Genomic DNA, 113,894 nt, shown 5'->3' on the forward strand with positions numbered 1-113,894 from the left:
TCAGGCACACGCCGCTGCCGGGTGCTCTCTGTGGTCCCCAGAGTGGGTGCTGCCCCATCTGTGATCGCAGCCTCAAGAACCTGATCCCACAGTCTCAGCTCTTCACCCCACGGTGGTGCTGCCCCTCGGCTCTGCCCCGTTGTCCCATTGCCAGTTCCACTGGGGAACTTTCAAAATCTCCCTCCAGAAACTTCACAGGCTTTGGCACCCACCTGGGATGGAGGGACACCAACACCTTCCACTCCTTCAGGATCGAGGAGGAGTGTGCTGGAGAGCAACTTCAGGGTTAAAAACTCATTAATTGGGTCAGGGGGAGCTGGGTAAAATAACCACCGTGACTTGGATTCCCTCTGACAGCGCCAGGAGAGGGACAGGGCGATCCCTTCCACAGGTTTGGCAGCAAGAGCAGTTGAGCACACAACAAGTTTTCCTGCCTTTTAGAAGCCACGAGCACATGGTTCTCATTCAGCCTCCCTTTTTTTGTGTGTGTGTCTACAAGCGTGTATAATCAATAACCCTCTGGGGCGCAGCATGGGGCCGTGTTTATTTATCTACTTGGTGTTTGGTGGGCATGTGGGCAGGCAGCAGGGGCTGTGACCACTGTGCTGGTGCTGTGCCCACCGTGCTGGTGCTGTGCCCGCCGTGCCAGCACGCTCCCAGAGCTGTGCCATCGCTCCTGACCTCAGGGCATTCACAGCCTGTTTGCAGCCAGCCAGGGGAGCACACAGGGAGCCGTGCCATCCCGCTGCCAGCACCACGGCACCCAGTGCCTCCAGGCCCAGCTGGCATCCCACCGCTGCCACCGTCCTCTCGTGGGGAGATGAGAGCGTCCCGGGGTGTGAAAGATGGGTTGGAAAGGGGAAAGGAGAGAAAAGAGGAGTGTCTGGGGGTTGTGGGAGATGGTGCATCACAGGGTGCATGGATTTGGGTGTATGTCAGGGTGTGGGGTTGTGTGGTTGGGTGTGGGGGTGCCCTGGCAGTGAGGTGTGTGGCACTTAGTGGTGCTGGGCTGCCTCAGACTGATCACAGTGTGTGTGGATGGACAGCATGAGCGGGTATCCCTAGTGCTGTCCCACATGAGCAGGGGTGCAAGCATGCACACAGGTGTGAGAACGCATGTGGGCATCTTTGGGTGCCCCCAGGGTGTGCAGGACTGCGTGCCTGGGTGTGCACACATAGCTGCGGGCTTTTGGGGAGTGTGCTGGTAGGCGTGAAGACAAGATACACATGGCGTGTGCATGATGATGGGAGAGGGCATTTGTGTGCCTTCCCCGGGTCTGAGAGCTCGGGCTGCGCACCCAGGTGCACGCGTGGAAGAGGGATGTGGGGGGATGTCGGCAGGCAGGGGCGGGTGGGATGCAAACACCCATGGAGGTGCGGATGCACGTGGGGGATGCTCACAGGTGTGGATATACACGGGGGATGCTCACAGGTGTGGATACACACGGGGGAGATGCTCGCACCCACGCAGGTGTGGATGCACACAGGGGGGATGCTCACGGAGCAGGGGGGATGCTCTCACCCCCGCAGCCCCCGCACCCCCTCCCACGGCCCCACCGGTGCCCGGAGCCTCAGGTGCGCCCCCCCCTCGCCGCCTCCCACCCCGCCCCGCCCCGCTCCGCCCCGCCGCCCGCCCGGCGCCCCGCGGGCTCGGCGGAGGGCGGCGGGCGGCCCGGGCGGGCGGAGGAAAAGGAAACGGCCCCGGTGCTCCCTCCCCGCCCGCCGCCGCGCGTCGCCGCAGCTGGGGCGCGGCGGGAGCAGAGCTCGGGCGCGGGGCGCTCCGCAACGCTCCGCACCGCACCGCCTGCCCGCAGCCCCGGAGATGAAGAGAGTTTGCACGCTGCCCCTCTGGCTCTGGCTCGGCATTGTCTCGGAGGCAGGTGAGCAGCGTCTGCGGGAGCCGCGAGGGCTCCGTGCTCCGGCCGGGGGATGCGGGCTGCCCGCCCGGCACCTGCGGAGGAGCCGGGGACGCGGGGATGGGGCTGCCCCGACGGGACGGGCACCGGGAGTGTCCCCCCTCCGGGTGTCTCCCGGAGCCGGCAGGGAGCGGCGCTGCCCTCCTCGGGATCCCCGAGCCCCGCCGCGTCCCGCCCCGGTGGCCGCCAGCCCCGACGGGGCGCGCCCGGTGCCCGCCCGGTGGCCCCGACGCAGGGGACGGGGGGACGCCGCCACCTCCCCACACCTCCCGCGGGAAGGAACCGCGTGGGGCTCTCAGAGCAGGGATTTCTCCGCGTGGGGAAGCACCCGGAGGCCGGCTCCCCGCCCGGTTTATTTCTGTTTCGTACTCGGTGGCATCGCTGGGGAGCGCCGGGCAGCGCGCTGGGGAGGAAGGCACCGGGAGGCGGTGGTCGGTGCGCGCCCTCCGGTCTCTCCGCTGTCCTCCCCCAGCCGCTCGCTGGTGGCTCTGCTCCCTCTGGGAAGCCCCCCAGGGCAGGTGGCTGGTGAAATACTTCTTATAGCGCTAGGGGAAAAGGCTGGTGGGCAGCGAGCTGAATCCCCGGGGCTGTGTGCGCTCAGGTGGCTGCTGGACCGCGGCACAGAGGGGGCTGCGGAGCCCTTTTGGGGAGTGGGGGCCGTGGGGCAGTGCTGAGCCGGGTGGGCTCGCGTGGGTAAAGAATTTACAGGAGGAGAAAGTTAGCGGTGCAGGAAGAACCTGGAAAAATAGATTTGGGGAGTATAAATGGAATTTTCTCTCCCCTCAGCTCAGTGACTCACTGTCACCAGTGGCGTTTGCTGCTGTCGTCGAGACGAGCTCGCGGGCGGGCTGCAGGTCTGGCCGCAGTGGTGCAGAGGTGTGGTACGGGCAGAAATTGGGACTGTGACCCTGCTCTGCCCAAAACCCCACAGCTGATTCTCATGCCACGGCGGGCTGCAAAAGCTTGGGGAGCTTCTGCAGGCAGGGACCCGCTGCTGGTGGCATCGCGGTGGGAGCTGCAGCTGTTCAGAGCTCTCCTGTTAGCAATTTGTAAAGCAGCGTGTGGCTGTCTCGGGTCCTTTCATCTCCCAGAGGTGCAGGGAGCGGTGCCTGAGAGGCTGTGGCCGGCGTGTGGCTGCAGGAGGTGTGGGTTTCATCAGCACGGGGCTGTGCAGGGCTTTGAAGCTCTCCAGCACTGCCTGATTAGTGCAGCGGTGAAGGGCAATGTGGAGCTCAAAGGGGAAACTGAAGCCCCCTTTCTCTGCCTTTTTTTCAGCTTTACCTGAGACCAATTTTCAGTGCGTATACTCATGTCCTCCCAACTGGGTGCAAATGTCTGCCCTTCTTAGAAATAGGGATGTGTATTTGAGATTGTTCCACCTGGGGAGGATGAAATAGTTAATCTGGGGGCCGTGAAGGGTCTGCTCTGGCTCTGCTTTGTGCATCCTGCCTGTTCCTGCACCCCATCACCCTGTTAAGGGGTCCATTGCTGGGAGAGGAAGGGCTCTTGCTGCTCCCCAGCTCCTTGGTGGCCCTGGAACGGAGCAGAGCTGGGGTGCTCCCCTTGGAAAGAACAGTGTGATGGGGGGAGCATCCTGGGGATGCATTCCTGGGCTCCAGCACCAAGCCACGATGCTGTGGGCGCAGAGGATTGCTGGCCACGCCTCAGCCAAACAACCTTGCCATGTGGAGCACCGTATCCCCTAGGTGTGAGGGAAGGGGCCCTGCTTTTGTAGGACCCGAGCCGAATGTGCTGGCTGCTGCTGCCTGCGGACCTCCCCGGCCGGGTGTGCCGACAGCCCCGCCTGGCCGTGCCAGCAGCAACATTTGCGTTTGCAGCTGGGATCCGAAGCGGTGGCTTTATTGCGAGCAATAAACACGGGGCCGTTCCAGCAACACCCTTTCACGCAAAAGCCCAAGCGTGCGCAACGAGCCCCGCTCTGCTTGACCCCAGTCACTCGCTGGTGGTGAAGCAGAGCTGGGGAGGCGGGTTATGGGAGGGCCGCGGCCTGTGGGGATTGGGGAGGGGGCCCTCGTGCCCCGCTGTTCGCTTAAGGATAATTTTGGATGAATGGGCTGCTATCACCGCCCTGGGATTTGGCTTGGGCACGCGAGCCCGCGGCTCGCTGCCTGCACAAACAGCCACGAGGATGTTTGTTGCTGAGCTCGATTTGACATCTGGCCGGGGTTTTGCGCACCCCCAGCAGCACAATGTCCCCGGCCAGCATGGGCTGGGTGGGAGGGGGCTTCCTGCAGCGTGGCCCACCCCATATTGCCCCTCGCCCATGCGCTCGGCTCCGCACGAGGTCTCCGTCCCGCAGCCACGCAGAATTTTCCAAGGCAGGCGTGGGAAGGGCAGGTGCTCCCGGCCAGGAGGGAACACGCTGTTCCCAGCATCCCGGGGCAGTTCCTGGGGAGGGAAAGGGAGAGCATGATCCCACGGGAACGGCAGCAGGAGGGGGCCGTGGCCTGGCAGCCGCTTCTCCAGTGCCGTGAGAGGCATCTATGGCGCTTGGGGTGTCGCTTTGCAGAATGGCTGCTGAAGAATTGAGGATTTTGATGGGTGCCAGGGTCTCGGTGGCTTTGGGGGGCAGCGTGAGCCTGACAGGATTCACCCCATGGAGGAGTTTCCAAATGAACATCACCTCCATCTGTATATTTAGGCTGCTGGGATGAAACAGCCCCAAGAAATGGGGGCGAGGTGGGTATTTATACCAATCACAGCTGCAACAAGCCCATGGTGATGGGGATCCCAGGGGTCCTGCAGGATCAGGGAGAAGCAGAGAGCCCCGCAACAGCCAAATCCCACTGCCCGTGAGTGGAGGAGAGCAGCTGAGGTTTCCGTGTGGGGAATGACTAAACACCACAGGGCTCTTCCGCTGGGCAGGACGGGCTGGGCATGGTGTGGAGGGCTGCAAAAATCCCTGCTCACCGGGAGAAAGCAGCTCCTAGTGGATCACTGCGGTGGGAGGATGAGGAGCTTGGCAAAATGTGGGACAGAGGCACCTGGGATGTGTCTTGCCTCAAGCTCCTGCTTCTCCCCACCCGGTGGGATCTTGGCATGCAGCTCCAGGAGGGTCCCACGGAGAAACCCATGACCTGGCACGGAGCTGGGGCTGAGCCTTGCCCTGCACCGGGGCTGGGCTTATCTTTAGCCCTTCATTAGCAAAAGAAATCCTGCTGCAGCTGCACTGGCATCTAGTGCCTGGTTAAATTAATTCCAGGGTTTTATTGCCTCTGGCTACCCCAGACCTTTGTTCCTCGTTTCACGTTGTTACAAGGGAGGGTTCTCCGGATCCCAGGGGGGCTCTTTCACTCCGGTCAAAACAGTTCTGATGTTTTCGGCACAAAGTATTATTACTGCCCATCTGCGGTGCCTCATTGTTCACGTGAAATAGTGGAAGCGGAGATGGCCTGCGGTCAAGTCGGCGAGGAGGCAAGGGCCCCGCAGCCTGGTTTGGTCACTTGTTCGTGGAGCAGCCGCGGGCAGAGCTCTCGGGCTCGAGGTGCGAGTTCAGCACGGGGAGGGTGAAAGCCTGGCCCCGCGGCAGCCGGTGGCGAAACTCCCATCGAGTTTTATAAGCAGAGAATATTAACCAGGGAGTCTCTCCTGGAGCCGTTTCCATGCTGAGGTAGCAGAAACAGGTTTCAGCCAGTGACTTGTATTTCACCTTACAACTTCTCCCACGTGCTAATTGTTTTTCTTGCTGCGTTTCTGCCCCCGCCTCCCCCCGGCGAGCATCTCCAGCGCTGCCTTCGCGGGCCAAGGCTGGAGGTGCCGTGGGACGGACGTCATGCGCTAATGAGGGAGGATCAGCTTAGGGGGTCATGAAAAAACTCCGGACATACGGGACGGGGTGGTGGGGAAAGGCAAGTCAGATATTTTGAGCAAGTGCTTCTCTGGCTGAGCACAAAATAACAAAAAGCAAAACCCACAACTTTCTGTGTAGGGAGAGGAGCAAGGACCCCAGGGGTATCCCCAAGAAAAAGGGCTGCAGACCCTTCTGGTCTTTGTCCTCAGGTGCTGATGGGCAGAGCCCTGGCATGAGCAGAGATGAAGGGAACAGATGAGATTTTTACCTTCCTGCAGGCAGCCCAGAGCTGCTTAAAGCTCTCCGCAGAGCTTGGAAAACCACCGAAACCACAGCCTGGTGGCAGAAGGCTGAGCAAGGAAATAAGCTCAACCCTGCAACCACCCACAGCGCCATGCAGGGGGAAGCGAGCAGGCGCGTGTAAGGAACCAGAGCAGCTCAGTGATGCTCTCAAGACCCATCAGAGAGGCCAAACCTCGTGTGTAGGGGTTAAACCTCCTCCTGGATGTGGTTGGGTAGGAGCCAGCCAACATCAGCGTGCGGTGCTGGTGGCGGTGACAGCGCCCACCTTGTCCCCCCACGGCTGCACACACGGGCACACCTTGGGCAGCTCCACGGGGAAGGGTTAAGCCAAGACGAGCGGTGCCGGTGCCAGGCTCGGTGTCCAGGTTCTCCCTGGCGGAGGTCAGCGGTGGTTCATGGGAAAGGAAAAATTGGCAGCTGGGCCGGATGTCCCTGCATTTCCCCTCTTCCTGCAGCCGCCTGAACGATGTTCCTTATTTAGCTTTCCTGACGGACAGGAGGAATCCGATGGCGGAAACTGTCACTGCCTGATAACAGCTCAGGGACCTCTTTATGATGGGCGGCACGGCAGGGAGCGGGGCAGCGCTTGGCCTCGCCGGGCGGGCAGAGCCGGGCAGCCGGGGGTGCCCTTTGCACCCTGGTTTGGGGGTTGGCTGCGGGTAGGGAGGGCAGGGCACTTGCAACCCTTCCCTTTGGGCTGCTGTGTGTGCAGCCCCCCTCAGTGCTGCTCAAAAGACTCCCTAGGCCAAGAAGCAGAGGCGAATATATATTATATATGCATTTTTTCTTATTTTTGGTGAAGGGTTTGAGCTGGTGGATGGGGAGAGTAGAGGCGTGGAATGAACCCAGTGGCCAGGGTCCGAGGCCAGGCATGGTTTTCTGCTTGCAGGCAATGAGGATGTGAATGGCAACCAGTGCTGGGGGGCATCAGCAGGAGATGGGCTCGAGCAGTGCCAGGAGCTGTGGCCACGCACACACCCATCAGTACTGGGACCATCTCCCCGCGAGGATGCTCCAGCTGAGCAGATTAACATTGCAAAGATGTTACTGCCTGCTGTACTGTCCCCTGCTTTCTCTCCATGGAAGATGGCATCTCGCTAGTGTCTGAGCCATTTTCATACATGTGCCCATGGTGACCAGCCCCAAAACCACAAAAGGTCCCGAAATGCAGCCTGTATTTCAATGTATCCATTGATTTTTATCTCGCATCTGTGGAGGCCACCAGGCTGCTCCCATACCAATAAGAGCATTGTTTCCATGGCAATTAATGTATTTTAAAAGGGCAGAATGTACAGAGAGACTATTTTTTAAAGAGCAAGCCCTAAGCAAAGCAGCCCTTACCCCCGGACTGGACGCTGGATGCCAGGTTTGACTCTGTGCAGTGCATGGATCGGTGATGCTGTGCTGCGTGCTGGGACACCAGGCACGGTGAGCCAGCTGAGCAGAGTGGCATGGGGCTCATGTGGACCCATGCAAAGAGCCCACCATGGCCCCGCAGCCCTGGGATCATCAGCCCTCTGCTGCTCGGGGAGTTTCGTGTTCCCTGGGGCAGTGAGCCGCTTCAGGGTGCGTGTCTGACCACTTCAGTTTTAGCTGAGCAATATTAAAAGTCTTCTTGTGAGACTGCAGACCTCGGCTGGACCTCCCAGGAGTAATTTCTGAGCCCTCTGAGCAACTCCTACCTGCCCAGCTCACCCACCTGAGCACCTGCAAGTTGTAGGATTGAGGATCTGGTCATCAAGCTATGCTGGTACCTCGGCACTAAATGCTTCTCTCTTCAGCTAAGCTCAAACTCCTTTTGTGTTGGCTTCCTGTGATCATATGGCAGGGAGATGGGTGTGCAGGGAGCTGCTCTCCCAGGCCGGGTGTGTTGCTGCACTGGCCACCTGCAGCAGTGCCAGGGGTGCGTGCAGACCTGCCGGCTGTGGAGAGGCAGCGGGAGTCCCAGCCTCCTGCCCCAAAACCAGGGCACAGCTCAATCCTCGTGGGATATAAGCGGGCCTGGCATCCTCCCTGGCTATTCCGGGGCAGAAAAAGCAGCATAACTCATAGTGTGAGTTATTTGTTTAAAATTACGCACGCTTCTCGTGGCGTCACTTCCTAGCGTGATGCGCGGTCCCCAGCACAGCGAAGTGAGCTCACTTCCCACTGCACCTTCCTGGCACAGGCGTCACCTCGCCCGGCCGCAGCCACTTCAAAGTTTAATGCACAGTCTTGCCCTGCAGCCAGTGGGATGAGAGAGGCTTATTTTTGGTCTGCTCCATCCTCAAAGCAGTGGCAAAGGATTTGCCCCCGGGAGGTGCCCGGAGACGGCACCGTCCGTGCCCCTCTCGCACCATGGTTCAGCTCCTCCGTGCCAGGGATGGACAGGCTCCTTCAGGGGGTGAAGTGAAAGAGCCTCCTGCACCAAAATAACTGATGGCCCCCGTCTCAGGAGACGAGGCCAGGAGGTGGTGGGATTGTGCGAGCGAGCGGTAGACAAAGGAAGGAAGTTTTTATTACTGGGCCAAATCCTGAAGCCCTTCGGTTTCATTTAGGCCCGTGCCTCAGTGGTGATTTCAGTGGAGACCGGTCTGAGTAAAGAGAGAAAAAGGGCTTCAGGATCTGGCCCCTGGGTAATTGTGTCACGTGGGAAGCTTATAAAGAATTTGCAAGCTCATGATGGCTTTCCTGCGGGGCTGGTGCTAGGGCTGATGGCAGCTGGGCCTCCTGCCTGGGTCACCGTCCCCATCCTTGCTGGGGGTGCAAAGCACCAGTCCCGCTGGCTGGTCAGCTATTTCGGCTGCTGGCAGGATGGGCAGAGCCCATGGGGCTTTAAGGTTGCATGTGCATTAAGGTGACATGTGCATTAAGGTTGGTCTGCGCATCCTTCAGACCCACAGAGGATTTTAGGGTCCTCTGGATTTCTGAGTTAGGGGTGGGTGGGCTCTTTGTGCATCAACAGGTCTTTAAAGACTTGCTGCTCTCCTGTGTCCTCCTGCAAACAACTACAAAAAGCACAGAGCTGCATAGCAGGGCCTGGAAAACGCTTCAGGGGTTTCCCCACATGGGAAAGGTGCATGGGTCCCACATCAGTTGGGGTAACAAATGTGTGTGTGTCCACGTAGACACGTGTGCTGACCACAAGGGCTGGCTCTGGGGCTCAGCTCCCCACCTGTGACTTGTTTTTCCCCATTTCTGAAGTTCTCACATCTAGTGAGATGGATGTTAGATGTAGTGACCTAAATATATATGGAGAGAGAAACAGAAGTAAGGGTAAAGTCAATAGTTTCTTTGGACAACGACAGTAAATCTTGGTATTTACCGAGTCAGGAAGTTTGGGCATGAATTGTGGTTTATACTTGGATTTGGGAGCTGCCAGCTCAGAGTGATGGCAGCGAGCAAAATGGCATCCAGCAGGGGTGACAGCATCGAGCGCCCACAGAAATCCATCACTCTCGCTGTGGGTTGGCCCGGCCCGAGCAGTCCCCAGCGAGGTGTAATTTGGTCTAAGTGGCCATCAACCCGTCACGGCGCTGCAGTGCTCAGCCCTTGGGAAGCAAAGGGCAGAAGTTTAATGGCACGTCCCCAGGGCAGGGGGCCGGCTGCGGTGTGAGATGCTCCTGCGGGAGGTGTGTGCGTTCACACCATGAAAATCACCGAGCTGCTGGCGGACAGTGTGGGGTTGTTGTGCTGGGATGACATGGAGATACCCAGCAGTGCTTGTGTACAGAAGCTGAGCTAAGGTGGTGTGCCGGAGGACTCCACTTTTGGGATAAAATGGGGCATACGCTATCCTTCCGCTCCTCCCAATGCTGTGATGTCCCAGCGTGTGAGCTGGGAGAGCCACTTGGTCAGGTTGATGCCTGCTTTTGCTCACTCATGTGCTATGAGCACTAATGGAGACAACAAGGACGGGCAGTAGCATGGTGTCCCTGGCTTGAACACAGTTGCATGGGTTTTGGTGTCCCCAAACCTCCCATGTCGGAGGGAGGCAGGGACCTTTCCCATGTCATCGGTCGCTCCAGAACTGTGCCTACCTCAAGGCACAATGCCCAACCTTGCTGCTCCGCAACACTCAGCGTTTCACAATATTTATGGCCCCTTCTCACCCCTCGCTGCTTAGACAAATAAAGCCTAATGCAGCCTGAGGCTGTTAATCCCTGGCTCCCCAGCCTCCCAGCAATAACAAGGCCTGGGTGGCATTTCAAAGAATGTACCGGGGCAGAGGGGGAGCGGGGGGATCTCTCTTTTATAAGACGGTGGAAATACAAACCTGCCTTCGTCAAAGATAAGCAGCGTTGGCTGGGCTAAGCTCTTGCTCAGGGGTTACGGCGGTGATGGAAGGCAGGAGACTCTGCACGGCACTGGCCCCGCAGTAACCTTTGCCAAAAGAAAAACACTTCTTAATACAATAGGAGGTTAAAAAAAAATAAGACAGAAAATTAAACAGGGCCCCACGTGAACTTAGGAACCTGTGTTAGCTCAGTGAGAGGTGCCCATGTTGAAACATCACAAATGGCACCTGGAGAGGCTCCGGTCCCCTGACCCACGCCTGTCCTCAGCCCCTTGGTCTGGTTCTTTGCCGAAATGGCCCTGCTGCCTCCTCTCTCCTGCCAAATGGCTCCTCCTGCCTTTGTCCAAGCCAACGCATCTTCCCCTCACTCGGTGAGGCTGCCTCAGGCTCTGCCGCAGCTCCGGGCACGGCACGGTGACCAAACAGGGACAGCCGAGGAAGTGGCGTGGAGGCTCTTTAGCACAATTCCCCCCCTGTTAGTCCTCGTGCTCCTTCGGTGGAAGTCATTAGCATGTGTAAACGCTTCCTTCCCATCGCGGCTGCTTGCGTGCTCTCCCCGCTGAGCTGCACGGCAAGGGAAACACCTTTGAACGGGAAAACAAGTCAGCCTCTGGGTATGAGCAAGGGAGTAACTGGGTGTTTATGAAACTTGGTAACCCTCCTGTAAGCTGTTTTTTTTTTTGTTGTTGTTGTTTTAAAGCAGCAGAAGGTGTTTTAGTTTGCTGGCCTCCAAATAGCACCAGAGTCCAATGCTGCCATTTAGGCTGGGTGTTTCATTGTCAGAATCTCGCTGTGATATAAGGAGTGTGACATTTCAAACTCAGCCTTTCTTGGAAGGGAATGAAATGAGTTTCATATCTGCATGAGGGGTGTTATGAGGAGGTGGAGAGAGAAATCTGTGCAGATGTTGAACAGCCAGCTAATCTCAAGTGACGCGAATGCCCCGATACACTTTGGCTGTGGGAGCTGATGATTATCATCTCTTGCTGCAGCGGGTCCTGGCTTGTGGTCGAAGCCATGCGCCAAGAGAAACTGGGAGCGTGCATGTTTGCACCGTGCCCTCGGCACCGTGGGCAGCCCCGCGGGGCTGGCTGTCCTCACAGCACCCCAAGTTTCTCCATCTTCATGTCTCCCAGCCCAGCAGGGAGCAGGTGGAGTCACTGACCCAGGGTGAGGAGCAACCCAGCAGAACCCTATGTGCTGGCAGAGCCTCGCCGCACTCTCCTGCAGAGCCCTTTCCTCTTGGAGACCCTGTGGAGAGCAGAGTAAGATTTTTTTTATTACCCACATCAGGGAAGATTCTGGGTTTGGCCAGCTCCAGCTGCTTTCAAGGATGGCAGAAAGCCCATTGTGCAGTGTTTTTCAGGCAGGCTGAACTGTCTTATCTCCTACATGGCTGTAGCAGCACTCACCCCAGGGACCAGCACCTCCCGTCCTGCTCACGTGGATGCCAGGAGGGCTTTTAGATCTGCAGCGAGTGCTCAGAGCTCTTCCAGCAGCCTTCCCTGCTTGTGCACGGCTGACCTCGTACCTGAGGTTTCCTTCCTCTGCCGCTACCTCTGATGACTAATTCTCCTTTGAAGCATGTGCCTGTGATCTTCCTGCCTCCCCTCGTGCCCACCCCGTCAGAGGAGGCAGAGGGGTCGTGCAGCTGCGCACGTGCGGGCGTGCATGTGAGGAGCTGCACGTGGAGGGGGGCCCGTGCGCTCGAGCTCCCCAGGCAGCAGGGCTCTCTCATGCCCATGACCGCTCTTCCCTTTGCTTTTTTTTTTTATTATTATTATTATTTTTAGATTATACTTGATGCTTGAAAACCCAGCTTTGATGATCAGGAAGTTAAAATTCCTCCTGCCCTTTGCTTGTGCTTCCTCCTTTCTGGACCCGTCTTCATCTAATGTAGCTTTTTCATGTCACATTGGCTCTGGGATAAATCTATTTTCTTTGTTCCATGTTATCTTTCATCAGGAGCTGCAAGGATTCCTTCTTTTTTTTTGCTTGACTTTTTTTCTTTTTTCTTTTTTGTTTCCCAAGCTAAAGCAGCTCAGTTCCTGATGTTCTACCCTCTCTGGAGGGCAGGGATGGAGGTGCAAAGAGGCTGCGTGATGGGCTCTCAGGGAGCCTGGAGCAGATGGAGGATTGAATCCAGGTTTTCCAGGGCCAAGATAATCATCTAATTGCAGAACAGTTTTGTTTTTTTCCCCACTTGCCCTGCTCATCAGCTTCTCCCACACTCAGCAGCCGGAGATCAGCTTGAGGATGGGTCATGCTGTGGAGAACAGGCACTGCCAGCCCCGGGGCAGCTGCGTGGTTTGAGGGCTCTGCATTGATTTCCATTCACAGCTAAGTAGCAAACATCTGGATGCAAACTCCAGGGACAGGGAGACGGAGGAGCAGGTCTTTTCCGCTTGGCGTGGTGCCTCCCAGTCCAGCTGCATGGCTTGCAGGCCCCCCAGAGAAGCCCAGCACGGTGTGCCAGGCTGCCCCAGCCTGGCCAGGGGGCTGGCAGGGGAAGCTGGCCCTGATGGTGTATGGGGTTTGCTTCGGTGTCCTGCTCAGCCCATCTGTAAGCCAACAGGCTTAGGAAAAGCCAGACTTCAAAGGCCAGCAATTAAGCCCACACACATCAAGGAAAAAGCAAACCTGCAACTTGATTTTTTTTCTTTCAAAACGCTGCTGCCTTTTTCTCTCTGTGCTTAGTGCCGACCCTCGGGCTCTTTCTGACTTCTTCCTGACTTCCCGGTCAGCTGCCTCCACATCTCCCACTGACAGGTAGATGCCAAGGCCTCTCTTAGCTTGAACCCTCTCTTCCCTGCTGGTATATCTCCAGCTCACTTCGAAGGGCACTGCACCAGGGTACAGCTCAGGGATCAGCTGGTGGTGGAGATGTCGTTAATGATGTCAAAACTGAGGATGCACAGAGACCCTGCTCTCAGCACCATTTCTCAGGCTTTCCCCCTTCCCTGTGCCCACCCTGCCTGGGTGCTGGGGCTGGGCTGGGGGCTCTGCCCAGGTTGTCACCAAACCTCAGCATGGCAGGGGGCTCCTGCTGATGTACCCGCTCTGTTTTTGGCAATGGGTGGTTTAGGACCTCCTAGACCTGGGTGTTTCACCCAGCACACTGGGTGTAAGTTGGTGGTGACTTATCCTCTGGGAGCTTATCTGTCTCCTTGGGAATCTCTTTATGGATGTCCCACAGTGGCAAAATCCATGGTTTAGCTGAGTTGCGTAAAAAAGTACCTGTTATCTGCCTCACAACTTCACCTGGTACAGTGCGAGGACCAGAGAATAACAATTTCTTTTACTGGCTTACCCCGTGTTGTTATATAGGTTATCATTTTTTCTCGGTGGCTGAAGCTCTCTCTGTAGCATCCTATGGGTCTGTACCCACTGTGGCCAGATGTAATTCAGCCCAGTGAGGGTCCTGCTGGATAGAGGTGGGTTGGAAGTAAACGCTGAATCCTGCTGAGCAGTTGCAGGTGGGTTAATTGGAAGTGGCAGCACTGTGAGCTCATCCCAGACCTCTGGGATGTCTCCAGCTCATCCTGAGCACACACTTGTGCTGGCAGTGCCTGTACACCAGGTGCCAGATCTGGACCCACTTGTTTCACACGAGCTGGGGACCATCTATGGCATCCCTTCAGGTAAAAGGCATTATAAATGGTGCTAATGCTGTTACCAATCCCCTAAAAACCCCCATGGTTTAGCCACGCACCCAATAGGGGCCACTGGAAGAGGAGTGGCCGTGTATGCTAAGGTTGCTCTGCCCTGGGGTCCTGCAGAGGTGGTGTCAGAGTGGGAGCTGCCACATGTGTTTTTGGAGGTTTGAGGATTTCTGACCCTTGGGGAGCAGGTCCTGTGGGCAGAATAGGTCCCGTTCCTGTCTGGAGGCGCTGGGCTCCCCCTCCCCTCCCCACGCATCCCGCTGCGCCGGAGCTGCCCTCCGAAATGTCAGGGAGAGGAAGCAATCCTCGGCTTGTTAGTTTCTACAAGGAAATAAAACACACAGATGGCTCGAGCATCCTCTATCTCAAAGGCAGGAAAAGGATTCTCCGGGCAGGAGCAGGCAGCCAACAAACCCGGAGCGATCCAGGGAACGAAGGACCAAACAAAGCAGCGTCTGGCCAGCCCCTGGCCAGCAGCAGAAAGGGTGGGCCGGCGGCTGCGAGGGGAAACGGGCTCTCTGATGTGCGGGAGCATCCCTGGCCGAGCCAGAGCAGCAAACAGCCGCTCCCCCGGGGCGCGGGGAGGCTGCTGACAGCAGAGATCCTGGAGGAGGTCTGCAGGGTGGCCCCGGCTGACCCGCTGCCCCAGGCCGGACATGTGGTACCTGACAGAGGCTAACTTTGGCTCAGGACGCAGCCTCTCGGGGAGGATGGAGTAGGGAGCGAGCACCGGGGGGAGGGAGAGGAAAGGCGGCAGGAGACAGAAACGCAAACATGGCCTGAGAGCAAGGGGGCAGGGGGAGGGGAGGAGGAAAAAGCAGGGTAAACCTGGCAGGATGGAGCAGGAAACCGGGCCGGAGCGAGCAGGGAGATGGTGAGATAGTGCTTCCTGCGGGGGGGAGAGGGAGAAAGGCAGGCAGATAAACACCCCCAGACGGGAGCTCGGTGGCGGCCTTTGGGATGCTGCAGGGACGTGGTGGCAGGTCCCCGGGGTGTGGGTGGCTGTGCCAGTGCAGTCCCTACAGCAGCACTTTGGGTGTAGGCACACCGTGCTGCCTTGAGCAGCTGGGCTGTGAGATAACCCGGTTTAAATCCCCACCTGGAGGCACCCAGGGATGGACACCAGGTAACTTGGCTCCTGAGGATGTGCCCAGCTCTATCAAAAGGGGCTCTGGAGATGAGCTCCTCTGTTTCTGTCCCCTGATGAGGTCACCAGCTTGCAAGTCCAACAGCTAAAGGAGCCCGGAGGGTTCACGCCTCATTCCCCATCAGCACGGGGGTTATGAGAATTTTGTGCCTTGCCAGAAAAAAAACAGTTAAGTCTGTAAGTACTGAGAGGCAAAAGAGCCCCTGGGATGCGTGCACTGAGGCCAGAGCAGCCTTTAGTGGCTGTTATGATTTTGTGTTGGACAGCAGGGCTCAAACACCCATTACGTTTTGTGAGTATTGATTGGATTCCTGTAATTATTAATCCCTTACATCCCCTGAAGGAGGACAGGCAGCCCTTTTTGGAGCAGAGAAGCACCTAATGCTTTGCAAGTATCCACAAAAGTGTGAGGGCACAGCTCTACTACGCTTGCATGTGATGACATTTCAGGGATTTGAGGTCTGTGGATGGAAATCTCCCTGGCCAGGGGAGCGTTGTCTCACCCAGCATCACCTTGCTGGGAGAGAGGCCTCAGAACTGAAGGAGCTCCTGGTGCACAGGGTCAATAGTGTGCCAGGGACAGCAATGCTGATCCTAGCACAACATGGGGTGCAGAGGGGCTGATCCTGCATGGAAGAGCACAGCCTCTGTGTTTAAGCTCTTCTGGGACAGGTCTGAAGCTCTAGTCAACCATGGGTTGCAAAAAAAGGAGTACTAATGAAGTTCACGAAAGACGGACCTGCTTCCTTTGCCCTTTCTGCAAATGCCTGGGGGGGTGTCTGCCTTTCTCTTGTTATCCTTTTAAATGTATTCATTGCTCACGCCTCTGCAGGCAACGTGGAAACCTTTAGCACAACACCTCCATCCTTCCCCTGGCCCCATGGTGAGCATGGGTGGCTGTTGCCCTTTCTCACAGCCCCTGGCAGAGCCAGCTCCGTTTCGGTGTCCTTTCCTACCATGTGTCACCCTGGCCACTGGCAGGCTGGAGAGAAAACACCTCGTGTTTCATCCCCACGGCAGCTGGAGCATGCCATTCATTTCTCATCCCCGTGCGATATCTCACCTCTCTGCAAAACAAGCCTTCCTCCGTGCTGGTGAGCAATGGGAGGAGGAAGAGGAGGAGATGACAACTGTGCGTCCAAATTCCCCCCACTGCTCTGCCTGTGTGCGTGATGTCTGTGCTTTGCCTGCAGCTGGATGCCTGCCCTGTGTGTGAGCAGGAGCTGCTCCACGTGGGAGCTTCACTCCCTGTTTCCCGTCTGCCTGCGAGGTACAAGTATTTTATCGTTGGCTTGCCAGGAGCAGGTCTTTGCTCACGTAGGAGCTACGGTGTGTGATGGCATGTCCAAGTGTGTGCCTTGGGCTGCTTGTGAAGGAAAAGTCTCCTCACTGGGTCTGCAGCCTGCAGGAGCAACTTGGAGCAGTCAAGGGTTCAGGCTGAGGGTGAGATCCAAGAGGAATGGGAGATGCCGTGCAAAAGGAGCCACGATGGGGTATCCTGTAACACCTGGCCTTGAAAAATCCCAGGGCTGCCAGGGACAGCTCAGAGCAGCTGCCTGAGCCCAGCAAGGCCAAAAGAGGCTTATCCGTGGTGCCTTGTGTTGCAGTCTCAGCATATGGGTAAATTCAGGGGGTCATCCTGGAGTTTTGGTCTGGGGATTTGATTAGCTAATGCAAATCTGCCTTTTTTTAATTATTGTTTTTATTTTTAATAGAAAACATTGAGATCTTGAGTTCCTGCCTTGGTTAGTAGGGGTGTTCACTGATTGGGAATTTCTGCCTGAATGGAGTCATCAAGAGCAGGTCCTGGGGCACTTTGCTCCATGCAGCTCTGGTCACAAAACCCCAAGGCATTAACTTTGTTGGCAGGAACACGGTGTGTTGGTTTAGCTGGGGACATGCGGTAGCCGCAGCCAGAGCGATCCAGCCCAGCACTGGGGAAGGAAGTCAGCGAGAAGGACAGAGTGTGAACAAAATCCCTCTCCGGAAAGGCGCCCCGTTAATCAGTCAGCAGGGCCGACTCAGCAGAGAGGGGAGGGAAGGGGAAGCAGAGAGGGGCTGAGGTGGTGCGTGGGGCTCAGAGGCAGGATCCGACACAGGGCTTCCTGCAAGCTGGAGCAGACAGAGAGCAGGAGCTGTGCCATGCCTGCACCTCCCCTCACCCTTCCATGGGTTTCCAAAGCCACCACTTGCTGCAGCAGGGTTGGCTGTGGTGCAGGCCTTGCTCCACGGTGATTTAGGCATCTGCAGCCATCGCAGGGGAAAACTCAGCATGTGCTCAGGGGTGGAAAGTGATGAGGGCAGGCACAAGGCTGGAGCAGCAGCCTGCAGGCCCCTAGGTCTTTGTGAGGCATCCTGGGGTGCGTAAAGCTTCCCAGGGGAATGTTGGCTTCCCAGCCAGGCAGGCAGAGCTCCAGGGCATGGGACGTGGCTGTGCACCATGTGGACGGCCCTCCTGCCATGCCGAGAGCTACAGAGGTCTTGGGGTGCAGAAAGAGGGGTGGAGGGGGCTGGAGAAAATGATGGAGCCAGTGGCGATAAGGAGAAGGTGCAGCCTGGCCCCTTTCAGAGCTGTGTGCTGAGAGATCAAGGCTAGGAAAACCGCTGGGAAACACACTTCTCTGAAAATAGACAAGGTGTGAGTGGCTGTGGGATCCTGCTTCCTCTCCCCGCATCCCATGAATCCCCTTCTGTTTATTTTAATATCCTGCTGCCAACTTGCTTGGAAACCATCTTGAAAAAACAAAGCTTGCCGGGGCTGCCGCATGCCTTTTTAATTACATTAATGCTCTCCCCGCGCAAGGACGCACTTTGGTGTGCACAAGCAAGCCAGGTTTGCTCAGTGCTTTATCTAAAGCTTTGCCGGGGCTGGAGGTGGGGAAGGAGGGATTCAGAGGAGAGGGGACACTCCATGCTCTGGAGACATCTCCTTCATGCCGTGGGATTTGCTGGAGACACAAACCATCTGTACGTCGCTTAGCGGAGATTTAATGGCCCAGATCAGTGCTGGGGGGAGAGAGGCACAGGGGAGAGCTATGGTGGGGCAGTCACTCCCACGGGGAGGGAAGGGGCAGCAGGGGGATGGATACAGCTAGCAAGCACGAGGAGGGATAGAGACTGATTTTTGGGAAAGCTGATGGCTTTGAAGATGCTCTTGTAGTCTGCCGATGGCTCTGTGCATCCCTTGCCTTGGCTGGATGCTACACGTGGCTATGGGCACTGTCACAGCAAGGTGCCACCCCCAGTGTGGGCTCAAAGTTGCCTGGGACCAGTGAAGGGGCAGGATGGCCACCAGGGCCAGCCTGGAGCTGGCCGCCAGCCGCAGGAGCGTCCCTAACCCTGCACCGCGGCGCTTTCGGAGCGAGCCGCGGTTCCTTTTCCTGTTGTACTTGTGGAGGGCCACAGACAGGATGCATCTGCAGGAATCCCACAGCCTCAACCTGCACAGATCGTAGTTTTTCTCTCTTCCCCTCCACCCCCCAGTGCTGTTCGCAGCAGGTCACCGAGCGGCACGTGAAGGGAGGCAGGGGGTCGCTTCCGCAGCCATCCTGCCACCCCCAGCCCCAGCGGCAGTGCAGGCACTTGCACAGCATCAGCCAAGAGGCTCCTGACACCCCTGCCCATGGGTTTAGTGGTTCAGGTGGTGCCAGGCTTTGGGGATCAGCTTGCTGCTTGCTGCCCAGGGCACTAGACAGATGAATGAGCTTGTTGGCCCTGTTCAGGCCCACGGTGAGCCTGGGTCTTTCCCCTGCTTGCTGGGGCGATGGACTCACAGGCTGTAGCCATCTGGAGAGCTGTGTTTGCACGGGGATAAGCGTGTCCGGCATTAATAGGAAACGCAGCTTAGCGGTCAGATTTCTCCCCGCCTTTTTTAATAAACCTCGTTACATTTTTGAAGGGATTTTACCAAAAATGTGCTCGTTTATTTTCACAGCCACGGGGCGCATTTTTGTCTGTGACATCCCCAGCCCTTCCTCGGGGAAGGGGAGGTGGAGGCGCGAGGCAGGGTGTCCTCCGCGGGGGCTGCCAAGCGCTGCCGGCCCGGCACGCTGGTTGAACACCAAGCCATGGCTGCTGCCATGGCTGACTCGTCACTGAAACAGACGGTGTCTGTAGGACATGATGTGGGGACCCCATACAGGCAGAGGAGGGCCAGGGCAGCCGCTGGGCTGACACCGACTCATGTGCACACAAGGGATGCCCCTGTGCCTGGCAGGAGATGGTGGCAGGGAGGGGGGGGAACATGGCCTGCTCCCCTCCGTTGCCATGGGGGCAGCCGCGGGGATGGCCGCTGCGGAGCCGCGTGAGGGCGGGAAGGAAATGGAGAACAATTGGGGAGAACAAGGCCGGCGGCCCCAGCCTGGCCGTGCGGGCGGTGCTGCTCGGCACGTCCCTCTGTGTCCCCCTCAGCGGCCTCTCCCGGCAGCCCTGGCTCCTCACGCTGCCCCTCAAAGGCCTGGTGCCAGAGGGGCTGGCGGCCATTTAGTGTCCCTAGGAGCTGGGGGCAGGTTTGGAGCCTTCCCCGCAGGTGTGGCTCTGCTTTTTCAAGGCCTATGTCCTCAGGCCATGGTTTCGAGGTATCATGTGGTGTTCCAGCTGGTTGTGAAACCCCTGGAAACATCGTGTGCCTGAGATCTCTGCCAGGTTTCTTTGTAATTGATAAATGGGTTTAAATGGTATGAAGGAAGGAGACAGACATGAGCAGAGCACGGTTGCAAAAACCTCACACTTCCATAGAAAATCAAGCTAGCAACGATTATTGCGATCTTTTCTTCATTAGCATTTAGCATCTACCTGAGTCGCACTTTTGCATTTCACAACTCTTTTTTTCCCTCTCTATTTCTGGTTAGTTTGCTTGCTTGCTTTTGCAGTCACTGTTTCTTTTCTTTTAAATTATCTTGTGTCTCCAGAAGCTGGAGTTTTAAGATAAAGATCATGAAGTAATGACGGTCAGAAGCACCATGCTAATGAAAAACAACGGGTACGTCTCTGAGAGTAACCGGTACTTCAAGATGTTTTGTCCATGAGGAGCTCACATAGGGTGCGTGTCTTGCATGCCGGAGATGCAAGCACACCGGAAGTGGGACTCTCCCAGACAAAAGCTGGGAGAAGAAGTGTGTGATAATGTTTATTTGCGCATTCTGTAAGCCTGGATAATTTCACTGCTGAAATTCCTGTGGTGCAAAGGAAAGGGCACTGCTGTAATCCCCAAAGGTACAGTCCCCTTCAGGTAACTACAGGGCCTGGCAGGAGAAGGGTCTGCTGTTTCCTGAGAGCCTCTCTGTACAAATACAAGAGTTTTGTATTTGTGGTGTCTGCACAGGTGGATTTTTTTGTCCCTCCTGATTACAGCAAACTCCATATGTACAGAAAAATTGCCTGCAAGACTCTCTCTGGTTAGCAGATACGATCATTTCAGAGCGGTAGTCCAAGTGAACTCAGCCTAAGTTACCTGGTAAGAAACAACCAACACTGGACTCCCTGATTTCTGGTCTTCCATTATTTTTCTGGCCTTCATCTGTGCTAGTCTATCCATCTGGACCCAGGAGCTGTCAGGCCCTGGCTCTCAAGATGTTGTTGAAGAGCTGCTTGCTAGAACTAGGAGGGCTGCAAATGAATCTCTTATGTCCCGGTGAGCTAGCATTAAATTATCTTGTAGAAGCAGTCTTGTAGGAGATGTTTCCTTCAAGAGGCTTTGCTCCTGTCTGGGCTTGTGATGCCCAGCTAGCTGCTGCCCACAGTGGTGGGTCAAGACTAGCAGATGTTTGCATCATCCCTTTTCTCCTTTCTCTCCCCAGATCTCGTGAGCAGCTATTCTATGACCCCCCCTGCTCTTAGCATCACCGAGGAGGAACACGTCATCAACGCCAAGGACACGCTGACCATCACCTGCAGGTAAGCTGCAAACATACACGGCTCTGCCTAGGCTGCTCGTACCTTGTAGGTGTTGGAGGACCAGGGAAGGAAAGCCCATCAGAGAGATTTTAGCTGCAGCATACCTGCAAATTATCACGGCTGGCTAGAAGTCTGCCACATTAACCCAGTGTGAATTCATCTAATTAATTAATTGAAAAAGAAGCTGAAGGTGTCTCAAAGGAGATGGTGATAACCTCTGCTGTAGTCTTGCAGGCAGAAGGAAGGTAGAGAAGCACTTGCATGATCTGACAGCTTCCTTGGAAGTTTTTTGGGGAAACTGGCTTCCTAACTCTTTTGGTCTTTTCTGTGACATTGCTTGCTCTCACCTCATCAGGGACTGCTAGGGTTGGAGTTCTGGTTTCTAAATCTGGCAGGTCATCTGGGGGACATGGAGAAACATCCTTGGGAGAAGGCAAAGCTACACTTAGTGGTTGCTGTGAGAGGCTGCCAACTTTTCTGGGATTTAATGCTTTGCCTTGTACGCTCAGGGGTGAAGAGAAGCCCCAGCCAGGCCAGGTGAATATTTCTTTGAAAGGACCAAGAGAATCCCTGGTCACTTTGGAGACTGTGGGTCTGTGGTATTGTGTCTAAACTGATTTGTCCCATGCTGAGCATTTGGCTGTGTGTATTCTCACCGCTACCTATCTTGAAAAGAACCAAAAAAAAAAAAAAAAAAAAAAAAAGGCTGGGGGTCAGTTCTTCTGACAAAGCTGGAGTTTCCCTCCAGCAGCTGAAAGTAGATCTCTGCCTGGGATCTGAGTGCTAGGGCCCAATGGGGGTATAAATTCAGCGGGGCCTCAAATGGGTATTTCTCTGTGTTATATATAACCACAGAGCAATTACTACAAACGCTTGGCTTGTATTGTGTTCATGTCTTGTCACAAACATATTTAACTTTTCCTGGAACAGATGGCATTACTCTTACTTTGTGAATCCGTTCATAACCAGGGAATAGGGACAGAGGAAAGACTGTTATGTCCATACTGAACTGACTCCACCTAGTCTGGGAAGCTAAGCATTCATGGGCTTGTTCATATGGTGGCCTGAGGAGGGTGACCCCTCTGATTCCCACAGAGCAGGGTGCCTGTTCATGCTGCCTGGTCGCTGCCCTAGCACACAAGGCCACGTCTGTTTCCCCCATGTGCCATAGCCCCAGAGAGATATTGGCAGTCCTCTCAAGTTGTACCTCACGTGTAGTACTAGATATAGGGACACCCTGTGTGCAGCAGACCCAGCAAGGTGTGCCCAGGCCACCCAAGACACTTCTGGCCACCGTCACCCACTGCACATTCACCGTGTACAACGAAACACATCTGTGTTGTTAATGCAGCTTCAGGCAGGGAAGCCGAAGGATGACCTGTTGACATCCATAACAGGGACAGCCCTGTTGATTGCAGGTTGACCCAAGGCTAAAAGACATACTGAAGTTCAAGGTATTGTTAAAGTGTCTTCCGCAGTCAGGCATGAACGTACCTATTTAGCAACATGAATCGGAAAGCCTTTCTTTTCAGGTCACCCTCCTGGACTGGGAAGGACAAGATTGCCCTTTCCTTGTGCACTTGTTAGGTATCAATTAGTGTGAAGGAAAATCCCACGAAGTAGAAAAAAAAAAAATCCTTTTTTCCAGCACTGACTCTGCATGGCCTGCCCTTTCAGGGAACATCATACAAGCTGCAGAGGCTGTCTAAGAGGCAGCAAGCTCCCCATTTCCTGCTGAAGTGCCAAGGTTTCTCTTTCAGGCTCAATAGGCAGCATCCACAGAGTGTGCTGGCATGGACACAGCCGAGATAAACAAGGAACATTCCTGCCCTTGGCTCACAGATGCTGTGTGTGACTGAACTGGACATCTGAAGAGCAGCAGGGCCATCTGCAAACAGTACTAAAACCCACACACCCTCTGTCCATGTGCTCCCTGGCTGTCCCCTGCCTCTGCTATTCCAGATGTGCTCCTCTGGGGTTGTACAATGTCCTTTACACCATCTGCAGGTGACAAGTCTCAGCACCTCCTGCATAGCTCAGAGGTTCCCCATCTCCCTGTGAGCCCTCAAGCCTGAATTTGTCTGATGTCTTGAGGAGAGGATTTTGCCTGTGGGACACAGTTACTTCATTTGAATGAAAGTAAATCTTTCCTGGTCCCTGGATCTCTAATTACACCCAGCTGCTACTCCAACCTCTCCTCTGGACCATGGCCCACCCTGGGAAAACCTGGCTTGTGTTAATGGGAGCTAAAGGGAAAAACACGCAGACCACCAAGAAAACAGGCAAAGGAGAGGGTGATGGGGCAGGGTAGGGCAGAAACAAGTACAAAATCATGTCCAGGATCCAGGGATTCTTTGCTGAGCATCACGTTGGAGGTGGCTTCAGTTTGACCTTGCTCTTCCCTTGAGAACAATGTCCTCTGGCTGCTCTTCGAACTGCCCTGGAGCCAGGAGCACGGGCGCGCTCGAAGCAGTGCTGCAGCAGAAAGCTGAGCTCAAACCCCCACCGTGTGAGACTCCTCAGAGACCTCTCGAGCTTCACCCACTGAGCGTGAGAGTCCCGCAGCCGGCTGCGCTCTCAGGCTCCCCTGCAGCTCAGCCTGGATCTCACACACCCGCAGCTCTGCAGCCCCTCTCCTGACCCACAGCCCGCCTCACCTCGTCAGAGACCAGAGTCCATGCCAGGCCATGGGATAAGTGATCCTTCTGGAGCTGGGCATGTTTAACAGAGGCCCAAAGACGTAGCATACCCACGAGGAGTCACTGGATGCTCTGCTTTTTCAAATGTCCCCGCATGCAGGCACATTCCCCCATCACCCAGTGCAACGCACTCTTGAAAAGTCTGTACAGAGCAGGGGACCTGTGTAGGAGCATTCCCAAAAATACAGATCATGCCAGGGCTGGCAGAGAGCCACGGTGATGTCTTGATTGAGGCATGTGGCACAGCAGGGTGAAGGAGTCGATGGACAGTGCGTCTTTTATTAGCTCCCATCCTGAGAAGGAAGGAAAGCGTATTGTGAATCTTTGCATTCATGCCCTCGGCAGCCTGCGCTGGGGAGAAGCGGAGAGCCTGTGCCGTTCTGCCTCATGAATATTGGAGCAGAGCCCACAGGAGCTGGCTGCACAAAAGCAGAAACCTCTGGAGGAATTGTCTTGGTCCTGGCTGTGCCAGCCCGGCCCCAACCATCCCATCCTATCCCGCAGGTGCTGGGCACTTGGCTGGAGAGGGAGCATCACACAGCCCTGGTATATAGAAAGGGAAGGGCAAGGGTGTCCTTTGCTGCCTAATGACTTGTTGATAGAGCCAACTCGCAGATGCTTGTGGATGCACAAACCCTACTCTAGCAGAAAGGAAGTATTTGACCCTGGAGCCCTCTTGGCTCCTGCAGAGGAAATGAGCACTGCGGCGAGGCTCTAGGAACCTGAGGACAAGACAATGCTTTGCCATGGCTGCTCTGGGGCAGTGTGCAGGGACACATAGCACCTGCTGCTCTATCCTACGTACGTGTGGCTGCTGTGAGCATCCTCTGTGGTGCTGAGGGGGGGATCTGTCTTATCCCAGCTAAGCCACAGCCAGCTTTGCCCATCATACCACACTCGGGAGCTTCAAAGAGGATTGAAGAAAAGTGGTGCCAATTGTAATGTCTCCTTTGAAGAGCATCTGTCCCAAAAAGATTTAGGAAAACAGCTGTAAAGAAGCCTACGGTGCAACTGTTTCCAGCTGGCATCAGCAGGCTCCGTCGCCCAGAGACATGTTATCACTGAGCTGAAAGAAAACAACTTGGAGGAAAAAAAAAATCTTCAAAGGTGACAAATAGGAGGGAAGGAACAGTCCAAAACTATTGCCTGGATCTTTTCCCAAATGCAGAGGGTAGATTCAGAGAAAAATCCAGGTGAGCCTGGCCTGCCCTCATCGCTGCCTTCTTCCAGTCCTCTTAACACAGCAGTGACACTAACTTGGACTCTAACAGCTACGCATTGTGTCCCCACTGGAGCTGGTTGAGCAGCGCATGATGCAAGGAATGCCTCAGTTCAGAGCCGCCCGCAGGCTGGTTGTCAGGTCTGTTTGCACTGGCCCATCCGTGTTTATATAAATATGTGTCACTCAGCTACTGCTGGCCTTGATGGTTAATAAAAACAAGTGGATCTGATAATGCGTGAAAATCCCAGCGGGTAAACAAACTGAAAGCGGAAACGCTGGAGACTTGTACAATTACTCTGCTCCACGCAGAGTGCCAAAAATGCTTGAGCAAATGCAAAGGGCTTTGGGGCTCCTTTGCACAACTGGGACCTGGAGCTCTCATGCACTCTGCACCCGATGCAGTGGGGACATGGGCACAGGAGCAATGGGTGTGCGCAGAGGCCACTGGATGTTACTGGTTTGGAAATGAGATCTACTATTATTTTTCCGTGTGCACGCATAGGAGGGGAAAAACTCAAAATTCAACAATTCTGTTCTTATTGAAGCGTTTGTGAGACTGATCCCTTGGAAAAGCCTGCTGTGATTCACGTGCACAAACTGCCAGGGCTGTAGTTCTTGCCCTGTCTCAGGCACTGATGGCATTTTTAATGACTGCAGAAGTTTGAGCTGTGTTAGAGGGGCCGTCCCCAGGAGCATGTCAGTGCCTCCAGAGCCCTTGTAGCTGGTGGCACGGGGACACTGCAGCACACTACCTCCAAACTCATCTGCGGTGAGCCAGGCAGCGGGAGCTGGAAGAGCAAAATCTGCAGGAAGACCAATCAGCTGCTGAAGACGAACACAAAGGGGCACGTCTTTCCACCACGCTTGGACAGAAATCCTGTGCTGACTGCGTCTGAGCCATTGTGCCCTCCCATGGCACCTTATCTCGCTTCCTCCTCGCTGTCCCTTGCCATCAGGATCCGGCTATTGATGACAGTCACGGTCTGGCTGTGCTTAAAAGCATCTGCCCCAGACCTGCCCTGGCAGTCCCCTGGCAGAGGAGCTGCCTGTGCCAACATGCCCATTCCCAACTTGCATAAAAGATGAACCCAGTTTCCCCTAATAGAGCAAACAGTGCGACAAAAAGCCATTTTTTACCCCACAGCTGTCTCTTGCGATGCCTTCTTGTTTTCCATTTCTTTTCCGCGCATTCTTAAGTGACTCTCAGCTACACTGGCAAACTTTCAAGCGTGCACTGGGCCATCTTCTGAAAGGGGCTCTGATTTCACAGGAGGAAACTTCCAGCACGGAATAAAAGCTTGTTTTGTTTGTAGTAAACAAGTGCAGTTGTAGCGAGCTGTGGTAGGGCGCCCGTGCGTACGTGTGCATATACAAACCTCCTGCACTGGAGATACTTGGCCGTGTATAAAGACACACAAGCACGCTCTGTCTGGAGGTTTCTTGCAATTCCTGGACTTTGCTGTTTGTCCTTGGGCCCCTCTGGGTGCGAGGCTGGGGAATGGGCTCTGTGGTCATGCCCTGCAGCTGGGTGCCTGTCCTCGGGTCTGCGGAGGAAGGGAAGGGGCAGCAGCCCCAGCCAGCGGGGAGCAGGATGGGGTCGGGGGGCTGCAGAGAGCTGGGCAGGGCAGGGAACCCCCTCCCATGGCAGTAGGGAAGGAAACACAGCCGGCAGCTGAACAGAAGGCAATCAGCTGAGCCTCCCTTTGTTTTCTCCTCGCTCTCCTTTATCCCTGACTCCCCCCTGCTTTTCTCTTCCTCGTTTTCTTTCCAGTCTGCTCTCCTTCCCTCATTCTGTTTCCCACTCCATTCATCACCCCATGAGTCCCAGCCAGCAGCTGCACTGAGCCAAGGGAACTCATCACATCCGTGTGTTTTCTTAATAGCTCTGGACCCTTTTAATAATGAGAGGGAATAGAGAATAAATGGATCCTTTTCCTCAGGGCCCTGTATGGCTCCCGGTACCATTTTAAGTATCAGTAGGACGAAGTCATGGGAGCAGGAGACTTGCTTTTGAGCAGGCTGATACCTTGCATACCCAGGAGGTGACCCGGGGAAGGGGACCAGCCTCTGCTTGCCTGGCGCTGAGCGAAGCTGCTTGCCACCTCCTCACACCTGTTTTTCTCCGTGGAGGAGGGCTGTTCCTCCATGCCACAGCCCGAGAGCAACAGCTATTTGGGTTATGAGCAGAGCCGTGCATGCACGTGGGAGGAGAGCACGGGGCCATTAAACCCTCACCACGTTCACTCTGCTCGCCCCAAAGCTAACTCTCCTTTTTGCCCACGTCCAGAGGACAGCATCCTTTGGAGTGGTCGTGGCCTGGGGGCAAGGTGGACCCCACGGGGAAGGAGAAGGAGACAGAGCTCATGGCCTCGGCAGCCCCCAGTGCTGGCCGGGCAATCCGGGAAGAAGACTGCGAGGGCACTGGCACGAAGCCGTACTGCAAAGTCCTGGTGCTGACGGAGACCCAGGCGAACGACACGGGTTACTACCGCTGCTACTACAAGTACATCGATGCCAAAATCGAGGGCACCACAGCGGTCAGCGCCTACGTCTTCGTGAGAGGTAAGAGCCATCCGGCGGCGCATGCTGGGGGAGCTCAGGTGCAGCCCAGGCACCAGCACAAAATCCGAAAGCTTAAAAAGCTCGACGTGCCCGCCAGCTTCCCAGGGCAGAGTGGGGGCTGCAGCAGGCTTGGGGAAGGGGCCAAGGGCTGGCTCCTCGCGCTGAGGAGAAAGCAATATCCGTCCACTTCTGGGGGATGGCAGCAGCGCCTGGGATTCAATTATGTCCCGGCCTGGGGGCATCACTCCAGCCAGGCTGGAATGCAGGAATTTAAGGAGCGAGAGCCAGGCCTCAGAGACGCTCTGCCGCTAAAAAAAGCACAAGAGTTAGCTTCTGGGCAGCTGGGGGCTCTCAGAGATGCTAGAGGCAGAACGGGGCTAGGGATGATAATGCTCCATAAAGCTGAGACCGAGAGGAGGAGCAGCACAAACTCGCTGTGTGCAGCCTCCTCCTGTCCCCGAGCTGGAATGGCCCTGGAGCTGCTCCCCTATGGCAGCCCCACACGCTCCTCTCCATTTCGTCTGCACAGGAGCTGCCTTGTGTAGACAGGGTTAAGAGATGTGTTTTTGAGGAGGAGGGCTCTCTGCCAAGCTTGGAGCCCAGACCTCAGCTCAGCAAGGGGCTGTGGGGCCAATTCTCGGCTTCCCTGTGTGCCCCAGGGGCTCCCCCTTCGCTGTCTCCCCCACCGCTTGCAGCACACTCCAGAAAGATAAATGAGCACTGTCCCCTGGAAACAGTTGGCTGAGCTATTTCTCTTTCCGCCCCCATTTATTAGTTGGTGCAGTTGTCACGAGCCAGGCAGGTCATGACACACGAGATGCGTTTTTCAGAAGTCCCAGGGCAAAGCCAAATTTGCCTCTGCAACTATGCACAGAAAAACGTAGGGGCACAACAGAAAAAGCTGGGCAGCTGCTGGACAGGAATTGGAGTCTGTTTGGGCAATTGCTTCGTCTTACTGGGGGCTCTGCTACGCATCCTAGAACAGGACAGACCTTCCCTGGGTCCCAGGAATGTTTTGAGGAGACATCTGTGAGTCGGACAGGGGCGTTCAGATGCTCTTGAGCATTGCATCAGGATGGAGGCAGAGAGCTGCTTAGGTGTGTGTACGAAAATAAGTACAACCTAACAGGCTTGCATGCAGGGTGTGCTTTTGCAAGACCCTGGTTTCACAATTGATGTGGATTTCCCTTCTAAAAAAAATGGATTTTGAGTCTCCAAGTGTTTCAAGTCAGGTGTAGATGTGCAATCCTACAAATGCCACTTTCTTTGTCCCCTTGTCCACCTTTTCTTACCTCCAGCTCAGTAATGGCTCTCCTGTTTACCAGAGAACAACAAGTGTGCATGTACGATGTAGCTTAGGGGCAATAAATCCCACGCTGTCAGGGTGCATGGGACTCACAGGGCGCCTGTGGACAGCATTTGTGCAGCAGATCCAGCCAACACCTCCCAGTGTTGCTTTGCACAGGGCTACAAAACACATGCTCACGCTCATTCCGATCAGGCTGTGCCCTGTTATGGCTATCAAACATCCAGGAAACCTCAGGATCCGCCTGGACAGACGTCCCAGGCAGGAGAAGTGACATGTCCAGGAAAACCCAGGCATATGGTAACCGTAGCCAGTGCAGAGCATCCAGATAAAACCCTGCCTGTTCCTGCTGAACTGGGCTGCAATGTGAAACTGTCCCTGGAGAGTTTGGAAGGGCTGATGTAAGTGTTGGGGATGTTCGGAGACAGCACGATCAGACCTCGGGTTTATCCACCAGCCTCATTTCTCATGTTAAGAGCTTGGTGAAATTGCCAGGAGCAAAATATCTGAGTTTGGCTGGAAACATGGGCTCTTCTGTATGTTACCTGCAACTCAGTTTTCAAGTGAACTCATGTCTCATTTCCCACATGTCTGGTTAGGTGTGGATTTTATTACACCTACAGATAGTGCTGTAACCATACGGAATGCCTCATCAGGGTGGAATAGGATACGTACAGCCCCCATCTCATAAGGCTTAGCATATATTAATGAAGACGACGCTAAATTGTTCCCATCCGACCCATTAAGACAGCCTTATAGAAAATATGGGATGTGATCAGAAGGGGAGGTAGTGCATGAATCACGAGCTTGTTGGCAGCAGGACCTGCCCAGTAAATCAGTCAGTTCTTGGCTACCCTCTGAGGTTGGAGGGGACCTCAGAGCCTCTCACCTCTGGCAGCTGTGTGCCTCCTCCCTCTCACGTGCCCAGAGCTTGGGAGGGGAATGAGGAACATGTTCACACTTTGAAACAAATCTGTGATTTCAGAAGACAGCAATTCTGTGCTAGTACAAAACCCCAGGAAACAAAGATAAGGATTCTGTGGGCACCCATATTTTCACTAAGAGCTGACCAACACGTTTCCTGTGTGTGGTTTGTTTCCCCTAAGCTGTAGAAAAGCACGTTTCACCCAGAGCAGGTTTTTACAGCCTGACTATGACTGAAGCAGCGGTTTTATAGACCAAAAAATGAAATAAATTCCTTTATGCACTTACCAGTGGGAGCACTGTGTTGGATTGAGTTGGACCTAATGTGACTTGAGCAGCAGAACCCCCAAATGGGGATGATCACTGCTTTCATCTTTGATCTCCCAGGTGGGGACCCACCGCATCCTTATGGACCCCCCCTCACCCAGGGGATGGTTTCCTTTAACGAAGCCAGACATGACCACATGCTGGGTGGATGCTTCCACAGACGTGACTCTTACAGAGGAAAGATGCTGCCCAGAGCAGGCATCAGAGGCACCAGGGAGCAGTCTGCGTTCAGAGCATCCCTTGATGCATGTGTCCCTGTCGAAGTGGGCAGGCGGGGGCTGCTATTTCAGAAGAAATCATCCATCAGTGAGGCACTTCCAGGGGACACCAAGCACTCTTGTAATTCCCTCTCTCTTCCAATTTTGTCTTCATCCCGCTTAGTCAACCTCAGGGGCTGCTGCTGCTGCTGTGCCCTGTGTGGGAGGGTCCAAAGAGTAGAAAACCCTTCAAAGTGAAATATAATTTTTAAAGAAAAACACTGCCAGACAGGTGAGGTACTACAAGACAAGCCTCACCCTTCTGACCCTCTGTCTGGACACAGCTTAGGATAGAAATGTCTTTTGCATCTTGGTTCCACCAGTTCTTTCCAGCAAGGAAGAACCCAAAACAGGGTCAGTGTTCTGTGCTGCCCTGTTGGCTTGCCAGCTCTTGGTGCTCTGTGTCTAGCTGGTGCCTGGTACAATGAGCCCCACAGAGGCAACGTGCTGAGCAGGACAGGACAGACCCCTCTCCAAACACATTCCCTCTCGGCGCTGGCTCCACGTTGAGGAGTTCAGCGTGATGCCCCTGGACTCTCCAAGTCACTTTGCTGATTAATTCGGGCGGTTTGGCTCTTCCTGTCAATATTTGTGCTTGCTGCAGTTAGGAGGCAGCGGGGTGGCAGCCCTGGAAATCTCAGCTCATCTGTTTATCTGCCGGCCGGGATGGCTGCAGGATGACATCTGCATACCATTTAGCTGCGGATCACTTCCTCGCCCTGGAAGGTCGCGCTGCCTGCCGCCGCGCCAGGGCGGCACAGCCCCAGCACGGGGCCATGCACAGGACCAGCTGGGCAGGCGCTGAGCACCGCCGCTTTCACAAAGTGTCAGACCCAGGCAGAGACCTCAAAGGGACCAGGAAAGGGGAGGTTGTTTCCAGCACTGCCCAAATGGCACAGAAGTGCCACTCCACCAGTGTTTTGCTCCAGTGTTTGGTGTGGGGGAATTGGCCAGCCCAGGCACCCACCCAGGCTGCTCCCCTTGCGTTCAGGGTGTCTCTGCTGGCTGTTGCACATCGCAGGTGGGGCTGACCCACTCAGCACCACTCCCTCTGGCAAGCTCATGCTGCGTCAAAGAAAGCCAGCAAGCCTCCTATTCTTCTGGTTCCTCCCTCTTCCCACTTCTTCTCCTGCCTTTTTTTAGTTTTCTTTTCCTTATGTCTTTTAGATTACGAACAGCCATTTATCAACAAGCCGGAAACGCTCCTCATCAGCAAGAAGGAGAACACTTGGGTACCATGCCTGGTGTCCATCCCAGACCTTAACGTCACTCTGATCTCGGTGAGAGCTCCTTTAGTGGGAGGCTGGGGACTGACATGCACCGCATTTGTTGTGCATTTTTAATTGCCTGAGTGGAAGCAGGACAGGCACTGCCAGGAATGGAAAATGCATGGGATACATTTTCCGTGGAAAGTACAAGCCACTGGCTTCCTCGTTTTATTTGCTGGTTGAAGCAGTGTTGTCCAGTTCCCTTGGGCAGATCCTGTGGGTTTCCTGCCAACCGTGCTCCTCTTCCCTGGAGCTCTATGAAACAAAACAAGACTTTGTGACTTTGTTTTAATCCCATAGCATCGCCTCTTTGCTCTGGTCTCTGTGATCTGCAAACCCTCTAGGTGGTCAGCATCCCCATGGGGAGGAGGCTGCAGCTCTCTGGGGCTGTTGACTAAAAACAACTCTATTATCAGCTTGCTTATACCTTTTTTTTTTTTCTTTTTTCTTTTTTTTTTTTTTTACAATGCAAATACATCCTTCCAGGATGAGTGTTACTATTGTACAAAGGCCTCCAGGGACACTCCGGGGGCCAGGGGCCTTTCCCTTGCCCGGGAAGGACACTACCCAAGGTCAGCCCTCATCCCAATTGGGCTGATGTTTGGGACATCAGCATCAGCTTCCTTAGCTATCACTATCAGTTTCCATTCCTGGAAGTTTCTGGCCCTCTCCGCGGATGGGGAGGCTCGCAGTGCAGGATACAGCCGCTTGGGGTTTAGGGGAGGCTGCAATTCCTAGATGACAAACCCTCTGGGGGAGAGAGCAGGAGGCCAGCGTAGCGTGATGCTGCATAATTTCGCTCCACCAAAGAGAGGTGTTAGCCAGCATGAAAGAGGTGGGGTGGGAATGTTGTTACCCTTTCATTTCACTTGGCAAACATGTTGTTTTTTCCAGCAAAATTCCCTCATCCACCCCGACAGGAAAAGCGTTTTCTGGGACAACAAGAAAGGTGTGCAGGTACCCACTCACTTGATCAGGGACTCCTTGTTCGTCCAGTGTGAGACTGTCATTGACAAGAAGGTCTTCAAATCCAACTTCTTCATCATCCACATAGCAGGTGAAGGTTTGGGAAAGTGCGGGGGGACAGTCTGCAGTCCTCTGGTGTAGTTCATGGGGTTGTTACGGCCCTGTCTAGCTCCATAGACTCTGCAGTGTGCTTATATCTCCTCTGCTGTGTGCCATGCTGAGATATATTCAGCAGCACAAGTTCACGCCCAAGCCTCCTGTAACTGCACAGTCCGAGCTGCAGATTCTCAGGTTGCTTTTCTGTTTTGTACCGCTTTTCTGAGAAGATCCCAACTTCAGAGAATGAATAGATCAGAAATGTCTTTTCCTTGCCTCTTCTGCATCAGGGAGTGAACTGTACGACATCCAGCTGTACCCCAAGAAAGCCATGGAGCTGCTCGTGGGAGAGAAGCTGGTCTTGAACTGCACAGTGTGGGCCGAGTTCAACTCTGGTGTCCGCTTCCAGTGGACTTACCCTGGCAAACAGGTACTGGCAGACAGAGCAGCTCCCCATGCACTGGAACACTTCCCTCTGAGTTGTCCCATCCTGCACACTCACTGTTCTTCTTGGCATCATTGGCAGGGCAAATACTGGCTTCATTTCCACCAGTGTATTTACAGACCAAGCATCCTTGGCTTGAAAGGAGCTATTCTAGCCTCACAGCCCAGGTTTACCAAGAGCCTGCAAGGGGATCCCTTCCCCCTGTGTTTTCACTCTGTGGCAGTTTGGCTCTTGTGAACCGTGAAACAAGGGATTTCCCCAAGGGCATTTTGGTGTTCACATACTTACATGGCTCCAACCTAGCTCCTGGCTGCAGACCAGAGCAAAACCTGTGCTAAACTCCTACCCAGCCTTGGTCAGTCAGTCACACAGGGCTCACTGCCTTCCCGTCTGCAGTCAGTGGTGGAGATGCCTTCCTGGGGAGAGGCAAACACTGGACAGAAAGAAAGGCATTTATGAGGATCCCACCTGCACAACCCTAACCCTTTGGTATCTTTCACACCCTGTTCTCTGCAATCTCCCACCAGACACAGCGAGCAGTGATAGAGCCGGAGCGCCGGTCCCTGCAGACGCACACAGAGCTCTCCAGCATCCTCACCCTCCACAATGTCAGCCAGCAGGACCTGGGCAAGTACACGTGCACTGCCACCAACGGCGCCCAGATGCTGGAGGAGAGCACCGATGTCATTGTGCACGGTAAGCTGCCTTCTGCTCCCTCGCAGAGCCATGGCCAGAGCCAAGCCGCAGGCAGAGTAATCCCCATATCTCTTAGGAAAGGCTCGACCCAGTGCTTAGTAGTGGGGCTCCTGCATTTCCATCCCACTCTGCTTTAGTGAGAACCCAGCCTTCTCCCAGTTCCTCAGCCCTTCTGCGCTGCAGCACCGCACTGGGAGCACACTCACACTCAGCAGGATGCCCCAGTGTGGTGATAGAGGGAGAAATGCAAACATCAAATTGGCCCAAATGATAGTGGGAAGGCATGATGTGACCTCCAGGCACACAAGGCACCATCAGCACTGGGCAGTCTGCTCCTGGCAGTGGAAAAGTCGGGGTCAGCCCAACCTCCTTGCAGCCCTGATGGTTTCCATCAGAGGGGCAGAGGCAGCTTGTCAGCTGCTGGAGCTGCAGCATTGTGCTGCCTGGCACCCATCCCTCTGTCCCCTTCTGCTCCAGGAACAGGGGCTCTGCTGGGAACAGGAATTGGGAAGAGGAAACTATAGCAGATTTCAGTTATTTTGACTTCCTCATCACAGCAGCAAAAGTCGGTTCTGCCTGTGCTGCGACAGTGCCCCAGCTGGCCTTGGTCCTTGCTGTTTGATCCTGTGGGAAGCACACAGCTTGGTGACAGCCTGAGTCTTTGTGCTTCCTCCTCCATACTTGCCTCTTCTCTTGCAGAAAAGCCCTTCATCAACGTGGAGTGGAGGAAGGGCCCAGTGATAGAAGCCACTGCAGGAGACGAAGCTGTGAAGCTGCCCGTGAAAGTCGTGGCTTACCCCCCACCAGACTTCCAGTGGTAACGCACCTTTCTTGGCCCAAGACACCTTCTCCTCTCCTCTTCTCTTCTCCTTCCCCCTGCCCAATAGGAAATCCTAGCCTAGCCTCCTTGCTAGGTCTCTCTGAGGCCAAGGTTGTCCTAAATGTCAACTTTTTCCACCCACGGAGGGGCTGCCCATGTTCCTGGGGTATTTCCCCATGGCCTGCTTGCCCTGGCTCTCAGCAGCACAGCTTGAGGGTGAGGATGCGAGATATGGGGGAGAAGCAGCAAAGTTATTGGCCTGGCTTGGCAGCTCTCTGCTGTCTGGAGAGGCCAAATGGAGCTCCCACAGGAGCTGCCCCCTCATGCCCCTGCAGCAGGAATCACAGCTGCCCAGAGGAGCGAGACAGAGGCAGGTTGTGTCCTGCATCCCACTGCGCTTCCTCCAGAGCTAGCTGGGAGCTTTTTTGGGCCCTGCGTGAGGCCAAGTCACAACACTGCCAACCTCACACATATCCACAAAGGACAATGTGCAGACCTGTAACTTAGGTCTGAGGAAGGCCCAGGGGACCCTCGAGAGAGGACCGTGCTTTGATGGGGACCAGCAAGCCCCTGCCTGGCTGCCGGTGGGACACTTCCTCTCCGTGGCTGCATTTTGTCTCTGCCTCCCCGCAGGTACAAGGACGGGAAGCTAATTCCCAAGCAATCTCAATCTTCAATGCAGATCAAGGATGTGTCGGAGCAGCACGCTGGGACATACACGCTGGTTCTGAGGAACAGGCTGGCAGGGCTGGAGAAGCGCATCAGCCTCCAGTTAATTGTCAACGGTAAGGGAGGGGGCTGGGGCCAGGGGGAGAGCTCTGAGCCCATGGCCCTGGCCCTTGGGGTGCTCCGAGACCAAGTCCCTGCTGCTTTCCTAAAGCAGTCGGTACCTACATCATCGGAGGGATGCTCTGTTTACAGCAGGGCTGCTTCCTTGTGGCCTGGGTGATGCAGCACAGGAGTGGAAATCAGGACACTGCAGTTTTGTTCCCGGCTGCATTGCTCTGGGCAGGGTATGTCCTTGCTCAGGGCATTTCCCAACGGCGGCTGGGGCTGCTGCTGAAGGTGATCCTAACTGATGGGGACTTGAGAGCAGGGCAGCTGCAACCCACATGGAGCCTGCAGCTGGAACAGTTTCCCTGGGTGTCCCGTGGCTCCTGGGGAGCTTTTCTCTGGTGGAAATTGGTTGCTGTCATGCAGAAATCAGGGGCCAGCACAAGAAGCAGCAGAAGGGCACTGCTGCTTGGGGATTTGTCTCCAGCAGGCTCTGTAACCTTGTGCTGGGGGCTGCTAGGCAGCACTGGGAGCGCTGCAGTATCCAGACAGTCACACCCCACAGAGGAAGGAGAAATGCCATCATTTGAATCTGCCTAAGTATAACCCACTCTGCCTTACAGGTCTGAGCTCCTGGGGAGCTGCCCTGAGAGCTGCAGTCCTTTAGTGCCTGGTCTCTCTATAGGCAGGGGAGGGCTGTGCCCAGCCTGGGGATGCAGCAGCTGAGCCCGGGGCCCCTCACTGTGTCCCTCTGCTTGCAGTGCCTCCACGCATCCATGAGAAGGAAGCCTCTTCCCCAAGCATCTACTCCCGGAGGAGCTCCCAGGCCCTCACCTGCACGGTCTATGGCATCCCAGCACCGGAGGTGATCCAGTGGCAGTGGAGGCCGTGGATGCCCTGTCGGATGTTCTCTCGACGCAGCCTGTAAGTGCCATTTCTCCCAGCACCCTCATCCTGCCAGGCCACCAGCACCAGTTCTGTGCTCCCTGTGACCCTGGCTGCGTCCCAGACCCCATCTCACTCTTGTCCTTCCAGCCGTGATGTGGTGAGAGCAGGATAGCAGCAGCTGATGGTTCAGAGTGCCATACACCCACTTGCCCCATAGAGAGGTGGAATGGATCACAGCAGAGCTGCTTGCTGTGCTGCCCGTGGGACTTCTGCCCAGCCTGGCTGGTCCCAGGCACCAAGTGTTTCCGCAGCTTCCCCTGCCCTCTCAGCCATCTGTGTCCGGCAGGGGATGTCCATGGCCCAGCCACACCTCACAGCACCTGCAGTAACACCCACTGACTGGTGGCAAAGCTTGTAGCCCCCTCAGGCCGTCTGCCAAGGGCTGTGTGAGTGGGGAAACTGAGGCAGATTGTAGGAGAAATGGTCGCAACCCCTTGGTGAGCCCCTGAGACAGCAGCCGGGGCTTGCCCCATTCCTGCCCTCAGGTCCCTGTGGTTTTTTGGTCTGTAAGAGTTCAGAATACAGGGGAAGTGCCAGCTCTCTGCCAGCTGCCAGGCAGCTTGCCCGGAGGGTGGTGGTGCCAGCAACACCACTGGATAGGCAGGAAGGGTGCGTGCCCGCTGCCTGTTCCCCAGGAAGCGGGGGCAGCACGAGGCAGGGCTGCAGTGGTATTTTTTAGCTGTGGCCTTGCAGGAAGAGGGAAAAGGAATGCCGGAGAGTTGTAGCCAGAGCAGTCAGGGCAGAGGACACCAGGTTGCCTGGAGGAAGCCGGGTCCTGCAGCCCCGTGCAGGCTGTTGTCAAGCCAGGGACACCGGAGTGCTCTCCATTGCATGCGAGTGCACCGTGGCCCTGTCAGGAAGCAGAGGGGCCCATGAGTTATGAGCAGTGTCTCCCAAGGCCGCCGTGTTTCTGCCTAGCTTAGCTCCAGAGGATGCAGGAGGCTTCTTTCTGGCTTCCTGTTGTTTACACAACTCACCGGTGTGCTCGCCCCGCTGAGCGCTCCGCCGGCACTGCCAGCAACGCGCCCTTGCCCCTGCTCCTGGGTGTTCAGCTCCCCCCTGCCTCCCTGCCACTGCGAGCCCTTTCCCTCCTCACCTTCCTCCCTGGATTTTGGGCAGACCCTCTTCTCCCTGCTCCATCTGCATTTCAGAAGTTCCCTACAAGCTGCAGCATCTTGGGGCTTTGACAGATTTGGGCTCTTTTCCCTGCTCGCCTGCCTCAGCCCCAAAGAGCTGTCACCACGTCCCCGGGAAATGCCAGCAGCATCTCTCCTTGGGATGTTTCCCTCCCACTTTTGTGGGATCAGGGGTAGCAGGTGCACTTTCAGGTGCTGCATACTCTGCTCTCCAGGCCAGCACCCAGCCAGGCTGTGACATCCCTGAGTCACAGTCCCAGCCAGGCCTCAAGTCTCTTTTTTGAGCTAAGTGGCACCAGGAACTGCCCCAGGCACACACAGACAGTTTTCTCTCCTTCCGATCTCCATCCTTAGCAGAGGATTATGAAACCACCGGCCTGAGGGTAAAGACACTGCCTGGGACACCAACATCTGGTTCCTGCTTCAATTTTCATATCTGTAGATAAAGTTTGCCTCACTAGTGATGGCAGAGCGCTCTTATAAAGCACACTAGGACCACGTAATAAAGAGACCCAGGAAATTTTGCAGTCGGAGAATAGGAGCATTGGTTCTCAGACACAAAGCTATTTTTGTTGCCTTCTTCCCAGCTGACTCTCTCTCCAATTCTCTTCTCTTTCTTCTGTTCCTCCCTGGCTGCTGGATTAGCAACAGCAGGCACCGGGCAGCGAGACGCCACCAGCGAGACCGGATGCCCGAGTGCAAGGACTGGAAAGATGTGTCGCAGCAGGACGCAGTAAACCCCATCGAGAGCATCGACACCTGGGTGGAGTTCGTGGAGGGACGGAACAAGGTGAGGCTGCAGCCCCAGCCCCATCCTAGAGCAGGGAGCAGGAGTCAGGCAGCCTCGGTGGCATCCATCGCTATCAGCCCGCAAAAGTGGCCTGGAAATGAACCTGGCAGAGATGGATTTGGGGAGTGCTTCACACCTCTGCTGCTAAAGTAAACCAGAAGCAGCCATCCCCGGCTCTGGGGCTCTGCGGTACCAGGCAGCCCCAGGGCGAGGGAGAGCTGTCGTCTCTGAGAAATTTCCCTGCGTCCAGAGGGGCTCCCACTGGGGCTGACTGCAGAGGAGAGATCACACCGATCACTGCTGAACTTGGGGCACCCAGCTGGGGGAGAGCATGGGGGTGAGGCTGAGGGGGCTCTCAGGGGCATTTCTGAGTCCTCCTGCTGGCGCTTTTTTGGGGGAGTCAAACCCAAAGAGCAGCCTGTGAAAATGGGAAGGGAGAGCAGGAGCCACACAATGAACGAGAAATCTCTGGCCTCGGGAACATCCCTGTGTGTGGAGGGCATTTCATCTAGCTGCCCCCTTCCTCATGGGGTGAGGGTGGCATGGAGACGCTGGCGTCCACCCGCAGCAGGTTTGTGAGGGGGAGAGCACACGCGTGCCCTGCAGATCCCGCTTCTCCATCACAGTTTCCTCTCTGGAAGGAACATCTCTCCCTCGTTGTAGTGTGTGACCTGCAAACAGCTGGACAGTGCTCGCTGCCTCTTTCTTTCTGTCCCTCTGGTAGCCGCAAGTGTCAGGTCTGTGCCCCGCGCCGCGGCAGGGTTCCTGTTCCCGCTGGTGTCGGGCACCGGCTGCTCACAGAGGGATGCAGAACAAACAAATGGGCCCCCGTTTCCGAAAGTCACTTCCTGTTTTCCTACACACCTCCAAAGGCACTTCCCGTTCCCCGGCCTGGCCGGGAGTTCGTCACTCTGCCAAAAGGGTGGCAGGGGCAGACGCTGCTCCTCCCAGAGCAGCCGAAGGGAAAGGCAGCGATCAGCCTCCCCCGGGGAAGGGAGCAGGGGTGCCGGGGGAGCTCCTGGGTGAGATGACCTTGTGTCCCCCTCCCAGTGTGACTCTCATCTTGGTTCTTCTGTCTCTCTAGACCTTTTGCTGTTTCCCATGTTCATTTTCCCTCTTTTTTTTTTCCCTCTTCCTCCTGTTCCACAGCAGTGTCCTCATTCCCTGTCTGTTAGGTGCTAACCGCCCTGCAGGTCCCACTCAGGTTGTGCAGACCAGGGACATGCAAGAGCTCCAGGAGAGGGGAGCTCTTCCACTGTATCCCCAGAGCTCCTTTCTCTCCCTCTCCTCCTCTTTTCTGACTGTCTTCTTTTACCATCTTCCTCTGGTTTTTATTCTGCCCATAAAGGCCACAATGAGCCACCATGCGTGCAGTGCAGGGCCGTGCACTCTGGATGGCAGGATGATGTCAAATGCAGAGAAACCCAGCTTAAATGTAACGGTACCCATTAGAGGGAAAATCCCCAAGCATTAAAGGCTGCGCTCAGAAGTGCCACCAGTAGGGTCACTTCAGCTGTACTGAATATTCCCAGGAAACAGAAAAGGCAGCGTACAAAAGTGCTAGTAATAAGGTCACTTGAGCTGTAATGAATATGCACGGAGTGAATGTCTGCTCCTTCTGATTTACACAAGCTAATATATTGCCACTCAGAATTAAAATCCCTTCCGAAGTGTATGGGGTGAATAGTAAAGACAAAGCACTTTCCCTATAGGAACTAAATCTTTTGCATTTTAAGCATTGTCTCGTTAGAGGGATCATTGCATGTAATTACCTTGTCATTTAACTGGGGGAGGAGAAGGAGAAACCTGTGCTTCAAACTGCAGATCTCCTCTAAGGGGAGTGCTTGTAACACACTTGGCAGCTCACATGTGTGCAGTGTGAGCCGGGAGGAGAGAGTCGCCCTCCTCCCCCTCTGCCTTTCCTGGCTCCTTTGGAGGCAGCATCTCCTGGGACCGAGCTCCCAGGACAGCAGCCAGGCTGTTTGCCCAGCCTTACTCATGTCTTGCTGGAAGGACAGATGAGGAAGCTTTTAGGATCGCGTCTATACACACTTGGAATGTAAACGGATGATAGCTCTTCCTGAAGTGGTGAGAGCTGGGATGCTTCCAGAGGGCTGATTTCCACTTATGGATAAAAGGAGGACTAACGGGTCTGTAAGTACCTGTAAATCCCACCGAGCTCTGTGGGACCCTGAGCAGTCACCTAACCAACTGCAGAGGGCTCAGGGAACCGGTCTCTGTGTCCCTTCCCTTTCTCCCCACTGTCAGAAAGGTTGGCAGGAGCTTAGCCATCCCCTCATCACGTTCACGTCTCCCATACTGGGCACAGGCTTGTCCCTGTGGTGACCAGAGGGGCCTAGCAAGCAGTTTGCTCCCATGGAGGTGCATCCACCCTGGCTGGGCTCTGTGAAAAGGAGCAGAAACTGGGGATAAAACCACACTGCTGTTGCTAGAGCCAGCAGATGAGGCTTGAAATACACAAAAGCCTATTTTTGCTTAACCCTTTCCCAGGTATAGCTGCCCTCTGGGGCCAGGCTTGTTGTGTGTTTTGCTGTCTGCCAGAGAGCAGCGCTGATCCTACTTTTCTCTTCCCCTTCATCCTTCCTAACTTCTTCTGATGCTCTCTTCCCCCACCAGACAGTCAGCAAACTGGCCATCCAGGAGGCCAACGTCTCAGCCATGTACAAGTGCATCGCCTCTAACAAAGTGGGTCGGGACGAGCGACTGATCTACTTCTACGTGACCAGTGAGTACCACAGATGTCTCTTCCACACGTGTCGGCTGGGCTCTCTGCCTGGAACAGGCAGGTCCCTTAACCTGCCAGATCCTCTCCTTCACACGTAGCACCTTACACAGCCACCAGGAAGGCAGCAGGAGAGCAGGGGTGCCCCACAGCTCTGCCAAGTAGCAAAAGCTTGGAGCCCTGGCAATCAGATCTGGAGATGAGCCGGTGTGGCTATGGCTAGGGGATGTGCCTGGTCCGAGAGCATCCTCTAGTGGCACTGCCAGAACCACTCCCAGACAGGGTCCTTCTGGCCCCAGCCCTTGGCACGGTCCCCACAGGATTTTGGTGGTGGGAGAAAGCCAAGTTTGTAGGAGCTGGAGCCCAGCAGCGTGGGCTGGGGTCTTGGCCCATATGGGGCCACATAAGCTTCCTGCCAGCAGTACCCTGTGCTGGCAGGAGCCTGGTCGTGCCTGCTGGGAACAGGGAACCCAGCAGGAGCACAGCAGTGGGCAGGGGTTTATCTTCAGGCCTGTCTAGAGAGACCCCAGAAGCCTCATAGGCAGTACCCGTGCTGTCAGCAGCCTTTGTGGAGGCAGGTGAATACCTGCAACCACTGAGGACAGCAGGGTCTTAGACAGCTGAGCCCAAGGAGACAAATTAAATGTGCCTGGTAGTTGAGCCAAGAAAACTCATCCACATGTTCATTTCCTTCCCGAAAGCTATTCCAGATGGGTTCGAGATTGAATCCCAGCCCTCGGAAGAGCCCATAGAGGGACAGGACCTACAGCTGAGCTGCAACGCAGACAACTACACCTACGAGAACCTGCAGTGGTATCGGCTGAACCTCTCCAAGCTCCACGATGAGGAGGGCAATCCCCTCGTGCTGGACTGCAAGAACGTCCACCACTATGCCACCAAGATGCAAGGGGAGCTGCGCTTTCAGCCTGACTCCAACGACGCGACCTTGCTGCTCACCATCCCCAACATCTCCCTGGGCGAGGAGGGAGACTACGTGTGTGAGGTGCAGAACCGCAAGACCCGGGAGAAGCACTGCCACAAGAAGTACATCTCTGTGCAGGGTGAGGGCCAGCAGGACGGGTGGGAGTGATGGAGGAGAGCTGGAGCTCTTGCTGCAGTCAGCTTCCCAGTCCATCCCTGGGAGAAGCCGTGCAAGCAGGGGTTAGACACCCAAAACCCACAATGAATTCTTTTGATCAACCCGTTTCCCATTTTCCCCTCCTCTTTGTGCTGCTCCTCCAGCCCTGGAGATCCCCCGCCTCAAGCAGAACCTGACAGACATTTGGGTGAATGTCAGCGACTCCATAGAGATGCGCTGCAAGGTGGACGGCAACCACGTTCCTGACATCAGCTGGTACAAAGACGAGAAGCTGGTGGAAGAAGTGTCAGGTACAGTGAGGTGGGGATGAACCAAAGGCAGGGCATCGTGGCTGGTGGCCAGAGAGCTCAGCACTGCTGGGTTCTGGGAGCTGCTGTGCCCAGGCAAAGGCACCTGGTTCTCTGAATTGTCTGAGCTCTGGTTTTAATCGTGTTCTGCCCTGGTTTGATGCATGCTCGCTGCCCAAGTCTTTGCCCTAGGGCCTGGCTCAGCACTGTCTGTGCATTCAGGTGGAGAGCAAAGAGCATCATTTTTCTTCTTATGCTCAGCTCAGTTCTGGGCATCTCTGCTAAGGCAGAGACCAACCCATAACCCATGGAGGGAACATAGGAGGTATTCAGGCGCATTGCAGAGGGAAAGGAGCAGGCCCTGGAGGTGAAGCAGAGCTTGACACACCATCTGGATGGCCTGAGCACTGTTGCCATCCAGCAGTGTCTGTAGGGGTTTCGTTCCCTCCATACACTGCCTGAGGAAGGCCCCTCTAGGGTAGTTTTTGGTCTGTAAGGCCCCAGAGGAGATCCTCTGCCAGCTGGCGTGATTTCATTCTGTCATCTAAAATAAAACAGCCAACAAATAGAAGCTTTATTTTCAGTCTGAATGAGTTCATGTACAAATCTCCCTTTCCTGTGAGTGACCACCATAACCCTCCATGCCTTACAGGGATCGACCTGGCGGACTTCAACCAGCGGCTGAGCATCCAGAGGGTGAGGGAGGAGGATGCTGGGCTCTACCTCTGCAGCGTCTGCAACGCCAAGGGCTGTGTGAACTCCTCGGCCAGTGTCTCCGTAGAAGGTACCAGCAGCCACAACGCCCCTTGGGGATGAAACCGTCTGATAGGAGTGCGTCCAAGGTCTCATGCCTCTTCCCTGGGATCCCAGGCAGCAGGGGGACAATAAAAGTCCCCTAGAGCATCTGTAGTCCAGGGAATATTTAGCTTGGGAAGTGTCAGGCTACTCTGCTCTTCTCAAAGTCAGCCTGCTCAGACAGGCTTAGCATTAGGGGAAACACACCTCCCTGGTCTCTTCACATCCTAAAGAATGGGACAGCCGAGCTTGGGCAGGGAATGGGCATCTCTGAATCTGCAATTCACTCCCGTCCCACAGGCTCTGATGACAGGACCAATGTGGAGATTGTCATCCTGATCGGGACTGGGGTCATCGCTGTTTTCTTCTGGATCCTCCTTATCCTCATCTTCTGTAACATCAAAAGGGTACGTGGTTGTGGTTGTCTCTGTCCCGGGGCATGTAAGGGCCGTAGTAAAGACGGGGACAGAGAAGGGACAGAGAATGGCCTTTGCCAGGCGACAGCAGGTTGAGGCAGGCGAAGGAGGCATCTCCTCACCTGCTGTGTTGGCTGATCCCCACAGCCTGCCCATGCAGACATCAAGACTGGCTACCTCTCCATCATCATGGACCCCGGCGAGGTGCCCTTGGAGGAGCAGTGCGAGTACCTGCCCTATGACTCCAGCAAGTGGGAATTCCCACGAGACCGCCTGCGCCTAGGTGAGCTGAGCCCCATCGCTGCATCCTGCACCCAGGGCTTCCCACCAGCCCTTCAAACTCACCCTCCAGGTTTCTCACACAATTCTATGTAATTAATGCCTCCTCTCTGCCTCAGGCTTCTTGTTTTCTTCTCCGTACTGTCCCTGAAGCCCAGTTGTGCCTGAGAAAATCTCTTTGGGTCTGACTTCAGGCAGGCCTGAGCCAACTGTAAGCCCAGACTCTCCCAGCATAGCCACACAGGCATCTCTGAGACCATGAGACCTCTGGGCATGCTTTAAATCACACCCCTATGTTCTCCAGCTGGCGATCAGGGCACAGCAGCCCAGTTCACGGGAGGTACCCTGAGTTCAGGCCCAGGAACGCAGCCATTATCCTCCTCGTGCTGAGACACCCACCTGCAGTCCCTTCCCTCTGTCTGGGAGGGTTAAAAGGGCTGCAGACTGCCTTTGATGCACTGAGCAGTGACGTTAGCCCTGGCTGTTCTGCTGCAAGGTGTCACAGTTACCTTTCCCACACGGCCCGTTTGAGGGCAACAAACAGCCTCTCGCTTCTGCAGGGCCATTTCCTTCCTCCACTTTGTCCATGCCAGCTCTGTCTCAGTTCCTCCCCTCATCCTCTCTCTTATTCTCACCACCAAAGCAAGCAGCCACCTGGAAAGGGCATATGTTGCACTCCTTCCTTTTCCTTTATAACCCTTTTTCTTTCTTCATCCCATGGTTTCCTGTAGGGTTTTTTTGTTTTTTCGTCCCATTCTCCATGTGCTGCACCTGCCTTCTTTCACACTGCCTCTCTCTTTGCCCATAGGTAAAGTCCTGGGTCATGGTGCGTTTGGGAAGGTGGTGGAAGCATCAGCGTTTGGAATCAATAAAAGTAACAGCTGTGAGACTGTAGCAGTCAAAATGCTGAAAGGTATGCGGACAGCAAAGCAGAATGCATAGTCCTTGTGGATATAAAGGGTGCCAGAGACAGCCTACCTTGTAAATGACTGACTTTTGCATAAAACATTTTCCAGGGCCTTAACAAATGCCTTATCTCCCTTAAGCACTCCTGGGTGCTTCTGCCTGAGCCAGCGCTGAGCTAGGGGAGAGGAGCTGGAGCCAGTCTTTTAATTTATGGCTTCTTGGCCTCTACACATCTGATCCTCTTGGCTTTCCCTCGTGAATGCTTTAGCCCCACTCAGCTGCACTGGGAGGCAAGTGGTGGAGCAGACAGCAGGGACCTGGGGAACTCAGCTTTCAAGGAAAGTTAACTGTCTGCAAAGGCAAAGAGTAAGATCTGTCTCAAAGGAAGAACAAGAATCCAGAGCCCCTCTCTGGCAGGTCACCAAAGAAAATGTTGCTCCTAATTGCCTTCCTCAAAACATTCCTGTATTTCATGTTTATGGGCCAGGTTCAGAGCTGGGTAAAGCACACTACAGCTCCGGAGCTTAGGAGGGTTGAATTGGCTTTGCATCCAAAGCTTGCTCAATCCACAGTGAGATTTTAAGCCGCACTTTCAAACAGGCATCCAGAACATTATCCTGTGATTTGGCAACCAACAAAATATCAAGGCAGTCCCCGGTCAGCACTGGCCTGTACATAGAAACTGAACCGTGGCTTGTCTCGGCAGCACTTACCACTGCAGGTGGACAGGTGATCTGCATGACAATTGCAGAGCAAAGCCTGGCCATACAAGGTTTTTTACAATCCTTTGAGGCATGGCTCTTACCTGGCCCATCAGCTGCAGCTCAGGAGGATGGTTCTCTATCTCAAACTAAAATTGCAAACTCCCAAGTAAGGCAAAATGCATGTGGGGAAGGCAGAGAAGTATGAAAAATGCACACGAAAACAGAGAACGCACCTTTAGGGTAAAACAGAGGGGCGAGAATTGTTGCAAATTAGGCAGTCAGAGAGAAAATGCAGTACAGAGAGCTGGCAGGGGCACAATGCTGCTGTTTGCTGTTGGAGAGGAATTACAAAAAGATCTTCTGAGGCAGCTCCTATCTTCAGTCACAATCAAAAGACTCAAATGTCTTTTTGTTTCTAATTTTCCTTAAAACTGTTTTATAGCTCGTTATCTCTGCTTGGAGGCTAAAAGGGCAGAGATTCAAAAATGCGCATCTGTATGTAAGCCTCGAGTAATCTTTTTTTCCTGCACAACTATCATAAGGAAAAAAACTGTTGGACGCAGGTTGTGTTTGCTTGGGTCCCTGCACCTGCAGGATGCACCCTGTGCGTTACAGCAGGGATCCTGGGAGGCTCTGCCATTTCATTTGGAAACATACAATAACAAAATGTACCAAGGCTTTGGGGTCACAACCTCCCCAGCAAGGCTCACATTAACACCGTGCTAAGAAGGGGTGAGAAAAAGCTGCAAGGAGGCATCATCATGACATGGTTTGTGTGTTTCCAGAGGGAGCTACCGCAAGTGAGCACAAGGCACTAATGTCAGAGCTGAAGATCCTCATTCACATCGGGAATCACCTCAACGTGGTGAATTTGCTGGGTGCCTGCACCAAACCCAATGGTAAATATCCCAGGGCGACAGGCTGGGCCTGCTCCCAGAGATCAGTGCTTGTCCCCTGTGCCATTTCTGCTGGCCACGAGAGTGACTGCAGGGACATGTGGGGACGTTATCAGTGTGTAGGTGTGCGCTTAGCCTTGTTGCTGCAGCATAGCAGCACTGCATATAATGTGAATCGGGGCAAATTCTGACTATTCCAAGTCCTTGCCTCTTTCTGACATTTGATTTCTTCTCCTCAGGTCCTCTCATGGTTATTGTTGAGTTCTGCAAGTATGGCAACCTCTCCAACTACCTGCGGACCAAGCGGGAAGGGTTCAGTCCTTACAGGGTAAGTAACCTCCTTTGTCCCTAGGGATTTGTTCCATGGCTAGGGAAAGAAGACATGCAGCCAGGAAATTAACTCGACAATGAGACAAACACCCACTGTCTAGCAGCAGGTCAACTTTACACAGTGATGTTGGCTCATGGGTAACATCAGGGAAGAAATTTCTGTCTGAATTGGGGAATGGGTGCTTCCAGACCAGAGTTACAATCTAAGAGCAGGATGTATAGCTTGTGAGTGCAGGGACTGCAGTGTGTGTTGCCTGCTGAGGTTTTTGTTTTGATCTTCTTGCTAGGAGAAGTCTCCCAGGCTGCGTATTCAGGTCCAGTCCATCGTGGAGGCAGTGAGAGCAGACAGGAGGAGTCGTTCCAGGACTAGTGACAGTGCTATCTTCAACCGCTTTCTGATGCACAAGAGCCAGACAGCACAGCCGATCCAGGAAGGTAATACCCCTGCCTTGGCAGTGGCTCCTCACCTAGTATTTCCTCACCAAGGAAATGCCAGACTTGCCTAACTTGGGAATGGGGAGAGCAAAACAGTGGGCAGCTGGGACCCAGCTTCAACGCCAATCACTCCACTATTGTGTGTCAATTCCCTGGACAGAGCTATTATATTCACCTGTTGTGTCTTTGGAAACCCTAAAGGGAGGATTAAGTCACTTAAAATTTTTTCTTTACCCTAAAGAAAGAAGAATTGAAGGGTTTCCTCAGTGGGTCCTACCTAGGGCAGGAATGATGAGCTGACCTTCAAAGTCCCTTCCAGACGTTTTACTGAAGTATTCTGGAAGTTGGATTCATTCTCCTCACACTTGAACAGGTTCCTGCTGTGTGCTTTCTGCCACCTAGGCAGAAAATCCTAGATGGGAGCCACTTTCTCCAGTTAGCACCAAGCACTAGCTGTATCTCAGCAGGGGCTATTTGTATCCTGCAGTCCTAGAGAGGGGCAAGGAGGACAAGAGACCACTCACTGTCTAACCATTTTCTTGTGTTCCTGGGCAGTGGATGACTTGTGGCAAAGTCCCTTGACTATGGAAGACCTGATCTGCTACAGCTTCCAGGTAGCACGTGGCATGGAGTTCCTGGCATCCCGAAAGGTGAGCTCAGCATTTCCCCTGCTCCTTTCTTCTTTTGTGCATGCCTGACTAGAAGAGGCCTGGTGAGGTCTGTCCCTGTAATCACAGAGCCTCCCCCATGAACAGCCAGGCTCTTTGACAGGCTGTGTCCCAGTCTCTAGCATTGCGGTGTGAACTTGTTTTGTGATTTGTCTGTGCAAAGCCTTGCACTCAGGGGGACTGCCTGCAGCCACTTTATAAGGGACAAACAGAAAGATTCAGTGATCTGCCTCATGCCCCTCAAGAAGTCTCAGGCAGTGCAGAGATGGGAACTTAGTCCTCTTGCATTTCATTTTCTCCTTAATTATCTCATTTTAATTTTTTTTGTCTGGAGCACCTCCCTGTTTCCTCTATTCCCCTATTACAGCTCAGGCTGGCAAGGGAAGGATAGGGGTGGGGGGTGCTTTGCTCTTTATGATGGTGGTTCCTGTCCCTCTGATTTTGCCCCTTCTTCTTTGTGTGCCTTCAGTGCATCCACAGAGACCTGGCAGCTCGCAATATCCTGCTGTCAGAGAACAACGTGGTAAAGATCTGCGACTTTGGCCTGGCCCGGGACATCTACAAGGACCCTGATTATGTCAGGAAGGGCAGTGTGAGTGCCATTACTGTACCTCTGCTGTGGTGTTCATAAACTACTCTGGGGATAGAATAAACTGAGGAAAAGATAAAAAGGGAGAAGTGGAACCACTTGTGTGGCTGGGACCAGGGACCATTGGCCCAGTGATGAAGGTGCAGCCCTCCACCACCACCAGACTTCTGTCTCCTTCCTTCTGCCCCTCAGCCCTCCAGCATTATTCAATCTTTGTACTCTTTCAGTGTCTTCTTCCCTCCCTCTGGCCTAAATAAGCCTCCAGTCCTCCATGGAGGGAGGCTCAGGGCTGTTGGATCTGGTTCCTGAATGAGCAATTGTGCCCCTTGTCTCCCTCCTGCAGGCCCGCCTCCCCCTGAAGTGGATGGCTCCAGAAAGCATCTTCGACAAGGTCTACACTACCCAGAGTGACGTCTGGTCCTTTGGGGTCCTCCTCTGGGAGATCTTCTCACTCGGTGAGTGCTAATGAGGGCCACATGCTGCTGAGGGAGGCAGGACCTTCCTCCCACATAGCACCTTGGTGGGTCAGTCTGTGCAGGAGCCTCTGGCACTCTGCAGCGTGTCCGAGGAGTGATGGGGAAGACATCAGTGTGGGCAAATGAAATATGAAGGTCATAACTGTGAACAGGGTGACGGGAGGCAGCCTCCTCCCTGCTGAGGCAGAGGGGCCTGTCTCAAGCAGCATCAAAGACGTGGGCTGTGCATGAGAAGTGACCACAGCTCCCGTGTGTTTTGGGAGGAAGGGCAGTCTCAGGACACGGACTGTTTTCTGCTGGCACGCTTCATGTCCCCGCTTCTCACCCCTTTTCAAACCTCCTTTAGGGGCATCTCCGTACCCTGGAGTCCAGATCAACGAGGAGTTCTGCCAGAGGCTCAAAGATGGTACCAGGATGAGAGCCCCAGAGTACGCCACAGCAGAAATGTGAGTCAGACACCCCATGGATAGGGCAGAGTAGGCCCCTTTGTGGGATGCAGAGACCTTTCAGCCAGGGTTTGAGCCAACGTCTCCTCTCCAGGGTTTGAATGCAGGACAGAGCTATCTAGGAACACCAAGCCCCTTGCATACCCACACTGGGATGGTTCTGTAAGCGGACAATGTGCTTTGTCCGGATGGTATCTGAGGTGTAACCCAGCTGGCTCTGTCTGAGCTAACAGTTACATTCAACACAAAATGATCCAGCCCCATTGCAGCCCCCTTCCTGTACGTCCATGGCACAAAATGTGCTGGGTACCGAGCTTTTCTTCACACTGCAAGCACACACTGTGCCAGCAGGCACCACATGGGTAGGAGCTGCGGGGCCGGGTAGGAGGGGATTTCTGTGGTGTAAGACCAGTGTTTCTTCTCGGCAGTTACCGTATCATGCTGAGCTGCTGGCACGGTGATCCCAAGGAGAGACCAACTTTCTCCGACCTGGTGGAGATCCTGGGGAACCTTCTTCAGGAAAACGTCCAGCAGGTGAAAATCTCTCTGTGTCCCCATACAGCTCCAGACTGCTAGCTCCCCCACTGTGCCCTCCTCTGACACCCCAGACGATGCAAAGCCTTTGCATAGGCCAGGGGATGAGGCAGTGTTTCCTGGATCAGACAAGTCTGTCCCCCAGGGGTACTGGAGACAGGATTTCTGCAGTAGCCTTCTCACTGAATCCTAAAATAGCCCCACTCCTTGCAGGGCGTGTGCCCTCTCAGTCGTCATTCCAGCATTTCCATCCTAATCCCCAGATGATTATTTGAAATTTTTCAGCTGACTCAAGGCCCTGGCACTCCTGCCTCCCACATGACTGCATAATGAAAACCGGGACTTCACCAAGGTTTCTGAAACTCTATCTTCAGATCTAAATGTCAGGGCCATGTGAACTAAACAACTGTTCCATTACAGCAGTCAGATATCCACAGTTCTCTGAAACTATTACTAATCACTGCCATGCAGTAACTCACCAGCACTTTTAACTGCAATGAATGTGCAGCTCTGCTATTAACTTTTTCTTGATGTTATCAGAAGTTATCTGAAGATGAGAGCTAAATGCTTAAAAATGAGTACTGACCTATCCTGCCCCTCTGATTTTAGCCTTTCAGCACTGGATCCCAGCACAGGCATGGCTAAGTCACGGTGCTTTGTCCATGTAGGCTGGAGAAGTTTAGGTGCCCGCGGACTGTGTTGTTTTCCTGCTCACACACACACCTCCGTGGACCTGCAACACTCACAGCCACATAACTCAGTGGGCACAGAAATCTCCAGGCAGATATTTTGTCTGAGAGGAAAAAAAAAAAAAAAAAAGACATAAAATAGGCATGTTCTTTCCCAGCTCTGATAGTTTCTGTTTGTGGAGCCCTTTCTAGCAGGAAAGGCCTCCCCTTCTTGTGAAGCCACTCACTGTTCTTCCCCCCCAGGAAGGGAAGGATTACATCCCACTGAACGACTCTCACAGCTCCGAAGATGACGGTTTCTGCCAGGTGCCTTCCTCTGCCCAGCAAAACTCAGACGAAGAGGACTTTGACATGAGGATACGTTGCCACAGCCTAGCAGCAAGGTGAGCCCCTGAAAAGGGCTGAGGGAGGCCAGCAGGCAGCCAGTGACCAGAGCTGTAAGGAAGCTTGAGGAGAACCCAGTAGTGAGAGGTTGGAAAAATCTGGGGTGATCAGGTGTGATCCAAGCACTTAGGCCATGGTATCTTGCTCATAAAAACAAAATCACCTTCCTTTGCTGAGGAACAAGAGTCACCAGTGTCTGAGGCTGACATTCCTCCTCTTGCTTTGAACTACAGAGCATCACATCCTACCTGCCAAAGGCATCCCAGCCCATCAGGTAGATGAGGAAAGAAGGTGTCAGATGAGTCTCTGCCCTTCTGTTATTATCCTAACCAGTCTGTTCCTAACTAACCCAGACAGTTAGGCCTAGGCTTCCTATCTCCAGGGAGCTGTGATGGTTTTCACCTGAGATCTATGTGCCATTACTCTGCTTATCCAGAGTGGAGAGGTAATCAGTGCCTGATGCAGTCAGGAAGTCTGGGTGCTCCCTATTGTATAAGGAGGGGGACAAGAGGCCTAAGGTGACCATATTCTCCTCCAAAAACACACCATTTGGGTCATTTACCTCCCTGCATACTTTGGTTGCAGGGAGAGGAAGTTGAATTCAGCTCCTGTTTGTTCAGGACGTTGGCTCTGTTGGTTTTACTGAATGCTGTACGGTTCTGTTGGCAGATATTACAACTGCGTCTCGTTCCCTGGTTGTTTGACGGGAGGAAATCAGATCAGGTGTCCATCCAGGATAAAGACATTTGAAGAGTTTCCCATGACACACACAATGTACAAGGCACACCCGGTGAGTAGCACCTGAGTGAGGCTGAGCAGAGGGGCAAAGAAATGTTCAGCTGTTTCCTTACACATTCGCTTTTAAGATCATGGAAGGAAAATCACTTCTATCTAACGTCAGTCTGTCTGCGTCATTCCTGTTCAGTCTGTCCAGCCCTATGCACATTCCTTTCTCCACCTGGCACATAGGGTTTTTCAATAGCACAGATCCTACTCTCTGACTGTGAAATAGGGAGGCTTAGATCTGCAAGCAAGGACTACAAAGAATCTCAGAGAAGAGCCTGCTCTTCACCCTTCTCAAATCTGTAATCACAGCCTGGTTAAGCAGACTGAAATCCAGCCACGACTAGAGAAATTCAGGGTGCTCGTCTGCACCTGGAGCTCCCCTATCCTGATTTACACAGCAGTGTGCAGTAGGAGCCCTCCTGGCCTCTGTGAACTGAGGCTTACTTACATCTCCTGTGGCTGCAAAACTTAAATCATACCATTAATCTCACCTCTCACTGGTTTCATGGTAGTGCATCTTCCAGGCAGGGAGCAATCTTTTTTTTTTTTTTTAACCCTAAAAGTAGCATTGAATTTCCCACACAAATCCTACATTTGAACGTGTGGCTTAAAAGCACCTAAGAAGTCACCTAAGAACATCACCAGCATGCTCCTTGGTCTTTCTGGAAGTAAAATACCCCCACTCCTTTTTCCCATCACAGATACACATGATCTCATCTCCCAAACGATTCCTCCTCCCTTCCCAGTTTGACCAGTTGACAGGGATGTTACTGATAACTCCTGTTGCTTCCTTCCAGGACAATCAGACAGACAGTGGGATGGTTCTGGCATCTGAGGAATTTGAGAGGATAGAAAACCGACACAGAAAAGAAGGTGGATTCAGGTACTCCTTAAGTCTAGCCACTCAGATCTCCCTGCTGCCAAATGCCCTGAGACAAGAAGGAGCTCTTGGCAGCTCTCTGTAGGGTATGCCTCGTGGGGCTCTCCGCAGCAGCAGAGCTGTGGGCTCTGAGCCAGAGAAGTCCATGCACACATTAACAAGAGGCAAAGTGCACCAATAACAGACCTGCATGCTGCTTCTTAGGTTTTAAAAATATAAACTATGCCTTCAACAGACCAAAACAGGTTCCATAAGGCATGAGACTAAGATGATGAAGCACAGTGGCATGACAGTGTTATCAGGGCTCTTTGTTTTGCCAGTAATAATTGGCACTTTCTGGTGAAGTGTATCATGGCTTCTTGAAGCAGTGGCAGGTGGGGTGGACTGAAACTTCGTGGCTGCCACCTCCTTGGGGTTCACCCCAGCCCTGCCAAGTTTCCTTCAGCCCTGACCCATGTGCTACAGGGCCCTGATGGCATGGCAGGGATGGTCCAGGCCTTAGGACCGTGCTGGTACTGAGGCTGGCAGGTCAAGCTGGTGCTCTCAGGGCTGAGGATGTTACGGGTGGTTATGTCCTTGCCCCACGCTTGGAGCCTGAGTGAGAACATGCCCTGCTCATCTCTGCTCGGTGCCAGAGCAGGCTGAGACTTTATCTGTGACTGTATTGAGTGAGCCATGTCAGCACATCCATAGACAAGGCCAGCCCCAAGCCTCTCCTCCTCTCCCTCCCAACATCAGACCAGGCTGGTCATTGTCCTTGCCCTTAGCCATAGTCCTGTGGCCTCTCTGCTGCTGTATCAGACTGTCTCCTGCTTCTTGTCCTTGTCCTCTTTTCCCTAAGGCACCTTCCTGTTGTCTCCTACACCACGGGCTTCCTGAGGGCCCATCCCCTAGCAAACACTGCCCTTAAACCTCCCCTTGAGTGTGTCCCTTCCTTCGCTCTTGTGACCTCTTGTCAGTCACCTGGTGTTGGCAGGCGCAGAGATGTGGTTGCTGCTTTCCTCCCACATCCTCTTCGTTGTCTTCCTTTGTTTCTTTCCCCCCATCCTAGCTGTTGGCATATATCAGCTTCTGTTACTCCTGCCAGGCCTAGGAGCAATTGAGGTAATGTCTCTTGCCTCTCCCTGCTCGTTGGGGTCCCAACCCTTCCCTGGGCTTCCCAGAGCTATCTAGAGGAGGTGAAATAACTGTGGCTGGGTTACACACAGGGTTTTTACAACGCGTATGGGCTGTGCTGAAGTTTAGAGCAAGACCTGGTGGTGTGCTTTGAAGTGAAGGTGTGTGTCCGTTTCTGACCCCACTGCTGCCCCGTGTATTAACAGATGATATTTCCTGAACCTGGGCTCTCTCTAAGCAGGACAGAGGCTTTGCAGGAGTGCTCAGACTGACCGCCTTTGTCTCTCTCCCTCGCAGCAGTAAAGGGCCCAGAGGAACTGCAGAGCTGCCGGGGGAACAGTCAGACCTGCGGGGCAGATGTCGGCCGTTGTACGGGTCCCAGGTCGGAGGCCAGACTTTTTACAACAGTGAATACGGGGAGCTGTCAGAACACTCTGAGGATGGCAGCTGCACCCCGCCTGGAGAGGGGGCCAGTCCCCCTGCTCTCCACGCTTCCTTCTTCTCCGAGCAGTACTAACGGCATCAGGCCCCGGAGACGCCCTGCTGAGGCATCCCCTTCCACCCTCCAGGCACATCATCGGGGTCACTCAGAGCTTCCCCTCCAACCTACACCCAGCCCCAGCAGGGAACCCACCCAAAACCAGCTGGGGAACACTGATGTCCTTGGAACCGCAGCTTGACGGCCCACGCAGCACCTCCAGCTGCAACTTCTCTGTGCCGGAACTGGAGAGAGCACCTTGCTGATTCCTCGGGTTTCTTTTCTTATTTCTGTGGCTCAGACAGATGCATTCTCCTGGCGAGTGGGTGCCTGTGTTCAGCACTACAGCACCTTCTGCCTAGCATCCAGCCTCCGCTCAGATCAGCTTCCCATTCAGAAAGCCTGTTTCAGGTCAGATATAAATAGATCTGCCTTAGTCTCGAGTTTCTTCCTGGTGTGCAGCCTGAATGTTTTTCCTTGGATTGCTTCCTCCTCCTCTCCTCATGATGTCAGCTGCTGAGTCGCAGAGCAGAATCAAAGGGAAGAAATCCCTAGAGGTGTTAGCGGCAAGAGCAGGACGTTTTGAAGAGGGGTACAGAGAGATCCCACGGGATCTTTGTAAATGTTCGTGCACGCTGTTCACTCGGGGGAGGCACCAGCGTACACCCAGCCTCCAGATCCTCTGCAAGCAACACCCACACCCCTCTCATTTCAGCTGCTGGCGACCTGTCAATCTGCCTTACCAGTTTTTTTCTTCAGCCATCTCAACACAGCCAGTGCTGAGTAGGTCACCAGCTGATGGCTGGAGGCCTCCCAGTGAGATAAATAGCCACTGTCTTTGCAGGCCGTGTGTGAGATGGGGTTTTATATTCTCTGTGCCGAGAGCAGGTTGCTCACAGGTCTCCTGCTCTTGCCTTCCCCTTCTAGAGCAGCGCTGAAATCATTTGTTGCTCAAGTGAGAAATTAAAGCAAAGCTGTGTTAATTTCAGCTGGCTTCTAAACATAGAGCGAAAACGGGTTGTTTGCTGAAAGGAAAAGCATGTAAGTGGTAGGGAGTGAAATGTTTATTTTCAAGTTGCTGCAAGGGGTTTTGAAACAATGGCAGGAACACGGCTCCAGCAACGCGGTGCTCTGGGCTGCATCTCCTCGTGTGCTGGCATCGCTGAGCACCAGAGGGCAGTGCCTGGCCAGGGCCCAAGCCCTAACCCTTCTGGATGGACAGTTCTGCACCATGACCTTTCCTGCCACCCTGGTTCCCCTGGCTCTACAGAGGCACGCTCTGCCCCACGGGCTCCTCTCCAGTTTCCATTGCAGAGCCACCAGTGCAGCGTACCTGCCTCTGGAGGACTGACAAACATTTATTTACTGAGGAAGCATCTCATCGCTCGGGCCCTTTATTTCTGAAAGATGCCACATGAATCAGAGCTCTGGGGAACCTCCACAGCCCCTCTCAACAGATTTCTGTGCTGCTGCCTCACTACTTTCCACCTACTTCTTTCCATCCTGCTCATAATGCAAGAGCTCAGCCACAGAGCACGGTTACATCACCACCAGGAGTCTGGGCGAAGAGGCTCGGCTGAACAGCTTGTCATCTTCCCTTCTCCCACACGCCAGGGGCTGGCAGAGCTCCTTGCACCAGGGCATCTCAGCACCGGGGAGTTTCTGCCTGCAGGCCACACCTCTGTGCATATAGGCAAGGGTTTGGACTTCTAAAAATTGTGTTTCCTGCCAGACACACTGTTTTCCCAAACTGTACTTCTCTTACAGCAGAAGGTATTTCCTGACATGAGCCTGTGAGTCCTTATGGATGACTTTCCCAAGTCTTAATTATAGTTGTCTGCACAAGTGTAATGGGGAAAATTTATTTAGCACAGGGGAAAAGCATGGCTGTCATTCAGATTCCCTAAGCCTGTGCAGAGCACCCGATGTTCCCCTCCCATTTCATGTCAGCAGGATGACATGGCTGTGATTTCCATGGCAAAAAGAGGCACAAAACTGGACCGACTTGAGCCAAGATTGCTCAGGACATGGAATTGGAAACTGCATGTTACAATTAATTCCCTGACTTCTACTGGCGTCCCCCAAAGCTGCCAGGAATTTAAGTATCTTTAAGTAATTGTTATGACTCAGTAAGAATCCTTCTGGCAGGAGATGCTGGAGAGCCAGGCCAGGGAAGCAGGACAGCCAGTGGGGTCTAGGCCAGGCCAAATTCTCCTGCCCTTGTCTTGCCCCGGTGTTTGGACGGGTGTTTTCCTTGAGGGAAGGAAGGCTGCCTGTGCCCTGTGCTGCTGGGGGTCTCCACCAGGATTCACATGGGTGGAAGGTGACAGACAGAGCTGAATTCAGGCTGCTCTCTTGGTAATGTGCAGTGTAGGACCCACATTCTCTTGTTTCCAGTGCTTCACAAACGGTTCTCTGCCTGGAAACACGGCCCCATCTGAGAGAAGGCCCAAGAAAGATGCCTATAAATTAATTAACAGTTGAAAAACATAATCCCAAAGTAGCTGTAAGTGAGGGTTAGAAACGTACTAGCAAAGCCAGGCATTTGCAGAGCACTGTCAGGATTCCTCAGCAGAAATGGGATGGAGGCATCTGAGTGCTCTGGCTGTCTGTCAGCACTCCCAGTAGGCCGAGACAGCTGCACTGGGGCTTTAGGTTCAGCTGTAAATTGCTCACAAGCATCATTGTGGAGAAGGGTTACTTCATTAGAGCTATTGTTAAAGATCCCCTGCTTCACACTGGGGGAAGCGCTGAAGTGACATCTGAATTTAAACATTCAAATCATCCAACCCCACAGAAGTTTATTTTCTCTATTTTATACCATCTTGGAGAGGGGAAAGAATCAGATTGGATTGTATCTGCATCAACAGCCTGGCACGAACAATGTAGCCTTAATACGAGCAAATGCAGGCTCCTCTTTCAGACACTCCTGATGAGGAGGAACAATTGTAGTGTGGGATACTGAAGAGCTGTTGAGACAATTGTACTTTTGCTCTCTTAAAAGTATACTAAAATTAGAGTGTACAAACCTGATATCCTTCCCTACACTCTTGCATTATTTCTGGCGTTATTTTACAGTCTTCAGATAAATGTGAGCATGAAAAGAAGCTGGTTTGTTCTGGTTTTGAGGTGAGAGGCAGCAGCGTTGTCTGTCTTTCCACAGCTACAAGGAAGTATTTCAGCTTTCAAAACCCAGGTTCGATATTTGTGCCTGTTCTGTTCACAGTGCACTGTTTCGTTTTGTTCAGGCCTTTTACTGGAACACGTAACTGAAGCTAAGCTATTTATCATCATCCTCTTTTAAAATGACCATTCCCAGTCAACACAGTCTCATTTTTCCCTAGAAAGTGTTGGTGTTGAGAGGACATTCCTCCTTCATGAAAACAAAGTGTTTGGTCCCCTACTTGCAAATACACGTGCGTCTCTGAAGAAAAACCTGTGTATCAAGTAACACTTCATTTATATTGCAATATTTTAACCTGGTACCTGTTGTTGCTACAGCAGCATTCAATGTTTCAGTGGACTGCCTCCGAAGCAAGTAGGTTACAACATGGGTTATGTGTGAGTACAAAAGCGTGGTTTGTGTGAGTGTTTTGTGGGTGAGTGGGTGTTTGCATGCGTGAGTTTCTTCTCCCAGTGAGCGTACGTGAGTCTTCATAACTCCTGTTGAGTCTTGTCTCTGGAAGTTCACGGTTATGTATCAAACCAGTTAGAACACTGCTTTCTTTCCTCTCCTCCTATTGTACTTGTTATCCTTTGTCATTAAGAGTTTTGTTGTAATATCTAAATGTGAAAATGAATAAAGTCATAACTGGCAGCAGTGCCCTGGTTCCTAGAGGCGGCCGCTCCACTTGGCCCCAGCTCCCAGCGCAGCTCAGGGCAGCCCTGCACGATTAGCACATTTCACTTTATTATTTTTTTTTAACTTTGGCGTCCCTTTGCATTTCCCACATCCTCAAGGAAACAGCTGGGCCTGGTGGCACTTCCATGCAGGATGAAACTCGGCCCTTTCTCATGACGAAGCCGGATGCGCGCTGCTTCAGCTTGCTGACAGGAGCAGCACCCTCACCCCTCCGCCATCTCTCCCACCACCCCAGGGCCGGTTCCCGGCCTCCAGAGGCCTCCCCTCGGCCCTTGTCGCCCTCCTTCCCCGCACCGCGGTGCCCCCTCGGGTCGCCCCCTTCTCCTCAGCGCCCCGGAGCCGCCGCCTGTAGCCGGGCGCTCCCCGGGGAGGCCCCGCAGGTGGCGCCCTCAGCCCGCGGGCCTCGGGACGACAAAATGGCGGCGGGGCTGAGGGCAAGGGGGGGGGAGAAGCTTGATCCGCCATGGACGGGCTGTGGGATGTGGGTTAAGGGAGCGCTGGATGCAATGTAAAGGGGTAAATGGCCATTTCTCGCCCCCCAAAATAACGACGGGGCAAAGTGCAACCAGGTGGTGCTCCATCTTCATCCACGCGGTGACCTGTGAAGACCTCGGAGCCATTTGGCTGGCAACAAAAGGGGCCCTGCGGCACGGCTGCCAGCAGAGACACGGCTGCTGGGTGCTGTGCCTTGGTGTGAGGAGAGCAGGGGAAGTGTCCCTGTGGCAGCCACCACAGATGGAGTGAAGGGAAACTGTGTCCATCCTGAGGGCTTTGGCCGCTGCCGGGCTGCAGGCAGGCGCTGAGGAGAGCTCATGGCCGTGCAGGTTGTGTGGGGCAGAAACAGACTGCACAAAACGGGACAAAGCAGAACACAAAGCAGCCCTTTCTTGTGATTAGAAAAGGGAAGTGGGGAGGCTGGATGTAGAGCTTGTAGTGCTGAAAAATCAAACTACTGTCTGCTCTTCAGGAATGACGGCTTGGGACCGTGGTCTGCATGGAGCAGTATCAGTTTGTCCTGACTCTTGCCCTCCTGTTGCTCCTCCATCTGGGGGTGAAAGGCTTGGTGAAATGTTGAGGGGCCATTACTGGCCTTTGGTTCCTCACCCAGCGTTTACCAAGAACAGAAAAAAAAAAAAAAGAGAGAGAAAAAAAAAGAAGCAGAAACAGAACATTCAGCTGATGCTTCAGAAACATTTCCTGGATTGTATTGACGTTTCTGTGGAGCTTTTCATAGACAGCATCTCAGCACCACAAGCTACATGCCTTTGGCAGACCCCGCGGCTCCCCTCTGCTCAGAGACAGGCTTGCAAAGCCTCCTGCCTTCCTTGGGAACGACATGGGGCTCTCTGAGGGAAGGCTTAGACCCACAATTGCAGCTAAATGTGATATATATGGAATGTGCTTTTAGTGTGTTATCGTACATACACGTGACTAGGTGCATCACGAGTGGATAAGCCGCAAAACCTTCCCAGAGAACAGTTTGAGAAGATGCTTAGGTTAAGCACAATGCTTATCAGAGGGCCTCGCAGAGCAGCTGGGGAAGTCACCAGGGAGACAGTATCTCGGAAGAACAGCAGCACAGCACAGTTACTCGTTTGGAAATTTAGAAAATATCCAAACCCACAACCCTGCGGTACTTTTCCTTGCCATAAATACCCAGATAATTTGCCTTTTGAAAGCAGAGCAGGCCGTCACACTATTTCATTACTTTTCTGGTCATGAAGAGGCTCAGAGCCTTTGTAAGCAAAGACATCGATTCCTCAGGTCCTGCTTTTCAGCGTTTCATGCGATTTGCGTTTATTTCAGCGCGGGTGCAGCCTCCCCATTTCAGCACAGCAAAAACAAGGAACTCCGTGCTGGCCAAGGGGCAGTCGCAGGCTGAGGCCGAGCTGCCCACAGCCCTTCACACCTCCATCTCCCCCTCCCACCCACGCGTGCTTTTAAGCCTCCCCGTGCTTATTTTCGACCGCTCCGAGGCCGGGCAGCGGCGCTGAGCAGCCGGGGGCAGCCCCCACAGCCCCTCACAGCCCGCGTGACGTCACCCCGCCCGTAGCCCCACCCACCCTCCATCTGAGATAGAGGGAGGGGGCGTGGTTTACGTGTGCCCCTCCCCTCGCCCTCGTGGCGCCGGGCGGGGCGTAGCGCGCGTGCGCAGTGCGGCCGGTGCCGGGCTGCAGTCGGGGCGCCGGGCGCGGAGCGGGGCGGGCGCGGAGCGGAGCGGGGCCGGGCAATGGGGCGGCAGCCGCGGGCCGGGGCAGGCGGCGGGGCGAGCAGCGGGGCGAGCAGCGGGGCGAGCCGCCCGCCTCACTAACCCGACACCCTGCCTGCTGAAAGCCGCCCCTTTTTCCTCCTCTTCACCCCCGGCGGCGGAGGCATGAGCGCGGCGCCCTGAGCTGCGGGGCCGGCGGAGCGGGGCTCGCCCCTAAACCCCCCCAAACAGCCCCAAAATATCCCCTCAGCCTTACGGGACCCGCCGCCACCTCCCTGGCTCCTCCCATGGCATGAGCCCGCGCTCTCCTCCCCCCCCTCCCGCTGCCTCCTTTCGCTCCGGCTCCCTCCCCGGGCCGGCAGATGGGCTAAGGCGCCTCGCTGTGCCCCCCCCGTGCCCTACAGGAGCGGGGGGCCCGGCCCCGAGCCAGCCGTGAGGGCCGCTTGGGTTCCCCCTGAGGCGATGATGAAGCCGCGGCGGGGCCGGCGGCCCCCGCCCGGCGGCTCGTCGGTGCTGCTGCTGCTGCTGTGGCACTGCTGGCTGTGGCCGGCCGGAGCCGATAACGCCAGCCAGGCTTATTACACCGCCCTCATCAACGTGACGGTGCTGAGCCCCGAGCGGGGCGGCCCCACGCTGCTCCGCATCGACCGAGGCCGCTACGGGCAGGATTCCCCCAAGGTGGAGGTCAAGGGCCTGCTGGTGGCTCCCGTGCCCATCAACGGAGGTAATGGGCTGCGGGAGGAGGGGGGGGGGAGAGAGATGGTGGGGGGGTCATGCCCATGCTGGGGGTCCCCCCTGTACTTGTCAGGGGTCCCTGATGCTGCTGGGGGTCCCCACTGTGCTTATCAGGGGTCATCGATGGTGCTGGGGGTCCTCGCTGCTCCTATCGAGGGTCCCCATTGCTGCTGGGGGTCCCCACTGCTCCTGTCAGGGGTCCCTGATGCTGCTCGGGGGTCCCTGCCTCTGCTGGGGATCCCCACTGCACTTGTCAGGGGTCTCTGATGGTGCTCAGGGGTCCCTGCTGCGCCTGTCTGGGGTCCCCAATGCTGCTGGGGGTTCCCATTGCTCCTGTCTGGGGTCCCTGATGCTGCCCGGGGGTCCCTGCCTTGGCTAGGGGCCCCTACTACTTCTTCCAGGGGTCCATGATGCTGCTCAGGCGTCCCCATTGCTCCTGTTGAGGGTCCCTGATGCTGCCCGGGGGTCACTGCCTCTGCTGGGGTCCCCACTAGTTCTGCCAGGGGTCCCCGATGCTGCCAGGGGTCCCCACTCCTTGCCAGACCATCTGCTCCCATTTCTGCCCACCTCGGTCTCTTCTCACTCGTCGGCGAGGCTGTTGGCCTTTGTCTGAGCTTTGCAGACTTTCCTAGACAGCTCTGGGAAAAGAGCAGGGAGAAGTTGCCCACGGGGGAAAAAGAGGGAAAAAAAATCCATGATCTGGCTTTAATAACAGCTCGACAAAGCGTAATGGGTTTACTCTGAGTAGGCTGGTCGTATGGAGGGATGTAGGGTTTATTTCAAAGCTACAAAGAGTCAGTGGAGATGGCTCGCAGCATTTGGTTACAGCAGTACCGTGAATTTCAGAGCAGCTGCACGGCGCTCACTGTGATGGATGTGCATCTGGAAGGCCTTAAGCTTTTGCAGCTGCATGGAGTCACAGTTATTGAGTGAACGCTTCTCAAAAATGCTTTTTAAGCTGTCCATCAAGACTGGGAATGACTGGAGCCATCAGGCTGTTGCTCTCGTGTCCAGTCCAAAACGTGCTCAAGTTTATAGTGCTGAACGCTGTGTTGTGCTTCCCAGTTTTATTTTTATTAAGTGAAGCTGTTGTCCATTTGTTGTTTTCTGAGAAATGTTAGGTTTTATAGAGACTGCTAGCTTAACCAGGTGAGGGTATTATCTTGGTTTTGCCTCTGAAATGAGGCATTCAGTCACGATGATGTGATTTTTAATAGTATCTTATTTTAAACCCCCTTGCTGACACTATCTGAGCTGCCATCTTCAAGAAATGGACCGCTTGATGGATCACAGTGGTCCCAACCTGTCTTCTGAGCAGTAAAGCTCTGAATAATGCATTAAATAATATAATCAATTAAAACTAGGCTGCAAGCGGTGAATATTAAGAGAGTTTGTTTTTGTTTTGTCTTTTTTTTTTTCCTGAAGCGTCAATAACTACTGTATTATTAAAACCTCCTGAGAATTTACCAAATCTTAAGATCAGGAAAATGTTTTGATGCTTCTTCAGAGCCAAATACCTCCTGCTAGGCAGCTTTGTACCTGCTACTGGTGTATGTGAGCAGGCTGTGCATCTGCACATGCTTGCTGGTTTCATTGAAGCTCTATTTCATTAGCGTTACAAAGTGTTAATTAGAATATATTTAAATAGCACCTTTGTGGGGGCAGAGTGAAGAAACAGATCTTTGAGCAAGCCTCCTGCAAAAGGACTTTCATTCATACTTCAGATCTTACCTTTAGGGATGTTTTCGGTCAGCTCTCGCCAGGTAGGCTCCGTCTTTCCTTCATCTGCTGCTTCCTGGTGTACCTCAGACACCCCAAATCGTGCATTAAAGGAGGCTGGGCACCCGCCAGTTATTGCAAGAGGTATTTGGGGTGAGGGGCTTAGGGTTAAGGCTGTTGTGTTTTGATACGTGCAGGGTGTCGTTTCTTTTCATAGCTGCATTATTTGTCAAGGAAAAACTTTTGATACTGATGACTTTTTAATTTGCTTCCGTAGCTGTTTCTGATCTCTTCCAACACACAGTCTTCGCTAAAGTGAGATTAAAGCACAGAGGGGCTGACAGCTTCTTCACCAGAAGCTAATGGTGAGGGGAGAGCCAAATAACTCAGCACCCTGTAAGGAGTATTTTTATACCTTGCTGCTGAAGTATATGGCGATGAATAATTTCAGTGAGAAAGCACAGCAGGAATCGGGAAACTGCAGGCCTGAATTACTGCAGTTTTGACATGCTGCAGTCATTAAAACTTTGTTGGGGAGGTTCAGTTCTCTCCTTCTGTTTGTCAACAGGAGATAGTTAAAGCAAATGCTGCTGCTGTTGCCTTCCTCTAAAATCCTTCTGAAGTGTTCTGTATAGATGGTTAGATACGAGGCATTTTGTTTTAATTCTGCCAGACACACTTCATGCGGTTTTAAAATATTTTGTGTAGCAGGAAAATCTGGAGTATGTTATGTTCTTAGTTAAGATGCTCTTGAATGCTTAAGAGTCGTGATTTCATTCTTCTGTTTTATTATATCTGGCTTTGATAAGACTGTGCTGTTCTGCTGTCGGTGATTGCTCTAATGCCTTTTTATCAGCCGGTTTATATTGCTGTAGCACTTGTTTGCAAGTTGTTTTTTTTTTTCCTTAATAGCTCTTAATACAAGTAGCTAGTGCCAGCCTCTGCAGCTAGAGCAGTAAATGATCTGCTGGATCCCCAGATCTGCATCCTGAGAAGAAAAGCCCGCTGCAACTGGTTGGGGATAGCTTGGCTTTGAAACTGCATTGGAGTCAGGAACTGACCCATTCACAGACCGCTGGATTGGGTTATCTGCATTAGAGCTGAAACATCTTCAAAGTCACGTTTCACATGCTGCATTAAGATCCTTTATTCCTTGCTTGCAGGGAAGTAGATGAATTTACTAGTTCATGAGTTTACTGGATTAGGGTCAGTGCTCTGCAGCTGAGCATACACATTTGTAGTAGCACAGCCTGGGATGTTAGGTGTCACACTGTAGTGTTGCTTGTTAACTTGTGTTCTTGAATATGCCCACAATCTGATTATTTTTGAAGTTGTCAGTCCCTTGTGCTTACCCATCATTTAAATTTCAGCACAGAACAAATTCGGTCACTTCTGTTTCTTTAGCAGAATCTCTTCGGTTCAACCTTGCCATGTCAATGCGTGTATCAAAGCACAGCTTCCCTGGACTTTTTATAGACCCTCATATGAAATTGATACTGGCTTTCAAAAGCAGTGCTGCTGTGTAAGTGATAGGGCAGTAATTCCACAGCTGCTTGTAAAAGTGGAGCTTGAGCAGTCTGTCTGTCGCAGCTGGCTGTGGGGTGTGCGTGCAGCACCTCTGTGTGTGCACATCTCTCCAAGTGCTAAATGCTCGGTACCAGATGAGTTCCTTTTGAGTTTTCTTCAGTCCTTCCACCTCTAGGTCCTCTTCTTACTTCCCCTAACCTCTTTGTCTTGTGTTGTGACTCAAACGATTGCTTACTGGAAGGCATTTTTACACAGCTTCCGGATCTGGGTGCTCGCGGAGTATCAAAAACTGTTCCTCTCATCCTGCATGGGAGCTTAATAGCAAAGTGCATCCTAACAGCCAAATAAACGCAGCTTTTCTGACAGCGTGGGTCAGGTTTGTGTCAGTAAGGTTACTGAGCACTTCTCATTCAGTCCCTTATTTGGTTATTTTTGTGGTAAATGAGATATTTCACCCAAAACTCTCACCTTAGGTGCATGCGTGGGCGTTCTGCCTGCTGTTTGCACGGGGCCTGGCCAGGGCCTTCCTCTCACTATCTCGAGCTGAGCCAGAGGTCATGGAAAACCACCTTTGATTCTGGGTAGAAACTGCTGTGCTTTGTGGATTAGCTCCCTCTGAAATGTTCGCCGTGCTTAGGGCTCTCCTGTGGCTGTTGGCTCAGGGTTGCTCTGATTTTTCCTGTAGATGGGAAGCTGGGGGCTTGGGTGTGATGGTGGGAGACAAGGCTTGTTGGGTGCTGGGTGGGGAGGCCGGGGGGTCGCAGAGGTGGGACTGATGGAAATGAAATGGTGGCAGGGGATGGGATGGGATGGGCTGCACACAGGGCGGGTGATGCTCTGCGAGAGCTCCTGGGCCCTCGTTCATGTTCCCAGGGACAGGGACAGCGCTTTAGAAAGGAGAAAAAAACACCTTAGGAAAAGGTGGAGGTAGGGAACGAATTGTGGCATGAGGGCAGGGTTGGAGGTATAGCTTGTGCGTGGTACTATAGCATTCGGTAGCACCAACACTTTATAAATGTGTGATGTGAACAGGTTTTAGCTGCAGAAGGTCTAAAATGACACTTTCCTGGTGACTGCAGAGCTTTTGGTGATATCCAGGCTGAAGTGCGTGTTCCCTCCTGCCCAGAATACCAAACATCAGGCTGTAAGAAAACAGAACCAGCAAATGCATCAAGAAGCATGGATTTGTGGAGGGAAAAGTGTGTGCTGTGCATGCATCCTTTACCACGCATCTCAGTATCCAGCTTAATTAGTAGTCATTAACTGATAAGAAAAGTGGTCTTTATATTGCAGTTTATAGCTGCAATTGTAGTATACTTACTGAGCTAACGAGATTAAATCTTAACTATTACAGGACTCAGCTCACTGACTTTCCTTTGTTTAACTTCTTCCCTGAAACCAGATTGCCTCTTGTGCAAAGAGTTTCTCCTGGTGGTAAAGCCAACTTTAGTCAAAGCAATTGCCTGAAATAGCTCTTGAAAATAAAATGCTGCCACGTTTAACTCATTAATGCAACTTCTTAAAAGCAGGAATTATAACTGGCTTGAGTAAGGGCTATACTGATAATAACACAAGCACCAATGTATTGGAGAAAATGTGTGTTACAGGTGTGCTATTAAGCCGTAATTGGATAGCAAGTACGAGGAGCCTTCCTTCAAATAGGAAAGAATCGATGCTGCTGTGCTGCTCTTACAAATTTCCCAGCTGAATTCCCTTTCTGGAAACTTTATCCTTTTTGTTTATTGGGAACGTAATCGTGTTGCACGGGTCTGTTCTGCAGTCAGGTGCCCTGCGTGGGATTGCATCTTCTGCAGGCTGCCTTCTTTCCCAGGGAGTCTTCGGATGTGCTCCCCCCAGATATCGATGGTGCCTCTCCACCTATTGTATTACAGCGACTGAAGGTCAGACTGTGAAACAATTTCTGTACGTGTAGCCGAGACCAGCTCTGGCGACTGATGCTGGCCTGAGAGAACAGAGCGTTAGCTGAGATGCAATCAAGGTACCTGGTACATGGCATTTCTTTTTGAAGTGGGCCATCACAGCTGTGTGCTGGGCAGTGCAAGAGCAGCATGAACACCCCACACAGGAGGGAAAGCAAACCCGGTCAGGGCTCAGAGGTAGAAGAGAACGGAGTCTGCATTCAGGCAGGTGTGTACTTAGCTCTGACAAAGCCTTTATTGCCCTGACAGCTGACCTGTTAATTTCATTTTGGCTACCACAAAATGGGCTGTTCCCCTTAGAGAAGGAAGCTGAAGGACCTGGTGAGCAATTGGGAAAGATGAGGAGGAAAGCAGTTGTTGTTCGGGTGTAAACTTCAGTCAACTCCAGCAGCTGAGGAAGCCTGGTTGGATCTATTGCGATATCAACTTCTTTCACATGAATCCCTGAAGTGCTGTCACAAATAGTACAGTGGGAAGGGCTCTTGAACTTTAAAAAAAAATAAAATAAAAATAAGGAGAAACGATTATATGCAAGTTGAGCAGTCTTGTGTGTTGTGCAAGAGGAAATTGAAGTTCTCCTAAAGCTGGAACAAACGTGCAGCCGGACTTGTGGGTACCGAAATCCCAGCTGATTCTTCTGTAAAGAGGCTCCTCGGTGGTGGTGGGGCTTACATTACAGTAGGAAGGGAGGTACTTGCAAGAAAATTGAACATTGCTCTTTAACCCAGCAGGTTACCACTTTTAACAGAAAATTATCTCTTTGCCAACATGTTCTTGGTACATAGGCAGACACAAAGAAAGGAAAGGCGGAGTAAATAACTTATATTTCAAATTAGCTAGAACAGCAGCGTGCCTATAAGCATACAGGAAGCAGTTTTCCTACTTCTTCTGCAATTATAATGTTGCATGAGTGACTTCTGATCGTATCGTTTTATGTACGAGCGATTTGTCTTAGAATAACTCTAATTTAATGTGAAGGCGCTTTTCATTCTGGCGTGGACATCATCCAGGTAATATTTGCAAGTCCCAGTCTTCTAGATCCCTACTGGACTTTGGACAACTGAGCGCAGATGACAGGGTAATGGGGAGCTATCAATGAGGATTCCTGCTGACACCGTTCATTTATCTGTCCCTTACAATGCAAATTGATGTGCCTGGCAGGTTAGGTGTACAGCAGATGTTTTATTGTAGCCAGCTGGCTATGGTGGAAGGCTGAGCATGCCTATAAGACTTGGCCTCTTTATGGAGTGTGTTAAGTGTATTGAAAAAATGAGCAAAAAAAACCAACCAGACTCTTCACTATTGTTCCTGAATTTTATTTGGTTAAAAGCAAACAGTTTACTTAACATCCGTGTGATGTAAATAGGATGCTAATGTAAAGAAAAGTGGGTTATAACTTTGCGTTAAATCTCAAGTGACTTGTAGTTCCTCTGTTCAGGTTTATAAAAACAAGATTTTTAGTAACATTTTTGTTGCTTGGTGCTAAAGTAATATTGACATTTAAATCTTCATCAGGACGTACCGAATCACCTCATCAGTGATAATGTGCTGTTTGTGTCGTGGTGGTTGTTGGTCTGCACCTGGAAAACTCGTGTGTTGGGATATCTTGAATCCTAATCCTGTTGGTCCAGTAACATTTTGTAGCTCTGTCCACAGCTTTGATCTCTACTGTAGTAGAAAATGTGTGCTACATTTCCCACAGATGCTGTTTTTATCTCTTACTGCTTTCCCTGACAGTGTTTCAATTTATGTGGCTTGAAATTTGGAGTTTAGAGGTGCCTACATAAGCTTTATAAACCCAGATTGTACAACAGGCTTCTCAGAATGCCACCTCCCTTTTCCAGATGCCTTTTCCCTTTTATCGCTTTTGATTTTCCACTCTAGTTAATAATCCATAATCTAGATTTTGGGACCATTTTTGTTACCACTCTGAATTTTAGCTTTGACTGCGCTGAAGCCATCACGTTCAGTCCATGTGCATAATCCGTAGGGTTCCTGCTCTTCCTTCACGCTTATTACACAATTTCTGGCCGCAGTATCTGCATTCAGGGTTAATTTTAGCAGCCTGAGGAGGTTCTATGGAAGGTGACCACTTAGTGAAAGGTAGCTTTCAAAGGCTGTTTCACACCTGAGAATCTTGAAAGTGTTTTCACTGGAGAAGAATGTGATTATTTTTTTCTTTTTTTTGAGCTTTCGAGGCTTGCAAAACTTCCTGTGGTAGTTTGCTGATGCTTCCCCTCTCATTTGTAAGTGGAAATGCTCTGAACGAGTCAGAAGCGTGCATGAAACAGGGAAGGGCTTTTATCTTAATGCAGGTTGGTTGCGCATGTGCCATGTTGTGGTTCTGTTGCATTTCCAAAAAGGAGTCGATTCCTCTTAAAAAATACCTTGTTGTCTTGTGTTAAGGACTGCAGTGGCGGTGAGCGTGCACCTGTGATCCTCGCTGTTCCTGGTGTTCCAGAACAACTTTGTGGGATCAGTGCTAGTCAGCAGTTTCCAAAGGGATTGAAGTAATAACGTCAGAGTAACGAGGGAAAACACTCTAAAATTTGGCCTCAAGAATCTATATTTCAGTTCCCTGATCCCAGGGAAAATGCAAACATATAAAAACATGAGGGGAGGAACAAAAAACTTAAAAACCCTACAAGTATAAAAATACAGCAGGTAGCCTTCTGTGCTTGAAATGTCTTTAATACAATCCTGAAAACTGATTATAAGAAATATTTGCTTATATCTGGCTGCCCACCCTCCTTCAGCGGGCGGGGAGAGGCCTGTCGTGCCCAGATGAAGAGATGAAACCATTTCCTGTGTGACTGCTGTGATAGAGATTCATCTGCACTAATTTTCTTTGAGTAAGCAGAGAAAAGCCTGTTTCAGACAAGACTGCTGGGCTGTTTAAATCCTCTCTGTCAAATGTTTTAACCCGAGCTTTGTTAAGCTGAAAGCACTTAAAAATGCCTTCTGGTTTGTTTCCAGCTAATACCTTAAACTGGATGCTTTTGTGGTAGGCCTCGTGCTGAAATTCCCTAGTCTGAGCTGACGAACTCGTTTCTTTAAAAGGAAATTTTGGGACTCTTCATTTGTATCTCTTAGGAACTGCAACAGTTTTCAGAACTATTATGTAGATAAATTGTTTGTGTCTTGAAAAAACTCCTTATCCCAACCATCTGTAGCAGCCAGAGATGACATGACACTTGACAGGGTAAATACGTGTGTTATAAGTTGCTGTGGGCTCCGAATTTCTAGAAATTCCTTAATAATGCCACCCTTGTGTCAGACTGAAGTGCATGTCTGCACTTGTGCAAACAGAAACACCTTTCAGCAGTTTCAGATGCTGCACTGTGAGGCCATCTTCCACGTTGCATTTTGTACACCTCATACACGGATCCGTGTGGGTTTTGGTTACTCCAGGATATGTTACGGCATCAAAAAGGACAAAAAAAAAAAGCTTTGCATACTGTTGAAATTAGATATGTCTGGCGTTTGCCGTTTCTATTACTTTTCCTTTGCAGCATCGATACCTGTTTAGCTAACAACTGGAGTGCGTCGTGTTTGCAAAACCATTTGTTTCCTCGTAAATTTGAATGCGCTTCCCTGTAGACAAAATGTGCATGTGTAAAAAGCCGATGTCGCTGCGGGGTTTTTACAACATCAGCTCTTACTGTCGTCCTCTTTTACAGTAGCCTGCACGCGGCAGATAACTGCTCTGAACCCTCGTGTTCACAGCCTCCTTTGTTTAGTTATACTTTCCACTGCAGTGATGTTTATGGCTGCATTAAAACAACAACAAAAAAACACATTACCCTACCCAGAATTACTAATAAAGAGCTGTTTGGTAAATGCCTATAGCATATGAACCATATTCTAGTGTTTTTCAGCCTGTAGGCAGGTATTGATTCAGATGTAAATTCACTGTTCTAGCTGCACTAGAGTTAAAAATAGCTTGTGTTACTGAGCCTAATTCTTGGGCATATAGTGACAGCTTTCAGTGGTAGAGATTGAGCTTCTAAAGAAGACTTCTTTGCCTTAAGAATGCAATTAGCTTTAGGCGTTATTAACCAGAGGGCAGTAGCTTCCTAGTGCATAACAAAAACTAGCTTCAAGTTTTTCTGAATTATTTTTCTTTTTGGATGTTCTAACAAAGTGCTGTTTGTCTAAATGTGTGTCCAATTTCAGTTGCAGATCGCCTGGGCTGTGACCCTCGAACACGTTTCCAAGTTCCACCCAACACCAAGCAGTGGATTGCTTTACTACAGCGAGGAAACTGTACGTTTAGGGAGAAAATACTGCGAGCAGCTTCACATAATGCTACAGCTGTGGTCATTTACAACAATATATCCAGTGAAGAACCTGTCACGATGACTCATCAAGGTAAATAAAATGCAATCTTTCACTATAATTCTTTTTTGCCTGAGTACTCTTTTGCCACATAAACCATTGCTAAAGTGCTCTTGGCAGTACACAGATGATGCTATTTGAAACAGCCTGTTCTCTAATGATGTTTACATGTATGCAATATAGTGAAATAAGCCAATAATTCTGAAAGAAGTTACTTAGCTTTAGTGTACACTTTATCCAATAAGGAACATTTTCTTCTGTAGAGAGGATATGGGTGTTTTGGCTTGAGGAAATAGCTGACTTCAAAGATCTTACAGGTGTTTCAAACCTAGCTGAGATGAGAAGCTAATGTAATATAGCAGCAGGTCTAGCATTCTACAAAGCACGTGCAACTGAAGAATTGTTGCAGTAGCATGTTTCCAACTGGCTGTTTATGGTGGGGACTTCCAAATATTAAGTTATATCAGAATCGGGGTTTGCTTGCGTTTTTATGACAGCTGACAGAGGTTTGTCTTTCTACAATGCATCTTTGTTTATTCTCGTATGGTACTCAACAATTCAGAGAGCAATTGCCCTGTATTAAGCAGTCTACAATTAGACTATTGCTGGTCTAGAGCAATGCTGAAAGTTGAGGTTTCTACTGACTTCCCTTTTATAAGGTTATCCATGTCCAAGTTTGCTGTTACTAGTGAATAACTACAGCTGGTGCGACTCTCAGACTTTAAAAAATAAAATTCCGTGGTTAAAATTTATTTTTCTCAGTTCTGCTAACTACACTTTTAATTTTTCTAGAAGATGTTCTCACTTTGGAGTTATTTAGCTTAATCAGAAAAGGCCTATTTCTGTATTTGATGGCTGTACTGCTGGTAGCTTTTTTTATAGAGGTTTTCATTTCAGTTCTCTTTCTTTAAGCACCAGGGGTTGCTTAGAAACTGGAATTTCCTAGTTATTTCTCTGCATATTGTCACAATTAGAATGGAATTCTTCTACTAAAGTGTTATGGTTGCTTCTCCCCTTCTTCTCACTAGACATCGCTTAATGGAAATGTCTTGTGACATCTTCTGATTTAGTGGAGTCCGACCTTCCCAATTCTGTACACCACAGAAATTTTCCAGGGAAATTTAGACCTGCATTTAGCAATCCTAAGCCTGTTGAAGCTGTTTTTCTTAGGTACCCTTCCTTAGATGCTTCTGCAACTAATCTGCAGGCAAAAAGCCCAATGTTCTAGCAAAATAATATAATAATATTTATTATCTGCTATAATAAAGAGGAGTGCCACTCCACGGTTCTTGTTTTGATTGTTCTGATAATGTCAGAGGTCTGTTTAGCAATCTGTGTTTTGCTGGGCTTCCCTTAAATAGCTTCCTGTTTGCTCGAGGTAAGAACTGCAGCTGTGTGTGACTGGGAGATGCAGACTGGTCCTTTGGTGTTAACTTCAGCACAGCGAAGGTTTGGCATCCACCATTCCATTAACCCCGTGATTGCTATTCCAAGCACAGTGTCAATTCATGAACCTGTGCTGGAACGATGAGTCTGTCCAAACAAATGTTGTGCAGAGTACTGACACACAGTCATGGCCTTCTCGGATCTTCCTTCTTCTGTTTTATCAGTCTTATCACTGATGTATGTATGCTTTTGAGGTGGTGAATGACAACATCATCTGTCAACCGGGTATGCTAGCGTGCTACACCTCTTCTCTTTAGCATTTTCTGTTCCTGAAGGTCAGGAGGAGTTGACCATGTGTATTCTGCTGCTCTTGAAGTTAAGTGTGTTAAATTAAATTGATATAAAATGAAGGTCAGCCAACAAGCTTGTCTGATTTCCATGCAGTGACTAGTGCTGTTCTGCTGTTCTTTAAAACATGCATTCTTCACAGTGCCCTTTTGTAAGAGTCTTTAGGCAGTCGTGAACCTGGTCATCACATTTCCCTTGTACAAACAGGTAGGAATAGGCTTTGTATCTGCGCTGTAGTTTTTGTACTGTTACTTGCACAAGCTTAGGACTCTTGTCTGCCTGGTGAAGCAGAGGGGGAAACAGCAAGTGCTGATAATGCATACTCTGAACTGTGCTTTCCTGCCTTGACCTTTACATGAATTTCAGTCACCAGTTTTGGCAATGTCTGTGCTAAAAGTAATTAAAACATTACATAGATTTAGGCATGTTGCTCATCTTGAACCTGCAGCGGGGTGATTCCCTATTTAAAAAAAAAAAAAAAAGCTCAGTAAGCAGATCTCACACGTGGAATTAATATTTTTTTTCCAAGTTATTTTATGCTTGAACACACATTTGAAAATTCTGATGTTGTGGAAATTTGTCCGTGCTTAACAGAATATAAATTCCTTCTGGTGGCCACCTAACAGCTGTCACTCTTGAGTCAGTCCTTCATCTCTGTTCATATTAAATGAACAGTTTTTACTGCTAGTATCAAAACTTGCTTTTTCTTATGTGGTAGTCCAGCCCACTAAGTCTCTGTCCCTTCAACTTCAAGTTAATTTTAAAATAAGTATTGACCTAAAGGAATTGCTGAAACACTTTGTGTACATTTCTGCTAATCTTATTTGCAACATTCTTTTCTATCTACATATTCTCGTATGTATTTCTATGCACATATAGAATAAACATATTTTACATATTTTTGCAGATGTCCTCTATCACCCTAAATGAAGGACATCTTTTCCCAGCATAGGTTATGCTAGACTATGATATCACTGGCAGGAAGGCAGTTTTATGGGTGGTTTTGCTTTCTACTTCTGTTAAAGCAGAACAAATATTGTCTAATGTAAAAAGCCTGTGTGGTGGAGAAAATATTTAGTAGCTGTCTCCTTTATAATCAATTATGGGAATAGGAAGGAAGTGCAGGTAAAACAGCATTTTAGTTCTTTCTATTTTTTTTTATGTGGTGGAGACGGTCTTATTAAATACAGGATAGTTAGATTTTTATATTGAACTGTCTTAAAATCTAGATTTTTATTTGGATTTATAGAAAAGAATATGAACCAAAGAAGCCCCTAAAATAAAAACAAGATATTTAGAACTTATGGAACAAATGTAAACAAAAATATAAATGAATATTTATCATCAAAATAAAGTTGCTGGGTTCCAAAAAGCAGAGTTTATTAGCACTGAAGAAATTTCTTGAAGTACTTAAACAATTTCTAATACAAAGCCTTGGTCACAGAATTTACCTGACGTTGCTAAATCTTTTCAAGCCTTTGGCACAAGTTGCAGACATCAAGATAAATCTTTATTGCTCTTCTGAAGAAGCCATGTGTTATTTTTCTTAGTGTTTTTTTTAGTGATGTGTACAGAAGGTGACTTTTTCCTCCTTTAGTGCTGCAGGAGACCTACCCGATACCACTGGCTTCCAAGAACTGTTTTCTTTCAAGTGGAAGATTTCTCATTGCCTTGTGTTTGCTTTTAAAACAAAACATCAGAGACAAACCACTGGCGCAGGAGGCAAGACACGTACTCATTTCAAACTGTGACAAAACCGAATGCATTTTACGTGAATTATTTTAGGTCACTAGGTCAGAGACAGGAGGGGCAGGAAGTCATCGGGAGCTGTTGCCATCTGATGGCTGGTCCCTGGTCTGGGTGGAAGGTGCTGCAGGGCTGGCAGCTGTGTGGTTTGCTGCTTTCCTGGGCTGTGCCACCCTTACTGTGTGCTGCAAATCTGTGCTGCTGACCTTTAACTCCCAAACTGCCTCTTGGTGCAACTTCAAGCTACACTGATACACAAAAACCTTGGCAGGGTGCGTTGCAGATCATTTTGCCTGAGTGTGCTTAAGAATTTCAGTTCTATTCCAAATCCACTGCAAAACTTCCCCTGGATTCCTGAGACCTGCTTTAATCCACAGCTCAAAACTGATTTTATTGTGTGCTGCAGTTTTGTTCTTCACGATTAACTTACCTGGAATATTAGTGAAAAGGAAGGAAAGGTGACTCATGGAAGTTAAAGCTTTTAAAAAGAGGAAAAACAATCTTCAATACTATGACCATAGTTGGTGTATCTCTGATCATCTTATGTTGTGAATTTGCTTGTTTGCTAATTGAAAATGTTGGGAACGAGTGTCAACAGAGTTATAGCTAATCTGTTTCTCGCTGCATTTCTTGTAGGTATATTCATCAGGAAAGTGTGTCAGGTGGTAGTAAATGGAGTTGTCTGACACGTAGCAGGACGCAGAGAGAAGTGTGTTTGGAGCACGGATTCTGAGCCTTAAGGAAACAATTGTCCCACAGAGGCAAGCCAGGGAAAACCCTTCACAAAGCTCAACGCTTTGCAGAACTTCCTCTTCCCTGTGTTCCTGCATGTTAGGTACCTCATCCACAGCTGAAATAACAGGAGTTAGGCTCGTTTTTCCTTAGCCAGCTGAAAGGATAATTAGTTCTGTGGCTCTGAAAAGGCCCGTGGGACTGTTAGTGACTGTAAGTAATTACATTTTTTTCTTAGCTAAAGACCATGCTCCCGCAGCAGAGTAATTCCCCAAATCCATGGATTCCGTGGAATCAAACTTACTCATAGATTTACACAATGTGCTTCTAACAAAGTTGTAAAAACACTTTGTAGTGTCCTTGCGTAAGCTTCTGTTACCATGTGTTTTGGGGGCTTTGCTGGGTTTGTTTGGAAACACTGTCCAGATTGATGGGTCTGTGCTGAAGTTGTCTGTAGATGGAAGAAAACACCAGACCATGGCAGACTGCTCTCATTAGAAATCCCTGGGTTTCTTAGTTCCACACACACTGGTGGGAATGGAAACTGCTATCCAGAAATGGCAAAACAGAAGCCACCTACCAGCACCTGCTGACATTACAAAATGCAAGAGTAGAGTTCTAGTTATCAAAATCCAAACACATCTTAAATTGCAAAATGAACAGTAATACGTTACATTACAGTATTACTTTTTAAAAATCAAAAATGTGACGCTAATCAGTGTTTAGGTGTTAAATCCAGATCTAAGGTTACAGTTTTTGCACACTATTCCTGAAGGAAACAGTTTTCAAGTAAGCAGTATCTTTTGCAGGATGTCTTCTGGGGACATCTGGTAGCTCAGTAGAAGGATCTTAATTCTTTTAATAGTGCTCAGTGTCATCAGACTTAAAACAGAAGGTGAAAAGGTGCTATCTGAGGTTGATGGAGAGGAAATGATCTGTAGCAAAGTCAAAGTAATGTCTTTCTTCTACATCCTAATGCTGTCTTGCTTCTGGGGTGCAGCAGAGACACGCTCAGACTCAGCTTGTTGTTAAGCTGGAGGAAATGCAGCGGCAGAGCTCCACCATCTCACACGTGTCAGCGTGGTTTGGACTTGTGAATGGGACGGGATGATTTAGCAATGACTACTTGTTTTGATTTTATGCAGATTTGTCCTTAAGAAACATCTCACCGAGTGTCAGAACAGAGCAACTGGGTTATGAAATAGTGTGTCAGCTGAATTCTAAACATGGCCCAACAGTTTCCTCAACTGATCTTGCTGTTTAGCTCTCCTGTTTTGGGCTCTTAGACTCAGTAGATTATGAAGCTGGTGTAGAAGTATGACAACAGCATTGTACCAAAGCACAGTTCCTTGTTTAACAAAGGAGGGTGAGCATTTGGAGAGCTTGTTCCTGCTTACACGATGATTGTTATTTATTGCCAATGGATTTAATTATTTAATGTGTTACAGGCTAGCACAACAAGAATCTGATTAGGCATTAATCTTTGTTTTGAAGTTAATTCTGTCACACCCATCTTTGGAAGGCTACTCCTGCTGTTCCTGGTTTTCTAATCACATGCCTTCATCGTGTGCTGTTCTGCAAGGAGCAGAGCTCTGAACATCCACATTTCTGGTGGCACTATGGCAATGCATGGTGCATTTCAAAACAGTGATGTGCACGTAGGCATATTTAGATGACATAGTTCAGTGTCCTGTCTTACCCTGGCGGAGTAAAATCCCCTGAAGCTCATTTTGCTGCAAAGAAGAGCTTTGACTGTTCTGCGGGTACAACTTGACTGTATTTCGTTTGCAGTTCATATAAGCCTGACCCTCGCTAAACTTGAACATCTACTTCTTTTGTCCTCTTGTAGACAGTTGGAATTCAAGTTTTAGCCTCAAGCGATTGTTTTTCAGGTTGTTCTGCGTAGGCCTGTGTAGCAAAGAGACTTGTAATTTCTGGAAACAACCACTTAGTGTTTTGGGGTAGCCAAACTTGTAGGTAATGGCTGTAACTTTCAGGTAGCAGTATATGCTGCTGTCATGTACAATTTTCTCATGGTAGGGTTGTAACATCTGTTCTACTGTCTGACACTACAAAAAATAGACATCTACAGTAAATGTTTACATACAAAAAGTTGACATCTTCAATGTTGCAAAGGGATCAGGAAGAAAAAAAGCTGTAAAAAAAAAAAAAAACCTTCAGCCTCGTTTTAAAATTGATGCATATTCTTGGCATTAAGCTCTTGCCTTGCTTAGGCAAAGTAATTGGCAAATACTATGCTTTTTTCCTTGTTTTCAGAAGTATTTGATTTGGGACATCTCAAACAACATATTTTACCCTTGAGATTGCACTTGTGTTGACAGCTTGGATGTGCTCTTGCTTACTTTCTGATTAGATCAAAATAAAAACATGTGCAGCCAGACCTGTTTTAATTGTTGTGAAGATTTGCCAGGACTCCTCTTTTTACTGTATGCTTTTACAAAAGCCTGGTTTAGAATGTAAGACTTAATTTTCAAATTTACAAAGTTCACTTTGTAGTGACCTTCTATTTTGCATTTGACTAAAACTTTAAAATGTCTGAAGAATTTGTGTGTTCCCCAATGTTGCTAAGTACTATGGAATTTATATTGGAAAAGTTCCCTGAGCTCACCTTTTCTGGCAGTGCAGGTTTCATTATCATTAGATTGTTTTCTAACATGGCTAAACACCTGAGCTTGGAAGTATCATCCTTAAATAAGCAGAGAGGTCTTTCTGAATATCAACATACCCCCTTGTGTCAACTTTATTTGTCATTCCTGTCTGTTTTTCTTTAATTTCTGATTTGTAGTCAGACTCCTTGTTTCTGCTTTTCCTTAATTTTGCATACCTTTCATTTCTAGCAGAGTGAAATGTTCCTTATGGTTAGATGACCACCCTTTCTGTGTGCATTTTGGTGTTCCTAACACAGCTTCCCCTCCGCTCCCTCCAGTGCAGGTGTCTTCTGGTGTTTTCACAGAACTCCCAATCGGTCCCAGAACTTCATAAATAACAGCAGCACTTCCTTTGTGCTCTCCTCTTTTCTTCGTAGATGTTTTGTGGGCTCCCAAATTCCATCACTGTTGGCCAATAAGTTGTCGGAATTGCATTAATCTCCACAATTACCATCCTTCTTGCCTATGTAAGTAGGACTTCTGAAGCAATTCAGGACTTCTGACAGTTCCCTCTCCCAGCCTGTTCTGTTGATGATAGAAAGGAACGAGCCTCCTTCAAACCTGTAAACTGGTTTTAAGAGACTTTCTCCTGGGGTAAAAGGCAGTTATATTCTTCCTTTGATTATAAGTTTCTTAATTTGTGCCTGTCTCTGCAAGGTCACTTCACAGGAGAGTCTTGGAGCTGTTCATTAACATGTTCACTACTCAACAGCTGAAAACTAGACTATGGTGATGGTGTTTTCCATGTGGGTCAGTAGGCTTCAACAGTCCAATAGGTCTTTATTAGAGTGCCAGTATGTCCTTACTTTGTAAGCTATTGGTGAATATGACTTAAAAGGGTTATTAGAGTTCCAAAATTACTTGAACAAAAGCATTTCCCATCAGCCCTAACGTAGCTGCTGTTTGTGGTGGTCTCACTGCTACTTAATGTTATTCTAAGAAATCTGGTATGGTAATGGAATCGATCCCTTTCCTGGGCACCTGTACGTTTGTCTCATACATGTTTAGAAATGCTTAATTATGGAATTGTAATGGTTTGTGAAGATGAGCAGTTTTATTTCCAATTAGACTATTACGATGCTTACATCATTGCAATTTGGTTTTTGGTGTCTGGATCATGCTTGAAATCCAGCCCTTAAGGAGCTGCCTGCCTTATTCCTTACCTTTATTAGGGAAGTGGAGATTTTGAGTGTTTTTTAAAGGAAGTACCCTGAAATTTCCAACAGGAAAAAAAAAGATTCCAATAAATCTGTTTTAAGTTTATTTTTTCAGAGTAAAGTAATGACAATCTTAGGTTGTTAAATAATTGTCTGCTTTTGAAAGAGAACAGTATACTTTTACAAGTGTGAGAGGAGTGCAGTTTATCTGCTTCATGCTGTGTCTACAACAAGCATCAGCAAGTGCAATCAAAGGCTAAGGAAATGCAAGGACTTCAGCTGAAAATATCAGCCATTAGAAAAGCGCTCACCTTTGTTACCAGCACCTGATTTAATTCCCAGTTCACTGCAAACCTTGTTCTATCAAATCAAAGCAGGCCAGTGCCTCTTACAGGTGGTCCTGTACCTCCTGTGCTGGAGGAGGGATTCCAGGCTTGGCCCTCCAGTCTGCCAGGAGCTGGTTGCAGCACTGCGGCACTGGCAGCAGCTCAGATGCCCAGGAGGAGTTGTCAGCCTCCCTTCTTCCCCAGCATTGACCAGACAGCTGCTTGGGCTGTTCATAAGCCCAGGAAAAAAAAAAAACAAAACCAGCTGCTTAGTTGCATTTTGTCAGGCTGCCATTGCCTGTGTCCTCCAAGGGACAGTAGGTGGATGGAAGGTGTCTGAAGTCTGCTCTCTGAATCACACCTGTCTTTAACTTGGTATCCTGGCCACAGTTGTTTGTATTTAGAGCTTCAGAGAAGCGTTTGGTAGTCAACAATCAACACAAAAAGTGGGGGAACAACTATTTGCTAGTGATGAGACCAGTAATCTTTCTTCGAGATGACTTTATTGACTTTCCAAAGTTGCTCTTTTGGAGTTGCCAGGAGGTGTGGTTAGCGAGGGAGCCAAAGCAATTTCTTCAGGAGCACTACAGGAAACTTCTGGTTGTTGCTGCTCTTCCCATCTTGGTGGTCTTAGTGTCCTCCCAGATATTTAATCCTTCTCCTGTCCCAATGTAATATTGCCCACTTCCAATGATGAATCACAACTTCCTTTTCATACAGAGTTGTGTAATTATCCTAATAAGCATGCACACAGTAAAATTGCAAGTTAAAAACAGCTATCTGGGCGTGGATGATAACAAATGATTTATAATATGTACAGGTGTCAATATTCAATGTTTATCTTAGGTCTGCTGTCTGTCCTAGTTTATTGTCTCTGGTTGAGTGCTCAGTTCGTTGGCTTTAGGTAGCATTCCAGCTTCTTATCACTGAACGCTGCTCTTGGCTCAGGAGAGCATTTCTTCTCATAAAATTTATATATAAAGACCATATTCTAACTTTTAGAAACACAGTGCTATTCACCTGAGGATTTTTTTCTGCTTAGGTTTCAGAAATGCAGGATTTCAAGGTGCTTAAAATAAACGAGTCCGTGTCTCCTCCTGCCCCCAATTCTTCTCAAGCAGGGAGCTTTTGCTATAATTATTTAGGGTGATGCCCCTGACAGAAATATGGATGAACCAAGTCCCAGTTTCCACTGAGCTTCAGTATGTTAAACAGGCACGATTTATTTTTCTTTTTCTGCAGTTCTCCTTGGCTCTCACAGGGTCAGAAGCGGCAGTAGCACTTTGGCTGTTCCCAGTTGAGTCATTTGGAATGCAAATCGCTTCGCAGAGACGCCAGAGGTTCCCTTTGTGCCGGGCCTTATATAAAACGTGTGGCAGATTGTCAGCCTTGTCACATCCCCTGGGCAGCAGGGAATAGGTGGAGGCTTCAGCTTTTAATTCAGATGGCACTGGACTAGCATCAGATCTGAGTCAGCTCTGCCTCGCAGACAGCTTTATAAATCATGTCAGAATGCTGCATCGAGTGCTTCTGACAGATCCTTTGATACTGACATAACTCAGTGGTCCAAATAAATACCTACTGGGGAAGTACAGCAGAACGCGTGCTCTGGGGAAAATGGTCCCTCTGCCCTTCCTTCGCTATCAGAACCAGATGTGAGGAACAGAAGTGAAGCCTGGGGAGAATATCAATCAGGATTAAGTTCTCTGTTCTTGGTTGATCTTGCAGCATCTGGGCTGTAGGCTGGCTTTGAGGGTTGCAGGAGCACACGTGCTGCATCTGCGTACAGGATCTTTAAGTTGCAGGAAAGGTGGCTTTTGTCCTGTCCTAAATGCTGCAGGCTTGGGCAAGGGCATTTCCCAGCTGGGCAAGCAAGAATCCAAATAGATTTCTTCTCAAACAAAGCAGGCAGTGGGATTTTATTCTGTTTTCTGGGGTTTGCAGTTCATTAATAATCTTGAACTGAGTTTGGGTTCTAACAGTCTTGAATAGAAGAGGCTGTGGAGAGCCGGTCTGCAGCGGGCTTTGTGTGAATTTTGGTGTGCTGGTGATTTTGTTTGCATAGATCGTGTTGGTGCAGGGTTGCTGCTTCAAAGCTTTTGAGCTCTGTGAATGGAAAGGAGTAATGAAGCAATGCTTAAATGACTTACACAGCTCTGAAGCCCCCACTTTGGAAAATTAGCTGTTAGAGACTGTCACCCTGTCTTCTTGTACCATCAGTTTCAATGTTGTTCTTCTGGCATTTCTCCTTCATTTTCTGGGTACAGTAACTTCTTAAGAAGACAATTTTGATTAAAGGACTTGAAATCCTCTTTTAATGCAAAGAATATTTTTTTTAATGTTCTCTGTTCACTGTCACACAAATTTCTCTGCAACTCCAATCTACTCTAAAGCCAGAATCTGGGTGCTGCAGTCTCTTGCATTGTGCAGTTCCTCTCCTAGGGAATGTGAACTGGAGCAAACAGATGGAGAGAACAGATGAGCAGGCTTTGCACACATTTTGAAAATAGGTCTGGAAAAAAGGGTTTCAGTACAGATCTGGAAGAAGAACAATGGCACTCAAAGTTTTTTTTTTGTTGTTGTTGCTTTGGTTTTAATATAAATTTTGCTGTCTTTTGAATTTAGATCAGAATTCCTCTGAGTTAAAGATCTTTCACAGGGGACGGGGGAATTCTGCATTTAAAGCATAGGTGCTCTCTTTGCTCTGCAGATTTCATTCTTTTTTGTCTGGTTTTGTAGTTTGATTCTTGTGGTCTTTGTGCTAAGGATTTTCCCTTTGGGATGTGAGGTGGACTAGGGACAAGACACTACAAAAACCAGATGGGCTAGGCAGTCAAAATGGAGTTGATAACGCTGATCGCTACCTTACTGAGCACGTCTTTGTATGGAAGATAAAATCATTACTCAAACTTATGGTCAGTTTTTTCATTTCTGCTCCACTTCCCAGCCGGGTTTATTTGCTTTGCTTTCACTTCTGTCAGAGAATTGGTACAGGTAGAAGTTTGGCTTTGTTGCATCCTTTTGTGGAATTATGATTTGCAGGTCCTTGACAATCTTTCTCGTACGTGCAATCTTCATAACCACATCGGGAAACTTGCCTAACTCTCCAGAGCAGCTTGTACTCAGCTCTGTGCGTACCAAGACCACTCATTTTCTAAACGTGTTTTTTCTGTGAGTTGCCTATTCAGGTAATCACAGCTCCCAATCTGGAACAAATGCACTCCCTAAAATGAGTTCAGACTGCACGCAGTAGTTACAACGTGGGAAGTACTGTTTAATCTAACTGGTGGAGACCTGTTACGATGTGTGGAGCTGCAAACGGTTTGCATGTTAATGCCCTAGTTTGAAAACCTGGGTTTGAAGGGTAAGCCTCAAGTTGAGTGCCTGGTAGCATGTTCCTTATGCCATAGGTAGCATAGATTAAATGCTTTAAGTTGTCATATTGTTTTGCATATAGAAAATCTTGTGAGTAGCAGGCGATGTTAATTTTAAATCTGAATTAAGTATTTTTCCTCTTTTTATAGGAACAGGAGACATTGTTGCTGTCATGATTACAGAATCAAAGGTCAAGGAGATCCTGAACTATTTGGAAAAGAACATCTCTGTCCTGATGGCTATAGCAGTGGGATCCCGTGTTCCTCCAAAAAACTTCAGTCGGGGCTCTCTAGTCTTTGTGTCAATATCTTTCATTGTTTTGATGATAATTTCTTCAGCATGGTTAATATTTTACTTCATCCAGAAGATCAGGTACACAAGTGCACGTGATAGGAATCAGGTAAGGGCGCTTCTTTCTCCCTGTTAAATTGAGGTGATATTTCTGTATATAATAGTCTATAGAGAATTAATAATTTCTTAGGAATGTCCATCAAACTAGTGTTGAAAACCACTTTGTTCAGAGGCAGAGCATGTTTCTTGGCAGGGATTTTATATAGCAGATTGTTACTGTCCTGAGCAGCACCAATACAAGCTATTATTATGTGACAGGAAAGAAAAGAACGGAGGCAAAATATTTGTTTTTGAGTGCAAGTCAAAGAGGAAGAGAGAACCTGTGCTGGCTGACTAATACATACTGTACAGCATATTACTTCTTTTTGAAAAGGACATTTGGGGATGGAGAGGGAAGTTAAATAGTGAATGATCTTGTATGGTGTGGTAGAACATGGAACTAATATCGTTAATTTTATCCATGTTATTAAGGATAGCTTTAGTAATAAATCAGGCAATTCAGTTTGGGAATGCCTTTATACAACATCTATAAATGCATGAACGTTAGGGTAAGAAAACTAAGAGATAGAGGTGACCTGCGCTATCTTCTAGCTTTCATCAAGATGATACTTGATGTGTACTGTCTAATTCTCCTGGTCACACATACTGGAGAAAATATTGCTTAGTTTGCCTTTCTTACATCCTCTTTCACATCTAACATAAGAGCTTACGTCTGAATTGAATCAATTAAGTGTGCCCATGCTCAGATATCTTGAATATATGAAGTCATCAACTTAAACATGGATTAAACTTTAGAAGTAAACGTTTTACTAGCGTGGACTTAATGACCCACTGTCTCCTTGCGTGCCTTGGCTTTTATTGAGAAGGGTCAGTAAACCTCAGGAAAACCACTGTGCTCTTTGTCTCTGTGCATCTCTGTCAATTATCTTATAAAGCTGCCAACCTCTAGTCCTGTCCCATATTAGGGAACACATAACGGCTCACTGGGGCAGCACTTCGGGTCTTTAAAGCACTTTGTCAAACCTAAAACAAATGCAAACCTACAAAGCCACAGTTGTGACAAAAAGGATTTCCTTTTCAGTTTCTAGAAATAGTGTCTGATGCTGCAGGTCCCATGGGCATTCTGTAGATTTTCCTAAGGATGTCATTCTTAAATGACCACACTGTAGCTGGTACTTAGCTTGGTCCCCTGGGATGGTAAAAGTTTAAATATAACTGTTACTGAATGAATATCTGTGGAATACTAAGTTGTGCCCGCTGCATCCCCTACATGGTTCTAGGCTTCTTCCAAATGTCCGTGTTTCAAAACAGCTGCTCCTTGGGGAGAGGGCTTTTATGACCTTTTTTCTTTCTTTAGATTTTTACAAAGGTCAGGAGAAACTTGATGAAAATTTTATGTGGTTTAAAAAGCTGAGCGTATTAAACTTTAATAAGAAGGTGGCGACAGCTACAGCTTATTTTTGAAGAGCTTTGAGAGCTCTCCGAGAGAAGGCTGTGCTGTTAGCGATGAAATAACTTGCTTTAACTGAAAAACAAGATCACAGCTTATGTCTAGAGGCACGCTTTTTTAAAGGACATCAAAAACATGCAGTGTTTTATAGATAGTGCAAGTAGATACCGGTATTTCACATGATTACTCTTGTACATTTCCGCCAGAAGTATGAAACTCCTTTGCATGTACTGGTAGCCTTTTCCATCAAGGTGGTTGTGGGTTTTAAAAGCAAGTATATGCTGTGTGCCTGTGCCCTAACTTAACGAAATAGCAAATGCTGAGTGTTTCCAAAGTTAGCATATAAAATTATTTGTTAAAATTAGAAAGTGGAAGAGATGAATCTCTTAAATAGGAGTCTCTTAAATAGAAAAGAAAGTTACCGTTTGTCAAATTTCTTTATATAGTTTATATGAAAATACACACATTTAGAAAGAATTTTTCTGACATTAATGGTTTTGACATGAAGATGTGATTCTATATTCTTTCTGAAAGGCTTCATATAGCACAAATAGAAATGTATGCAGTATAACCACATATACCACCTGCTATTATGTAGGTGGTAGGTGGCATTTAAGTGAAATGCCTCACTTTGCCTTTTCAGTGTTCTCTTAAGCAATCGTGCTTGGCTGTGCAGTGATAATCCAGTCCAGCAGCGTTCCAGTGTATTCTGGGCATTAGGTACTCGGCCAACGTGCTTGTTCTGGGATATGTAATTTAGATTTACCTAAATTAACTAGTTTCTCACATGGTGAAGCTAGGATGAGATATCTGACTTCAGGAAGCGTAAAATTTCCCTTTCCCACCTTTGTTCCTGATAGTTTATTGGGCTCCGAACACTGTAGTATGTATTTCAAGTCCATGTCCTAAAAAATTTAAAATGAAAGAGCTGTTCTGTGAAACCCCCAAAATTGTGTGCTTATATAATCCCTGAGTAATGTTGGTACAGTGATCCTGATGCAATAAACACAGTTGTAGTGGCCTCCTGAGGTCTTTATCAAGTAAAAGCAGCCTTCTGAGCTTCAGCTTGTATGCAAAAATAAGTGTATGGGATGGGCGGAAACTGAAGAAGAACTTGATTTTTCAAGTATATTGGAGGTGGACACACAAAATGCCCACTTGTGGACACCCAAAATGCTCCAAGCTGGATGGGAGTGTTCGGTGTTTTCTTTTTGCATTCTCAGAATCTGGCTGTCAAAAGCAGAGTACTTATTACAAGGTAGGTGAAGGATGAAGAACGCAAACTTCCTTTCTTCCAGTAAATGTAAACCCAATCTGACGTCTTGAGTTCCTGAAACAAGAAAACACGAGCTCAGTGCTGCTTACTGCCCTGGCTCTGGGATCCCACGAACCAGCTGGCCAGCAGCCATCCCCAGTTGGCTGGGAACTGGGCACTGCAGCAGGAACCAGTGCTGCAAGCGCAGGAATGGCTCCTCCATCCGACGGTGGTGGTCATAAAAACAACATAAACAGCAAAAATAGCTTGGGCTGTGCAGTCAGATTGAGGTTAATATTTAAACCAGTGTTCGTTTCAGCTTTATTTAAGTCTCTTTCAGATTTTGTGACCCATAAATTTTTGGTTTCTCTGGTAGTGGTTGCTTCAGGTAATAGCAGGAGAGAAACTAGGTTACACTGAGGATCTGTTATGTCTCAGAATAAGATCAGCCTGCTCAGGGAGGGAAAAAAAAAAAAGAGCTTAAGAGAACAGAGTGTATTCTAGCACACTGAATAAAAATCAATATGAGCCCAGGATCCCGGAAATCACCAGGAAGGCATGTTGCTTCAGCTCGTATCCTGTGGGCAGGGTGTCATTAGCTTTGTCACACACATGTTGGGTAACTGCAGTGGACTCTTATGTAGTCTGTGAGGTTTATGCCCACATGTGTCAAGTGCTTTCCTGTGCTCTGCTGTTGGATTTTTTTTTTTTCTTGACAAACCTCCAATTGCAGGCTTTGCTGTGTACACTTTTTATCCTCTGTGTTTGTCCACCACCACGGCGTGTATTGAAATGTTACTATCTAGCACAAGTAAGCCATTATGAACGATGGTAATAAAGCTTGATTATCTGGGTTAATTTGTGTTTTCTTCTTTCTCACTTCATTAGCGTCGTCTTGGAGATGCTGCCAAGAAAGCCATCGGTAAATTGACAACCAGGACAGTAAAGAAGGGTGATAAGGTATAATACTTCAACATGATAAACTTGAGCATCATTAATTTTTATCAGTGGAAATGGTTTACTTCTCAGCTTTTCCTTTTGCTTCTGATTCATGATCTCACCTTCCTTGTTGGAGACTTGCTTCATCTTACGGCACAATATTTTTGTGTAACTTTTAGTATTGATGTATGCTGTAAGTCTGCACATTTCAAGAGTTTTTCTTGCTTAAGTACTTCTTGCACTCCATCTGGTAACTGTGACTGAGAGTGGTTTTGTGTGCTAGCTGGCTGAGTGTTTTCGCTGGTAGGAGTACATGGGGCTAGCACTGTTTATGTGAAATGCTGCAAGCTTAGAATCACTTTGTATGTAACTTGTGTGAAATAAAAAAGAATTTAAAAGGCAGGTAATAACGCACAGTCATATGAAACATGAATATGAAGTAACCTGTGGGTGGGGAGGAGTTTTGTTTTAAGGCAGCTTCCTACACTGAACCTTTTCTGTGGGTATGGGAACACAAATTTTCCGTATTGAAAGAAAAGATGCTGTTTTCAAAACCAGGTGTAGGTTGCAGTACAGAGTGAGGTGCGTATGCAAGTGGGCAGAGCATATGACAAAGCCTGCCCTTTGTCAGAGCAGCCCATGGGGTTCTCTGTGTGCAGCGTGGCTGGCTCTGACCAGGCAGTGGCTGGCTGCCTTGCAGCAGCTCCAGGCTTGCTGTTCTGTTAGTAGCTCACCAGCTGCGGAAAGAATGAACTTGATGGAAGAGAAGGCATGGTCTGTTTTGTGTCTCAGGCCCAAGCATTTAAATATATATATTGCCAGTGCCATAGCTATGTCCAAATGAAGCCAGCCCTTTTACAGTGGAAGTTTTAAATTCTCATTTGGTTTACAAAATGAGTAAGATAATCATAGCTTTTGGAAAACAGAAAGGAGAGGAGCCAGTCACTGGTCATCATCTTCGTGTCTGCATAAAAAGATGGTAATTCTGCCAGTAAGTAGTGCACAAAAACATGGGACTCCCCTGAAATAAGTAAAAATCCCTAGTTCGGGCTATAGAAGGGAATCCCAGAATGCTCATACTTCCCCCCAGAGGGGAAAAAAAAAAAAAAGTATAGTTTTTTTTTTACCTCAAAGCTGAAGTAATCACTGTAGGAAAGTCCCTACCATATTTTGGTGATTCAACCAAATATTATAAACATCTTAGGCCTTAGCTTGTGCTTCAAATGGTCAGTTACTAACTCCAAATGAGTGGATAGTTGAGATTACATTTGAGATTACATTTCTTTTTTTCAAGTCATGTTGGAATTTAACCACGTAGTCATTACTTCTGTATCTTAGTAATAGCCACTCTGGCACAACACACTTCACGTACTAGTCACAACTACTTTTACCTTTGTCATAGCCTAAACTCTTGACTTGAATTTCCTTTCTATTCATTTTAGGAAACAGACCCAGACTTTGATCATTGTGCTGTCTGCATCGAGAGTTACAAGCAGAATGATGTTGTTCGCATTTTACCATGCAAGTAAGCTAGTAAAGTTGCTTTGTTTGGAAACTGTTCTTCATGCTCCTTTGCTTTGTTTCATGTTAAATACACACTGCAATTTATAGACACATTTGTTAGATATTTCCTGACCCAATAACAGCTGTTTTATTTTAGACTCAGTATGAAACCAGGTGTGAAAGCGGATGCTGACACGGTTATTAGCACTGGACATTAAACAAGAGCATGATCTCAAAGATGGGCAGTTCAGGCATATCAGCAGTGGAGCTATTAAGATTGTTATGGGGGTGGGGGCAGATTTAAAGATTGAACAGTGAGCTTACACAAGTCAAAATATGATGAACAAGGTATAGCTGCAGCATTCTGCACAGTGACTGTGGGTTTCTAAAACAGTGCAGGAAACAGAAATGCTTTCTGTGAAACAAAAAGGCTTTCCAACCTTCATACCTCCTCTGACATCAATCAACTGCTTTGCTATCATCTCTCTCTGGTCTCTCCAGTGCAATGTGGTCTAGGCTTGTGCTCAAAGATTACTACTTGCTGGGTATTCTGCATTGGTGCTTAAAATGTAACAGCTTTTTGTTTTGACATTTACACGTTTTCAGTTCGTTTCTCTTCTTGAGCTGTTACAGGATATTTGCTCTCTGAGAGATGCTTTTAAGTGTTTTTTCCCCTGGTGACTGGTTTCAATGAATCAGTAATTTTTGGTAGCTTTAAGTGTTACCAAGGTCATCTTTTCGTTGTACTCTGAAACACAAAGCTTTCTTTGTATCTCCAGACACAAAAAATGCTTAAGTTATGTTGCATACATGCAGCCAAGTTCCACTAATTTGTCCTGTGCTTGGCACATAAATAGTGTTATGCATGATGCACCAGAAGCATCTAAGTCACAGTGTCGGAGTCGAGCTTCAGTCACACAGCAGCAGTGCACAGCAGCTCATTATCAGTCTTGTAAATCCTCCTGCAGGCTGCTCTGTGTAGCTGGAATAATTTTTCTTCTAATGCATAATGAGTTCCTATTATGATAAAAGGAAAACAGTCTTTTATATCTTACCGATCAAAATATGTATGTATGCTAATTCTGAAACAAAGTTTAATTCATCTTTCTTTTCTCTGTTCTTTACCTCTTGGACTCTCTGGGAAACAGTGAACTGCTTTAGATTCTCAGTGTTGTGTTTAGCTACTATAACCTACAAATGTTTGTTTAGAAACTCCTATTAAAATACTTGGAAATAGAAGAGCTCAGTCAGATCTGTGTGTAAGGAAAACTAAAAATAAAATCTGGGAGGTTTTGGTCATGCAGATGGGTGTGTGTTTCTATTCTACAGTTTAGTGATGTTTACTCCTTTGAAGATGATGTCCTCTTGCCCATTAAAATGCACTCCCAGTAGCTGAGATTTCAGAGTTATGTCACTGTAATCTCAAGTAAAGCTTGCATATGGAAGTTTTGCACTAGTCTTTGATTTACAAGGAAGATTATTTAGAAACTAGAGGAGAAACATCTGGAAATTGCTCACCAGTGTTAAACTAAGGTGATGGATAAACCGCCTCTCAAGAAAACATCACTTCTATAATTCAGAGTGGTACTATGAAGCTCAAGAGTATGCGATGGATGTTCAGAAGTCCCACTCCTGCATGTCTTTCTCTCTGATAATGAGCAGAGGGCAGAGATGTTTTGGCCAATGAAGAGTCTTCAGCTGACAGGCAACCACCTTCTCCCACTAAACAAGAGGCAAAATTGTGACTAAAAGTCAACTGCGCTAGTTAAACACCTGCCACTGTCCAAGCAATAGATGTGTTGCTGGTATCAGCAGATATGACAAAGACCATTTAACCAGGATGATCACTTATTTCTAAAAGTCCATTTCCTTCAGACCCTTTTTGTGAGCCATGGTCCTGCAGCTAGGAAGCTCCCTGGTCACAGCTGCTCCAGGGAGCTGCATGAAAGTGCCTCTGGCTGCTACCTCCACACAGCCTCCCCCAGTGCAATCCACCCACGAAAAGGAGGAATCAAGCCTTTTCATAGAGCCTTTTCTTGTGAAAAACAGAACAGAATATAAAGCCATTGAAGTCCCAGACTACCGTCCTGCCAAAGGTGCTATAATGCCTTTCATGTTCACTTCCTACTTCTCTTTTTGAAATCTCCCCTTTCATCTGCTGCAGTTTTTTGAGTTAGGTGCAAAACCATCTTGGTTAGGTGGGAACATTGGGATAGATACTTTCCACAACACATTTTTATACTTATTGAATGGGTGAAGGAGCAACCAGTTCCTGCGGAGATGAGCCAGATACGTTTCAGTTGTGTGTAAAACTTCTCGGTCTACTGAGGTGTCTTTCCTCAGGTCTTGTTTTGGAGATTTAACCACTTTCTGCTTCCTGACATTTCAACCTCTCCTTTTAATGCAACATGCAAAGTTAGTATTAAAAAAAAAAAAAAAAATCTACAGGAGAATCTCTAAGACTGATGAGAAAATAAATTGCAAGAAAATCATGGAGAAAATGGCTCAACCAAGAGGAAGCAAATGAAAGGTTAGGAGTCTTTCATACTGTGCCTTTTGAGGAAGCTATAATCATTAGACAGTAGGATTCACTGACATATGACATCCTTGCTGCTTTCATCAATTTAAAAGTAGCGTTACCCTTTGGTACCAGAATTTTTCTCTACAGTTAAGTATGGTCTGTCACTTTATCTCTATAGAGAAGAGTCTGGTTTGGACAGACAGACAGCAGGCAAAATACTGTCTGCTGAGCAGACCTAAAAAGTCTGTAAAAAAAAAAAAAAAAACTACTAGTAAAGTTTTGTGGAAGGTTGGAAATAATGGCCAATTTAGAAATAAAACTAAAATGAAAATTATAGAAATGCAACTTTATTATTTGCAATCATTCATAGCATGATGTGCTTCAGAGAGAACTGTGTTCACTACAAGCAGTTTATAGACATAACCAGCTTTCTGTGCACATGGATAAATCAGCCCTCATTCTTGGACTTTGCTGCCTGAAGAACAGTTGTCTTTTGTGAATGTCATCATGTAAGTTAAAAATAAGTAGTGTAAGCAAATGTCAGAAGGAATCTAGCAAAAGATCCCAAAGCCTGGTGGACAATTTTCCTTATTCAAGTAGTTTTTATTTCATCGCACTGCTGCATCTAGGACATGACTGGATAAAGAGGAATCAGGAAAGGGGTAGTATGAAGGAAAGATAGTGAGTGAAAGATAAGGGAAGGGGACAGCAAAGGCAGAGAAAAGCACAGAGAATGATATTGGAAAAGGCAGAAAGATGGCCTGGGAAGGAAGACAATCACAATGCAGGAAGAATTAAAGGAGTAGCAAACACTTTATGAAGTGCAGCAAGGTTATAGAGCAGTGGAAGTTGAAATTTAAGAAAAAATATAGTGCAAGGCTGAATGTTAAGTGAGTACGTTAAGAAATGAGTTTTAAGCCAAATTCTTAATATTTCCCACACTGGGCAAAAAGGAGGTAAGTGGCAAAAGTGACTAAGCCAGAATTACATCTCTTTGATTCTGTACTGCTGCAAGTAGCTATTTAACAGAGCAAATTGACATTTACTGCTGTCCTTTCCACTTACTGCAGTGCTTCCACATACACACCCCCTTTGCTCTGCTACCTGCTGGTGATGGTCCCCCCCTCTCCCCCCAGCAATACCAAGTATTTGAGGGCACCAGGGCTGCCCTCCCTGGGCTGAGCAGGAAGACCACCTCCAACAGCTGTTCAGCTTTCTTGGGTGGGCTGCTGTGCTGGGAGCAGTAAGTGGAGTGCCCTAAGGCAATATGTAAACACCTTCAAATCCTCCTCCTCCTGGGATGTGCTAATTCAGAGGCATTACAGCAGTGAAAGAGCTCTCTGGTTCCCTTTTTCTCTGAAATGCTGCAAAGAAGTTGTGTTGCACAACAGAGTTGGGGTTACAGTGTTTTTGTGTTTTTTACAAGCTGGAGCCCAATAGGTTTGGGCATGCTGACAAAGTGGAAAAATACCTGCAGGTCACCTGTTTGGAGTTATGCCCGCATGGGAGACTCCTTCAGTGCCTCCAGACTGGCTGCCGGCCGGGCTTCCTCCAGCCCCGAGCAGCAAAAGCTGTGTCACACTTGGCTCCCCCATGCACAGCTCCTAGGGGAATGTCATCCGCAGCTGTGACCTAGGGCATCCCGCTAGGAACTCATCACATTTGTGGTCTTGGAAAGCTTGTTATTGAAAAATGACAGAAATACGAAGATGGAGAAGGTTTTTGAGGGCAGAAAAATGCGTGGGATACCTTTGTCAGACCAAATTTTAAAAGTAATTATGTGTTTATCATTAACTCTTGCAAGAGATATCCAGACAGAGCCTGAGCTGTGATGATGTTATCAGCAAGCTTTTTGAGGGACAGATAAACAGCATAAATAGTAGAGCAATGCTGATTTAAATCAATACATAACCTTTGGGGAGTTGCGCTTTTCTGAAACACATTAATAAATATCCTTGAAGGTTTAGGAACTAAAAGCAAAGAACGAAGAGGTCACCAAAGTAGTTGAACTATTGTGGTGCATTCGAACTATATCAAACTGCTAATGACTTTAAAATAACTTGTACTATTTAGTGGATGCATGTTGGCATCCATACCAGCAGCCTGCTTCACTTGAGCTGAGTGCTTCTACAGCACTGATTAGCAGATAACGATATATTAAAGCTGTTTTCATGCTGCTGTGGAGTCTTGATGTCTGCTCTTTCCCAAAATATGAGATTTTTCAGGTTTGTCCTACTCTAAAAAACAGACTTCGGAATTTTAAAAGGAAACGTAAGCACCTAAAAGCCATAATTTGCCTAACGTAGAAAAATAGCGTCATTATGTGTTTCAGAAGATTTCAAACCATTTTCTATCACCCAGAACTTCTAAACAGTTTCCTACTTTTTTGTTTTAAAGGGAATGTCCCAAGAACGATTAGCAGTAGAAGTTTGTATTTCATAGTTACTTGAACAGTAAGCAGTATACATATCCTGTTTTTCATGACGGCTGTATTGCTAAAGGACACATTGCTAAATTTGCTTGACAAAGCAGTCCGATGTGTTCAGCAGAGCACGTATACTGTGGGACGGGGAGGTCTGCTTGCCATGCTTCCTAGCTGACCAGCCAGGAAGGCAGAAGTTACGCTGTAAGAGCAGTAGAAATGCATGAAATGCTGTTATATTGTCAAATTGCAGCTTCAGCATACCTCCATGCCTAATAATATGTTCATTTTTCAAGTTTTTATTCCCGCAATATCTGCAATACAGCTGAACAAGGTTCTTTTGCTCCCCGTGCATCTTCTGTTGATTATATGACACTCTAAGTCTATGCATCTTCACTTAGTACGGGTAAGATAGATAGTTGTTAAGCTGACAGACTTAATGTTGGTATACTTTAGAATCTCCATCAGCCTTAGTAGCTAAACATAATTATGTACAGCCTTTTTCTATGTTTATTTACAGTTTCAGGAGGGCTTACTCTCACATCACTTCAGAAATTTTAAAGGAGAATAATCTGTTAAGGTGCATCATTTGCTCTCGGTTTTATAACCCCCACGATAAGCCACAGTAAGCTTACTGAGACAGAGCAAGGAGGAGAGGCAGAGCATCTCCACTTTATGCTGCTATGGAGGCATGCGTGACCTCTTACAGCCTGTGCTAATGCTTCGAAAAGATGTCAGGAACACCTTGTTCTGCTGCTGCCTCTTCATCTGTGCTTTTCAGAACCCAGCTCTTCACTGGTTAAGCAGCTCTTATTAGTGCTGATCTTTGTCATGATCACCTGTATGTCCTGGTTGGGTCTGCCTGCTCTTCCTGGCTTTTTGTTCCGGAGCCAGTGCTGCTAGAAATGAAAGGTCTAGGTTTTTTATAGACAGTTATTCAGGCTGGGTGGCTATGAGTGTTTGCTAAATCTGCATCATGTAGAAAATCTGATGACACCTATTTCTGTCTTGAGTATGCTCAGAAAAATTCTTTGCATTTTGAAAAGCAAGGATGACAATTCCTATGATTCCTTTAAGTTAGTTATGTTGTTGTGGTCTCTGCGTAGTCCTTTGGCCTTACGTTGGTTTATATTCATATATGTGATTGAAGATTTTGCAAATCATGTAGGTGCCAATTCAGACTCTTCTGTAGTGCAAAGTTCCCTGCTGTGCAAATAAAAGCTGTTTTGCCCTTTTTTTTATCTTTGAAAGATTTTGGTTTCCTATGACCATCATATGACAAAGGCCATGTTTTCCTTACAGATAACAAGAAAAAATGTAGGAAAAAGCCTTTTGAAATCTTGTTTCTTCTTTCACTTAGACATGCTAATTATAAAAGCACTTACAAAATCAAACCTAAGTGTGTCTGTGTTGGTTGCACTACCTTTCAAATAAAATTGACTTCTGGTGGATCTATCTTCCTACCTAATTTATGGCCAGCTTTTGCATAGAAACTGAGATGAGACTTCACACAATGTTATGATGAGGCCTTTATTACCCTAGTTATTCTGCCAAAATGCTTGCTTATAACTACGATAAAAGAAAAAAAAAATCCTCATTTTGAATGTGTCTTCCTAGTGAACTAGTAGTAACGGGCAGTAAGAGCTTTAGATTTTTTTACTGCCTTTAGCACAGAATACTGACAATTCTGGAATTTGTTCTGCTGACTTAAAGAACCAATCTAGAAGTTTGTTAAAGCAGTTCTCGTTATATAATATAATGGTTTGCAAGTTGTATATGTGCCATCTCTGCTCTCCTAGGCATGTTTTCCACAAAGCCTGTGTGGATCCGTGGCTTAATGAGCACTGTACGTGTCCAATGTGTAAATTGAACATTTTGAAGGCCCTGGGAATTGTGGTAAGTTGGACTCTTAAAAGCTTTTCTTACTTCTATACCTGTGACCCAGAGAATGAGGAATGATTCTAGGGGAGGAAGGGAGTAGGGTGCTCCAGTACCCCTAGTCAGAAGGGTGTGGGTTTTTTTCTTTTTTTTCTTTTTTTTTTTTTTTAACCAATTTCTTTGCTGATGATAAAGTGGTTTTTTTTTTGTTCTTTTCCCTGGTTGCTCATTGAGAATATTCTGTTATGTTTCCATTTTTTTTTTTTAATCTACTGAAAGTCTGCTATGGTCTCTGTACTCTCACTTTTTCTCAAGTTCTTTCAACCTTTCCTTTCTAAGTTTACTCTGTAAACCTCTAGTTCATGTTGTGGTCTCCTGTAGACACGCTCAGGTTTGCTTACACATTGAAAGTCATGCCCAAAGCTGCTCAGTGTGCCCTGGCTGAGGCCAGTAGGTTTTCCTTAGTTGTGTATTAAGCAGCTCTTGGCTTATAGGATCTCAGAGGGCTGCTTTTGCTGACCAATTTGCAACAGAATAGACTTGAAAAACCTCAAGGAAAAGTTTTCCTGTCTTTCTCATATGAGTTACAGGCTAGGATGCCAGCATGTTTGAGTCCCTTTCTTGAATTTTTACTATTCTTTACTGCTTCTTTTTCCACTTTAAAGGGAACTGAAGCAGCAACTTCAGACAGGACTTGCTAATTCACGTGTTTCTCCCCTGCGTGATCTGAGGGTAGCCACAGCAGCTGAATAAAGTCTTTGTGCGGTTTTGCTCAATTTATGGGTTTGCTACGTGTAGAACATTCACCATTCTAATGCCAGGATCACTTTGTCTTTCAGCCAAATGTGCCGTGTACAGATAACGTGGCCTTTGACATGGAAAGGCTCACCAGAAGCCAGCCAGCTAACAGACGATCAGCACTGGGTGATTTTGCCAATGACAGCTCTCTCAGCCTGGAGCCCCTGCGCACCTCTGGGATGTCACAGCTTCCCCAGGACGGAGAGCTAACGCCAAGGTCAGGAGAGATCAACATTGCTGTGACAAGTAAGTTTTCTTTGGCTTCCATTACACTTCTAGGCATTCGCTGGTACATGGCACTCGCTTTGCTGTTGCCCTGTGTTGCAGGGCCATGATAAAAGATCTCCCTGCAGAGACAGAGGTGACCTCCGTGTCTCTGTGTATGCTCCATATTGAAACCGAGAACTCAACGCACAGCAGTGCCAACGCTTTCATTATTAATAGTATATCCATTTAGAGCTGCATACAGAGAGCACTGGATGAACTAAAAAGGCGACAAAGTAATCCTCCTGTATTTGGTGACCAGTTTGAGAAGCTGGATTGCCAAAACTGTTATTTACCTTTCCAGAATACTTTACATGCAACAATTCATACATATATAAACATGTTAGCTGATGACTCTATCTGCAGACACTTTTTCCCCTGTGAACATTACTACTGGAACTCTGATGTCCTTTAGCAGATGTTTTTTCTTACAAAATTTGTGAATTAAAATATGTATACATTAACGTACAATATATTTATTTGATATACCAACATTTGAGTATTGTCCAAGCAGTTTATGACCTCAGAAAACTGTCCCTGAAGTTCTACTACTAATGTATAAAAGCTTACAGCATGGGAAATGTCCACTGACTGGATCTTACCTGGGGGTTTTAATGTATGATAGCGCTGTAACAAATTCAGGACGTGTGGAACTGCATAATTTTTCCATATGCTGTGGAGTCTCGATTTAATGCATGAATGGTTGTTTTTCTGGCTTAACTGCAAAAATAGAATTCATGCAGTCTAATTTCCTCCTTGTATTTTCCCTATGTGCATCTATAATCTAGATTTGAAGTCAGTGCTTGCCACTGATGAAAGAAGCAGTATAATTGATACAATCCATTACAGAGCGTCTCTTTAGATGCTGCAGCAAAGTAAATGTGTTTCTAAAAGAACACCATCTCACAAAAAACATAGCCCATATCCAGAAACGTCTTGATCTGAGAAGAAAAAATCCAAATACAAAATCTGGATTCTTTGCCAGACCAGTAACTCACTTTGTCCTGCAGTGTTCAACATGTAACTCGCCACATTCTTAGATGCATTGAACAGACATCAGATATGTTTGTGTGCTCTTTGTCATGGGTGGAAAAACTCTGTAGTTTAACAGAAACTTTAACTACTTAATTTTACAGAAGGTGTTTTTCCTGTCTGTTCCCAACTGTCGTGTAAGTATCTTGTGCAGATGGGATTCCAAGATAAAACGAGAAATATCAGCAACAGTTCATTCTGACAGTGTTTATAAAATAAAGCTTTAGAAAAGGCTGTTCAGATGTTCAGGTTTTGCGGATGACACATGCATTCTTTGATGCATATGAGTTAAACCAAAAACCATATTCAGCAAAAGCGTTTGTATCCTATCCATTACGATGTGCCAAATTAATCTCAAAGGGAGAGAACTTTGAGTAGTGGACATTCTTTAATAGTTGTCTGTTGTTTTTTTTTAATGTGTCTGTATTTATATACTAACGTTGACATTATTTTTCCTGTTGTATTTCTGTCTATTAAATGGAAAATTCTAGTTTTGTTTTTACTGTTGAATAAGTGATCCTATCTTTTTTTTGTTTTTAAAAGTAACTCTATAGCATTTATTCAGAGCCAGGGGGTGGAGGGGAGTGTGTGTTAAGACGCAAATGAAGTGTGAAAGTATATTGGGCATGCTTATGTGAAGAGATGCATCTTAGCAAACCTAAACCAACCATGACAGTCCTCCTCCTGACTTGGGGGCGGACGGAGTTTTCATTACATTTCCCCTTGTTCCTGCATTTCACTTCACATTGTTAAGTAATCTTTCTTTATCACTAACCCTGGGGCTCAGCCAGGAAATGTTGTTGTGCCATGCTTGTTTTCCACACCTCTCTCCACTTCTTCTTTGCTAGCCTTCTCCAGTCAGTAACTGTGGCTAACCTCCTTCTGCTTCACTTCCTGGTGCCAGTCATGGCTTAGAAGCCTCTTGCCTTCCGCCAGTGGTGTTTGAGGGAAATATTGGCATCGCTTTGACATAAGCCTTCTCCCACGAGTGATTTCCTCCCTTTCCTTTGTCAACAGAAGAATGGTTTATTATTGCCAGTTTTGGCCTCCTCAGTGCCCTAACACTCTGCTACATGATCATCAAAGCCACAGCTAGCTTGAATGCTAATGAGTAAGTAAATATTTAGATGTTTCTATTTGTTTCTGGTGGGTGTGTATCACAGGCAAGAAATATCATGAATAAGAGAAGGAAAAAAATGCATTTTTTTCAAAATATCAAATGCCTTTCCTGCTTTTCTCAAATCTTAAGTCTCTGTTAACAGTAGGTTCTTGGGTAACGTCTAAACTCCATCTGAACGTATATTTAGCTGAATTGTCTGATTGGAAATCTTGCAACGTGGAGACGTGGGAGGGTGAAAAATAAAAACTGTTTTTTGATCAATAGTCTTAAGTAAACGTTAGATTTGTCATTGAATCCCCATGTTCAAAATTCACCTAGCAGAACCAGAAATTACTACCATCAGTCACCTCTGACAGTTTCCACTTCAATTTCTTAGCTGTTTCATATTATGAAAAAATATATTTTTTTTTTAGTTTGCACACTTCCAGAAACAGAAAAAAAGGTGTTTTTTTAGATTTAAAACTATCTTTTTACTGATAGGAGAGGGAGAGAAATAAGCAGTGCATACACTCCCATTTCTTCTATCTTATATGGATATAGCAGACCAGTCTTCTGACCTTTCCTTTTATATGCTTAAGAATTGCATTCAAAGGAGTACTTCAGTGTCCAAGCATTCTTAATTTTTATGGGCTCCCTCCACTGCCTTCCTTTGGACAGGCTGGACAAGAAATTACTCTAGCACATGACTTTCTTTTTTTTTATTTGTAATTCTATGTGTGGGCAAGTATAAATCTGTTCTGCAGATACATTAGCTAGGTACATCTAATTGTTTTCCTTTTAGATGTAAAAAACATCTGGACTCATTATATAGATATATAGATATATTCAACGAGGCTATCTCTCCTGTACAGCATGGAAATGTAGCTTTATAAACATAATTTCCACTTTTTGTTTTTTTGAGATGAGAGCTTTTTTTTTTCTTTTTTTTTTTTTTTTTAACACTATGACCCTCAAAGTATAAGGTGTCCTTCTCAACAGGATGGAAACATGTCTAGTAGTCTCCAGTGTAAAATTTTTGGACAGTCTCAAGCTCGTCTTCAGGAAAGGGTTATAATAAGTTCAGGTCTTCAAGGTTTTGTTTATCAGGAATCTTTGTTTACTACTAATCTGCAAATCTTCATTTTTCTCCTCTTTTCAGATGCTAATTCCAAAAGGAATTAATGGAGAAAAGTTTTAAAATTTCAAATAGCCTAATCAAATATTCTGGTTGCTTTTCTCATATGTCAAAATCCTGAAACTGCAACTATCTGTGTGCAAGTTGGCACTGTAGCTGAACACTGCTAATCTGCACTGCAGAATAGCTTGAGAAAGCATGGAGCAAGATGAGTTGTGTTTATGCAAAACAGGAATATCTGTGTTCCTGGGCACATCGTTAGGAAGAAGACAAAGGAGTTGTAGTCTGTGTAGTATCCATGTAGTTCATCCAGCTATGGGTACTCACAGGAACTGCATTTCTCCTTTCCATTGCAGCTCTTCTTTTTGTTGTCTGTTGCTCAATCAGCTCTGCTCTATTTTTACTGAAAGGGCAAGCTGCTTCTCACAGCGTCAGGGCTTCCCGAGAAGTGTTTTCACAGTGATGCTCCCTTAATAGAAAAAAAGAGTACACTGATGTAATGAGAGCTGCTTTCGACAGTGATAAGAATGAAAATAAGAGTATATACATGCTTGAGACACTCAAGAAAACCGCCAATAGCAGAAACCAGAGCTGTTAAGAAAAAAAAAAAAAAAAGCTTCTATAGATAACAGCTATCTAGCTGTAGCCTTTAACTTAACAGCTTTTTGACTGAATCCTTTGAGATTTAAGTGGCCTCCCCAACTGCTGCTAGGTTCCGCTACTCATTTTAGACAGTGCAGAATGTGTGCATGCCACTAACTTGTTGGTTCACTGAAACTTTGTGTTCACCAGTGCCAGACAAAGCACTTTCCGTGCTGAATATCATGCCAACTATGTGGCAGCTCTCACAGTGATATCCATTAAATATAATAGCATACCTGCTTTTTATGCTGTGCTTCTCCATATAAAAAGCAATGCTGACATACCCTACATCTGTTATGACGTTTTAAGAGGAAGCTGAGGGTTTTTTCTTGCCAGAAAAAGACATTTGCAAGAATAAGGCCATGTAATAGGCTGATACAACTAACAGGTGCCAAATATTTTATAAAACTAACCTAAAAACTTGTCCTGATCCTTTCTTTCAATGTTGTTCCCATAGCTTAAACACACTTGTTCAGGGCAATAGTTCTGGAGTTGTGTATATACACATATTTATCTGCATATATACGTGTGTGTACACACAAATATGTATTTTTAAACAGTTCCTGATAAAACTAAACATTGTCTAAGTGATAATAAAGGGGCAACTGCTTTCTCTCGGTCTCATAGTATTTATGGACTGTTAGTATTAAATGATTTAGGTAGTGATTTAAAGGAGGAAAAAAAAAATCCCACTTTGTTTCTTAGGCAATGACCAGAAATGACTGCATACCTGTGTTTTCAAGTCCCAAAAGTTGAAGTGTTGGACAGCACTACTTAGAGAAAGTTTTCATTTGCAGATGGAGTTTCCTCAAAACTTGCTCAAACCTCTGGTCATATTGTCAGTTTTACTGATCCTGTAAGAATGATGTAACGAGTACTGACCTCTTAATGCTCTAGCCTTGTATAATTAATCATTTCTCACTAACTTTTTTTTTTAAGTATTGGCAATATTAACTTTAAGATAACTATTTGTACTTTTTTTTTCTGCCCCACAGAGCAGAATGGTATTGAAGAAATGCTTTCCGGACGATTGCCTTGGAGAGAGACACCTATTTTTATGCATCATTTATCGATCATGCAGCACAAGCATTTATTTAGTACATTCTATTTTTTCATAAAATTTGCTGATGCCAAAGCTTTGTATTAAGGAAAAAAGTGGAGAAATAAATGAACTTTAATTATGAAATCTTACTCTGTGAGTTTTATTTTTCATGGACTTTGTCTAAGCGTTGTTTGACAGCCCCTTGCAAATTTTGTAAGGTGTTTCATTTCTTTTATATAATTCCATCTCTGCAGTTCTGTATTCTGCTCCTTTCGTTTTGGGACACCATGCTAACAAGACCGACACTGTGAGATTTCTACTTATGATGCTATCCAGCACTGGAGTGACTAACAAGTATTAGCAATCGCTGCATGCCAGCTTGGTAGGGGAAAGAAGTTGGGCCAAACATTCTGGTATATACCAGGCTTACATTGAATACAACAGAGGTTTGATATGAAATAAAAACATTCTTTCCTGTTCTTCTCATATAACACTCCTGTGCCATCCTGGGAGGATTGCAGTATGATATCTGTCTTAGGATCAGTCACTGCTGAAGGTTTGCAACAGTTTTTCTTGAGAAACAAATCAAACCACCTCTGTCTGTTACTTTCACCCCACCTTTTCTGTTAAACGTGAAGCTAATCTAAACCATTTCTTCCTTCCCAATGCTAAGTGAAAAGATACCGCTTTCCCCCCCCGTCATCATTGAAACCTTCTTTCATATTAGCAATGGGGTTAGTTGGCGTTCAGTTTAGAACGTGAAAGATTGATAACGGTCTTTTCTGTAATATAGAAACTCTATGCAAACACGTCCCTTCTTGCTGTGTCGTCTTACTGGTGGGGGGAGGCATGGGGAAAACTTCCCTCATCTCCTGTCCTCATTAAGGCTGTTTCACACTAGTTTTCTTATGCAAGCAGAGTGTGAGTAATTTCACAACAGTCAGTTAAAGCATGCATATCTGATTCACAGCCAAATGCTAATATTTGAGTTAACGAGATGGATATGTGAAGGTAACGATTGGTAAGGAAAATGTAACTGATAAAGTCAAAGCCTATTCTGAGTTTTGGGCGTGGGGTATTTTGTTTTTCTGGTATCAAGATGTAGATATTTGAAAATACTTTCTAATTTAATTAAATGAATTGAGGGAACCAATTTTACTGTGAAATTTAATTTTTTTATGTACTGGGAAATAGAAAATTTAATTTTATTTTTATGTATAGGCACTTTTAGAATCTAGGAACACAGCCAGAGTCTACATTAAAACAGTTGCTTAATTCTTATCTGTCCAGTAGGTTTTGGCTGAGAAGGCAACTTTTATAATTAAAAATGACGTATGTGATAGCTTCAGTACGCTTAATAGAATTATTTTTTTGTTGTGTCCTTGTGAAATTTTGAAAGAAACATGAAAACAATAGAGCAGTAAGTGTATTTTGAAAGAATGGAAAACCCCATTGTACTTAGGAGCAGAAAAACCTCAAGCATGCTGGGTCTGAAAACTGTTTATTTGGAAAAAATGTTTGTCAACTGAGCTTTGTTGCCAAAAAGAAACAGGAATGAGGACAGAGCACAACTTAGGGTACAGGCTACAAAATAAAAGTGCTACTTTCTTCACCCACTTCTCAACACCAGTGGCATAATAGGTGAGTTTGTTAGTGCCTGTCTTCTGGAACAAAAATCCTCAAGTGCCTTTTAATGCAGTTGGGAGGGATGTGCAGGGAAAGCCTGAGCAGCGTGGTGACCCAGCTGCAAAGGGCACCACAAACATTTCCAGTTCACATTTCCTCTACAGAGCAGCAGCAGGATGAGAAGTTCAGTGATCTTGGGAGCAAAGTTCTTGGCAGGGCTTCTGCTGCATTTCCCTCCTTAGGGATCTAAATAACCTACGGCCATATTTTTTTAAATTTGTTTCAAGCCTCTAACAACTATCTCCACAAAATGTTAACAGATACAGACTGTATTTTCTAGGTTAACTGCAGGTCAGGCTAGAGATAAAGCTTAACCTGCTAATGAAATAAATATGTTCAAAGATGGACTGCAACATTACAAGATGCTCACTAACTTTTTTTTTTTTTTTTTTTTTTTTGCACTGGGTAGACACAAGAAGGAAATTCCCAAAGTTTTTGTTGTCTGCTATGCTTTCGGGTATCCATGTGTAAAAGTTGAATGACACATGCATATTTTGTCGTAATAGTAATGGGAGGAAAGGAGAGGGTGGTCCCTTTGCCCAGGCATTGCAAAGACAGCAAGACTGGGGTGACAGAGCAGTGTTACGTGTTATAGCTCAAGAGGGAGCAGCAATACCTTGCTAGACAACGTGTTTCGAGGAAAGGATGCTTTATGAAATAATCCTGCTCTCTTCCTTAACCAACAGGGTGTATAAAACAGATAGAGATTGTGCTCTGTGTTTCCCCATTAAGACGTTGCAATGCCAGATATGTGGAGGGACTGGAGCTTACGGCATAGGTGGCCCTGATTAGCAACCCTGAGGGTGTTACAATACTTCAAAATAGAATGGTAACACCAGCTGATGCTTCCAGCTAACGCTACAGCAAGGCCTGGTGCAATTCCTGGCCGTCGTGTGTGCTTCTGTAGCATCCCATGGTAGGCACGGGGATAAATTCCAGGCTAGCAGGCCTTTGAGAACAACTTTGAGAACAGTTTGAGAACAACTCAAACTCAATTCAAGTTATCTGAAAAGTTCATTGTAACTACAACAGAGAATAGTGGTGGAGAGCACTGAGGAATTACCTTTCATTTATTAAAACTGAATGCTGACTTCCCGTTTGTTTCGTATACCTAAAGGATAAATCTTGATCTTGGTAAGTGCAAAATGGGAAGAGCGGGTTCATAAGCTGAATTTAGAAGTGTGGCTGTTTCTACTTGACCTTAAACTATATTTATTCAGTAAATGTATCCTGTAGACTAATGCTGTATTTTTAAACAATGACTAGCAGTTCTCTGCATGAAGAGAAAAAAGAAATCACACCAGGCAAAGTGCTAGTGTGTGAACTCCCCCCTAGCTTCTTGCAAACAAGAACTGGCCAGAGCCCCTGCGAGCAGGGGTAGTGGTGCTGGCTGGCGGGGTGATGGGTTCAGAGCCTTCTCCACCTCCTGCTATTCGGCTATGAGATGAGCAAAAAAGCTGGGTCGCTTTGCCCTGCTGACTCTGCTTCCCTCTCTGGAAAATGCGGGTGATGATACTGATCTGGTTAGTAGAGCACCTGCAGGTCTGTGGAAAAGCACCAAGCAGCAGCTGGAAGCTTAGCACCTGGGGGTAGCCTTGGCATGTTGTGGTGTCCTGCCTATCCTGCCCTCCTTGTGATGCCTGGAAATGCACGTCCCTGCTCACAGAGAGTTAGCAACGTGTTTGTTGCCGGTGGGCTTTTCTGTGGGAGATGGGAAAAAAACTGCCTAAGCATTAAAAAAATACATATATCTGATTTAACAATATTTAACTGAGTAAGGAGGAGTGTATTGTTTTGGTGTCCTTTATCTAAGAGAAAGTAGGTAGGTTGCATGCTGACGTGGTTTTTTTTTGTTTTGTTTTGTTTAAAAAAAAAAAAAACATGTTTAGAAATGTTGTCTAGTATGCTCATAATCCTTGTGAAAGTAGTAATAAGACTACTTTCTCTGGAAAAAATTACATGATTCAGGTGCTTTCAAAATAAAGGGGGTGAGGCGGTCGTAACATTACAAAAAAGGATGAATGATGTGTCCTGAAGGTGATATGAAAGCAAAGCAGTCTGTATCTGCACGAAACCATGCAGCCTCCCTGGAAGTGGGGGGGCTAACTTTCTTTTGCCAAGAGGCCAGAAGACATCACACTAAAGAATTTTGGAGGTGTTGGATATACAGTGCCTTTTTTCAGATTAATTTAAAAAGTTGGTTGTCAGATGACCTGTCTGCCTGTTGATTAAATCTCTCCCTCGAATCAGTTAGAGTGGAAGTCTCCCCACACACAGAGGAAATGACTGCCTCGGCTGTCTGCTTCCTAAGCCCTTGTTTGAATCTCATGTAATAAAAACAAAAGCAGCACTGAGCTTTTAGAATCCTCTTTGTTTCGTTTCAGCATTGGCTGTGCGGTGTGTAACATTTCAGCGGGTGGAGAAAAGGGAGATGAAATACGCAATACTCATGGTTTATTTCAACAGTGAGCTGAGACTCACTCATCACAAATAAAATGATCCTGACCCATAACACAGTGCGGAAGAATTTTGAAATCAGTTTTATCCGCTACAATTCCAAAATAGTGTGGGTTTTTTGTTTGTTTTGCGTTTTTTTGTTGTTGCTGTTGTTGTTTGAAGGTAGACTGATACCATCTGAAGGTCATAGTTCCAAGTCAATGTTCAAAAAAATATATTTTTTTTCAATTAAGCACTGTCCAGTTCTAGAAACCTTTAAGTCTGGGATAGGATTCAAATTTAGGCGGGTGTTCATGATATGCTACTGACCACTTCTGCAAAGTACATGCCAAGATAATATGCTTCCTCCAAAGGCCTGTATATGTGCTCCTATACAATGAAACCGCTTGTTTCAGTTAATTGTGAGATCAAAAATTAATTAATTACCTTTGAGAGCTTCCAATTCTCAGTGAGAATGGCAGAATGAATCTCTGCGGTAGCTTTTAGGGGTAGAAGGCAGAGGTTCGGAGCATGGCTAGGAAATTGGCAGTAGACAGGTTGCACATGTGATTACTACTCTAGCTGTTTGTTTTTTTAATCCTAACAATGACTTCTTATCTTTTCTGAGACTCTCTTTTGGGTGAGCAGGGAAGGAGGAAAAGCTGTCAAGGACGGTAGCAGCTGAATTCTTCCCTTGTACCTTCTGTAAGCTCTTTGTTTTAGAACAGCATGGGCTGGTCCCAAAATTTGACAAAGAAAGGATGTAAGCACCTAAATTCTATCAAAACTAAAGATTCAATCCCCTAAGCTTCTTGCTCCACTGGTGCCTGAAGCTGGAGGCACCTTGGTTTGCTCAGTGCCTTCTTGATGAACTTGGAAGCTTTTCAGTTGCCTCGAATTTGGCTGGCGTGGATGCCTGGTGTATTGTTATCTAAGCAGCCTTGCTCCCAGCTAATCCCAGCTGGGATCGAGAAAACAGGTAATGAAATGTTTTGGCTGAGGGCCTGATCTGATAGATGCTTCCAGAGAAAACCTGGTGTACGCCAGCAGGGCTGGACTCCTCACAAGCTACATCTGGAGAGGGTTGGGGCTTCTTGGGTTCTGTGTGAGGAAATACGTGGGTGCCTCTGCTGAGATTTCCGCCTTGCACAGTGTAGGACACGGGGCACCTACCAAAGGTTTCTGGTTTTCTGGAGGAAAACCTGCTTCATGAGGCCGTAAACGAGCAGCAAGGCGCGGTGCAAAACTCGGGCCTGCCCCGGCCTTGCTCTGACTTGACCTGTTTTATCTGGGAGCGCCATTTGCGGTGGGGTTCATGCATATGGAAAGCAGCACTTGGAACTGGCAGGGTGTGGAGGGAGGCAAATCCCTGCAGCACCTCAGGATTTCGGGGGGGATCCAAAATAGTAACTGTATGGCGCAAAGGCCGAAGGCCGAAGGTGAGGTGGGCTGACAGTGAGGTGCACTTCACAGGTGGAAGTTGTGGGGCCACAACCCCATGGCCAGGCCCTGAGAGGGACACAGTGGATGTGACGTGTGCTTTTAATCTGGTAACTCCTGTGGAAGATATTTGGCATCATCCAGGGCTTTTGTGGCCACTGCTCCTTGCCCTGAACTAGGACATGACAGGAGGGGGAAGCAGGGCTGGCCCTGCCACCAGAGCCTCTTTCAGCTCAGTGTCTGGCAGTACCAAATAAATGCTTATTTTCCAGGTGGCCCCTCCTGCACGGGAGGGTGAGGGCGTACAGGCTGGGATCTCTCCCGAGCTCTCCTTTGCGAACTGTCCCGTGCTCCTGTTGCTGGTTTGCATGAAGAGGGCGGCCTTGCTGGCCACACGTGCTGTGTTTGCGGTCACAACCCGTGCGTGAGGATGCTTTGCTCAGTTTTTATATTGTCCGTGTGTGTTCCTAACAAGGTTTTGTTCTACCTCTTGTAGGCAGCCACTTCTTTCATCGCAATTCTCTGTCCCCGCGAAGTCTGGTCTACGAGAGCGAATTCTCAACGATCGAGCCCGCTTTGGACATGTATGACGAGAACAAAACCTGAAAGGAATCCAGATTCCTTCTTGGCCCTTTTTCCGTTGTTTTCATTTCTCATTCCTATTGTTGTGTACTCTTTCCATGGATCTCCTTTGTCTGAAGAAGAGCTGCTTTTTCCAGAACACAAGCCCGCCTTCTAGATCGCAGAGATGAAGACCAGCTGCGGTGGTTTCTGAGGGTGGCTTCTCCGAGCGTGCGCCAGCAAGGTTGTCTGATGGAAATGGCTGAGTAACAGCATGGGGAGCTGTGTCGGCCCAGCCGCGGCGATGCAGAGGAGGCTTTGCGGTGGTCCTAAGAGTTTGTTTTGTACTGCGAATGCGTCTCTTCAATAGGCGTCTGCTGTTTCCGTTTTTTAATCGTCCGGATAGTTGGGCAGCGTCAGAAAGGGAACTAGTTGCAGAGGAGATGGCCAGTGACTGGTAAAAGCACTCCGTATATCTCGGTCAGTCCATAACCTTACTGTGAAATATCCCCTTCCGAGAGGGACCTTTACAAGTGCATTGAGTTTCCTACAACCCGCTCACCCCTGGGCAATAGCAAGCCAGTCTGACGTTAAAGCTGCAGAGAGGCCCTGCGTTTGCAGAAAGGTTTCAAGGAACTTGATGCTTCCATTTTTTTCTCCATTTCTATTGAAGCAGGAGGAAAGTGGCCTAACAGAATATATTTTTGGTCCTTCCGTGTGCTCCAGTCAAGTGAGTCTCTTTCTACAGAGAGGACATTGACAGAACCAGCACTTGATCTACCTGAAAATCATTAGACTTCTTGAAATATGCAGGAATCTAATTAGCTGTCTTTCTCGCTTTACTTTTTTGGGGGGGGAGGTTAAAAAATCCACCAAACTTTTCACTAAGATTTTTAAAAGCCAGCGTGTTGGCATTACACAGGGAAGCAAAGAGGTAAACTTCTTATCCCATTCTCCCATTGAGATCTGCAACAGTTAAATAAAACACATTCTCTAAGCTGTGCCCCTTCCACTGCCATCAGTAATGTGAATGCAGAAAGCAGAAGAATAAAGGAAAGCAGCAACCGCTTTGAGACTTGGCAGGAAAATCCATTTTTACCAGAGTGTGCCAGAAGCGGTGGGGAAACGAAGATTTTTTTCAAGCTTCTGAAAAGTAACGCGGAGATGGACAGCGCGAGGGAGAACCTCTGGAGTTCAGTCCGTGGTGCTCCCCAGGTGAGCAGACGCGGAGAAGTGAGAGGTGCTGCTTCACCGTTTCCTCCTGGACGATGCGTGGCTGTTTAATGGATTTTAACGTTGTCTCCATTGCAGTCTAAGTTACTGTAGATGTAGAAATGCATTTGTGTCCTTGTAATGTGAAACACAGCTTCACTCTGTATAGGAAACTTGAGAAATCAGTAAGCCAAAAAGAAAGGTAAGACATACCCTTCCGTGCTTTAATTTTGTCAGCTTTTGCTAAAAGCGGGGAAAATTCCCCTGCTTTGTTTTTTCTTTTTATTGTGTAAGTCTGCTTGACATATATCCTTACCTGAAGTGCGGTTCAGCTGTGTCTTTTACACAGATGTTGAAGAGAAAAAAGCCCAGCTCTGTAAAATGAGGAAACGATCCTATTTGCAGAGCATGCCTTGACTTCTGTTGCTGTACATCAGTTTCATTTAATCTGATAATTCAAGAACGGGTGGTGTGAAGTCTAGAGAGCTTTTTCTCGTAAAACCCACATTTCCATTTACCATGTGCACTTTTATTGCGATTCAGCTAACCCTAGAAATACGCTTACGCCCCGAGCTTTTTCAGAGCACAGCTTTAACACCCGCTTTGCCCTGCCAAGCTGTGAGGCTGTGTGAAGGCGGCAGGAAGCAGCAGTCTGGTTCTTGCCCTGGGGCAGGTCGGTTGCTTTTCTCGCCCCGGGCCTGGGCAAAGCCCCCAGTGGCACCCGGCACACGCAGGCTGGGACATGGCAGGCGGCAGCTGAGCAAGCCCGGCTTCCATCATTGCATCTGCCAGGTGGCGGCGGGCAGGGAGCTTCCGAAAACAAGCACCCGAAAGAAAAATCACTGTCGCTCGAGGGTGTTACAGGGCTTGTTTGTGGTCGGGTTACAGAAAGCTGTACAGGGGTGTTTGTGGTTCAATCAAGTAGCATGGGCTGGGGATGCCAGCGTGTTGTGCTGCGGCTCCCAGTGCGGAGCTGCTGGAGTGGGGTTTTGGTGGGACGGGATGCTGGGGGCATGGGAGCTCCCAGCAAGTCCTGGGCCAGCCGGCTGCAGGGGGTTCCCAAAACCAAGAGGACTTCCCCATGGCACATTTTTCCCAGGAAGAAGTGAGCCCAAGTGATGCCTCCCGGCCTCGTGCCGCACGGCAGGGTATTTTCAGCCCTTGCTTTACCATCAGCGCCCCACCAAGCAGGGGAAGAAACAGCAGAAACCCACCCGCGCTGCTCCAAGGAGGCTTTTGGGGAAGCACCATCGACCCTGCGAGGCGAGCTGCTTGCTGGCACCCATGGGTGCTGCCGACCAGCGGCGTTGCCGGGCTGTCTGGGGACAGCTCCGCAAGCCTCTGACCGCCGGAGCTGCGAGCACGGAAAGTCTCCCCCCTCGCTGCTTCCTGTTTTGCTTTGCTTTGGTCGGCGTGGGGTGGTTTGGTGGTTTGGTTCCTTTGTTTGAACAGAACTGGCCACTTCGCACCCGCTGCGTGTCAGAGTGGCAGAGGGCAGCCCGAAAGCCGATGGAAATCAAAATAAGCGTTAACAAATGCAAAGCCCCAAAAGGCAAATGAATAAATAATGTCACCTGTGCTTTGTTAAATCTGCTTATTTCCAAACTAGCTAAATTTTAATGGGGGCGGGGGGCAAGGTTTGCCTCTGATCGGGACGCTTGGGGTCTGGCACAGCAATCTAAAGTTGGGTTAGTGCCGGAGTGGAGTCAGTGAGCGGAGAGGCAGCTGGAGCTGACGATCAGAATTTGATGTTGTGGATTTGGAAAATCTTGCAGCACTGGAAACGTTAAAAGCCAGTTCGAGCAATTGATCCCTCCGCACGTGCTGGGACAGGCCGTACCAGGCACTCTTGTACTTAGTCATAGTTAGGATGGGAAAGAGGCAGCACAGCAGCATGGGTGATTTTTTTGGGCTGTGCTGCTCCGTTTGAGGTTTTCCTTTTAATATTAATCAGTATATAAAAAAAAAAGCTTGATGAGCATCGTTGTTCTTGTTCTGCTGCAGTGGTGCTGTGTACGGTCGAGTCATTTCATAGAAGTCAGATATACGGCGATCTACCAAGAACTGTAGGTGTCAGTAACTTGGAAAATGATTTTTAAGGTTAAAAAAAAAAAAGCGTTTTTACCAGAAAACATTAATTTTATGACTTCTACATACAAAAAATGCTTTTATCTCAAAGTATTTCCCTAAGCTGTCTAAACCCTAGCACCTCACCTTCCCTTTCCCCACCCCACATCTCCTGTTTTACGAAAGTTTTGCATGTTTCCCATAAGACATTTGTAAAATCAAGGTTTGCTTGTGTTCTTAGAGGATAACCGACGGTTAAAAAAACAGACTGTAAGTGTGCTTTTTACCTATAATGCTAACATTAAATATTAAATTTGAAGCATGATAAAATTTACTTAATGCCATTTACGATTACTCCCCACAGTAAGCTCACGTGCTGGTGCCTGTTTGCGCTGCCCCCCTTGCTTCTAGGATGCTTGCCTTGGCACGTGGGGATGATTTAGGAATAGCCGGATATCCTACATAAGCCAAAGAAGGACACGGTAGTTAAATAAATCTGTTTAGGACCATTCTGCGAGACTTCTGCACATCTGTTTTGTTTGAAGACGCTGATGTGAAGCAGTGCGAAGGCCTGGCAGAGCCGAGGCTTGGTCGTAACCGCAGGAGGAGGGGGGGCACCAGGGCTGAGTGCACACTTAGGGCAGCTCTGCGGCATGGTTAGCGGGGCGTGAATTGACCAAGCTGTTAAAAATACATAAATACTTTGCTTAGCTAATAGCTGTGTGGTTTTACAACCAAGAAAGTCGCACGGCACTGCACACGCCGAGGGATGAGAACGGGAGCCCCCACGCTGCTCCCAGCCCGGAGGTCCCCAGCAGCGCCCTGAGCTTCACCGGCGACGCTTTGGCTCCTTTTCCACCCCCCGTTGCACATCCACGTGTGGCCTAATTTTCCACCCCTAGCCATGCAGAAGAGCGCGTGCTGTGCCGTGACAGCTTGCATATGTGTTGTTATATTTAAAAATACCTTCGCTGCTTTTCTTTCGCTGCCAGGCTTGCTGCACTGCAGAGCGCTGCTGCGAGGGCAGGCTGGGCTCCGGCTGAGCAGGGGAGGTTTGGGGAGGGGAAGGTGCTCCAGTTAACTGGGCTGAGGGGAGGTCAGGAGGGAAACAGGCTTCTTCAGGCTACTGCACAGTTCTGCTTTGCTTCAATTATCTTGGAAATAATCAAGAAAAGTGTGGTGCCCCCCCTCCTGTATCCACCTGCCTGATGGTGATACGTGGACGAGTGGAGTGATACGTGGATGTTGTTTGTGCAACAGGAACATCCACAGCCTCCAGGTGTGCAGGACCAATGGTACAAAGTGTTGCCCAGACATAGTCCCGTCCCCAAAGAGTTATAATTAAGTATAAATATTCCTGCAAAGTCGGAAGTGCATAGAGGGGTTTGTTAAAAGTTGGAGCTATTCAGAGTGATTTCGTTGCAAGGCTGAGGTGTAACTTGAGTTAGCGTCACACAGCCCAAAGATCTGCTAGGAGACATCGTCTGTCTCCCAAAATCCCTCCCCAGGTGGCCCAGTGGCCCCTGCAGCAGTGCCTGCAGTGAGCTGTGAGCTTCCCACAGCAGTGCCCCCAGGGGCGAGCAGCCTTTGACTCTGCCCTGGGGTTGGTGCTGTGCCTTGCTCTGCTGTGCCATTTGCCTTTTTTGCTGCTTCCCACATGCTCCAGGGCTTGGCATCCCCCCAAGAAGGCAAACCCCATCCATTCCAGCTGGTGGCCAGGTTTACTCTCACTGTGCCTGGGTCTGTGACCCTCTGGCTGTCCCAGGCAGTACGGGCTGTATGAGCCCTGCCTGTGCTGGAACCGTGCAGCAAACACAGCTCAGCACAGCTCCCATGCCCCAGCACAGGAGATGATGAGGTTCAAAACACAGTCGATGCTCTGTGGTGCTCTAAAACCAGCCAAATTTAATCTCAGTGTCTTTGGGGCCATTACAGCAAAGCTATAGTGCTTTCAGAACTGTGCTGGTGAAGTTAGGGACGCTTCAGATTTCAGAGGTCTGGCTGAGCAGTTTGTTGTAACTCAGAGAACATTCCTGTGGACGAAGAGCTAGCTGTGATTGCTTCCAGCCCCCACTGACACTGGATGTGCCACTCCAGGCTCCACCTTGAGCCAGCTCTCTGTATTGCCAAACCCAGCAGTTAACCACTTACTGAAGTAGTCCAACCCTCCCAGTGGACACTGGGCTAACGCTGGAATGATTTTTTCCTCCCCTCTCCCCTTTCTTTGAAGCAGTACCAAAGCGAGGTCTCTGCAGCTGCAGGGTAGAGAACAGGGGAGCAGAAGGGGAGATGCTGCCTGGATGCTCTCTCCCTGTGATCACGGTGGATAAAGCTTGTCTGACCTGTCCTAAATTATACTTGCAGTGTTACACACATGGAGTCCCGATATGCTTTGACAGAGCCTCGCATATCCCAGGCAGCATCTGCCCTCACGATGTGGTGCTTGGTGAAGGGCACCGCATGCCAGTGCCGCCTGGCTGGCCTAAACATGTGCTTGTGCTGCAGGAAGAAAAGCCCACGTCCACAGGTAGATGTTTTCCACCCCAAATGTCTAGACTGAAATCTCGGGGCTGGTAGGAGCTGTCACACTAGTCCTGTAAATGGGAGACGGTGACAGCAGCTCTGCTCAGCCGGTCAGACCTGCTGCAGTCTCCAAGTAGCTGTAAAGCACTAAAAGCCTCTCTGTAGGACTGTGTCTATTTGGGATCACCCGTTTGAGATCATGGCTAACTATGCACAGCATCCACTGAAACGGGGTCATTTTATTCCGGCAGCAGAAAGGGTTTGGGACTGCCTTTGGGACTGGGGCACTGCAGTGAACAGAAAAAAAAAAAAAAAAAAAAAAAAAAAAAACAGACAATTTGTGTGCGTGTAAAACGAAAAGTCTAATCCAGCTGGCTCGATGCAAGGCGGCACGACACGGCATGAACACAACCTGAAAACGGCAGCAGCTGCCATGGGTCCGGCGACGTGACGCTGTGCTGAGTGTCACATCGCTCGGGCTCTTGCGAGAGGGTAGCTTGAGAGCTGCGGGACTGGGTGACATATTTTGATGTAAGTATAACACTGTATCGTAGTTACGTGGTATATGCCCATTATGTTAATAGTGTATACCTATTAGTTAGGGTTTGCTAATGTACTACATTTCAATAAAAAGCAATTTAAAAGTACAACGTTTGTGAGCTTGGTGTCTCAAAGTACGGGAGGCTGAGAGCATCGCACAGGAACTTCAGTGCAGGCCTCACAGGGTACTGTGGAACAGCACTGCTAAAAGATCCATTTTCATAGAACATTTTCCTACTCTATAGAAAACACTGATTTATTTTGCTATACCAGTGCCTAGAAATCTGAGGCCATTAAAAGCCCCATGGCTCAAAGTGGCACGTTACCATCTAGAAAACACCAGCCCATGTTCCCGAAGCGTTTGCCACCTGGAAGATGCCAAGCTGCCCCCAGTCCCAGCGTGTGTGGGGCAGCGTTTGAGCATCTCCCCATCACCCACTGCCCCAGGGACCTGCCCCATGCTCGGCCCCTTCCTGCAGCAGATCCAGCATTTAAAAGCCAGCACGCTGCTCCCACACAGAGCCATGCTATCACGATGAAAGCAGAGCCTTGAACGCTCAGCCAGCTAATAAATATTTATATTACAGTAGTGCATAAAGGCTCCAGCCGGGATTAGGGCAGTGCACTAAAATCATAAATCATCCCAAGGCTGAAGGATTGATGGCCTAAGGAAAACACGGCATTCCCACCTTCCTGGGAGCCTGGCAGTAAGCACGGGGATGGTAGCCACCAATATTTTCTGCTGTTGTGACACTTTTGGAATTTGTGGGGAGTTTCTCTGGTGGTAATTGAAACAAAAACAGCGGCCAAGAACCGGGGAAGCACCGTGCCTCCTGCTCCGCTGCTG

At 48.8% G+C, this 113,894-nt stretch overlaps 2 protein-coding genes across 3 annotated transcripts; both read left to right on the top strand.

Moving 5' to 3' along the window:
* Positions 1-1,698: 1,698 nt before the first annotated feature.
* FLT4 (fms related receptor tyrosine kinase 4) lies at positions 1,699-57,999 on the top strand. The gene is made up of 30 exons (XM_082771642.1): positions 1,699-1,880; positions 20,914-21,010; positions 27,219-27,493; positions 31,475-31,587; positions 32,470-32,632; positions 32,928-33,067; positions 33,610-33,778; positions 34,478-34,595; positions 35,232-35,383; positions 36,134-36,296; positions 38,102-38,246; positions 40,884-40,992; positions 41,691-42,050; positions 42,232-42,378; positions 43,028-43,159; positions 43,471-43,577; positions 43,734-43,869; positions 44,674-44,778; positions 46,261-46,374; positions 46,611-46,699; positions 46,989-47,136; positions 47,692-47,786; positions 48,274-48,396; positions 48,737-48,848; positions 49,216-49,315; positions 49,744-49,849; positions 50,782-50,921; positions 51,592-51,712; positions 52,506-52,591; positions 54,002-57,999. Exons 1-30 carry the CDS (start codon positions 1,823-1,825, stop codon positions 54,219-54,221), a joined length of 4,143 nt encoding a protein of 1,380 aa, XP_082627768.1. The 5' UTR covers positions 1,699-1,822; the 3' UTR covers positions 54,222-57,999.
* Positions 58,000-60,292: 2,293 nt separating this feature from the next.
* On the top strand, positions 60,293-100,726 carry RNF130 (ring finger protein 130). Of its 2 annotated transcripts, XM_082771424.1 has the most exons (9): positions 60,293-60,977; positions 70,351-70,545; positions 82,401-82,651; positions 86,196-86,267; positions 87,689-87,771; positions 94,492-94,588; positions 95,410-95,614; positions 97,682-97,775; positions 100,536-100,726. In XM_082771424.1, exons 1-9 carry the CDS (start codon positions 60,716-60,718, stop codon positions 100,549-100,551), a joined length of 1,275 nt encoding a protein of 424 aa, XP_082627550.1. In that variant the 5' UTR covers positions 60,293-60,715; the 3' UTR covers positions 100,552-100,726. The 2 variants fall into 2 exon arrangements, with proteins under 2 accessions (XP_082627550.1, XP_082627551.1); XM_082771425.1 differs by lacking the exons at positions 97,682-97,775; positions 100,536-100,726 and adding an exon at positions 97,513-97,658.
* Positions 100,727-113,894: the final 13,168 nt, after the last annotated feature.

Source organism: Aythya marila (assembly GCF_965140915.1).
Source record: "Aythya marila genome assembly, chromosome: 14".
NCBI lineage: Eukaryota > Metazoa > Chordata > Aves > Anseriformes > Anatidae > Aythya > Aythya marila.

Coding starts and splice junctions, on each gene's coding strand:
- FLT4 (XM_082771642.1), top strand. CDS start 1,823: ATGAAGAGAGTTTGCACGCTGCCCCTCTGGCTCTGGCTCGGCATTGTC. Junction 46,375..46,610: donor TGCCTGCACCAAACCCAATG/GTAAATATCCCA, acceptor TCTTCTCCTCAG/GTCCTCTCATGGTTATTGTT. Junction 48,849..49,215: donor CTGGGAGATCTTCTCACTCG/GTGAGTGCTAAT, acceptor AACCTCCTTTAG/GGGCATCTCCGTACCCTGGA.
- RNF130 (XM_082771424.1), top strand. CDS start 60,716: ATGATGAAGCCGCGGCGGGGCCGGCGGCCCCCGCCCGGCGGCTCGTCG. Junction 82,652..86,195: donor GTGCACGTGATAGGAATCAG/GTAAGGGCGCTT, acceptor TCACTTCATTAG/CGTCGTCTTGGAGATGCTGC. Junction 87,772..94,491: donor GTTCGCATTTTACCATGCAA/GTAAGCTAGTAA, acceptor CTGCTCTCCTAG/GCATGTTTTCCACAAAGCCT.